We start from the raw sequence: 144,179 nt of genomic DNA, 5'->3' as shown, positions 1-144,179 counted from the left end.
GGTACACCATGCAGCTTCACCACATACTGAACATAAGCCTTGGCCAACTCAGCTTTACTCCAAGTATCCTTCATGGGGATAAAGTGAGCCGACTTGGTTAGCCTATCTACGATCACCCAAATCATATTGTTACCTCTCTGAGTTCGAGGCAACCCCACAATGAAATCCATAGAAATGCTCTCCCACTTCCACTCCAGCACATCTAATGGTTGAACCTTCCCTTGCGGTCTCTTATGTTCCCCCTTCACTCTCTGGCACGTCAAGCATCGAGCTACGAACTCAGCAACTTCCCTCTTCATATTCGGCCACCAAAAAGTCTTCTTGAGATCCTTGTACAACTTATCTCCCCCAGGATGAACCGAGTATGGTGTAGCATGTGCCTCAGTAAGAATCATCCTCTTCAGCTCCTCATTATCCGGAACACACCACCGTCCTCCAAACCTCAGACTACCATCAGCATGGATAAAAAACTTGGAGTCAACCCCAGCTTCTGCCTGTTCTACTGTGCTGCACCACTTCCGAATTCTAGCATCGGCTTCCTGTAACTCTCTGATCTCCTCATACAACTCCGGCTCAACGGTCAAGTCCCCAAGAGTCTCTCCTCTCCGGATCATGTGGATTCCCATCTCCCGCAGCTCATTATGCAACCTCACCCTAGATCTGGCACTGCTCAAAGCATGGATGGATTTCCTGCTCAACGCATCAGCTACGACATTCGCTTTTCCCTCATGATAAAGTATCTCCATGTCATAGTCGCCAATCAATTCGATCCATCTCCTCTGTCTCATGTTCAACTCCTTTTGTGTGTAGATGTATTTTAAGCTCTTGTGATCGGAAAACACTTTGAAGGTAGCTCCATAAAGATAATGTCGCCATAATTTGAGCGCAAACACCACTGCCCCCAACTCTAGATCATGAGTAGGGTAGTTCTCCTCATAGGTCTTCAGTTGTCGAGAAGCATAAGCGATTACCTTCCCGTTTCGCATCAATACGCACCCTGGACCCTTCTTGGAAGCATCAGTATACACCTCGAAATTATCATTCCCATCTGGTAGAGCAAGGATAGGAGCTGTAGTGAGTCGTTCTTTGAGGGTTAGAAACGCCTCCTCACAACTCTCATCCCAAACAAACCTGTTCTCCTTCCGCATCAATGACGTCAATGGCTTTGCGATCTTTGAGAAGTCCTTGACAAATCTTCGATAATAACCTGCTAGCCCCAAGAAGCTTCGGATCTCACTCACGTTCTTAGGACTCTGCCATCTTGTCACTGCCTCAATTTTACTAGGATCAACCGACACCCCTTCCTTGGAAATCACATGTCCCAGAAAAGCAACTTTCTTCAACCATAACTCGCACTTGCTCAGCTTGGCATATAACTGGTTCTCCTTCAAGGTTTTCAAGACTAACCTCAAATGTTCCTCATGTTCCTCCTCATTCTTGGAGTATACCAGGATATCATCGATGAACACAACCACGAACTTGTCCAGGTAAGGACTGAACACTCGATTCATCAAGTCCATGAACACTGCTGGCGCATTAGTCAACCCGAATGGCATGACCACGAACTCATAGTGCCCATATCTTGTTCTGAAAGCGGTCTTAGGTATATCCTTGTTCTTAATTCTCAACTGGTGATAACCCGACCTCAGATCGATCTTAGAGAAAACTCCGGCTCCACTCAATTGATCGAACAAATCATCGATCCTTGGCAAAGGATAACGGTTCTTGATGGTCACATTGTTCAACTCACGGTAATCCACGCAAAGTCTCAAGCTTCCATCTTTCTTCTTGACAAACAACACCGGTGCTCCCCAAGGTGAAACACTAGGCCGTATGTAACCTTTCTCTGCTAGCTCATCCAACTGCTTCTTCAATTCCTCCATCTCCTTCGGCCCCATACGGTAAGGTGGTTTAAAAATCGGCCCTGTTCCCGGCTTCAGATCAATGGAAAAGTCCACTTTTCTTTTCGGTGGTAACCCTGGAATGTCCTCCGGAAATACTCTCTCGAACTCCCTCACCACTGGAATCTCAGACACCTTAGGGGTCTCCGACTCACTATCCCACATCAGGCACAAGATTAACTGATCCCCTTTCCTCAGACTCGACTTTAGGGTGTTAACAGATATGAATTTGACTCTTGGCTTGACCACATACCCCTTATAAGACACCCTAGTTCCCTTAGGTCCCCTCAAAGAGATTTTCTTCTGATAGCAGTCGATAAAAGCCTTGTATTTCCCTAACCAGTCCATCCCCAGAATCACCTCAAAACCCCCCAAGGGAAACTCTATAAGGTCGCAGTGAAACACAACCTCTCCGATCTGGATTGGTACCCCAGTGTAGACCCTATAACAAGACACCGACTCCCCCGAAGGTACCACTACCGAATCAAAAATCCTATCATATGACTTAAGGTTTAAGACTCTGGCATGTTCCGCAGATATAAAAGAATGTGTAGCTCCGGAATCAAATAACACAAAGGTGGGTTTAGAGTTAACAGGAAATGTACCAGTCACCACATGAGCGTCATTCTTAGCTGCCTCCTTGCCCATGGCAAAGAGCTTGCCACTGGACTTAGCCCCACTCTGACTTGAAGAAGCTGCTCCCGATTGTTTGTTCCCCTCATTTGCGATCTTCAAAGTTGGTACTCCCACTCTGCTGACTCTGCTGGTTACGGTTCTGGTAGTTGTTGTAGCTTCCCTGGTAACTGTTACTAGCTCTAGACCTTGCACCTCCCACATAGCCAGACATAGGTGTGTGATAACTGCTATACCCAGACCCCGTTGAACGAGAGCCACCGAACCCGACATAGGTGCCCCTGTATCCACAGATCGATTCGCCCCGGATGATCGGCATTCAAACCTCTTGTGTCTGTCTTTCCAAAGCCAAAACAAGTAAGCCCCGCAGAACTACCTCCCCGCCGGTGCCCCCGGTCGCCGCCTCCACTCGAGCTCTCATACCCCCGGGGCACCGTTAGTGGAGTACCCACCATATATGCCCGAACTCGCTTCTTTGCCCCAGTAGATATCGCTTGTGGTCTCCAGTTTCCTTTTCTCACCTTGCCTTTCTTATCGCCTTGATCTGTTCGAGAGCCTCTCGGCAGCACCAACCCTCAAGTAAATGTCCTGAACTGTAGTGGGTGGAGCTGCTGTGAGCCTCTTCTTGATGTCCATAGTGAGCCCCCGCTCAAACCTCATAGCCAGCATAGCTTCATTCTGCCCAAAGTCATCAATGTATGAGGATAACTGTCGAAATTTCCGATGATAAGCCTCCACTGTCATATCTTCTGTCATCTTGAAAGTGTCAAACTCCTCCCGTAGTTTGGCTTTTTTTGAACTCGGGCATGAACTCATTCTTGAGAAACTCTTGGAATTCCAACCAAGACACATGTCCCGTCTCAAGATCCCTAGCAACCTGTCGAATCTCCACCTTATTCCTGGTCCACGATCCACCGGGTGTGGCCCTCGGATAGTGGGCGGCTTGATCCACCGTAGCTCTTAGGACATCCTATCGGCTCAAACAGATTGGTGAATTCTCTACACCATTCTCCCAAAGAATTGAGGTTCCCCTTCTCCAAAGTGAATATTGTGGGATTATGCCTTGCCACAATGGTGCTCATCTTTCCCGGATCCATTCGTTTGGCTTTTAGGGCCTCATTCTCTCTGAGCCTATTCAACTCGCTTGGGTGTCATTAGCAGCGGTATCCCTTCTCGGAGGCATGTCTATAAGAATTAGGAGAGTTAGAGATGTTCCCTGCAACACTAGAATTACATCAGCTACACTAGTCAATTCTAATCATCTCCTACCCTACATATCTAGCTAACATGGTTCAGGGGTCACATAACCGCATATCACTAGACATAACATCCATCTTAAAATCTTAAGCATCATATATATAAATATCTTACTTCATTATCATGCCAATTCTTACCTCCGAATCACATATAAACACATGGGTACTTATACTAACAACATATCACCTTGCTTGATTTATCACATCGTGAAATAGTTTTCATGTTCAATATCATACAACTTTCCTACTCTACCCTTTTTCTCTCATATGATCGCAAGGTACCCGGGTCAAACTGAGAGGGCCAATGGTTCGGTGTGAGGGGGCCCATAACTCATCCCTTACCTTTAGTGTGCTCCTAACAGTTCTATCCCGGGGTTCATTTTATTTGACTCTTCCTAAATTCATTAGATTCATTGGTTTAGGCCTGAGGATCGTTGGCTCTGATACCACTTTGTAACACCCCCATTTATTTAAGGGCCTGAACTAGGACTCCTCAGATAAATGATGGTGTTACCATCTCGGAAACCCGAGGCAGTAGTTAACAAAGGAAAGAAACACAGTACTTTATTATAATGTTTATAGTGAGGTTACAATCGAAATTAAAACAAAGTCTCCAAATACGACCAAAAGATAAGTCTGATAAAACTACTAAAAAGACTAAGGTGGGCTAGGCACTAAGTCGGTCATCCAAGCTCTCTTCCCGGCCAGCTCCATCGGTCTCTCGAATACTGTCAATCTGCTCCCCAATAATTGGATCATCACAGGCGTACACGAATACACGGGGTCAGCCACGAAGCTGAGTAGGTAATACAATAACAGTAACATAAAACACATGCTCCTCCATCACCACCACCGCCATCACAACTCATAACCCGGACAACCCAGCCATACCGATCCCCGGTAGACTATAAATATCGACCGTAGCCGATCGCGCTCCTTGTACTGAGGACACCAGGGCAAGTCCGCAGAACCCGCCCGGGCCTTATCACAACGTCATCATCACCACCTCCACCAACTCCAATGTAATAATATAATAAAACAGTTCAACAAAGAAGATTTAACGGAATTAAATCGACAATCATATTATAACATGTAAATCACCGATTTAGTCAATCCAATCACATAGTACTATATCAAGTCCAGTGTATTCCCCTACCTCAAATAGCGGTGATAAGCTAACTGCAGATCAGAAGTACTCCACCCGAAACTCGCCACCTAAACATATATATAACATAATTAACTCACTTAACTATTCCCGTTCCCGTAAACAAGAGTTACTATAAGTAGAAACTTTCCCAATTTAGAAGTTACTAAAAAAAAAATATAAGTTACCCAAAATAGAAAGTTTCCTAAAATGGGAAGTTCCCAAAATAGCAATTACCATAAATAGCAAGTTACTAAAAATAGTAACCTTCCCGAACTAAAGTCCCGACTCAAAAACTTAAATATATTATTCCGTCACCGCTACTTAATATCGACTTAACAACGTAAATAATGTAAATAATGGGATTAATAGAAATGTATATATATATTTTGCGACTTACTAAAAATAGAAATCGTAACACGAACTACCCAAAAACACCAACTCACCCGCACACACACACCCCCTTTCAACCCGTCACACTCTCACCCACAACCACCAGTCCTCACCGTCGACCACCAGGCCTGACACCCAGCCGCCACAAAACGCCACAAACAGCCCCCCTTTTTGACTCGCCTGCCACCACGACACAACCCCTCCTGCTTACCAACCACCACCCTTGACACCACCGTCGCAAGGTGACCCTGACACACGTGGCACCACCGATTCGACCTCCCCCGAGTCCACGGTGGTGCCACCCCTTTACCCTATGTCTGAAATGCAACCAAAAACACCCAACCAACCCCGACACCTAAACACCACCACTGCAACCACCACCAGCGACGACCACCACTCTACCCACCACCACCCGACTCGACTCAACACCAACAACACATCCCACACCCCCACTGTAACACCCCCATACTCCGAGCGCCTTACCAGGACCACTCAGGTATGAAGACATCACCATCTCGGTCGCCCGAGGTATGATAATCAAATAGACAAAACGGAAACAACATTTATTATAATAGTTTAATGAATGAATACAATCCTTGAAACCAAACTGAAAGTAACATACATCATTCCAAACTAACTGTTCTCAACTGAAATAGAAATAAATACTAAACTACAAATGGAAGACTCTATCGTCATGTCGTGGCCATCCCACTATCCCCGTATCATCTCTATACTGCTCAATATCGCTCACCATCCCCGAATGGATCACCGCAGGTTTTACAAAACAACACCGGGGTCGGTACTAATCACACAATCAATATAGATAATGATAATAAGGCAAAACAGACGGTGAACTGTCACACACACACACAACACCACCAACTCCCATCATCTCAATCTCGACCGTCCACTTTGGACCAGCCTACGCCGATGGGGGACCGCAGCCGTTCCCACCTAAGCCCCGCTCATCGTACGAGCGATAACCCTGTCCATTAATGTGCACATCCCCTTTCGTGGCGGGTTCCACGAAGGGCGAAACTAGGGCGTGAGATCACTCCCGCAAGTGACCCCACTCAGCCGAGAACGCATCTCGAGAGCCATAGAAACCAATCACAATCACAATCACAATCACAATCACAATCACAATCATCTTATTAAACAACTAACTACAGCACATCACCAATATCCCATTATGGGACTAATACTGAGTAGGAAATCCTACCTGGAAAGCACAACACGCAGACGGTATCTACAGCTGTATCAAAACGGCTCCTCTACGAATTCTCCTCCTATCATACAACACATAGATGCTACCATTCAAATACTACTCATAAAAACCCCCAATTCCTAAATTAGGGTTTCACCAATCTTAACAAAACATTATATAAATTATATTAAAAGCTTACCCTCGACGCAAGGAATCCAACGACACGAACTACGATACGAACTGACCGTCTGAACTCCGGGAATTGTCAAGAACGCGATTAGGAAGAAGACTAGTTGCTTTCTCTCTTAAACAGGTTTTAGGTTTTGTAAAAAGTGATTTAGAACAATGCCGAATATGTTTATATACCTTAATCGCGTAATTAACAAAACCCGAGAAAAACTCCCCGTAAAACCGGACACTCGATCGAGTACCCAAGGTACTCGATCGAGTACGCCCCCTACTCGATCGAGTGCCCCAGCTACTCGATCGAGTGCCCAACAGGTCAGAAACTATTTATCTTCGCAACTTGCCCTTACTCGACAGAGTAAGGGCTACTCGATAGAGTACCCCCAAGACATATAAATACGGAGTATTACAGTCTTCCCTCCTTAAAAAGAACTTCGTCCCCGAAGTTCAACCCATACATAAAAACAAACATGCTAACTCGATCAAGACACAACAACGTAACTAAGAACTCGAAACAAAACTCCAACCCAAACATGAACTCGTAACACCAACTCCACTAACTATTCCTACCTCCACAACATCTAAGAACTCGAAACAAAACTCCAACCCAAACATGAACTCGTAACACCAACTCCACTAACTATTCCTACCTCCACAACATGGCTCACGATATCGTATCAACTCCACATATATATATCTCTCACGACACCAACTCCATACATAACCAACTACCATCCTCTAACGCTGCTAGCTCCATAATATCATCCACTATCAAATCCAAAATCAAGACACTCATAGACATCAAACGGGATGTTACATTCTACCACCCTAAAAAGGAACTTCGTCCTCGAAGTTTACTCACACTCATAATCTCATCATCCAACTGTCAACACTATCGAAGTATTCTCGCATTCCTAACATCAAACTACTAGAAGCACGTCCGTGACCTTTTAACACTATCAACCACAACATATACAAATCCATATCTTATGCTACACCAACACTCTACTTCCAAATATACTACCATATGCCCACCCATCAAAATCTCTTTTATCACATCCTACTCCTCTTAAGATAAATGTTACGTCCTCGTAACTCACTAATACTAAATCCTAGATACATCTCATTACCCTCTTTACCACCACATGTGCAAGATAACCGTTTGTAAACCAAACACTCACCATTCTTATATTCAAGGCTCCCATACATAAACATTTCTCATTCCTCAACTCATTCGGCATAGCACCTAACCTATACCATAAACTCATAGCAAAATCACCATACTAACTTTCCATTATTTCTGCAAAACAACATACCTCTCTATGTAAGACACTTATCTCCCAGAAGCATAACTCACGATCCACACTCGTTACGTACACGCACACTAGATCCTCAAGTTCTTTTCTTAATTACCGCAAAACTCATGCAAAACTTAACATGACACTAATCCCCAACACCCTACACTCACTGTCCCAAAATCTGATTATGAACCACCTGCAGCGTCCAAATCAATACAACACATGTTCCACCAATCACTTACCATGACTATGTCCAAAGCCTCATCTTAAAACAAGATCAAAAATCATCAGAACAACTTCCGACAATCGTGTCCCATCACCGAATGTCACTATACCATGACAACAACGAAAACATAGACAACTCTCTTTCATATCATACTCTACCCTCATACCAAAACTTAATCGCTAAGAAACATCAATAAACAAAACAATCGTCTATATCGTATAAAATGAAACTCACAGGAAGCAACATCAAACAAAATAACAATCTATATATGGCTGATATGTACTTTTGAAAACTCGTATCATAATCATCCCGCCTACTCCACCACAACCGGTGACGTCATCGCGACACCGCCACCAACAAACCACACCACGGTGCGAAGATACCCGCATCACAATACTAAATACCGTGCCCGGATCACCACCGGAGGCACCACAACCACATCGATAGACATCACAGCTACATACAATTCCCACAAACACTGACTCAAAATAACTTCTCAGACAAGAAAAACTTATTCAAATCCACTTTACTAAATCACATCGCAACATATTATATGAATTAAACAGATGACCTCATGAATATAATCCCCTCACCATATTACAGATTAACATGTATCATGAATACATACAAGCATAACCAGTCACGCCAGATCACTCAAATTATTACCTTTTTGAATACCATTCAATTAGATTAGCGTACCCAACATGCATTACAGAACATTCAAATATGACTTTGTAATAATCACACTATACCACTTCCTGTGAGGTCAAAACCTCACACAAACATTTATACACATCCTAGACCCGTAATCACATCCAACAGGTCAGTCATGATCACGTAAGTTACCCCTCGATAAAGGTTACCTGTCGCCCGAGTTTAACTCATATGCCCCTCATAACATATTCCCCATTCGCACAACCATCACTTCTCGCCAAGTATAACCATACTATTACTATTCAACTATTAGCATCCGCCTCATCTAACCACATCTTATACCCTCTTACAATCATACACAACAATCAGGTCCCTACCAAATCAACCTTTTTTAGAATTGCTACCTTTCTAATATACCATCACTCTTAACCACTAGTGACAACACCACAAACGATAACACTACCACTGTCCGAACATCAAACCTCTTACACTTATCTCTAAACATCACGATTTCTTTCCTATCTTTGGTTGACATCCCAAATAACAAACATCGAATCCATCAACAAAATTACCTCAATATTCTTCCCAATACTATCCTTAATTGTATCATCATCTAACTCTCCGCCAAAAATCTCGTATCGTGCAAATATTCTACCAACTTCTTACTTTCCTTAATTCCTCGAAACTCATTACTAATCATGTTGTCCCAAAACTCCTCTATAACCATTAACTAACATCCTCGTGACGCTATCACACATTTCAATGATTCCTTACCTTTATATCACATGACTCCGGTGAATATTTTCCTCAGCTTACTTTTATCCTTCTTTTCTCTTTACACTCAATAATACCAATTAATAGTTCAACTCCTTATTCCTTCTAGCTAACTCTTTAGAAATCCGATTCGTTCTCACTTTGCTCCAAAACTCACATCTAATTATTTCATATCGATATCATCTCACTCTTTCTTACCACAAATATTCTCTTATTATGTCATCAATCACCCTTGCCACTAATCCATCCATAAAATCAACGTTCTTGTTCAACAATTGCATCTCCTTCTTACATCTCTAGAAATCAAAATTCCTTTCATACCGCTAATTGCCCAAGGAAAACCCACAATAGTTTCATCTCTTAAAAAGCCAAATCTCCACCCCGCGACATGTCTCCACAAAGTTCACTATATACCACTCTTCTCAACCCCTTTAAAACGAACTTTCATTATGTATATTCTTAACCCACACGGCTCTTAACTACCTCCCTCCATAATTCTTTACACATCTCAGGTTGTCACTATCCATATCCTTACTCTCAATCCTTTCATTCTCACGTTCCTTAGACTCACATCATCCTTTGCCCACATTCACTTACTTTTACGTTACTCAACATACAAACATATCACTCATCTCATCTCACAAAACATGCTCTATGTCTCTATACACCATACCAATCTTCCTTTTCTTTTTCCACTATCTATCACAACACATATAACTCATGTCCTCCCACCGAACTCATACTCACCACAGGTGCCACTCACTACACCACAAGATTGGGCAACTTACGCGTCAAGACCAATATACATGTAAAACAATGCATAAAAGATCAAAATAATAACTTTGAATTAAACATAATATGCAACGAATTCAAAAGATAAGCATATGACCCAAAACAGGGGTCACTAGATCGAGTATAGGCCACTCGATCGAGTAAAGGGACTTACTCGATCGAGTAGGTCAAGATCGGAAGCACGTAAAACAAACCACCAGGGCTACTCGATCGAGTGGCGAGGTACTCGATCGAGTGCCCCTTACTCGATCGAGTACCAAGGATACTCGATCGAGTACCCTAATTCTCAACACTGTCCAGTTTTCGTAAAACAGTCATAACTCACTCATTACTTGGTCAATTTGGGCGTGTGACCTATCGTTAGAATCGTAAAAGGACAAGCTATCATCTCCAATTGGAATCACATCAAAATCATTTATGCATCTCAAGTTATAACAGTTTAAAGACAACCTCTTTGTAAACGAAAAACACAACTATTGATTTTTACTTCCCAAACGACTTAAACAACAACCAAGCAAACAAAACCAGTCCAAAACTCATAAAACCAGTATTCGTAATCATACGTTACTATTTTCAAAAATCAAGCAACAACATTCATCATGCACATAGGTTATTTAACTTGTCAATCACGATTTACCCACATAAACATGCTCCACCCATGAATTTCATATTCTTATGCAATTACTTACTTAATCTCTTCCAACTAATTCATCAATTACTGACTACACACTTCTTACAACATATACCCATGAACAATCGTGGACAAGTACATAAACTTATCATACAACTCTATGCAGACAAAATATACGTATACAACACAACATTTCTATTCGCATGTTATTATTACGTCACATTATGAATCATCCATCATGTTTCTCATTCCAACCACAGTTCTATATATCTCATCAACAAGTTTCCTCATATCACCATTTTCTTTCACATGCTCAACTTTCTACTTCAACATCCAACAATTAACACATTCCATCACATTCATAAACCAGTTAACCAAACACACATACGACTCGACAAACACTTTCCCATGTGACCGGTTCAAAGTTGTAGGGCGACCCCTTGCGGCTTTAGGACGTCTCCCAAGCCTTTGCACTAGCTCCTACAACTTTTACCCCGGGTTCATTTTAATTGACTCCCTATGTTCATTAAGTTCATTGGTTACAGGTTTCAGGATCGTCGCTCCGATACCATTTGTAACACCCCCATACTCCGAGTGCCTTACCGGGACCACTCAGGTATGAAGACATCACCATCTCTACGCCCGAGGTATGATAATCAAATAGACAAAACGGAAACAACATTTATTATAATAGTTTAATGAATGAATACAATCCTTGAAACCAAACTGAAAGTAACATACATCATTCCAAACTAACTGTTCTCAACTGAAATAGAAATAAATACTAAACTACAGCGGAAGACTCTATCGTCATGTCGTGGCCATCCCAGCTATCCCCGTATCATCTCTATACCTGCTCAATATCTGCTCACCATCCCCGAATGGATCACCGCAGGTTTTACAAAACAACACCGGGGTCAGTACTAATCACACAATCAATATAGATAACAGTAATAAGGCAAACAGACAAATTGAACTGAATCACACACACACACAACACCACCAACTCCCATCATCTCAATACCGACGTCCACTTTGGACCAGCCCGCAGTGGGGGACCGCAGCCGTTCCACCTAAGCCCCGCTCATCGTACGAGCGATAACCCTGTCCATTAATGTGCACATCCCCTTTCGTGGCGGGTTCCACGAAGGGCGAAACTAGGGCGTGAGATCACTCCCGCAAGTGACCCCACTCAGCCGAGAACGCATCTCGAGAGCCATAGAAACCAATCACAATCACAATCACAATCACAATCACAATAACAATCACAATCATCTTATTAAACAACTAACTACAAGACATCACCAATATCCCATTATGGGACTAATCGAGTAGGAAATCCTACCGGAAAGCACAACACGCAGACGGTATCTACAATTTGTATCAAAACGGCTCCTCTACGAATTCTCCTCCTATCATACAACACATAGATGCTACCATTCAAATACTACTCATAAAAACCCCCAATTCCTAAATTAGGGTTTCACCAATCTTAACAAAACATTATATAAATTATATTAAAAGCTTACCCTCGACGCAAGGAATCCAACGACACGAACTACGATACGAACCGGCCGTCAAATCGAACTCGGGGAATTGTCAAGAACGCGATTAGGAAGAAGACTAGTTGCTTTCTCTCTTAAACGGGTTTTAGGTTTTGTAAAAAGTGATTTAGAACAATGCCGAATATGTTTATATACCTTAATCGCGTAATTAACAAAACCCGAGAAAACTCCCCGTAAAACCGGACACTCGATCGAGTACCCAAGGTACTCGATCGAGTACCCTCTTACTCGATCGAGTGCCCCTGACTACTCGATCGAGTGCCCAACAGGTCAGAAACTATTTATCTTCGCAACTTGCCCTTACTCGACAGAGTAAGGGCTACTCGATAGAGTACCCCCAAGACATATAAATACGGAGTATTACACCCACGACTGCTACAACAGTCCCTAAAAGACGCACAACTCAAATCAAAACAGCGTGACAGAAATGAAAACAGGGAACCTTACCTGTGACGGCCGTCAACCTGTGCTTTTCCGGCCAATACAACCACCCTCGACCACTAGCAACGGCTTCCCTAGACTCACGGCAGACCCTACTCCCTCCACACTCACCGGCGTGCGCTCGTTGGCTGTATAGAAGGTTTGAGACGTGAAAGAAAAGGGGTTGATGTTGGTGATTGTGAAAATGACGGTAGGGAGGGGGAATAGGGTTTTAAAGTTGCATTAGGGTTTGATTTAGGGTTTTGGTGAGGTAAGATGGTAAATGGGTAAGTGGGTAAATGGGCTAAGACACCTTGACCCAAAAATGCCACTCAACTATAAACCCGACTCATCTTACGATATGAATTAAACAATTACTTTTACGCTTTTACCATTACCTTTACGCTACCATTAAATAATAAAAACTCGCTCAATCGATAATAAAATACGGGGTATTACATACAGCCTTATCATACTAAAGTTATAGTCGTATCGGAGTACAATTACACTCATCAGACTAAAGTTACACTCTTGAAGGACAAAAGTTACACTTGAAATGACTAAAGTTACAATAGAAAAGTATATTAATTGAAATTTTTACATCAAACTACCATACGACTAAAGTTACGACTTCAACGACTAAAATTACACTTGAAAGGGGTAAAGTTATACTCGTAAAAGTATATAAATTCAAATTTATACATAAAAACCACCATATGACTAAATTCACATTTTTTACGGCTAAAGTTACACCTCCAATGACTAAAATTACACTCATAAAAGTATATAAACTCAAAGTTTTACATATAAACCACCATATTACTAAAGTTATAACTCCGACGACTAAAATTACACCCCCAACGACTAAAGTTACATTCGTAAGACACTAAAGTTACATAGATTTTTGTTAAAATTACATAAATTTTAATTTATAAATTCAAATTTTTATATAAAAGTTGGCCTTAAAAGGTAAGATACACTTATAAATCATTAAATGGCTAAAGTTACACTAATAAATCAGTAAAGTTACACTCAAAAATGATTGGCTAAGAATAGGACTTAGGGACTCAACCAAAATGGTGGACTTACCTGAACCTATATATATATATATATATATATATATATATATATATATATATATATATATATATATATATATATATATATATATATATATATAAATTGAATCATGTGAGGCACCCTTCTTAGGGTGAGCAGCTGTACCCATTCTAAACCGTCAGATTAAAAAATACAGATTTATCAAATGATGACACGTGTCCTTATACAAAACCTCATCTAACACGCATTTCTCCTTTCAATTTCACTCATTCACTTCGACTCATAATCACTCGCACTCCCTTCACTTTCTCTATCTTCATCTCTGGTTCTTCAGCTCCTCGTCATTCATTCGTATTTCGATAGCCATTTTATCACTCAGATTTTGATCGCCATCATCAACCTAATTTCTTTTCAGATCTAGATAATTTCAATCACCTTATTTCATTTGTATTCATCCCGATTTTATTCTGCATCCATCAAACTAATTTTCGATCAGCACATTTAATTTTGTTAAATTCTCTATCTCCTAGTTTAATTACCAATTTTCGCTCTTGTTTATGCAGGTTTTGATCGATTTCTCCACTTCTTCGTATGTTCCTTTCCCTTTCTTTACTAGATTTCGATTTTTGTTGCTTAATCTGTTAAATTAGTTTTGGTCAGAAACTTGTTTAATTACTTTAATTACTAAGTTTCGCTCATGTTTTACTATTTTTCTTCACTCGATTTTCATCGATTTCTATGCGTTCCTATGCTCGATTATGCTCGCAGTTGAAGTTTCATTATGCTCGCAGTTATGATCGATTCATGTAACCCAGGTTTGTGACGAAACACTTATTACGAAATGTTGATCATAATACCTAGATTTGTGAGCATAAGCCTCTTTGTCTGACTTCTGTTGTTGTTGTTTCATAGTTTATTTTAGTAGTTTCGTCTCTATTTTGTGAGTTTTTCGATGCTTGCGTAGGAATTTTGTGATTACCTTGTGGTTCTTTGGATTCGTATTTCATTTTCGGAGGTTTGAGGAAATTAGTTTGTGTTCAACCAATATGTTGTCTTCTAGGTTAATCTACTTGATTTGTTCGTCACTTTAGAGGTTACTTCAATTATTGTAGCTTTTTTTATGATGGTTATTACATTATTATGTTCTTTTTCAAGGTTTTCCTTGATGTTTTGCTCTTTTGTGTTCTTCATTCTTTGTTGTAAATATGTACTCAATTGTGAACATTAAGTTAATTTCAATTTACTAAACTGAATCCATTACCTTGACTGCAACTAAAGTGTGTTTTACATAGGAATTAGAATATTAATTAAGAGTTTGACGAAGCATGTTGTATATAAAGAATTTGACAAGAAAATAAAGCGGGAATATCTATGTTGATGTCACAACTGCCATATATCTGGAGGTGTAGATTATATGTTAAGGCTTTTAGGATACACATGCCCCTCGTTTTGATCCCATTCGCTCCGGAAAAGGGTTCACCTTCCCGTTTTATGAACATGTTTCACAATATTACCTTTTAATTTCACAATATAAGCTCTAGAATTCACAAAACAAGATCTACGATTCATATAATAAGAAATATATCAAAATAGGTGATTTCAACCATGTGGTGACCAAGTTACATAATATTAGCTTCTAGTTTCACAATATAAGCTTTAGGATTCACAAAATAAGAACGAGAGCATAATAGGTGATTTCAACCATGTATGGCCGACTGTCACAATATTACCTTCTAGTTTCACAATATAAGCTCTAGGAGTCACAAAACAGGGTCTAGGAATCACATAATAAGAAAGAGAGCAAAATTGGTGATTTCAACCATGTATGATGACCAAGTTTCACAATATTACCTTCTAGTTTCACAATATAAGCGCTATGATTCACAAAACAAGGTTTATGAGTCACATAATAAGCAAGAGAGCAACCCAGTTATTTAGGGTCAGTACGTGAAGTGCGATTACATTTCATTTGATGTTAGTCATATCCAAAAAGTCAGATCCCTCTTCTGCTATTTATTTTGTTATTTATTTGTTTGTGGTTTACTTAGACTTGTTAGTGTGTCTATTGTCGATTGGTTGTCTCGTCCATTTACTATCTCAGGTTTTTATCCCTATGTTTAAAGATAAGCATTAGTGGGCTTGTATCTGCGATATAAAACAAAATAAAAATTTCATCCTCGACTCATGCAGGATTTACGTGTGGATTCTGACAACAATGTAGCCGCAGAGATTGTATGATTTTTTGTAAGAAATATTGTAGAGTATTTGTCTTTAGTGTTTTAAAAGTATAACGCAAAATATATTTTAATCTTTTATTAATGAACTTACCCCAAAATTAAATATTTTGAGGTAAGTTCATTAATATACAAAAATAAAGCCCTATAATCCACAACATTAGGTTGTGTATACTTCATTAATATACAGCACTCTTTTGCAGAACTTGTCGGAACATCAAAAGATGATAATGTTGGAACTTCTTAAATGGGAGAAAAATACTATAAATGTACAATTCCTTGTCCTGAAAACGATGTGAAGTCCATTTGTTCATAACTTGGGTGCATATTTCGTAAATAAGCCTATTGTTACTTGTTTTTGGTTGTATATGTGTCTCATTAGTAAGAACATTTTCCATGTTGGTGGGATGATGTGAAGTCTTTGATATGAATCTTTGAGTTAGTTTTGTGAACCCTTTGAGTTAGTTTTGTGAACCTTGGATCTGATTAAGTGAACTTTAGACCTCATTTTGTGAAACCTGGATTTCATTTTGTGAAAGCTAGATCTTATTTTGTAAAACCTAGACATGATTATGTGAGGTGAAACTTGATTTTGTGAAACCAGAACCTGATTATGTGAACTCTAGACCTAATTTTGTGATACTAGATTTTGTGAACCTTGGAGTTGATTTTGTGAAACTTGGACCTAATTTTGTGAAGGTAGGACTTAAATTTGTTAGTTTCATAGTAATAAATAATTGTATAGGTCAATGTGTCATGTTTCACATGTACATAAAGTTACTATATCATCTATTAGCTCAAAAGGTAGAGTATTGTGTTATTGCGCAAGGTGTGGGTTCGAGACCCACATAGATGAACAAATATAAATATACTATTATTATATAATTTACCGTTGCCAATGTATGTCCAAAGTCACCTATTCAAGTCTTAGATTCACAAAATAAGGTCCAAGATTCACAACAAAATAAGATCCAAGCTTAGATGAATCAAGCAGCCTCGCAACCAGTGTGCTTTATTGTCCCAATTGCTGTAATTCAATGCATAATTCTTCGAGCAAGACGACTCATTTTTTAAAAATAAAATAAAATTTAAAATGTAATTTTACCTCAATAGTGGATGATAAGATATGAAGGTGAGTTAAACATGCATGCTGATTTGGAGATTTTTAATGAAATTGACAAAGAAAATGTCATATCACCTTGAATTATTTTTGATCGATCACGACCTAATAAAATCAGAAAGCGTGATATCTGGAGGTCAAGATAGGTTTGATCTCAATTTGATATCAAGTCTGTGGATGTAGATTATTGTAACCTTCCCCTTTTTAGAGATGAGTTAGGGGTACTAGCTTACCAAGAATTGTCATTGAAGTCAAGCCGATGATCATTTCTTGCACATTTGTAGATATACTATGGATTATGTTTTCGTTTGCTTTAATAAACATTATCATGTTGGAGGATTGTTTGAAGAACTCATGTCAACCTAGGAAACCCTCAGATCCATGGTCATGTCAACCCTTTCTTGTCCTAAATTTAGGATACCTATCTAACTCGTTTGATCTCATTCACCCTCGGAAAGGGTTCACCCTCCTCTTTTTAGGGTTGTCTTTTGAGCCTCGTCTCGGTCAAATAAGGGATAGGGTTTAGGGTTGGATTAGCAGCTTCGTGGTAGTGGGCCGCCTAATACAACCTTAAACTCTTTCTCGTCCTAAATTTAGGATACCCGTCCCCCTCGAAAAGGTAATTCCAACTATTTATGATGAAGTTTCACAATATTACCTTCTAGTTTCACAATTTAAGCTCTAGAGTTCACAAAACAAGGTCTATGGTTCACACGATAAAAAAGAGAGCAAAATAGGTGATTTTAACCATTTATGACCAAATTTCAAAACTTTACCTTCTAGTTTCACAATATATGCTCTATGATTCACAAAATAAAAAAAATAAAAATAAATAAATAAAGCAAAATAAGGGAACCAAAATAAATCAAACATAGAAAAAAAATAAACGTAGTTAAAACTTGTGTTTCTTCCATCGTCATCATCCTCACATGTACATCAACATCTATTCTCTACTTCTTCCTCTTCTTCTGATGATGTATTTCCCTGTGAAGATAAAAGCTTCACAAAATCACGTCTCATATTCACTAATCATGTCACGGGTTAACAACAACTCAAACATAAAACACATACGTCAAACTTTTAACAGAGGGAGTGTTTTTTTTTAATAGAAAAAGGTAGCGAATTTTTAGTAATTCTCAGATGCGGATACAAAATCCAAGGATAAAAAATCAGCGACCTCTTCGGGTCCGCTATCCACCCAAATGCACGTAGAATAATCTATTGGTAGAGGATGAGCTAATTTATGAGCCACCCAATGTCCCTCCCTTCTAATGAAATTAAATTTTTTTACAACAATACTCTTAGCAATTTCACCAATTTATCTTCCTATTAATCCAAAGTAATTAGCTAGGTAGACTTTTTTGTTCATCATATTAGCAAGTTGCAAACAATCAGTTTCCACAGCTAGATTTTGCATCCCTTGTTGAACAGCCATCCGTAGCCCAAATTCCATGGATTTAGCTTCAATAATTTCAGGTGCCCACTGTTCTCGAATCTGCTTACAGCCTGCTCTTGTCACTTCTCCATCCGCTCCATGAATTAAAAACCCAAACGCACTACCACTAGTGCCCTACGAAGCCGCGTCAGTATGAATCTTCCAAGAACCCATATCAAGGGGATGCCATTTTGCACCTCGATTCACATACATGACAGGCCCCTTGTCGTTGGCTTCTTGGTAAACTTGGTAGTAGCTTAAGCATCGGTTCACAACTGTCTCCGGAGATCTCACCTTAGCTCCATGGGTTACATCATTCCTGTCATTCCATATCGCTCATGCCACCATAATGTTTTGTTTCCTTACATCCAAAATCTGTACCCTGCAAAACACGCAAAAACCAGTCTCCGATGCTCATAACAATGTGCCATTTTCATCCGGGTCGATCCCAAAGCACTCCCACATTCTTATATCTCCTGGACAAAACAATAAGGCATGGCAACTTGTTTCAATAATTAACCCCGAACATCGTTGGTAGCTTAGGTCCACCACATTTATACGTGCATTTATATTACCTCCACAAGAAATAACATCTTTGACTGCCCTCCACAAGAATACCCCAAGTTTTGGATAAATTTTATGTTTCCAAAGTTGAGTCCAGTAGCCCCCTGTTGAGATTGAGGATGCTTGTACCATGTCTGCCATTCTATTTCTCACAAAATAATGATATGTAGACTTAACAGCGAATAACCCTTTCTTATCGTAATGCCACACTAGTTCGTCCTCTTGATTGTTACTGCACAATAGGATTTGTAGCACGGCATTAGCTTTAAACTCCAAAAGATGAGCTTAAACCCGAGCCTCATCCCAGCCATTCTAGTTTCACAAATAACCTTTCAACAGTTTCACAAAACAGGTCCTAAGTTTCACAAAAGCATGACTAATTTTCACAAAATCAGGCCCTAGATTTCCAACTAAACAAATATATATGCATCATATGATTAACTTTTCACTGTGACGAAGCGACTGTTGAAAGGTTCACAAAATCGGGTCTAAGTTTCACAAAATCGAGTCTTAGATTCACATTTCACAACTAAACAGACATATATGCATCATATAATTAACATTTCATCGTGAAGGAGCACCTATTTTTAAGGTTCACAAAACCAGGTCTAGATTTCACAAAATCAGGTCTAAGTTTCACAAAATCATGTCCCGAATTCACATTTAACAACTAAACAAACATATACACATCATACGTTGTAATACTCACAAAATCGTTTAGTACCTCTTTCCGCTAGTAACATCCTAACAAAATCAAATCCTAAGTTTCAATCAACCAACTCCTTCATTCACAAATTAGGTAACCTATTCAAAAAATTGAGTCAAATCATAAACTAAACCTCGCAAAAAATTGAAATACAAAATCGAGCCATATAATCCACAAAATCAAGCAGAGATTTTCATAAATTAAAACTGAAATAGAAAATAAAAATTTACATGAGATTATATAACAATTACACAAAAAATGAAATACCTATTTCAATAGCACTATTATCATCAAGCATTGTGAAATCTACAATCTCTATAGCAATTAGAGCTGCAAAATCATCAAAAACAATGTAATACGGAGTAGAAAAGCGCTAGGTTAAAGAAATCGCTCAATTTCGATACAAATCGAGCCTCATACTAAGGAAATCGCTCAATTTTAATCAAATTCGAACTTTATATCTAGGAAATCGCTCAATTTTGATCAAAATCGAGCCTTATAACAACATAATTATATGAATGAATATTTTCAATTTTGATCAAAATTATGAAATTACCTCAAAATTATTCGAAATCTTCTTCTGAAATTGCTTAAATCACGTTGTTTTGATAAAATCTACGAACAATTTTCCAAGAAATCGTTGTAATTGATGATGCTGATTCGATTTTGGAAAACGAGAATCGTTGTGCTGCCACTTGATTGAAAAATTCTTTCATGTCTTTGGCTCTTGCTTCAAATGGTAAATTTGCTACAAATAGTTTGTATACAACAAGCAGTCTTGATTTCACAAGGGTGTGAGTTTTCTTCTTCTTTGGCTTAGCATATGAAATCTTTAGAGTTCAACCTTCATATTCCTGAGAAAAAAAATCGGTACTTTCATAAAATAATCGTGGTAAACCATGAAGAACAGAATGTGGAAAAGAATCCAATTGTCCTAGACTAAACCGTTCAATATTCAGCCAATCCATCTCATACAACATAATACAAGAAGAGAGTTTATTGATGCTCTCATTGATTAAAGTTTCATCTGCAATATGAAGAAACTCAAGACCTACCAAAAGTTACATCCCTTGAAAGCCGTCAATCTCCAAATGGTTGAGGCCTAATAGATGGTTTTATACCTTAATATGCAGAATACTCTTTTACTAGTCCCATATCTTTCAGACCATAATATCATATACATCAAAGATCTTAACTTTATATTCTAATCCTAAAAAAGCATAGCAATTTCGGCAGTAGTATCATAGTCTAAAGGCACTGCATATTTCATCGGATTGCTTTTCAACCCAATACTAACTTTGCACCAAAAATATTTAACTCTAGCTATTCTTACTCTAAACTCACGTGCGACATGAACAACTAATTTGAACAACTGAAGCTATCATACTTTTATTAAAATAAAGCATCTTAAAGCCATAAAGTCCACTGGATATTCTTCAACTAGAGTCATTCAATATAATGTCACAATGCTACTACTTGATAACCAATACATGAACAAGTAACAATCCAGTAAAGTTTCGAATTTGGAACACCCAAAAGCAACAATTGAAAAACAATAGAGCAACAACACTTACGAAACCTTCGAGCTTTGCAAAAGCTCCAGCAGCCTCCTCAGTTGTACTCATCTCCACAAAGGCCAGCCCATGTTCCTTGTCTTATTATGCATCGACAACTACCATCCAAAACCTACAACAAACTCACCGTGTTAAAGACAAAATGACAAACAACTTACCATTTAAAAAATCCACTATAAATGTATGTATGTAACCCATTTCAGAGAGAAATCGAATAGACAAAAATTTATTGACTACGTCCTCAAATACTGAATGGATAATATCAATCATTGTACATTGCCTGCCAATCGTATCAGATAGAAAATATCTTTTGGTCATACCACCTTTTTCCCCTAATGAACTTCATTCAAGTAGAAGGACATCAATTCAAGATCAATAGAAAGTGTCAACTCTACTCAAGAATCATCTAATTAAAATCTTCACTAATACCAGATCTGCCTCGTTTATATTGTTCCATTTTGATAAAAGTGGTAAAAATAGCGAGAAATACTTGCAACTTGAATCGAACAACAACTGAAATCAATGGAAACGAACGAAAGAAGTACAAAACAGAAATATAACCCTAATCAACTAATTTGAATCATAATAATCATTAAAACGGATGAATAAGAAAAAAATTGGGGGAATTACCTAAATTGTTATCTGCTCGACATCAGAAAAATCGATGATGAAATCAGCGAGAACGAAGAAGGAAGCAAAATTAAAGTCGGATTTATGAAGTATTTTGGTCGAAATCACAGCAACGACACTCGAAATCAATGAGAATGAAGAAGGAAGCTTGAACAGAAGTTATCGCAAAAGAGAGGATGTGATGATGGAGGAGAGAGAAAGTCGAACGAAAAGAAGAAAAAGCAAAAGGCGTGATAATAATGATAGGAAAATGGAGGGTGAGACGGGTTGGCCTATTCTGAAAATATGTTTAATCCCAGCAAAATATATTTAATCTCAGCCTTTAAAGAGGTTCTCATAGTTCTCATTATCTTGATGATTCTCATAGGATCCCGAATATACATATATATATATATATATATATATATATATATATAATATAGGAGTTCTAATGAGTCCACCTCTTCCATTGAGTCCCTAAGTCCCTCTAAGAGCCATTGGATGGACTCAATGGATAGTTGAGATGGATGGAGAGGAAAATGATTAAGAACTATTAACAAGAAAAGAAAAAAAATGTGGATGGTTGGATTGAAATGGATGGTTCAGATTGAAAATAACAAAAAAAATTATCACTAATCAATTTTCTATACACTAATTAAATTTTCTTTCTCTCTCTAGCCCATAATTAATCAGTTTTGAGTTTCAGATTTTATGAGTGTAAATGTAATGTTGTATGAGTTTTATGAGTGTAACTTTGATTTTTTTTCTGCGACGGAAAATTTGTTTTTTTTGGTGACTGATTTTATTGCGGTTTTGTATGCAAAAAATTGAATTTATACAATTTCAACATTTTACGAATGTAAATGTAATATTTTAAGAGTGTAATTTTGATTTTTTTTTTGTGATGGAAATTTTGAATTTATATAATTTTAACATTTTACGAGTATAACTTTGATGTTTTACGAGTGTAAATGTAATATTTTATGAGTGTAATTTTGATTTTTTTATGACGGAAATTTTGAATTTATATAATTTTAACATTTTACAAGTGCAACTTTGATTTTTTACGAGTGTAAATGTAATATTTTAAGACTGTAATTTTGACTTTTTTTTTATGACGGAAAATTTGAATTTATATAATTTTAACATTTTACGAGTGTAACTTTGATGTTTTACGAGTGTAAATGTAGTATTTTAAGTGTAAATTTGAAGGTCTACGAGTGTAAATGTAGTATTTTAAGTGTAAATTTAAAGGTTTAAGAGTGTAAATTTGAAGGTTTACGAGTGTAAATTTAATGTTTTCCAAGTGTAACTTTGGTACTTTAAGTGTAACTTTGGTCTTTTACGAGTGTAACTTTGCTCCTTTATAAGTGCAACTGTATTCCGACCACCGACAAACATCACCACCATCCTCCACCACCAACTCATCCTCATAAAAAAGGTAGACCTTTAAAAAAAACCTGAAAAAAAAACCAAAAAAACTAGATCTGAAACTAAAAAAATTGAATACAAGTGTAACTCTTAGGAAATACGAGTGTAACTCTAATGAAATACGAGTGTAAATCTTTAATATATATATATATATATATATATATATATATATATATATATATATATATATATATATATATATATATATATATATATATATATATATATATATATATATATATATATATATATATATATATACGAATTTAAACAAGTCGAGATTAAAAAAATAGAAAACAAAAAGAGATTTGAAAAAAATATAAAATTAGTGTAACTTTAAGGTAATACGAGTGTAAATGTGAGGAAATACAAGTGTAAATTTAAAGATATACGAGTGTGAATGTGAGGAAATACAAGTGTAAATTTAAAGAAATATAAGTGTAAATCTGAAAAATATATATAGAATACGAGTGTAAATCTGAAAAAAAAATATATATTAGATCTAAGAATAAAAATCATGACAATATAATTATTTTTCAAAAATCTATTATATATTTATTAGATCTAAGAGTAAAATATGGTAATTGTCTTTAAAAAAAACATAATCCACTCATTTGTTTTATAAAAAAAGTCACCTTCCCTTCCTTTGTTTTAAAAATAATCTCAGATTTGATATTTGACTAAACAACCACTAAAATTGGATCTGAAAACGGATCTAAAAATGAACAAATCTGAGAAAATAAATGACTAAACAACCACCAAAATATGAGAAAATAAATGACTAAACAACCACATTATTAAGAACAAAATCTAAAAAAAAAAAAAAAAAAAAAACCAAAAAAAAAAAAAAAAAAAAAAAATCAGAGAATAAAGAGGTGAAAACAACGACGAAGGAGCTGTTGTGACAGATCTTCAAAAAAAACAAAAAACAAACCAAAATCATAGAAGGAAGAAGAAAGGAGAAAAAAGAGGCGAGTGTGGGACGGTGTAATACTCCGTATTTTGATAATAATTTATGAAAGTAATTTATGTAATTTAATAATTGATTAAATGAAATTTCTAATAATAAATACAAGTAAGATGTTAATTAAATAATAAATTAAGTATACAAGTCGGGAATTGGGTTTAGCTAATATTTAGCATTGAGCCGTGTGCCATTGTTAGTTAGGCCGAATTTATGGTTCATCTAGTATGGGTGTGATCAGGATTTGTATCGGGAAATTAATAATAATATAATATGGAAATAATAATATATAAAGGTAATAATAATTATATTAATAATAATAATAAAGTTATGGCAATAATGAATTAGTAAATATTGTATGAGGAAATGCTAGTTATGATAAGATTAATAATATACGATAGTAATAATAATAATAATAATAATAATAATAATAATATAATGGCAATTATAATAATGTTAATTCCTATACTAATTAGAATAAGGTAAATTATAATAGTTTCCTAATTGACCTCACTTTCTCTCTAATTATACACTATAAATACCATGTTAAATCTGATAAATAAATCACAAAATTAAGAGGAGGAGCTTTAGGAGACGGAAGAAGTGGGAATTAACAAAAACCAATTAATCGACTCGAGGTAATTACTCATCTTAAATCAATTTTATACTTAATTGAGCAAGCATCTTTAAGACAACCGTGTGACCTCTATAGACCACCATAGGACTCGAGATTTGGACCTAGAGCAACCTTAGACTGCCGAGATTCTGACCTGACCTTATTTGACCGTCGTTGACCTTGCTAGGGTTGTTTTTGGGGTGGCTAAAAGTGGCTGGTCAGGGGGTTACGGGTTTGGGTCGTGGGTGGTTGTAGGGGGGGTAATTAAACCCTTATTCGGCCGAGTCTTGACCTGGGCATGGTAGGGTTGTGATGGGGGAAGGTAGTCGACCATATTGGTGGTGTTGGCGTGGCGGCAGGTGGCGGCTGGTGTTGGTGGTGGCAGTAAACAAGGGAAAACCGGGAGTGGTGTCGTGGGTGTGTTTGGACGGTTAGTGTGGATGCGTTTCTGACCAATAGTGAGGTTAGATGGTACCTTTGGAACCGCCTTGGACCAAAGGTGGCTGTGGTAGTAGCCGTTGGGTATAAGAGTGGCTGTAGTGGTCGTGGTGGTAGGTTTTATACACGGTGGTGGGTGGTGGTTGGTTGTTAATGGCGAGTGGAGAGGTGAGTTAGGGCGTACGTTTCTGGGCTGTCGGGGGTTGTTTGATGGGTGGTTAGGGGATGGTTGGATGGGTTGTGGTGTAGGGAGGAAGTAGGTAGGTTGGGTGGTGGTCGTGGTGGCCTGTGGTGTCGGTTTGGAGGGTGTTTATGGGGGGTGTGTACACGGTTGAAAAACAGTGTAGATGGGGTTTTGTGTGTTTTTGTGGCGGGTTTAAGTGATTAGTTCGGGTGAGTCGAGTTTGTAATTGAATCGGGTTTTAGTTATCGTAAATCTTTAATAATAATAGTAATAAATAATTAATTTGAACAAAGATAATTTATAAATAATAATGAGAAGTAATAATTAGTACTTGATGGAAGAATTATAATATTTTGATTAGGTGACGGTTGTGAAGAATTATAATCAGATCGGATTGCTTTATTTATTAGATTGTTTGAGCTGCATAATTGGAATTCGCTTGCCAGGTAGGGATAAATCCTACTCAACTTTTACTCGATAATATTTGGTTTATTGGATGGCTTATATTAAAATGAATTGGTTATATGAGAATTGTGTTTGTTGATATCATTGAAATTGTTGGAAGGGAGAATTATATTGCATATGTTGGTTATACAGTGGTGGAGTATTGTTGTGGTATTAACAGATTTATTCTGGCAGACATTACTTAATAATGTGGAGTGGTTGAACAGATTTATTCTGGCAGACGATATTTATCGTGTTTACTCGAGGCAGGCCCCAGATTGGTCTGCAGGCCATCTGGTGGATATTACTCAACTATATGTTGAGGCAGACATTACCTTTTGGTAATGTAGTGTGTGTTTACTCAGCTTCGGGTTAAGGCCGCCCGACTAGGGATTGGCGGGATGATTAGTGTAACGAGTAGAACTTGGCTTACGTGTACTAAGTAAAAGGGAGGAGCACGTTGTTAGGGGGTTGTGCAATGTAAAATAGGAATTGAATTGTTATCGTATGTTTTTGTTGTTAGCATTTATTCATACTCAACCTCGCGGTTGACTGTGTATTCGTGAACACCTGCGGTGAACCGTTTTATGGGGAGCAGATTTGACAGGTACTAAAGATTAGCTGACTTGGGAGCATTGGGATGAGAGCTTGACTAGGACCATAGTTGAAGTCTAGATCGCATAGAATAATTATATCACTTCATTTATTTCCGCTGCGAGTTGTATTGTATTTTATACTAAGTTTTAGTTGGTTAAGTTATAATAAACATGTAATCATTAAGTTTCAATTTAAAGTACTTTGGTGAGTTGGACTTTGTTATTCACTACCTCGGGAAACCGAGATGGTAACAGTTCTATTTATTTGGGAATGTCTAGCTAAAGGCTCCTGAATAAATGGGGGTGTTACAAAGTGGTATCAGAGCAAAACGATCCTCAGGCCTAATCAATGAATAATAATGACTTAGGATGTGTCTAAATAAAATGAACCTTGGGTAGAAACTGTTAGGAGCCCCTTTTAGTGCGGTTAAGAAGCTAGCCTTAATTCGTACCATGGTCCTTCCAGTTTTGAACCGGGAACCTTGAGAGAATACTTGAGAGTGTGGGGTAACTTAAAATAAATATAGTATATTTCTCATAGGAATTTTGTTTGTCTTGGTTGCATATTGTTGTCATTGATGATTGCGGTTACGAGGGCGTAACCTTGTTTTACGGAGGAGGGATGTGACATGATTTCTTTTAAGCATTGTTATAAGCATATTGATATGAGGAATTATATGGGAATGTATGTGGAAGGAGTGAATATGATTAAGCATGTGAAATATTAATTGTTGTGTGGAATTGTGAAGAATGCGATTTTGGTTGATTTCACAAGATTTTTACTCTTGATTATTTTGGCTGCCATTTACTGTCTGTTTAAAATTATTATACGAGATTTTTATGTGTGATACCCTTGTGAGTTAGCTTTCATATGCCACTGGTCTTATGTTCAAATAATATATGGTTTAGGAGAAAAAAATATTTTAGTGGATATTGGTCGAAATATTCCTGTACAGTGATATTTCAGCGCCATGTGTTTGTAAAATTTGTCATTTAAAAACTACTTAATGATTTGTTATAATTCTAACTCGACTGTTTAATAGACTCTTGTATGTTTCTAAGTTGATAAGCCACGTTGTAAGGAAATATTTTGACAATTTATGGTGATTTTTACAAATTGACCTAAGTTTCTGACAAGTTGCTGTAAAATTTTTGTTTCGACCAAGTAGATTGTAAAATGCATTATAAATTGATCCTATGAGTTTTTGATTTGATTCTTTCTCTCATGAATTCTTAACTCTCTTTATTTTCTAAAACGTATAAGTTCTCAAGAAGTAATTATGTTATTATTTATTAATGATTTTTGGAAGTTGTACTATGTTTTGTTATTCTTGAAAATTGAAGTTTTACGCCAAAGTTTCTAAAAGTTATTTTCTCATCTATTGATAATTTAATGTTGTAAATTATGTGAAGTAGGATGACATGTCTAATTATATGCGAAATGTGTTTTCCTAAGCCTATATATATATTCACATTAAATGCATCCATGTCCAAGTTAGATATCATTTTGAAGAAAAGATTAAACTAAACAATTATGCGTATTTGGTTATAGATTATTATTTAGTCTGACAATGTATTCGTCGATAGCTAAAGTACTAAGTTGAAGATTAAATAAAGATTAGTTCGAATATCTTATGTGGTGTGGTTTTGCTATTTGAAAGTAAATCAAGGATTTTGTTATTCATTTAACCATTAATTGGTGTTGTGTTAGAAATAATAGTTGTCTTGGGTTACAATGTGTGTTTTAATATTTTGTGACGTTACAACAATGAATTGTTTGTTCCTATTGTTTGATATTCTGAACTTCGAGGACGAAGTTTATTTTTAGGGGTAAGGAATGTAATACTACGAATGTCTGAGTTATTGTTGTGATACTTTGTGATAAGATAATTGATCATTGTGTTGGATGGTGCTTAGTTATGAGGATGTTATAAGTGATGTGTTAGTACTTGTGGGCGAACTTCGGGACGAAGTTCATTTTAAGGAGGGAAGACTGTAATACTCCGTATTTTGATAATAATTTATGAAAGTAATTTATGTAATTTAATAATTGATTAAATGACATTTCTAATAATAAATACAAGTAAGACGTTAATTAAATAATAAATTAAGTATACAAGTCGGGAATTGGGTTTAGCTAATATTTAGCATTGGGTCGTGTGCCATTGTTAGTTGGGCCAAATTTATGGTTCATCTAGTATGGGTGTGATCGGGATTTGTATCGGGAAATTAATAATAATATAATATGGAAATAATAATATATCAAGGTAATAATTATTATATTATTATTAATAATAATAAAGTTATGGCAATAATGAATTAGTAAATATTGTATGAGGAAATGCTAGTTATGGTAAGATTAATAATATATGATAGTAATAATAATAATAATAATAATATAATGGCAATTATAATAATGGTAATTCCTATACTAATTAGAATAAGGTAAATTATAATAGTTTCCTAATTGACCTCGCTTTCTCTCTAATTTTACACTATAAATACCATGTTAAATCTGAGAAATAAATCACAAAATTAAGTGGAGGAGCTTTAGGAGACGGAAGAAGAGGGAATTAACAAAAACCAATTAATCGACTCGAGATAATTACTCATCTTAAATCGGTTTTATACTTAATTGAGCAAGCATCTTTAAGACAACCGTGTGACCTCTATAGACCACCATAGGACTCGAGATTTGGACCTAGAGCAACCTTAGAATGCCGAGATTCGGACCTGACCTTATTTGGCCGTCGTAGACCTTGCTAGGGTTGTTTTTGGGGTGGCTAAAGGTGGCTGGTCAGGGGGTTGCGGGTTTGGGTCGTGGGTGGTTGTAGCGGGGTAATTGAACCCTTATTTGGTCGAGTCTTGACCTGGGCATGGTAGGGTTGTGATGGGGAAAGGTAGTCGACCATATTGGTGGTGTTGGCGTGGCGGCTGGTGTTGGTGGTGGCGGTAAACAGGGGAAAACAGGGAGTGGTGCCGTGGGTGTGTTGGGACGGTTAGTGTGGATGCGTTTCTGACCAATAGTGAGGTTGGATGGTACCGTTGGAACCGCCTTGGCCCAAGGGTGGCTGTGGTGGTGGCCGTTGGGTGTAGGAGTGGCTGTAGTGATCGTGGTGGTAGGTTTTATACACGGTGGTGGGTGGTAGTTGGTTGTTAATGGCGAGTGGAGAGGGGAGTTAGGGCGTACATTTCTGGGCTGCCGGTGGTGGTTTGATGGGTGGTTAGGGGATGGTTAGATGGGCTGTGGTGTAGGGAGGAGGTAGGTAGGTTGGGTGGTGGTCGTGGTGGCTTGTGGTGTCGGTTTGGAGTGTGTTTATGGGGGTGTGTACACGGTTGAAAAACCGTGTAGATGGGGTTTTGTGTGTTTATTTTTGTGACGGGTTTAAGTGATTAGTTCGGGTGAGTTGGGTTTGTAATTGAATCAGGTTTTAGTTATCGTAAATCTTTAATAAAAATAGTAATAAATAATTAATTTGAATAAAGATAATTTATAAATAATAATGAGAAGTAATAATTAGTAGGGTGTTCATTCGAGGTTCGGTTCACCGAACCTCTAATTTAATTCGGTTCGCACACGATTTGGTTCGGCAAAAATCCGAACCTAAACCGCACCGTTAGAAACGGTTATAAACGGTCCGGTTAACCTCTTTAAACGGTTATTAGCGGTTCGGTTACCGGTTAACCGATAATCGTTCTATATTATTTTTTTTTTCAGTTTTTGTTAATTTTTTCTAATAGTTTAATTAAAATTTCATTATATATTATATCCAACAATAAAGTTAATAAGCTAAACTTTAGCATTAATTAATTTAAGAAATTTTAAATTTGGATACACTAAGAAAATTAAACGAAAGAACAGTTTTTTATATAATATTTAAATTTTTTGCTTACTTTTTTGTGAAATGGTTCGGTTCGCGGTTAACCGGTTATCTAAAATTGCAAACCTTAACCGAACCTTTTCCATAATAAAGTTAACGGTTCGGTTCAACGAACCGCTTTGTCGAAACGGTTCGGTTAATCGAACCTTAAAAATGGACGGTTTTTCGGCTTTGCGGTTCGGTTATTGCGGTTCGGTTTATTCTGAACACCTTTAATAATTAGTAATTGATGGAAGAATTATAATTTTTTGATTAGGTGACGATTGTGAAGAATTATAATCGGATCAAATTGATTTATTTATTGGATTGCTTGAGCTGCGTAATTGGAATTCGCTTGCCAGGTAGGGATAAATCCTACTCAACTCTTACTCGATAATATTTGGTTTATTGGATGGCTTATTTTAAAATGAATTGATCATATGAGAATTGTGTTGGTTGATATCATTGAAATTGTTGGAAGGGAGAATTATATTGTATATGTTGGTTATATTGTGGTGGAGTATTGTTGTGGTATTAACAAATTTATTCTGGCAGACATTACTTATAGTAATGTGGAGTGGTTGAACAGATTTATTATGGCAGACGATATTTATCGTGTTTACTCGAGGCAGGCCCTAGATTGGTCTGCAGGCCATCTGGTGGATATTACTCAACTATATGTTGAGGCAGACATTACCTTTTGGTAATGTAGTGTGTGTTTACTCACCTTCGGGTTGAGGCTGCCCGGATTGGCGGGATGATTAGTGTAACGAGTAGAACTTGGTTTAAGTGTGCTAAGTAAATGGGAGGAGCACGTTGTCAGGGGGTTGTGCAATGTAAAATGGAAATTGGATTGTTATCGTATGTTTTTTTTCTTAGCATTTATTCCTACTCAACCTCGCGGTTGACTGTGTGTTCGTGAACACCTGCGGTGAACCGTTTTATGGGGAGCAGATTTGACAGGTACTAAAGATTAGCTGACTTGGGAGCATTGGGATGAGAGCTTGACTTGGACCATAGTTAAAGTCTAAATCAAATAGAATAATCATATCACTTAATTTATTTCCGCTGCTAGTTGTATTGTATGTGATTTAGACCGAGACAGTTATACAGTACTTTGGTGAGTTGGACTTTGTTATTCACTACCTCGAAAAACCGAGATGGTAACAGTTCTATTTATTTGGGAATGTCTAGCTAAAGGCTCCTGAATAAATGGGGGGTGTTACAGACGGTGGCAGATCTGGACGGCGAAGGAGCTATGGTGGCTGTTGTTGGTTGTTGCGGTTGGAGAAGGTAGAGGTGGAGAGAGGCGAGGGTGAGGATGGTGCGTGGGGGTAGTGTTGTAGCTGAGGGTGGTGGCGGCGCAACGGCGAAGGGACGGTTTGGGTGTTGAGAAGGTGGTGTTTCTTGCGTGAGTTGGTGTTGTTATTGGTGTTGTTTTTTTGGCGGCGGTGGTGGTTGTTGTGGGTGACGGCTAGGTGATGAAGATGAATATGGTATTGGTCGGTGGTGGAAGGTGGGTGGGATGTTGAAGGTCGTGGTGGTGGTAATATGTTGTGGTGGTCGGTGGTGACGGTGTGGGATGAAGGTCGTGGTCGGTGGTGACGGTGTGGGATGTTGAAGGTCGTGTCAGTGAAGGTGGTTGTTGGTGATGGTGAGAGAGGGTGAGATTTTTTATTTTTTTGGGTTTTGAATTATTTGGGGTTTTAGAGAGATTGGAGTAATGATATTTGTGAGATGAGAGAGAAGTGGATGAGAAATGTAATACTACGGTTTTATGGGTCTTAGGGTACTCTATCGAGTGGGGCTTACTCTGTCGAGTAAATATGGTTTTACGCAAAATAGTAGTCTGTCTGATGGGTACTCGATCGAGTAATCCTGACATTCGATCGAGTAAGGGTCACTCGATCGAGTAAGTGACTTACTCGATCGAGTAAGTCGCTTAACGGGTGATTTGCGACGGGTTTGTTAATAATGCGGATTGATATATAATATTCCGTCACCTTTTTCCTTAAATACTTTTTATAACCTAAAATCACAAAAGAGAATATTCAAGTTACGTTGCTTCATCCTCATCGCATTATTAGTAAATCCCGGAGCTAGGAGTGTCGGTTTTCGTCGTTCTTTACATCTTTGCGATCCTTGTGTCGAGGGTAAGCTTTACATATAAATTTTATATCGTTTTGTTTAAGTTGGTTAAACCCTAATTGGGTAATTTGGGGGTTTTGGCGATTTATGTGATTGTATGCATGTATGTATGTATATGAGGAGCATTCGTTGAGGAGAGATTCTGAGTTAGCTGCTTGATCATCTTTTATCGATGTTTGCATTCCAGGTAGGGTTTCCCTACTCGGTATTAATTACATGGCATGGTTGATATTGATGTTGTTAGTATTGTTGTTGTTGAGTAATTGTCGTATTGGATTCTAATTTGGTGGTTGTTGGTAGAAGTATTGTGATTACTGTATAACTGTCTGTGATCTTCGGGGTGCGTCCCTGACTGAGTGGAGTCACTTGCGCGAGTGGCTTCACACCCTTGATTCGCCTTCTGTGGAACCCGCCACATAAGGGATGTGCACATTAATGAACATGGGTTTATCGCTCGATGGAGATGAGCGGAGCTTAGGTGGGAACGGCTGCGGTCCCCCACTGGCGGCGAGGAGTACCTGTTGCGATGGGTACTCGGCAGGGCTACACAGTTTAGTGTGTAGTCAGTTCGGTTCACAAAATCATGTCTAAGTTTCACAAAATCAAGTCATAGATCCACAACTAAACAAACAAATACACATCAAACATTATATTGTAATAATCACAAATCGTTCGGTGTCTACTTTCGCTAGTAATATTTCCCTTCAGTGTATTCCAACATTTGTTTGATAAGAAAAACACCCTAACAAAACAGTAGTAGCACAACACACTCATCGGCTAAAAAGAAGCCACATCAGAAAAGGCATTATCAGCATCATCAACAAAACTTCAGTGGAGCTCATCGCCAGTTTTCAAAACATATTGTGACTATTACATGTCGTCTTGAAGATTCAATTAACCAATTCCTACATTCAAAAAATTAGGTACCTTATTCACAAAATCGACTCAAATCATAAACTAAACCTTGCAAAACATTGAAATACAAAATCGAGCTATATATTCCACAAAATCAAGCACACATTTTCACAAATTAAAACTGAAAATGAAAACAATAATTTAAACATGAAATTATACAATAATTACACAAAAATCGAAATACCTGTTTCTATAGCAGTATTATCATCAAGTATTATGATATCTACAATCTCCGTAAAAATCAGAGCTGCAAAATCCTTAAAAACATTGTAGTAATTAGTTAGAAACAGTGAGGTTAAGGAAATCGCTCAAATTTGATCAAAATCGTGCCTTATATGATTAATTTATGAGTGAATTAACGAAATTATATGAATATGCTCAATTTTGATCACAATTATGAAATTACCTGAAAATTAATTGAAATTTTCTTCTGCAATTGCTAAACACAAGTTGTTGTGTGTTGTTTTGATGAATCTACGAACAACTTCAACGAAAATAGTTGCAATTGATTTATACTAGTTCGATTTTTTCAAAACGCGATATTTTTGTAAGTTTGCGTGATAATTTTCTGATTTATTTTTGTGAAAGTCGCGTAAATCACAAAGAAAGTATTGTGCTTTTTTGTGATTTATTTTAGAGAGAGAAAGAATTGGGCCAAATGAAATGATTGAGAATAACCCCAAACTTTCAGCCCATTGAACAAATGAAAATCAGTTCGTAAGATCAGCCTAATGTAAGAATTTGGTGAGGCCGCCCGCCTCGCCATAATTAACGACCTCACCGGATCCGACCTCTCTCTCTCTCTATCTCTCATCTGGTGAGTTTGCCACTTTTCGTGAGTTACTCTCGCATATATATACAATTGATCTAACAAAACTAATCCTCACAATCAGACGTCACAAAAACAAACAACTCCTTCTCTCTCTAAATTACCTACTTTCGTTTCTCTGTTTTCACATCAAACAAAAAATATGGAAAATCAATCAAAATCTTCATTCACAGTTTCAAGTATTTCAATTGAAACGAACATATTTTCTTTAATTAATAGTCAAATTTCGGAAAACCCTAACGCATCAAATCAGACGAAGGTATGAATATTATTTACGATTTCTTAGCTAATAATCGAATACTTCAGTGATTTTCTCGTAGCTATTGAAATTCAATACCAATTCTAGTCAGATTTATGTGATTTTCAAGAGAATGATGAATTATGATGATCGAATGATGAATTATGATGATCGAATGATGAATTATGATGATCGAATGATGAATTATGATGATCAATCTCTTTCTCATCAAAACGGCGATGAATTCAGGTGCAACTATGTGTAATTCATATGAATAATCTCGTTTTTCATTATGCTGATTACTTTAGTTATGTTATTCGTCATTAATTACAACAAATTATGATAAGATTTCATTATTTCTGGGTAATATGCAGGTGGAATGACGTTGAAAAGGGATAATTGATTCTCAATTGAATAGTTGACGTCGTGTAATATAATAACTGATGTTGTATGATAGAATAACTACGTTACTGTAATAAAATAACTTGTTTGCTGAGAATAAAGTTCTCTGATATGTATGGTTATTTTAATGTAGAAACTCAGTTATTGTAATGAATAAACTTAGTTATTTTATAGTTAACTCAGTTGTTTGCTGAGAAAAATGTTCTCTTGTATTTATAGTTATTCTAATATATAAACTCAGTTATTGTAATGAATAACTCATGCTATTGTATTGAGCTGAAACTCAAATATAGCCAGTTTTTTTATTTTTTGTTTATATATTTTCATCATATTTTTTGAAAAACTGACAATTTTCAATAGAATAATTGATTTTCTTCAATGAAATAATTGAGATTTAGTGAGGGTTAATTACAAAAAATTCTGATAAGATGTCATTATTTTTTCGTGACTTGCAGGTGGGATGACGTTGAAAAAGGATAATTGATGCTCAATGGAATAATTGACGTCGGGGTGTAATATAATAACTGATGTTATGTGATAGAATAACTACGTTAGTGTAATAAAATTAATTTTTGTACTTAGAATTATATTCTCTGTTATGTATAGTTATTTTAATGTAGAAGCTCAGTTATTGTATTAAAGAAACGTAGTTATTTTATAGTTAACCCAATTGTTTACTGAGAATAATATTCTCAGGTATTGATAGTTATTCTAATGTATAAACTCAGTTATTGTAATGAATAACTCATGTTATTGTATTGAGCTGGAACATAAATATAGCCAATTTTTTATCTTTTGTTTATATATTTCATATTGTTTAATTGAAAAACTGACTATTTTCAATAGAATAATTGATTTTTTTTCAATGAAATGATTGAGATTGGTCAATACAATAACTAAGTTAATATAACCCTTCCTGATTTGTTGAGCGTGCTTTAAAAGAAGAAGGCGAGGAAGATGAATAAGAAGTTGGATGATAAAAAGCGGAAGAAGATGAATTGCAATCTGAATTTGACATAAGCAAAACTTTTTACAACATAAAAATAGAGTAATTACATCAGCGTCGTATAATAATTTCTGTAAATTATTACAATAACCGTGACTGAACTTTACAATAACTGTGATTGAACTTTACAATAATCGGCCATGATTTAACTATTGTGTACTTTGTCTCATACTTCATCCCTGAAGTTAAACATTAACAAGAAGTTGTCTTGATGGTGTCTTTTCCCCATTCTTCCCAATGAGAACCATGTCTAGCTGATGAGGGTTGAACTAGCAAAAAGTGAAAGCTCGCTGAGAGAAATAAAAACAAAGAAGGGCGTGAGTTGAAAATTACTATGCAACTGAAATACAATAACGACCCATAAGTATTGAAATAACCATAAAAACACTCTAAAATAATTGGATCTTTTAGAGAAATAAAAGCATATTTTGTCAGAATGAAGTAACTAAGCAAAATGAAATACAATAATCCAACTAATGCATTGAAATAACTGAAACAACAAAATACAATAACTGGTTATTTCAGAGAAATAATAATGTATCAAAAAAACTCAACTACATCAAAACGCACCATTGTTAATATAAGATACTCTAAACAACCTCATTGTTCTGCCACCTATCTACATTCATAATAGTTTGATTGAACAACCAGAAACAACAACATCCAATTCAAAAATCAGGTGCAAAAACGCAAAATACAATTGCAAAACCCTAAAATTATTCGAAAACGAAAAACAATGTCATTTAACAACACAAATACAATAAATTGAACAACATAATGAAGATAACTGAATAAATTGAAGATTACACACATAAATTCAAAAAAAAGAACAAGAAGATGAAATGCGAAATTGAAAACATTCATTCGGAAAAAAATTGAGAAACTGTGAAGATAGAGAAGATGAAGGAGAAGAAAAATTGAACACATTCAACCGAAAAAAATCATTACAAAAAAGAAAAGAGTTACCTGCAAAATACAATAACTGAATTAGGATAATACAATAACTCGGTTAAAGTAATACAATAACTGTTATTTACAGATGAACACAATAAACAAGAAATAACTACAAAATACAATAACTGAGTTTGAATAATACAATAATTCGGTTAAAGCAATACAATAACTAGCACCAGCAAACAAAGTTCGTGGTGGTAACACATCTAAATCAAAAACCCTAAAATTATCAAATATACAAAATAACACAACTGAATAAAGAAAAAACTTATGAAACAGCTTACAAACAACATGAAAATGCACAAGATCGTTTAGAATTCTCGTATTAAACTCAAAACCCTATATATTATTGGGAAAATAATGAGAAAACAAGCAATTTAACAACAAAACATAAGTGCAGACGAACATACAACGAATCAACAAAAATGAAAAGGATATTAGATAAGAACGATAATGATAACGCACCAATCAGATCTAGAAAACAAAATTAGTACTTACATATTGTGAAATTGAAGAGAAATACTAAGATGAAGCGAAAGCGACAACGAATCTCCTTAATTGATGACAAATTTGAACGAGTATCATGAAGATTGAGGATGAAGATTGAGTTTGTAGCCTGCAATTTGAAGAAATTTGATGAAGATTGAATTTGACACAGTTGAACGATGTCGTCGTTCTTTTTTTTTTTTTGTTCTGGCTTTTTAGGGGGAAAAAGAGGAGAGATAGTGTGATTTTACTAATAATGAGGGATATGGAGAGAAAAGTGATTATTTATAACTCAAGCAAGATTTAATCTCAGCCATCCATCTTAGATTAGATTAATGGTTCAGATTAAGAGGGGTAACTCACCAAAAAAACCAAACTCATATGATCCTATTTATATATATATATATATATATATATATATATATATATATATATATATATAGGTAAGATCCGGTGAGTCCACCTAAATAATTGATTCCATGAGTCTTAACAACAACCCTCGATCTGAACAAATTGGAGGATTAAGATGATGACACGTAGGCAGCCAAAAAGTAACAAACAAAACTCAAAAACACAGACCTTCGTTCCCATTATTCCCCCTCTCTTTCTCTATCTAAAATACGAACTGAAAAATCGAAAAGTTTGAAAAAATCAATCTCACAAAATCTTACTAAAAATATGGTGTAAATCTTAATTTTTCTTCTCGATTTTAATTGTTTTTCAACTACATTCAATAATCTTAGTTGATTTCAATTCCCTTCAACATCGTTGAGGTAATTTTTTTCTTGTTAATTTATGCGATTTCAATTAACTTTTATGTAATATTAAATTGATTATGAATATTAATTTTGTTACAAATTATTGTATATATTGTGAATTAAAAGAATTTAGAACGATTAAATCAAAAAGAGAGAAGTAATTGACGAGTGATTTGTATTACATTCATGTTCTTGCTTTGAATTTCTAGATATCTTAGTTATACATGATTTGATACGTTTTTGGTGATTATTTCGACCTACTAAACTAATTAATTAATATCGTCGATTGTAGTTGTAGTTGTTTCTTAGATGATTTTTTTAGTTTGATGACGAAAATTAGGGTTTAATATTGTTTGTTTGTGAAAACTAAGGTTTGATATTATGAAATTGATTGTGTTTGACATTGCACTTGAGAAATTGATATAATGTTGGCTATGATATTGAAAATTCATAGGAATAAACAACATTTGAAAGTGTGATATAATATTTTAATGGTTGTGATATTGTTGTTTGTATAATGAGTTATTCGATCGGAAGATTAATGGTATGATATGAAGACTAATGGTACAATTTTGGCAGAATAAGTAGATTAAAACAAATAAAAGTGTGATATTCGTTTTTACTATGTTATTGATTTATAAAGTCACAAAATTGGAAGTGTGGTATGCCTTTTTAGAATGATATTTTGTTTGGTAAAGTTTTAAGGTCTTTGATAATTGTGGTTATCGATATTATGCAGGTCAAACAAAATAAAGTTTGAATGAGGAAGGTACAGACAATGAATTGCTCTTCACAAGATATGTAGATAACATGTGAAGAAGCTCAGAAATATAAAACCAACAACCTCATTGGATGAACCAAGTACTTGTGCACAAGCCGGTGGCAGTAACATTGGAAATGATTGTAATGCTGAGAAAGAGAGTGATAATATTGAAAAAACAACATAAAAAAACCAGGTCCTCTCTTGTCGCAAACACAACCTATTTTTAGAGATTCTGAATGTCGTACCTTATAGCGAAGTAGTGTGAGAGGGAGAAAGCAAAATAAGGGTTGTCGTCGCTTGATATATAGACTGACATGTTGAAAATTCAGTACAAAGGGTTGAACAAGAAATATGGTGGATGTACAGATAGAGATCTTCTGAGTGACGGTGATTTGAATGATGAAGACAAAGATGAGGGAGGTAAGAATGATGTGGACACTGGTTTGAATGAGGAAGATAAGGATAATGATGTTACTAACTTGAACATCAATGATGCAAACCAAGATGAGGAGGACAATGAGTCGAGAGTCATTTGAATGATGCATCAAAAATTGGTTTAGGAGTAATGAGTGCAGTTGAGGAGGAAGTACATTGATGTTAGACCGAGTGTTGTCTTTTGTCGTAGTCTGATACTCTTGGTTACAAAGTGTGATATTCTATCTTAATGAATGTGGTATTGTTTATCGAAATTACAAATAACCTATTTGGTTTTGAGGTTGTATTTGGCGAAGTCTGATATTCCTTTCAACTAATTGTGATATTCTTTTTCAGTGTTTGTGATATTGTTTCTCAATATCACTAAGTGGAGAGTAATCCAAAAGTAGTTGGCACAGTGATATATTTTTGTAAACAGTGTGATATTGTTGTTAATTACTTGTGTTATTGTTTCTCAGTATCACAAAATGGATAGGTATAAATAATATTTCAAAATTGATATTGTACCAAATGACTAATAAAATATGTAAGTCAAGAACTGTAATTAAAAGTGCATTATTTTTAGGGAAGAAAAAACAGAATTAGAAGTCTGGAATTCTTCAAGGCTGATATTTTTTTAACACAGAGTGTGATATTCTATGCTGATGGGGGTGATATTATTAATCAAGACTAGTAAAAGTTGAAATAAATAAACAATCTTCAGGATACGGTGTTGTTCTTGGTAAAGTGTGATATTCTTTTTAACATCGTGTGATATTTTTATACACTGATTGTGATATTGTTTCACAACATCACAAAAGAGAAGCATTTAAAGTACTTGTGAAACAGTGATATTGTTTTGTATAAGGTGTGATGTTGTTTCTAATAATGTGTCACATTGTTTCTGGCTAGGAAAAGTAAAATACACATAGCAAATTTGATGATATTGATAAGCAAAAATAATAATAAAAAAAAAATAATACAAAAAGGAGACAACTTAAGATAAAATCTAAGAAGTAGTTTTTCTTTATAAGAGAAATGACTAAAAAAAGACGATTTGCTAATTGATGATGTAGTGCTAACTCCTTTGAGCATGCACACGAATACTTAAGAACCCTCTGCAAGTGGCGAGATCTGCAAAAAAGAAAAACAAAGAAGAAAAAAGCATATGAGTAAGTCGTTTGTGATACTATTATGAAATAATTTGTGATACTATTAAGAATAGTATGTGATACTATTAAGAGTAACCTCTGATACTAATTTAATTCAATTAATTAAACCCAAAGTTAATAAAGAGCAATGGCCTGGTCAGCGCAACAAACTCATCATGCCAAGTTTTGCAACAAAAGGCAATATAATCAATTTGATTCAAAGCTCCAACAGTGAGGAGCTGAGATAAAAATTCAATAACATGTGATTCTCAGAATCTAGACATAATTTGACTAAAATTAGTCCTTGTACAACAGAACTCCGATGAGAAGAATACATTAACAAATGATTAAAAATAGAAAATATGTAAAAAATAACAATAACAAGATGATGAAAAAACGAAAATGCAGAAACTAGATGATTCAAAGACATAAATTCGAAACATATCATTAATCATAATAACAATAGAGATAATCGAATTAAAACGAAAAGAACAAAATACATTGATTACAAAATCAATCGAAATACATAAAGCGACGGTATTAAATTACATTAAATACTCAAATATAGAAAGCGAATTGATTAAAAAAAAACAGAAATTAACATAATATCATCAATCATAATTATAGAAGAACAAAGATTAAGGAAATCAATTGAAAATAATAAGGAAAATGATAATAACGAAGGAAATAAAAATTGTGATGAAAAACGATACCTGACATTCCAAATAATGAATAAGATGAACCAATCAAAGAGTGTAGATTGATGAAGAAGCAAGTAGTGGAAGAACGAAGAAGAACGCCGGAGATTACGGAGATCGCCATATAAAAAGAAAATTTGGGCCTGTAAAGTTAGAGAGAGAAACTGAATGAATTAGACTTAATTTTGGCTGTAAAATAAGACTTATATAGAAAAACGCAAAATTACAAAAATACCCTTACTATCAGCAGTGTAATCTCAGCCATTAGATCTCTTTAATCTAATGGTCCAGATTAGGACTCATAGACTCAAAAAGATGGGGTGGACCCATGTGATTATATATATATATATATATATATATATATATATATATATAGAGAGAGAGAGAGAGAGAGAGAGAAGAGATCAACTAAGTCCATGTATATGTATTGAGTCCATAAGTTCTATTAAGGGCCATTGGATGGTGAAAATGGATGGTCAAGATCAACCCAAAAAAAGTGTGTTTAATAGCTAATCTCACCATCTCTCTCCTCATTCACTAATCCACCCTAATTAATCACTAATTTACTATATATTTGTTTTCCACTCATCCATTTCTCTCTCATCTTACACATTTCACTTCTCTCTTCTCTAAAAAAAAATCCAAATAAATAAAAAACCCAAAAATCCAAATAAATAAAAAAACCAAAACACCCAAAAAAAAAATCAAAAACCCAAAAAATCAAAAATCCAAACAAATAAAAAACTTCTCTTCCTCTACACCACCACCCACCGCCACGACCCACCGTCTCACAACCACAGCCGCCGCATCGTTTTTTTTTTCTTTTTCTTTTTGGTGTTATTTTTTATGTTTTGAGTTGTTTTTTTCATTCGTTATTTTTGTTGTGTTTTTTTCATTCGTTATTTTTGTTGTCTTTTATTTTGTTTATTCTTGTCTTTTTATCTATTTTCTCAATTCTCGCTTTTTTTACATGGTTTTCTTAAGATTTTGGGTAAATAAATCTCATATTATAAGTTAATTTTAATCTTTTGAAAAAATAACTTTATTATCTCGTTTTGTGGTGGTAGTTTGGTGGACTAAAGTTATACAAAAAATGGACTAAAGTTATACAAATATGGACTAAAGTTATACAAAAATTGACTAAAGTTATACAAAAATGGACTAAAGTTATACAAAAAATGGACTAAAGTTATACATTTACTGAGTTAAGTTATACATTTACTGAGTAGAAGTTATACATTTACTGAGTATAGTTCTACTAAAGTTGTTGTTGTATTCGTGGAGTTGTTGCGGTGGTGGAGGGAGGAGGAAGGCGGGTGGTAGACAGGAGGGTTGTAACACCTCGGCCCAAACCGGGTAGGGAGTGGTTACTCATGATTGCTCACCAGGCTGTGTACATGGCCCACAGATCAACACGGGTCCTTTATAGAGCATTTTGTCCTCACTCATGCGCATCCCGGAAACCTTCCCAGGAGGTCACCCATCCTAAGACTACTACCAGTCAAGCACGCTTAACTTTGGAGTTCTTACGCATGGATGACCATAAAAGAAAGTGCACTTTGTTGATATGAGTAGTACTTCCAATCCCTTTAAGAACTAGTCATTTAAGCCTATCACTAGACCTCTTCAATTACCGTGAGGTGTTACAGTCACCCCCACTTGAAGAACGTAACGTCCTCGTTGCGCCTGGGAGCGTATAACCACTGCCTCCAGGAGCGTATAACAACTGCCTCCAATCATCACACGGTCGCAGGGTTACTCTGATACCACTTGTAACACCCCGGCCCAAACCGGGTCGGAAGTGGTTACTTATGATAGCTCACCAGGCTGTGTACATGGCCCACAGATCAACACGGGTCCTTTATAGAGCATTTTCTCCTCACTCATGCGCATCCCGGAAACCTTCCCAGGAGGTCACCCATCCTAGGACTACTCCCAATCAAGCACGCTTAACTTTGAAGTTCTTTCGCATGGATGACCATAAAAGAAAGTGCACTGTTGATATGAGTAGTACTTCCAATCCCTTTAAGCACTAGTCATTTAAGCCTATCACTGGATCTCTTTAATTACCGTGGGGTGTTACAAGGGTGGTCGTGGAGAGGAGGGTGACGAGGGGAAGGTGCAGGCGGGTTTCGCAGTTTGTGGTGGCAGGCGGGTTTGGTGGTGGCGAGGAGAAGGCCGGTTGTGGATGTAGGTGTTGGTGGGTCCAGTGGTGACGACGTGAAGGGTGGTTCGTGGCAAGTGATGGCGGTTGTGGGGTGGTTCGTGGTGGTGTAAGGGTGGTGGTGGAAGGTTGGTGTTGTCGATGAAGTTGTTGTGTTTGGTTTTTTTTGTTTTTTGTTTTTAGTTTATTTTGGTTTGGTTTTTTTTTAGAGAATGAGAGAGAATCGGATGAGAGAAGTGAGGGAGAATGAATAATGAGGAAGTGAGTAGGGAGATTAGAATGGGCAAGGAGTTATACAGGATTAGGAAGAGTTATGGAGGGAGATTAGGGAGGGAGATTTGTGACCCTTCAATTAGATGTAATCTCATCCCTCCATCCCTTCCATCCAAAGGCCCTTATAAGGACTTAGGGACTCATATGATATGAGGGACTCATGAGAACCTTTCTCTCTCTCTCTCTCTCTCTCTCTCTCTCTATATATATATATATATATATATATATATATATATATATATATATATATATATATATATATATATAGAGAGAGAGAGAGAGAGAGAGAGAAAGATAGAGAAAGAGAGAGAGAGAGAGAGAGAGAGAGAGAGAGAGAGAGAGAGAGAGAGAGGAGTTCTAATGAGTCCTCCTCTCAAATTGAGTCCATAAGTCCCTCTAAGGGCCTTTGGATGGACTCAATGAATGGTTGAGATGCATTTGATTAAGGGCTATTAAAAAAAAGGAAAAAAATGTGGATGGTTGGATTGAGATGGGTGGTTGAGATTGAAAATTACCAAAAAAAAATTACCACTAATCAAATTTCTATAAACTAATTAATTTTTCTTTCTCTCTCTAGCCCCTAATTAATCGATTTTGAGTTTGATTTGAAGTGTAAATGTAATGTTGTATGAGTTTTACAAGTGTAAATGTGATGTTTTACGAGTGTAAATGTAACATTTTAAGAGTGTAATTTGATTTTTTGTGACGAAAATTTTGAATTTATATAATTTTAACATTTTACAAGTGTAAATGTGATGTTTTACGAGTTTAAATGTAACATTTTAAGAGTGTAATTTGATTTTTTGTGACGGAAATTTTGAATTTATATAATTTTAACATTTTACAAGTGTAAATGTGATGTTTTACGAGTGTAAATGTAACATTTTAAGAGTGTAATTTGATTTTTTGTGACGGAAATTTTGAATTTTTATAATTTTAACATTTTACAAGTGTAAGTTTGATGTTTTACGAGTGTTAATGTAACATTTTAAGAGTGCAAATTTGATTTTTTGTGACGGAAATTTTGAATTTTTATAATTTTAACATTTTACAAGTGTAAATTTGATGTTTTACGAGTGTAAATGTAACATTTTAAGAGTGTACATTTGCTTTTTTGTGACGTAAATTTTGAATTTTTTTAATTTTAACATTTTACAAGTGTAAATTTGATGTTTTACGAGTGTAAATGTAAATTTTAAGAGTGTAAATTTGATTTTTTTTTTATTTTTTGTGACGGAAATTTTTAATTTATATAATTTTAACATTTTACGAGTGTAAATGTGATGTTTTCAGAGTGTAAATGTAGTATTTTAAGTGTAAATTTGAAAGTTTTAGAGTGTAAATTTGGTCCTTTGAGTGTGACTTTGGTCCATTATAAGTGTAACTTTGGTCCTTTACGAGTAAAACTTTAGTCCGATTACCAACAAACACCATCACCGTCGTCTTCCACCACCAACTCATATCCACAAAAATATATGAGTGCAAATCTATATAAATTTAACGAGTGTAAATGTACAAATATACGTGAGTAAATGTAAAAAAATATGAGTGTAAATGTAAAGAAATAGGAGTTTAATTGTAAAAAAATATGAGTGTAAATCTAAAAAATGCGTGTAAATGTAAAGAAATACGAGTGTAAATGTAAAGAAATATGAGTGTAAATGTGAAAAAAAACCAGTGTAAATGTGAGTGCAAATCTATATAATTTTAAGGAGTGTAAATGTACAGATATAGAAGTGTAAATGTAAGGAAATATGAGTATAAATGTAAAAAATATGAGTGTAAATGTAAAGAAATACGAGTGTAACTGTAAAAAGTGCAAGTGTAAATCTGAAAAATGCGTGTAAATGTAAAGAAATATGAGTGTAAATGTAAAGAAATATGAGTGTAAATGTAAAGAAATATAAGTGTAAATGTAAAGAAATATGAGTGTAAATGTAACAAAATACGATTGTAAATGTAAAAAAATATGAGTAAAATTAATATATTTATTAGATCTAAGAATAAAAATCATGTTCATACGATTTTTTTTTCAAAAATCTACTATATATTTATTAGATCTACGAATAAGATCAACAATTTATTACACTTCATAAGAGTGTAAATGTAAAGAAATGCGAGTATAAATGTGAGGAAATACAAGTGTAAATTTAAAGAAAAACGAGTGTAACTTTAATAAATAAATAGATCTGAAATCACCAGAGTGTAACTTTATAGATCTAAAAAACAAAAGCAAAAAAAGACGAGATACGCAAGTAAAAATTAACCACCCACAATAACAAATGAAAATAATAATAAAAAAAATTATGTAACAACAACATAAGACCAAGTAATTTTGGAACAAAAATATCTGAAATAGAAAAGATTAAAAAAAAACAAAAAGCAAAAACACGTATGTTCGAAATTCAGATGTTAGAAATATAAGACCAAACATCAAAAAGCAAAAACACACAGTATGTTCGAAATATAACCATACATCCACAACAAACACAAACTGAAAAGAAAGAAAAACAGTGTGGGGTGGTGCGTGGTCAGATCTGAAAACATAAAAGGAGGGAGGGTCGGGTTGTGGTCAGATCTGGCGGCAGTGGGTGGTGTTGATGGTGGAGGGTGGGTCGTGGTGAGGCGTGGGACTGGAGTGCGAGTTGTGTTGATGTGGTGCGGGTTGTGGTGTGGTGTGGGTTGCGTGAGAGAGGTCGGTGGTGGTGGGGGATGTGGTTGTGGTGTTGTTGGTGGTGCGTGAGGGTGGTGTTTTTTTGGTATTTTTTTGGTATTTTTGTGGTGTTGTGGTTGTCGTCGTGGATGTTGTTGGTGGTGCGTGAGGGTGGCGGTGGGAGAAAAGAAGGGAGGTGGTAGGGCTGATGGTGGAGATGGGGTCGTGGTGGTTATCGTGGGGAGTGGTGGTGGTTGTCGATGGTGGTGGCTGGAAGGAGATGTCGGTGGTGGTGAGTATGAGGAGGGAATTTTATTTTGGGGTTTTTTAAAATTTTTGGGAGTTTTTTTGGTTTTATTAATTTTTTGGTTTTTAGAGAGATGAAATGAATGGTAATTGTGTGGGAGGAGAGAGAAGTGAGTGAAAAAAGAAGGGCTATATAGTGAAATTATGGGGTTGATTAGTGAAGGTAGAGAGGGAAAATGATTAATTAACATCAATTCCCTTATTTTAGCCTTAATCCCCTACTTTTTCCCTTCAATCTCAACCCCTCATCTCATCTTTTCAATGGCCCTAAAGAGGACTTAGGGACTCAATGAAATTGGATGGACTCACTTGATCTCTTCTATATATATATATATATATATATATATATATATATATATATATATATATATATATATATATATATATATATATATATATATATATATATATATATATATATATATATATATATATATATATATACATATATATATATATATATATACATATATATATATATATATATATACATATATATATATATATATATATATAGAGAGAGAGAGAGAGGTAAGATCTAATGAATCCTCCTCTCAAATTGAGTCCATAAGTCCCTCTAAGGGCCATTGGATGGACTAAATGGAAGGTTGAGATGAATTTGATTAAAGGCCATTAAAAAGAAAAGGAAAAAAATGTGGATGGTTGGATTGAGATGGGTGGTTGAGATTGAAAATTACCAAAAAAAATTACCACTAATCAAATTTCTATACACTAATTAATTTTTCTTTCTCTCTCTAGCCCCTAATTAATCAGTTTTGAGTTTTAGATTTCAGAAGTGTAAATGTAATGTTGTATGAGTTTTACAAGTGTAAATGTGACGGAAATTTTGAATTTATATAATTTTAACATTTTAGAAGTGTAAATGTGAAGTTTTACGAGTGTAAATGTAACATTTTAAGAGTGTAAAATTTATTTTTTGTGACGGAGATTTTGAATTTATATAATTTTAACACTTTACAAGTGTAAATGTGAAGTTTTACGAGTGTAATGTAACATTTTTAGAGTGTAAATTTGATTTTTTTGTGACGGAAATTTTGAATTTATATAATTTTAACATTTTACAAGTGTAAATGTGAGGTTTTACGAGTGTAAATGTAACATTTTAAGAGTGTAAATTTGATTTTTTGTGACGGAAATTTTGAATTTACATAATTTTAACGTTTTACAAATGTAAATGTGATATTTTACGAGTGTAAATGTAACATTTTAAGAGTGTAAATTTGTTTTTTTGTGACGGAAATTTTGAATTTATATAATTTTAACATTTTACAAGTGTAAATGTGATGTTTTACGAGTGTAAATGTAACATTTTAAGAGTGTAAATTTGTTTTTTTGTGACGGAAATTTTGAATTTATTTAATTTTAACATTTTACAAGTGTAAATGTGATGTTTTACGACTGTAAATGTAACATTTTAAGAGTGTAAATTTGATTTTTTGTGACGGAAATTTTGAATTTATATAAGTTTAACATTTTACAAGTGTAAATGTGAGGTTTTACGAGTGTAAATATAACATTTTAAGAGTGTAAATTTGATTTTTTAGTCAATTTGAAGGTTTTAGAGTGTAAATTTTGTCCTTTGAGTGTGAATTTGGCCCTTTATAAGTGTAACTTTGTCCTTTACGAGTAAAACTTTAGTCCGACTACCAAAAAATGCCACCATCAACTTTGTCCTTTACGAGTAAAACTTTAGTCCGACTACCAAAAAACGCCACCATCATCGTCCTTCCCCACCAACTCATATCCACAAAAAATATGAGCGCAAATTTATATAATTTTAACGAGTGTAAATGTAAAGAAATACGAGTGTAAATGTTAAGAAATACGACTGTAAATGTTAAGAAATATGAGTGTAAATTTAAAGAAATACGAGTGTAAATGTGAGGAGATACAAGTGTAAATTTAAGAGAAATACGAGTGTAAATGTGAGGAGATACAAGTGTAAATTTAAATAATAACGAGTGTAAATGTGAGGAAATACAAGTGTAAATGTAAAAATTATAATGTTAAGAAATATGAGTGTAAATTTAAAGAAATACGAGTGTAAATGTGAGGAGATAAAAGTGTAAATTTAAGAGAAATACGAGTGTAAATGTGAGGAGATACAAGTGTAAATTTAAATAATAACGAGTGTAAATGTGAGGAAATACAAGTGTAAATGTAAAAATTATGAGTGTAAATGTAAAGAAATACGAGTGTAATTGTAAAGACATATGAGTGTAAATGTAAAGAAATATGAGTGTAAATGTAAAAAAAATATGAGTATAATAAATATATTTATTAGATCTAGAATAAAAATCATGATAAAACAACATCAACAACACTAAATCTAATAAAGAGAGATTGAAAAAAAAACATAAATATAACATTAAATCTAATAATAAAAACAATAATAAAAACAACGACATAAATGACAACAAACAACGACACACACAACATAAAAAAAAAGGACGACACACACAAAAACACAAACTTTATTGTTGAAAAAAAAAAAAAAAAAAAAAAAAAAACAAAACAACAAACACAACATAAAGAGGACGACACCCAAAAACACAAACTCAAGGAAAACACAACAGAAAACACAGATCTGAAAAAAAAGAAAAGGAGGGAGGCGACACGACGGCGGCGTGACGGCAGCGTGAAGATGGCGTGATGGTGCGTGGTTAGAACAATAACAAACACAAACAACGACAACAATGAGCAGATCTGGGGTTGTTGTTGTCGTGGGTGTCGGGTTGCGGAACTGGTTGGAGTTGTGGTTGGAGGGAGGAGTCGGGTGGGTGGTGTTGGTGGGTGGTGAGTGGTGTGTTGGTATTTTATGGTGGTGTTGTTGTCGTGGATGTTGTTGGTGGTGAGTGAAGGTGGCGGTGGCAGAAAGGGAGGGAGGGAGGTGGTTGGGGGTTTCGGCCATGGTGGTGTCGGGTGGTGGCGGATCTGGGTGTGTGAGGGAGAGTGAGGAACAGAGGAGGTGGTGTCGGTGTGGTGCGTGAGGGTGGTGGTTGAAGGAGGCGGTGGTGGTGGTGTGTTCGAAAAAGACGGGGGAAGGTGGTGGTTGTTGTGGTGCGTGAGGCAGATCTGGCGTTTTTGGTCGGGTCGTGTGTGGTTGTCGCGGGGAGTGGTGGTGACGGGTGTGTGGGTGGATGGTGGTGTGTGAGTGGCCGGCAGGAGAGGTGGGTTATGGTGGTGGTGGCGGGTGTGTGAGTGGTGGGTGGTGTGTCGTGGTGGTGGCGGGTGATGACTGATGAGGGGGAAATTATTTTTTTTTGAATTTTTTTGAATTATTTGGTTTTTGATTTTTGTTGGATTTTTGAGAGGATTGGAATTTTTTTGATTTTTAGAGAGATGAGAGGAATGATAATTGTGTGAGATGAGAGAGAAGTGAGTGGAAAATAAATGTTATATAGTAAAATTAGTGGTTGATTAGTGGAGGTAGTGAGGGAAAGTGATTAATTAGCTTCAATCCCCTCCATTTAGCATTAATCCCTCCCTTTTCCCCTTCAATCTCAACCCTTCATCCCATCTTTTTAATGGCTCCAAATAGGACTTAGGGACTCAATGCTTCTTAGTGGACTCACTTGATCCTTACTCTATATATATATATATATATATATAGAGGCGGGATCCGGTGAAGACGGCTAAATATTTGAGGATTGAGGATTGTAATACAATATCACGAAAAAAATAAGACTTGTCCAAAAAAAAAATTTTTTTTCATAAAGTTTTTTTTTTTTTTTTTTTTTTTTTTTTTTTTTTTTGCGCAGCTATTTTTTTCGTGTGATATTGTTTCGAACAACCTGTGATATTGTATTGAATATCACGAAAAAAATCAGACTTGTCCAAAAAAAAAAATTTTTATAAAAAAAAAAAAATTTTTTTTTTTTTTTTGCGCAAATGACTATTTTTTCGTGTGATATTGTTTGAACAACTTTGTGATATTGTATTGACTATCACGAAAAAAGCAGACTTGTCCAAAAAAAAAAAAATTTCATAAATTTTTTTTTTTTTTTGCGCAACTATTTTTTTCGTGTAATATTGTTTGAACAACTTTGTGATATTGTATTGAACAACTTTGTGATATTGTAACGAAATCCTCAATCCTCAAAAAGATAGTGTATCCTCACATGATCCCATTCATATATATATATATATATATATATATATATATATATATATATATATATATATATATATATATATATATATATATATATATATATATATATATATATATATATATATATAGGAGTTCTAATGAGTCCTCCTTCCCAATTGAGTCCATAAATCCTTCTAAGGGCCATTGGATGGACTCATTGGATGGTTGAGATAAATTTGATTAAGGGTTATTAAAAAGAAAAGGTAAAAAATGTGGATGGTTGGATTGAGATGGGTGGTTGAGATTGAAAATTATCAAAAAAAATTACCACTAATCAAATTTCTTTACACTAATTAATTTTTCTTTCTCTCTCTAGCCCCTAATTAATCAGTTTTGAGTTTCAGATTTCAGAAGTGTAAATGTAATGTTGTATGAGTTTTACAAGTGTAAATGTGATGTTTTACGAGTGTAAATGTAACATTCTAAGAGTGTAAATTTGATTTTTTGTGACGGAAATTTTGAATTTTATAATTTTGACATTTTACAAGTGTAAATGTGATGTTTTAGGAGTGTAAATGTAACCTTTTTAGTGTGTAAATTTGATTGTTTGTGACGGAAATTTTGAATTTATATAATTTTAACATTTTACAAGTGTAAATGTGATGTTTTACGAGTGTAAATGTAACCTTTTTAGAGTGTAAATTTGATTGTTTGTGACGGAAATTTTGAATTTATATAATTTTAACATTTTACAAGTGTAAATGTGATGTTTTACGAGTGTAAATGTAACATTTTAAGAGTGTAAATTTGATTTTTTGTGATGAAAATTTTGAATTTATATGATTTTAACATTTTACAAGTGTAAATGTGATGTTTTACGAGTGTAACTGTAACATTTTAAGAGTGTAAATTTGATTTTTTGTGACGGAAATTTTGAATTTATATAATTTTAACATTTTGCAAGTGTAAATGTGATGTTTTACGAGTGTAAATGTAACATTTTTAGAGTGTAAATTTGATTTTTTTGTGATGGAAATTTTGAATTTAGATAATCTTAATATGTTACCGAGTGTAAATGTGAAGTTTTACGAGTGTAATTTTTAAGTGTAAATTTGAAGGTCTACGAGTGTAAATTTGAAGGTTTAAGAGTGTAACTTTCGTCTTTTGAGTTTAACTTTGGTCCTTTACAAATGTAACTTTGATCCTTTATGAGTAAAACTTTAGTCCGGCTACCAACAAACACCACCACCGTCGTCCTCCACCACCAACTTTAGTCCACAAAAGATGAGTGCAAATTTATATAATTTTAACAAGTGTAAATGTAAGATTGTAAATGTGAGGAAATACAAGTGTAAATTTAAAGAAATATGAGTGTAAATGTGAGGAAATAGAAGTGTAACTTTAAAGAAATATGAGTGTAAATGTGAGGAAATACAAGTAGAAATTTAAAGAAATATGAGTGTAAATGTGAGGAAATACAAGTGTAAATTTAAATAATTACGAGTGTAAATGTGAGAAAATAAACTGTAAATTTACAGAAATATTAGTGTAAATGTGAGGAAATAGAAGTGTAAATTTAAAGAAACATGGGTGTAAATGTGAGAAAATACAAGTATAAATAAAAACTACTAATAACTACTAGATCTAATAAAAACCCAAAAAAGAGAGTGAAAAAAAAAACCCAAAAAAAAACATCATCAACAACACAGGTAAGAACTACTAGATCTAATAAAAAGAGAGTGGAAAAAAATATCTTATATAGCACTAAATAATAATAATAATAATAATAATAATAATAATAATAATAATAATAATAATAATAATAATATAATAATAATAATAATAACCGTGGAAATAGAACTGTGGAAATAAGTGTAAATGTAATGAAATACGAGTGTAAACGTTAAGAAATAAGAGTGTAAATTTAAAGATTTACGAGTGTAAACGTTAAGAAATTTAAATTTAAAGATTAAAACAAAATATGAGTGTAACTTTTAAAAACAAGTGTAAATTTCAAGTAATACGAGTGTAACTTTCAAATAATACGAGTGTAAATGTAAAATAACTCATAAAAAAACCAGATCTATACAATAACACAATAAAAGAAAAAAACACCAAAAATATAATGCTAAATCTGAAAAAAAAAGAAAAAAAAAAGAACACCTATCGACAAAATCGACACAACACACAAACAAAAACAAACCAACCGCAAACTCGTATTAAATAAGAACAAAAAAAATTGAAACACAAACACAGTCGACACAACACACAAACAAAACACAAAAGCCCGACGTGGGTCAGAGGAGTGAGATGCGGCGGCAAGGACAGTGAAGCCGGCGGCAAGGAGAAAGAGGCGGAAGAGGAGAGACGTGGGTCGGGTTGTTGTTGCAGATCTGAAAAAGGAGGAAGAAGGAAGGTGACGGAAAAAGGAGGAAGAAGGAAGGTGGTGGTGCGTGGTTGCGGCGGAGAATGGTGGTTGTGTAGGGGTGGTTGTTGCGGCGGAGAATAGTGGTTGTGTAGGGGTGGTTGTGGTATTAGGCTGTGGTGCGTAGTGGTGGTGTGTTGGAAGGTGTCGGGTGTGGGAGGTTGTCGTTGTGGTGGCAGGTTGTGAAAGGTGGCGTGTTTTCAGATCTAAAGAAAAAAAAAATTATAAAGGGTTGTTGTGGGAGGTGGCGAGGATGTCGATGTTGGTGGTGGGAGGTAGCGAGGGTGGAAGTGGCGGCTGATGATGGCGTGTGTGGTGGTGTGAAGGTGTGCGTGGTGGTGGCGGATGTGTGTTGTGAGACATGAAGGAGGGAGTCGGTGGAGAGGAGGTTGTCAGGGTGGTGGGCTACGGTGTGCCGGTTGAGGTAGGGTTTCGTCGTGGTGGTGCATGGTGGTGGGCGTAAGGTGATTGGGTTTTGAATTTTTTGTGTGAGATTTTTTATTTTTTTGGGTTTTGAATTATTTGGGTTTTTGGAGAGATGAGAGGAAGGATATTTGTGAGATGAGAGAGAAGTGGATGTGAAAATAATTGATATATAGTGAATTAATTTTTAATTAGGTGGACTAGTGAGGTAGAGAGAGAGTGTGTCTTACATTAGCATTAATCCCATCTTTTTGCACTAATCCCTTCCTTTTTTCCCTTCAATCTCAGCCCATCATCTCATCTTTTCAATGGCCCTAAAGAGGTCTTATGGACTTAATGAATTTTGGTGGACTCACTTGATCCTTCTTCTATACATACATATATATATATATATATATATATATATATATATATATATATATTTATATATATATATAACACCACAATAACACAAGAATTCGTACCAAAAAACAATAACACAAGAATAACATTAAAATATTACAATAACACCGAAATAACACCAGAGTAACAACACAATAACAACAGAATAACACCTGAGTAACACGTGGTAAAAAAAAGTAACATAATGAGAAAATTAGAAAACCGTGAGAACATAAGAGCAACACTGGAATAACAAGTGGTACCACAAAAAAAGTATAAGAGTAACACTGGAATAACAGGTGTGACAAAAAAGGAAAAAAAAGACAAAAACGATGAATAACACTGGAATAACAGTTGCTAACACAAAAAATAAAATAAATTTAAAGATAATATATATATATATATATATATATATATATATATATATATATATATATATATATATATATAGGGGTGGGGTCAGGTACGAACTAAAGTTCAGTACGAACTTACGAAGTAACTTAAATTGGTCAAACTAAGTAAATAAACAAAGTCAAACTTATACCTCCACACATACTGACTTATTATACCCATTACTTTCAATCACCCATCTCACTCTTAATCCTACTCACCACACAGCATACTTCCGTTGGCGACCACCGAAGCTCCGGCTAGACGTCGTCACCGCCATGACCTTATCAAGAGCGACGGCGCAGATCTGGTTGAACACCATTTGAACTCTTTTTATCCCATCGCCGTCCCGGAGCAGTAACTGCGAATAATGGGTACACTTCTCTCTCTCTCTCTCTCTCTCTCTCTCTCTCTCTCTCTCTCTCTCTCTCTCTCTCTCTCTCTCTTCTTACTGTGAACCCCCGCAATAACGCGAAAAAATATAACTTATAAATTCAAGCGGAAATTAGGAAATTTTTGAAACTTTTAAAGTTTAAAGTGCGGGTTCATTAAAACCTAAAACATAAATAAAGTATGCGGAAATAAAGTTAAGTTTATACAAACGTGATAGTCAAAGATGAGGGAAAATATATCCCTCGAATGACAAAAAGATAAAAGGTGAATCTAAGCAATCCTACTAAACCGACTACTAGTCCAAGGTGCTCGCTAGCTCACACATGTCTTCACCCCATAGTTGCACCAACTAATACCTGTCATTCGTGTAAACATGAACGCCACATTCAGTGAGGAGTAACTCAAGGCTCTCCCAGCCACAAATTGTCAAAATGACCATAACAAAGAACTCAATTAGATAAATCATGTAAGATACTTACAAAAGATATGAACATCAAGTTTATATTTAAACATGACAATTAAATGAGATTGAACAAGATAGATCAATATTAACATAATAAAGACTCAACTATTCACGTAAGACAATTAAATTGTATGAAAGACAAGAATACAGTCATTTTGACAAAAGCACACATTTTAGGAAAATATAACATAGATATGAGGTTAGAATCTGAATCATGTGAAGTAGATAAATAAGGGATCAATCGATACAAATCACAAGAATGGAAACCATAGCCATTACTTAGAAAACCTCTTAACAAACATTGCACGCGACGTGGCTACTAATGTCACATTCATACTTATGGCTTGCATCTCACCATAATAATGGATGGGAACATCAATCCCGACGATCATATCGCAACTAGGAGGCTTGCATCTCACTTCTAGTATCCGATAGGACCAAGACTCTTACATCCAAACAATTGACAATATCTATAACTAAGCAAGACCTTTACTAGCTACTCATTAAATATAATTCACATGCTAGGACGACAATGATAAAACTCACTTGCCAGGATAACACCAGTGACCAAAACCGTACTTGTCAGAGCATCACAAGTAGCCAAAACCGTACTTGCCAGAACAACACAAGTGACCAAAACCGTACTTGCCAGAACAGCACAAGTGACCAAAATCGTACTTGCCAGAACAGCACAAGTAATCAAAGCTACACTTGCCAGAACAACACAAGTGACCAAAACCGCAATTGCCAGAACAGCACAAGTGAACAAAATCGTACTTGCCAGAATAGCACAAGTGACAAAAACCGCACTTGCCAGAACAACACAAGTGACCAAAACCACACTTGCCAGAACAGGCACAAGTAGGGCGTAAATGTAAATCAAGCATATATGATAGTATTATGACATTTCTACAAGAATACGATTCAACCAAATAAATACACAAAATGACATGAATCAACTTGGAATGATTAAAATAGGAGAAATGAGCAACTAATGAACCAAGTAAATTATTCCATGCCAATTTATACTCATAAGCGTGAATTAGCAACTTATTTCTTAAATACTTGTCACTTGAATAAACATGCAAATAAATGGAAATGAACCATTTATAGTAAGCAAAACAAGAATTTAATTCTAAAAGACTCAAATGTAAGATAAACCATTTATTACTTATAAAGTATAAATAATTAAATTGGACTGATTTTAAGATGAAAACATGGCATTCCACATAGAAATGAGATAATTAATGAATGAAGTACACACTTATAAAACATGTGAGGAATATATAATAATGGATGATATTCAACGAATTACGTTTTATAACGCACGAGACATGATTTAAATAAATCAAACACGAATATAAACCGACTCAACAAGGCACGCAACGCGAGGCTAGGCCACGACTCAACCATGGCCATACCTCTACACGTGACTAGGGCCACAACCGCCACGCCCTAGCCACTGCCTAGGCCAGGCAGGCCATGGCAAGGCCACTGCCCAGGCTACAAGGCCACTGGCAGCCACTGCCCAGGCTGCTGCTAGCCGCTGCTCAGGCTCCTATCAAGCCGTTGCCTATGCCAGCCATGCCATACCCAAGCATTGCCTATTCGTGCTTAATGGAAAACCAAAGATGGTTTTACCAATTACAACAACCATTTACTCAATTCCACATGAGACGGAAAATTCATAACTTACAAATTTCCAACAAACCATACACGACCTCAAACCCGTGACTAGGCAGGCCACGGCAGGCCATCAGACTCGCCAAAAAAAAAAACCATGAGCAGCCCTGACACAACTACCACTCGACTGCCCACAACCACCCTTCACACCACTTCATAACCCGACTCAAAATCAGTCCAAAACAAAACCATAAGACGCATAAAACAGTCCAAAGATGAGCCATCCTAAGACAACATTTAAGACAAGATTAAGATGGAAATTCTCATGTATAAAGCACGCTAAAAAACAGTCACGAAGACCACATAAACCGAGACTTTCATCTTTCATCTACAAGACTAGATTATACCTATATTGCACGATAAATCATCACTAAAATAGGAGGACCTACTATAAGAAGCTTGCGCCTATACAGAGGCAACTCATAAATTACCTTAAACAAAAGTAATTTGCTTTCCAGCCATGGAAATATGATACTCGAGGCGTGCATGCTTCATATTATTAGTACGAAATGCAGAAAGGTTACACCCACCTCAACATCAACCAATCTTGAGAATCTATTTGCACCAAATTAGTTATTATTTCAGACGACTTAAACAGTTACTCCAATCATAGTATCGTTTTTTTTAACTGCTTGAGCAGCTTAATCACTCTTTCAAATATACTTTTTTTATAGCACAACCTATGTCTTCTTTTTATACACCGGAGTAATAGAAACATAACTAAGGGCGCATAAAAACAGCCTAATTGAAACATTATTTTGAGACGGAAATTATCATACAAATGAGAAAAGCATAAAGAATCAAACTTTATCAAACAAGAGCATATAAATCGACATATAAGACGGAATTTCGACATTTTGTCGAGTAACCTATCAGCGTTACCTTAGCTTCTCTTTCGAGGAAGACGTCTAAAAATACGAGCCTCCCCACGGTCTTCAAGGTCTTCGACTAAAAGGAGGAAAAACGAGTTGGTTAAGGTCAAAACCGAGTTGTCTTTTAAGACGACTTTTTTGAAAACTCAATCAAAAGTGAAGCTTTCTTACCTAGAAAGGTAAGGGGGGAAGTAAGGAGGAGAATGGAGCAAGATGATACGTGCATTTTATATAGTCTTTTTAGCCTAATTTATGCGCGTATCTTTATGCTTTTATCGTGGTTTTATGCTACAAAATGCCCCGAATATCCTACTTTGGTGTATTTTGTCTTAAATGCAGGAATGGACCATAAAGTAGTGAAATCAAGCCATTTTCCGTCCGTTTAGCATGCATTTGGAGGAAGAGTAGATTTGGAGCGGGAATTATAGCTGTCTTGGGATGCGTGAAGTTGTTTCGGGAGCTAAAAGGACAAGTCAAGGTCAAACTAACGTGAATTCTAAGCTGCTGAAGTCAAGATCCACTCGATCGAATGCTTTCCTAGTCGATCGAGTGGTTTTAGGTCTAATAATTAGTCGCTCGAGCAGTTTTTCTGGTCGATCGACCAGTCCCTTATGTGTGTTCAGTCGATCGAGTAACTAATCTGGTCGATCGACTGGTTTTTGGCTCGGTTTACTCGATCGAGTGGTTTTATTCCACTCGATCGAGTGGATTTTGCTACGGGCTGGGCTTTTTGCTTTATTTCCGTTAATTAGATTAAGCTAATCCTATTTTCTTATAAATAGGAAGGTTAGGACGTCATTTAAACTCTCTCTCATTCTCTTCTCTTCTCCCCCTTACTCGGTTCTTCGTTCGATACAATTGTTACTTTTGTTCTTCATTTAGGATCTTTTAATCTAGTAATTCTATCTTCCTTCTTTCTTTTTAATTTAATGTTTATTGTTTTTATTTCTTTTATTCTTGTTTTCCTTATTTCCATGTCTAGCTAATTCTCCTTAGTATGTTAGGATTAGGGAAGCCATGGTAGCAACATGTTATAATTGACTTGAATAGATTAGCCTTGCGATAAGAATTGTATTAGGCAATTTAACTGTTATCAGGTCGAATGAATGCATGCAGGAGACCAATAAATTTAGTTAACCCCGACCTGGATCGAAAGATTGAAAGGGAAGGCTTGCTTAATTACAATAGGGTATCGTAGTGAGGGTGAAAGCTAAGCTATTACGCTCTAGGGCGGTTTAAGGACCGAAAGGTGACGACCATAGCTCTTCTTATCAATAGTCTAATCGCCTCAGTATACCGATAGTTTAGCTGCCACGGTGGACCGACTCCTAGCATATTCCCTTCTCTTTTTGTTAATTTCTTGCGTTTATTCTTCTCTTACCTTTTCATTAGTTTAGTTCAACAATCAACCCCCATTTATGTGACACCCTGACAGACCGAATTAAACAGATAGATAGCAACTTAGCCTCCCTGTGGAGATCGACCCTACTTACCGCTGACTTCTGTTAGTAGTAACTTAGGTTTATTTTTGGTAAGAAACGACAGTATCAAATTTTGGCGCCGTTGCCGGGGAGGCGACGCTTTTTATCTGTTTTATTTTGTTTGTCTTTCCGCCTCAAGGGAAGACTGAGTACCTTGAGGCCGTTCTTATCTTTTTCTTTAGTGCTGTTTTGATAGGCCTATAGGTTTATTAGGCAGGCTACTGAGGGAGATTATCGAAGGGAAGGCTTGAGTACCTTCGATCCCTCTTACCAAGATGACATTTGTCTCCCGACTAATTGCTCAGTTTGAAGCCCAAGCTGAAAAACCTACTAGTTGGGAAAGGAAGAAATCTTGGGGATGTGGTACTGCTGAGCGCAATGCAGCTGTAGTTGTGCCGCCACATCCACCCTATCAATGGCCACCGCAACAAGATCCTCCCGATATACGAGAAGAAGAATTTGCGGAGCTGAAATCCTTGATGGAGACACTTGCATTCCAAGCGCAAGAATATGTCTCGCGAGTTGATGACCTCGAGTCTGTAGTTGCTCAGTTAGCAGCTGAGATAGAGATAGAAGAGATCGCGGAGCTGACATATTTAGTGGGGACGTTTGTATCCCAAGTGCAAGAGAGTGATAGATATATGGACGCTCGAATCCTTGAGCTGGAGTCATGCATCGCTCAGCTAACAGCTGAGATGAAAGAAGAAGAGGTATACCTTGCTGAGAGCGGTTTCTCCCCTGAGGAAACCGCGTTGCCCAATGCTGAGGACAACTTTTATGACTCCGACGACGAGTTTCTATCACATTTCACCGCCCCACACGAAGATTTCAGCCCTATGCAAGAAGAATCACTCGATCGAGTAACTAAAAGTAGTCGATCGAGTGAATTTCCAGAAGAAAGTCCTCGATCGAGCAAAATCTCTACTCGATCGAGTGAAATGCAGGAGGATAGTTCTCGATCGAGTGATTTTGTTGCTCGATCGAGTGAAATGCGGGAGGGAAGTAGTCGATCGAGTAAAAATTCTACTCGATCGACTGATGTGGCCAGCGAGAGCAATGATATGATAGTTGGGTTCGTTTTAGGCGACGATTTTGACGATGATGACGGTTACGGTGAGCTACCCTTATTCGAAGCCGAGTCGGATACACTTGAAGCTGAGATTTATGGGCTGAATTCCACTGAGGGCGACGAAGGGACAGCTGAGTCGATATTTGCTCCTAGCACGGATGAGGTATTACATTCTTTTGTCAATGATTCCATTGAGAGCAACTTACCTGAGGTAATTAGCGATAATTTTATTATTGTTATTCAAAGTACACTACCTCGTTTGATTCATGCTAATTCTTTTAATGCCATATCCCCTCCCATGTGGACGTATAATTTAACTGCCTTTCACCGTACTTATCATGTCAAAATTGCTAATCTGAAACGATACCCTACTCTATTGACAATTGCTCCCGCGCTCCTATATTTTGTGGATAAATTTAGGAGCTGTCATTGGAAATTTGTTAGACTTAAATGTTTATACAATTTTATTTCCTATCTCTTTGTTCCACTATGGTGCTCATTATGCTTTTGTGTAGCACATGCGCAGATGTATGATTTGATGCTGCGCGCTTTGAGCTGTTTTGATTGTGACTAATTAGAGGGGCTCGAAGAAAAAGAAGGTCGAGCTGGGACCTGACTGAAGCTAGCGCTACCCGGGAGGCAACCCGGAGATTTTATTTTGTTTTTATTTCATTCCAGTTGTAATAAATGGTTTTCTATACCATAAACTATCTCAGTATGCTTGTCTTGTTAGTTTGCGGGCTGCTTTATTTGCGTTTTGCAAGAAATACATTGAGAATCACTCGATCGAATAGTTTTTCTACTCGATCGAGCACTTTAGCTGAGAGATCCTCTCGATCGAGTGAAATTTTTACTCGATCGACCACCTGCAGATATGAAACTACTCGATCGACTGCTTTTCTGCTCGATCGAGCAGTTTTGAATGCCCATTTCACTCGATCGACTGATTTTCTTCGGATATCGAGTGTATTTGACTTGTATCAGCTTCCTGAGACGGTTTTCCGGGCCTTAGCAACCTCCCATGTTCATGGTCGGTTTGGGGAGGTCCCTTTATTCGCGCTATCTTGTGAGTTTTCCGCATTTATTCTCTTTCTCTTTCAGTTTGCATTTCCTTTCCATGTTTTGGTACAATGGGGGCATTGTACGGTTTGGTTTGGGGAGGTTATGCATCCATATCTGTGTCTGCATATTGCTTTTATTGCATTTCTGTTATCACATTTAATTTATGTATGCATGGTTGTTTATTTTCATAAAAATTTAAAATCCCATAAAAATTAGAAAAAAATTCAAATATTCAAAAATCACGTTTATTTTTGCAAATAGGTTGAGTCGGAACGGTAGATTTCAGTGATGAAACTGCACTGCAACTGTCTTTTTGCTTAAGCCTTGCATTAAACTGTTATCTTATTAGTTTTGTCTTATTGCATATCTACGAGTTAATGTTTAATTTAGCTGAACATATAAACTTGACCTGAAATTTTGGCAACCTACTTATAATTTCTAAGGAATTAGAGCCTTATAAACTGGTGTCATTTATGACCAGTTTCATGTAGGATTGTGAGTAGTATACCCCTTGCATAACATGTTCATCAATTTGCACGTATATGAAATTCAATTGCTTTTTGCCGTCATACATTCGGGTTAGTGGTTGGTGTCACATGCAGGGAGGTGCTTACAATTTCCCTTTCTTTCATTTTTACCCATAAACTCCACATTAGCCAAATTTGCCAGTTGACCTTTTAGCAACATTCTAAATTTAGCCTGCCTTGTCAAGCTAGTTTAGTGTATGCTTTGCGGTATATATTTCATTGTATCAAATTTTGGCTTGTATCTGTTGACTTGGAGTTGGTAATTTATGAAGAAAAGGAGGATGATGAAAAAGGACGTGAAAAAGAAGAAAAAAAAAGGAAAAGAAAAAAAAAGAAAGAAAAAAATTTCGAAAAAAAAGAAGAAGAAACCGAAAAAATAAAGAAAGAAAAGAAAATAGAAAGAAAAAAAAAGAAAAAGTTTGTATTGTTGACGGTTTCTGCTCCTATGCTTTATTTACATTTATTGAGGAGTATTTTCAGTTCGGTTTGGTGAGTTTTATGCCAAATGAAGGGCATGTGTTTAATTCATAATTGAGTTGGAAATGGATATGTTGTCATATGGTTCTGTTTAGGTACTAGCTTGATCACCTATACCTCCACATTCCCATAACATGTTTTGCCTTTTCTTACCCATTGCCTCACTTTACCATATTTTTGTAAGCCCTCGGCGGTGATAGGACCTTGTTTGGTTGGAATGTGTGTACGGTAGTTAGAATTGTCTATCATATTAGTTGTATGCATGTTTATGTGGGTCGTAGTCTAGGTGAGCGACTATTTTTCTTTCTCTCTTACATATATATGCTTACCCTTTGCTTCATGAGAGAAGAGTGACCCGTGAGAGTCCATTGTTAAAGGTCTTGCAAGGTCGACGGTTCAGCTTTATTATAAACATCTTATAACTCGTTTCCATTTGATTGTCCTGCTATAAGTGTTTAGTTTGCTTGCATTAAATTGGCTTAAGTGGGCATTTGTAGCTAGCTCTGAGTTATCTTTTTCCGTTCCATTAGTTGCATTTTAGTTTACTCGAGGACGAGTAAAGGTTTGGTTTGGGGAGATTTGATACGTGCATTTTATATAGTCTTTTTAGCCTAATTTATGCGCGTATCTTTATGCTTTTATCGTGGTTTTATGCTACGAAATGCCCCGAATATGCTACTTTGGTGTATTTTGTCTTAAATGCAGGAATGGACCATAAAGTAGTGAAATCAAGCCATTTGCCGTCCCTTTAGCATTCATTTGGAGGAAGAGTAGATTTGGAGCGGGAATTATAGCTGTCTTGGGATGCGTGAAGTTGTTTCGGGAGCTAAAAGGACAAGTCAAGGTCAAACTAACGTGAATTCTAAGTCATTGAAGTCAAGATCCACTCGATCGAATGCTTTCCTAGTCGATCGAGTGGTTTTAGGTCTAATAATTAGTCGCCGGCAGTTTTTTCGTCGACCGATCCCTTATGTGTGTTCAATCGATCGAGTAACTAATCTGGTCGATCGACTGGTTTTTGGTTCGGTTTACTCGATTGAGTGGTTTTATTCCACTCGATCGAGTGGATTTTGCTACTGGCTGGGCTTTTGCTTTATTTCCGTTAATTAGGTTTAGCTAATCCTATTTTCTTATAAATAGGAAGGTTAGGACGTCATTTAAACTCTCTCTCATTCTCTTCTCTTCTCCCCTTACTCGATTCTTGTTCGATACACTGTTACTTTTGTTCTTCATTTAGGATCTTTTAATCTAGTAATTCTTTCTTCCCTTCTCTCTTTTTAATTTAATGTTTATTGTTTTTATTTCTTTTATTCTTGTTTTCCTTATTTCCATGTCTAGCTAATTCTCCTTAGTATGTTAGGATTAGGGAAGCCATGGTAGCAACATGTTATAATTGACTTGAATAGATTAGCCTTGCGATAAGAATTGTATTAGGCAATTTAATCATTATCGTGTCGAATGAATGCATGCGGGAGACCAATAAATTTAGTTAACCCCGACCTGGATCGAAAGATTGGAAGGGAAGGCTTGCTTAATTACAATAGGGTATCGTAGTGAGGGTGAAAGCTAAGCTATTACGCTCTAGGGCGGTTTAAGGACCGAAAGGTGACGACCATAGCTCTTCTTATCAATAGTCTAATCGCCTCAGTATACCGATAGTTTAGCTGCCACGGTGGACCGACTCCTAGCATATTCCCTTCTCTTTTTGTTAATTTCTTGCGTTTATTCTTCTCTTACCTTTTCATTAGTTTAGTTCAACAATCAACCCCCATTTATGTGACACCCTGACAGACCGAATTAAACAGATGGATAGCAACTTAGCCTCCCTGTGGAGATCGACCCTACTTACCGCTGACTTCTGTTAGTAGTAACTTAGGTTTATTTTTGGTACGAAACGACAGTATCACAAGAATTAAGGAAAAAGGTTGAGAAACGAAGTCGGGATCTACGGTTCAATGTCGACGGAAATGGAGCTTCAAGGTTCTGTTTATTTTTTTATTGTTTGCAGGCTTTCTGAACAAGAAACAAAGAAGAAGTAAGGCGAGTAAGAGGGTGGGGACACGAGGGAGTATATATATGTTTAATAATAATAATAATAATAATAATAATATATAATAATATATGAATGTAGAGTGTGGGGTGGTTAGGTGGTATGTGTTGTCGATATTTGGTTGGTCGGAGTTTAGATAAGATTCCCAAGTGAAATGCGACGGTCTACGCTAGTTGGTAACATAAGACGGAAATATTATTATTATTATTACCTATTATTAATATTCGACTATATACATATACTTTTATATAAACCAGTTTTAAAAATGTAATCTTTATGAAAATTATGTTAAACATGAAATTAATTAAATTAAATAATTTAAAATATAAATTAAAGTAGTCGAACGGTTAAATAAATTATAATAGTCAAAATGAGAAATTCGCGGGTGTTACAATCACCACATCTTTTAAAAAGTTTCGTCCTCTAAACTTGAAAGTAGAAACGAAAAGTTGTATAAAAATAAAACCGGACTTTTGAAATTGATAACCAAAACATTAAAAGGTTACTTATGGGAAGAATTAAAATTCTTTCAAAGGTTTCAAGTAAAATTTTCCAACAGTACCAGATTCTCGTCAAAGGAACGGAAGTGTTCTCGTTGCGCATTCAAGAACATCACATTCCAAATCAAAGACAAGGTCAAATATCGAATCATTTGCAGAAATTCAAAGTCAAAATATTTCCAAAAACATTTACGAAGAGTTTTCAAAAGTATAAGTCTCCTTCATGGAACAAAATTGCTCTTATCGTGCACACAAGAGCGCTAACTTTCCAAGTTAAAGACAAATTTAAAACAAAATCATTTACCGATAAGCGTGGGGCAAGTTATTAGACGCCTTTAATAACGAGCTTTAACATCACATCGACGTTAAAACCAATTGAAAATGATAATCCAGTCAAATTTTCTTTTGCAAAAGTCAAAATAAAAAATAAAAAATAAAAGTTTCATTTTTAAACTCTAAAAGGAGTCTAAGTTCTTGAAAATGTAACATCAAACTTTGACAAATAAATCGTAAATAGATCAAATTTAGTTAGAAATTGAGCAAAATTAAAAACCAACTCGGGTATAGCAAACAAAATCATGATAAAGAAGTCTATACTCAAAGAACAAAAAGGGAATTAAATCAAATTTTCATTTTCCAAATCTTTAAAATGGGTGAAATTTTGTAAAAGTAACATAAATTTTTGACAACGACCCAAAAATGGTAGTTTGAATTGTTTAGAAGTACGAAAAGAAAAGTAACTTAGATATCATAAATACAAAGTATGCTAAGAGGATCCAAATTAAACAAACAAAAGAGCTATGATGAACTTCATAGGGGTAAGAATTGAAGTCAAATCAACAAGGATGTCCAAGACAGAGTTTTATAGGTTACCAGCATCAAATTTAAAGGAGGAGCATGACGAAGTAAGGAAGAGAGGAATGAATGGTAACACTTATGGTCAAAGAAAAAGGGAGATTGGCCAACAAGGAAACGCCAGATACTCAAATCTCAAATAACAACATCATCCTAAGCGGTTCCGAAAACTTCCTGACAACAAAACTAATAATCGCATCACTCCCAAGGATTTCCTCAAAACACTTACGTTACTTCATCCTAAGCTATTCCATGAAACAAGGTACTTTACTATAAGTGTGATTCAACAATTCCCAATCATTAAACATCCACAACGACTTCCCCAAAACAAGATCAAAACTACTAACAAAGTTATACTCATTCCCAACAAACATCAAAAGGCAACACCAATCTATGTATGGCTATCAACATCCTAAAGGTATCTCTTTCCAAACTCAAGTCATAAACCTTACTCCATGTTTACTCCTTAGGTAACAATGCTCAACCTACTAAGCTTTCAATTCCCAAGCATAAATAACAAAGCCAAGTTCTATAACTTTAGTAACATAGGCAACTCACTCTTAACACACAAAATCCACCAATCAATTATACTCACTTTATCAAGGAACTAGGTATAAGAATCACCAAGTATGTCTCACCACACTACCTAAGCCTTTCTAACATCACAACCTCTCAAAACCAGGGTTATGGTTCAACCACAAACAAACTCCACAAAGCCAAAATTTTCAACCAAGGTTAACATTCCACAAAAGAAAGGGAACTATCTACAAGGCGTTAAGGGAGGATAAGCAAGGAACAAAGGACAAGTTGGGAGAGTACAAGAGTACCTTCCAAGGAAAAAGAAAAGAAAAGAGAGTTTGGAAGAAGAAGTGAGCATTAAGAAGTAAAGAATAAGGCAAGGTACACAAGAACGAGGAATATCTTCGAGGAAGTAGAAGCATACTTCAAAGGTTGAACAAATTTTCAATTCACGGCAATAGGCACCAAGTATTGATCCCCACCTAGGTAAGCTCACGGTCATTGATCCAAGGGCACAACAATCATTAATTGACAATCAACAAACATGTTAAAACCTAACAAAGAGCAAACACACTACAGACTACCACCTTAGGCCGTTAAGTCTACCCATCACTCATTCCTTTTTCAAGGACAAGTTCAAATTTAAATTTGGGGTATACGTGTGTGCGTCGGGAGCAACATAGGCTCCTCCGCAATAACGCGGAAAAATATAACTTATAAATTCAAGCGGAAATTAGGAAATTTTTGAAACTTTTAAAATTTAAAGCGCGGGTTCATTAAAACCTAAAACATAAATAAAGTATGCGGAAATAAAGTTAAGTTTATACAAACGTGATAGTCAAAGGTGAGGGAAAATATATCCCTCGAATGATAAAAAGATAAAAGGTGAATCTAAGCAATCCTACTAAATTGACTACTAGTCCAAGGTGCTCGCTAGCTCACACATGTCTTCACCCCATAGATGCACCAAATAATACCTGTCATTCATGTAAACATGAATGCCACAGTCAGCGGGGAGTAACTCAAGGTTCTCCCAGCCACAAATTGTCAAAATGAACATAACAAAGAACTCAATTAGATAAATCATGTAAGATACTTACAAAAGATATGAACATCAAGTTTATATTTAAACATGGCAATTAAATGAGATTGAACAAGATAGATCAATATTACCATAATAAAGACTTAACTATTCACGTAAGATAATTAAGTAGTATGAAAGACAAGAATACAATCATTTAGACAAAAGCACACATTTCAGGGAAATATAACATAGATATGAGGTTAGAATCTAAATTATGTGAAGTAGATAAATAAATGATCAATCGATACAAATCACAAGAATGGAAACCATAGCCATTACTTAGAAAACCTCTTAACAAACATTGCACGGGACGTGGCTACTAATGTCACATTCATACTTATGGCTTGCATCTCACCATAAGAACGGATGGGAACATCAATCCAGACGATCATATCGCAACTAGGAGGCTTGCATATCACCTCTAGTATCCGATAGAACCAAGACTCTTACATCCAAACAATTGAGAATATCTATAACTAAGCAAGACCTTTACTACTCATTAAATATAATTCCCCTGGTAGGACGAAAATGATAAAACTCACTTGCCAGGTCAGCACAAGTGATCAAAACCGTACTTGCCAGAACAACACAAGTAGCAAAAACCGTACATGCCTGAACAACACAAGTAGCCAAAACCACACTTGCCAGAACGACACAAGTGACCAAAATCATACTTGCCAGAACAGCACAAGTGACCAAAATCATACTTGCCGGAATAGCACAAGTAATCAAAACTACACTTGCGAGAACAGCACAAGTGACCAAAACCGCACTTGCCAGAACATCACAAGTGATCAAAATCGTACTTGCCAGAACAGCACAAGTAACCAAAACCGCACTTGTCAGAACATCACAAGTGAGCAAACCCGCACTTGCCAGAACAACACAAGTGACCAAAACCACACTTGCCAGAACAACACAAGTAGGGCGTAAATGTAAATCAAGCATATTTGATAGTATTATGGCATTTCTACAATAATACGACTCAACCAAATAAATACACAAAATGACATGAATCAACTTGGAATGAGAAAAATAGGAGAAATGAGCAATTAATGAACCAAGTAAATTATTCCATGCCAATTTATACTCATAAGCGTGAATTAGCAACTTATTTCTTAAATACTTGTCACTTGAATAAACATGCAAATAAACGGAAATGAACCATTTATAATAAGAAAAACAAGAATTTAATTCTAAAAGACTCAAATGTAAGATAAACCATTTATTACTTATAAAGTACAAGTAATTAAAATGGACTCATTTTAAGATGAAAACATGGCATTCCACATAGAAATTAGATAATTAATGAATGAAGTTCACACTTATAAAACATATGAGGAATATATAATAATGGACGATATTCAACGAATTACGTTTTATAACGCACGAGACGGGATTTAAATAAATCAAACACGAATATAAACCGACTCAACAAGGCATGCAATGCGAGGCTAGGCCACGGCTCAACCATGGCCATACCTCTACACGTGACTAAGGCCACAACCGCCCAGCCCTAGCCACTGCCTAGGCCAGGCAGGCCATGGCGAGGCCACTACCCAGGCTACAAGGCCACTGGCCGCCACTGCCCAGGCTACTGCCAGCCGCTGCTCAGGCTCCTGTCCAGCCGTTGCCTTGGCCAGCCGTGCCACTCCTCAGGCCGTAGCCAAGAATTGCCTAGTTGTGCTTAATTGAAAACCAAAGATGGGTTTACCAATTACAACAACCATTTACCCAATTGCACATGAGACGGAAAATTCATAACTTACAAATTTCCAACAAACCATACACAGCCTCAAACCCGTGACTAGCTAGGCCACTGCCAGGCCACGGCAGGCCATCAGACTCACCCAAAAAAAAACCATGACCAGCCCCGAGACAACTACCACTCGACTGCCCACAACCACCCTTCACACCACTTCATAACCCGACTCAAAATCAGTCCAAAAACAGAACCATAAGACGCATAAAACAGTCCAAATATGAGCCATACTAAGACAACATTTGAGACAAGATTATGTCGGAAATTCTCATGTATAAAGCACGCTCAAAAACAGTCCCGAAGTCCATATAAACCGAGACTTTCATCTTTCATCTACAAGACTGGATTATACCTATATTGACATGATAAATCATCACTAAAACAGGAGGACCTACTATAAGAAGCAAGCGCCTATACAAAGGCAACTCATAAATAACCTTAAACAAAAGTAATTTGCTTTCTAGCCATGGAAATATGATACTCGAGGCGTGCATGCTTTATATTATTAATACGAAATGCAGAAAGGTGACACCCACCTCAAAATCAACCAATCTTAAGAATCTATTTGCACCGAATTAGTTATTATTTCAGTCGACTTAAATAGTTACTCCAATCATAGTATCGTTTTTTTTTGTTTTTTTTAACTGCTTGAGCAGCTTAATCACTCTTTCAAATATACTTTCTTTATAGCACAACCTATGTCTTCTTTTTATACACCGGAGTAATAGAAACATAACTAAGGGCGCATAAAAACAGCCTATTCAAACATTATTTTGAGACGGAAATTATCATACAAATGAGAAAATCATAAAGAATCAAACTTTATCAAACAAGAGCATATAATCGACATATAAGACGGAATTTCGACACTTTGTCGAGTAACCTATCACCGTTACCTTAACTTCTCAAGTTTTCGAGGAAGACGTCTAAAAATACGAGCCTCCCCACGGTCTTCAAGGTCTTCGACTAAAAGGAGGAAAAACGAGTTGGTTAAGGTTAAAAACGAGTTGTCTTTTAAGACGACTTTTTCGAAAACTCAATTAAAAGTGAAGCTTTCTTACCTAGAAAGGTGAGGGGGGAAGTAAGGAGGAGAATGGAGCAAGAATTAAGGAAAAAGGTTGAGAAACGAAGTCGGGATCTACGGTTCAATGTCGACGGAAATGGAGCTTCAAGGTTCTATTTATTTTTTTGTTGTTTGCAGGCTTTATGAACAAGAAAGGAAGAAGAAGTAAGGGGAGTAAGAGGGTGGCGACATGAGGGAGTATATATATGTTTAATAATAATAATAATAATAATAATAATAATAATAATATATAATAATATATGAATGACAACAAAATTAACCTCAACCTCAACCGTAATAAAAAAAAAAGGATGAGAGAGAAATTTAGAGAGATAAAATTCTCTAAATTTCTCTGAATTTTAGGTCACTGATTCCTCGCAATGGCGAAGAAGATTACTAATTCTCATCCTTCTACTGCTAATTCAACAAAAAATACCAATAAAAATAATAGTTCATCAAGTAGTAACAACAATATTAGTACTAATAAATCTATTAATCGTACTCCTATTCCTTCTAGTAACAATAAAAATTCTACTACGAATACAACAAATAATCAACAGGTTCTGATTGAAGAAGAAATTGATGCTGCTAAACAACAAGTGGATAATTTGGTGCAGGAGGTTGGTGAATCTGTGTTGGTGGAAGGCTTAGTTCTGTCTGATAATCCGAATGATTGGCAAGAGGTGTCATCTAAACGGAAGGGGGATCCGTCTTCTGGTACTAGGTTGGCTCCAATTGCAGAAGAAGTGCCTGATAATGATGAATGCTCTTCTCCTCGACTTAAGCTTACGGTTGAAGATGTTAAGGAGGAGATCGAGTATTGGAAGTTAGCAATCTATGGTTATGTAATGGGGGCTAATCTGCCTCGGGATGTCATTGATGGTTTTCTGCGGCGTATCTGGGCTGCTTATGAGATTTCGCAGATCTCCTTCCTGCCGAATGGTTTATTTGTGGTAAGGTTTGCTAAAATTGAGCATCATAAGTTGGTACTTGCTAATGGTATGTTTACCTTTGATGGGAAACCTATTATGTTGAAGCCTTGGGATCCTTCTGTCAGGATTTCCAAAATTTCTGTTAAGAAGGTTCCTATCTGGGTCAAGTTAGTAGGTTTGGATCTTAAGTTTTGGGGTGCTAAATGTTTGGAAAAACTGGCTGGATTAGTGGGACGTTTTATTAGAATTGATGATTCTACCCTTGAGAAATCTCTCCTAGGCTTTGCTCGTATTATGGTTGAGGTGGAGATTGACCAGCAGTTTGTAACCCAGATTGTGTTTGAGGATGAGTTAGGGTTAGAAGTAAAAGTGGTTGTGGAATATGACTGGCTTCCAATTACTTGCCAGAAATGTAAGGGAATTGGTGCTCCACCAGTTAGGCAGGTCAGGAGACCTAAGGCTGTAGGGGCTAGCACTGCTGATCCTGTGGAGTTTCCTCCCTTGGCTAGGACTTCTTTACCTACTCCAGCTGCTAATAGTAATGGGAATGCTGCTGTAATTGTTGCTACTCCTACAGTTACTCCTGCACCTAGTCATGGACCAGTATATACTCCTGCTAGAGTGATTACCAAGATGACCAGGCATGAGACTAGAGTGGTGGATGGTAGGCAAGGGGCATTTAATGTTAATTTCAATGCAGAAATGGCAGTGGTGTCTGATGCCACTGAATTGGTGATAAAGGTGGGGGGGGGGGGGGGGGAGGGGGAGGGAGTGCCTCTCCCAATGATTAAACTAGGTGTATGGAATGTTAGGGGCCTGAACAATGTTAATAAACAGAAACATCTTAAGTGGTTTTTACATCAAAATGATGTGGAACTGTTTGGTATCCTTGAGACTAGGGTAAAACCTAGTTCTCTAAATCTTGTAGCTAGTAATGTTTGTTATGGGTGGAATTTTGTTACTAATATTAGTCAGCATCCAGGAGGAAGGATTTGGATTCTTTGGAAAGGTAATAGTGTGGATGTTGAAGTTCTAGAAATGTCAGAGCAATATATACATACTAAAATTAGGCTGGTTCAGACTGGGAATGTCTTTCTAGCTACTTTCATTTATGCATTTAATAAGATTGAGCATAGGGTGCCTTTATGGAATGCTTTAGATAGGCTTAGTGGTAATGGACCTTGGATTATTCTGGGGGACTTTAATAATGTCTTATATGCCAATGAAAGATTGGGTAAAGCTGTTAGGGATGAGGAAATGCTTCCATTCCAGTCAACTGTGGCTAGGTGTGATCTACATGATATGAAAACTACTGGTGCATTTTTTACTTGGAACAATAAACAACCTAGTGAGACTAGAATTTTTAGAAGGATTGATAGGATAATGGTTAATAGTGATTGGTTGGCTTTTTGGTCTGACTGGTTGGCACATTATCAGCCCGAGGGTACTTTTGATCACTGTCCTTGTATTGTATCCTGTGGAGAGAGTTGTAAAAGGAGGAAGAGTTCTTTTAAGTTTTTTAACATGTGGGCCAGGGTTGAGGAGTTTGGAGAGCTGGTCAAGGAACATTGGCAGATGCAAATTATTAGGACTCCTATGTATATTATGGCTAGGAAATTGAAGCTACTCAAGCCCTGTCTGAGGAGCCTAAATAGGGGCCTCTTTTCTGATATTGAACGTAATGCTGATGTGGCTTTCAACCTGTTGATTGACTGCCAATTGCAATTGCAGAATGATCCTACAAATGTTACTCTGATGGATAAGGAAATACAACTCAGGGAGTCTTATCAACTGATGGAGGAGTCTATGACTGATTTTCTCAAACAGAAAGCTAAGTGTGCCTGGGCTAGAGAGGGGGATACTAATTCTTCTATGTTCCACCAAGCTATACAACAGAGACAGATGCATAATAAAGTTCTTCAGATTGAGAGTATGAGTGGGGTTGAATGTAGAGATCCTGAGGATATTCTGAAAGCTTTCCTTGATTACTATGAGACACTTCTTGGGTCTAGTGCTCCCACTTCGGGTTTTTATAAAAATATAGTCACTCAAAGAGTTACTCTGGATGAGAGTGATTGGATTGGATTATGCAGTATTCCTACTGAGGAGGAAATTAGGAAGGTGGTGTTCTCTATACCCAATGATAAGAGCCCTGGCCCTGATGGGTATACTAGCTGTTTCTATAAGGCCAGCTGGGGTATAATTCATGGGGATGTATGTGCAGCCATTAAAGACTTTTTCATTCATGGCAAGTTGTTAAAGCAAATTAATAGCACTAATATTGTGCTTATTCCTAAGATGGATAATCCAAAAACTGTGAAAGATTTTTGACCTATAACATGCTGTAATACTATTTTCAAAGTGATCTCCAAGCTGCTATGTAATAGGCTCAGTGAATGTCTCCCTAAATTAATCAATTCTGCACAGTATGCTTTCATTAAGGGAAGAAGTATCCTGGGAAATATACTGATAAGTCAGGATTTGTTGAGGTTGTATGAGAGGAAAAGTGCCTCCCCAAGGTGTTTAATGAAGGTGGATCTTAGGAAAGCCTATGACACTATTGAGTGGGATTTTGTTGCTAATATGTTAGATGCACTTCATTTTCCTCCTCATTTTATCAAACTTATTCTGCAATGTGTAAGTACTACTTCATATACTATTGGGTTGAATGGCCAGACCTATGGATTCTTTCATGGCAACGAGGTTTAAGACAGGGGGATCCCAGTTCTCCCCTGATTTTTACTTTGTGTATGGAGTACTTAAGTAGCCTATTGGTACGGGGGAGTGGGCTGCCTGGTTTTAAGTTCCATCCATTATGCAGGAGTTTGAGAATGACTCATCTCATGTTTACAGACGATTTACTTTTGTTCTGTAAGGGTGAGGTGAAGTCTATTTGCATTATTATGGAATTGTTTAAAAGATTCTCCACAGCTACTGGTTTGTGTATCAACAATGATAAGTCTGATTTTTATTGCAATGGTATGCAGCCTGCTATGGTTTCTCAGGTACTTAAAGGGACTGGATTTAAGAAGGGAAGATTGCCCTTCAAATACTTGGGTATGAACATATCTCATAAGAGGCTGACCAAGAATGACTGTAATATTTTGGTGGATAGGATGATTCAGAGAATTAGAGGATGGAATAGTAGGAAAATTTCTTACACTGGCCGTCTCACATTGGTTAAATCAGTCCTGTCCACTATTCATAATTATTGGTCCCAGATCTTTGTGTTGCATATTGGAGTGATGGATAGGCTCCAAGCTCTTTGTAGGAATTTTTTGTGGGAAGGAAGTGATAAGTACTCTAAGGCCCCATTGGTTAACTGGAATGTGTTATGTAAATCTAAGGAGCATGGAGGGCTTGGCTTGATTGATAGCAAACAGTGGAACCTTGCGGCCATTGGCAAACTTGTATGGTGGTTGGCAACTAAACAGGATCATTTGTGGATTAGGTGGGTGGATAATGTTTACTTAAAGGGTAAGGATTGGATGATTTATGAACCCTCTCCTTCTAGCTCTTGGGCTTGGAGGAAAATTTGTGATGTGAAGAACATTTATAAACCAGGCTATGTGCAAGGAAAATGGTGTGGTGATGACTGTTACACAATTGCTAAAGGGTATGATTGGTTGAGGCAGGAACAGTTGATGAAGGTTCAATGGTATTCTGTGGTATGGAACAGATATAATGTTCCCAAATGGAGTTTTACTATGTGGCTTCAGCAGCAGCAGAGACTCCTAACACTTGACAGATTAGCTAAGATGGGTATGGTGGTGCCTACTGACTGCTTTCTTTGTGGGACTGCACCTGAATCTCATTCTCACTTGTTTTTCGAATGTGTCTATACTCTAAAATGTCACCAGTTGATTCTTTGAGTGGCTACAGATACCTAAACGTGATATTGCTAACTGTGTTAAAATTGCAATGAAGCATGGACAGTCTATGTTGATCAGGCAGATTACTTTGGCGGTTGTAGTGGGGACTATCTACTGGATTTGGATGGCGAGAAATACCTGCAGGATTGATGGGTATGTGCTACACCCTGTGCATCTGATCCAGAAGGTTAAAGAGAACTGCAGGAGAAGACTGAAAGGGATTTTTCAAGGGGCTATGAAATTGTCTGATAGTTTATGGTGTCATGAGAAAGGTTTAGCGTAAGCTTTGTTCTTACTGAAAATGTATACAGTAGTACACAAAAGTAGTGATCACACATATAGGACGTTGATGTAAATGGTTGTCCGTTTGGACGTTGAGCTATAATATATACTAATATTCCACCAAAAAAAAAAAAAATAATATATGAATGTAGAGTGTGGGGTGGTTAGGTGGTATGTGTTGTCGATATTCGGTTGGTCGGAGTTTAGATAAGATTCCCAAATGAAATGCGACGGTCTACGCTAGTCGTTAACATAAGACGAAAATATTATTATTATTTTTACTATTATTAATATTCGACTATATACATATACTTTTATATAAACCAGTTTATAAAAATGTAATCTTTATGAAAATTATGTTAAACACGAAATTAATTAAATTATATAATTTAAAATATAAATTAAAGTAATCGAACGGTGAAATAAATTATAATAGTGGAAATGAGAAATTCGCGGGTGATACAATTACCATCATCATTACATTTTAACATTACATTTTAAGATGGCGATTGAATCGATTAATTTTAATTTGAAATTAAAATTGTAATAATCAGATGTGATGAGGTTCATTTTTAGGGTTCGTGGTTGGGAATATCCTCAATTACCTTCCATTGTGAGGGTTACTCGTCCTACTTGACTCGATAGGGCCTGTCGTCTTGGTTAGAAGGCTAAACAGGTCTCATATGTTTCATTCAATTTTTGTTGTAAATTGTTTTTAGGCTTCGTTGTGGTGCAGCAAATGAATCTAGAAAGTGCTCCATGAACAATGTTGGTTCGTTGTTGGTCAGAAACTAAGAATGGAAAGATGTTTTCCACTTGCCCAGTTCTATGATGCTTTCTTACATATAATATATTAGAGTTTAAATCAATAAGTTTGATCTCAATGGTCAATCTTTAGTTTTAAAACATTTTTGAAAGTTTTTGTAACATAAAAGTTCTCCCTGCTCTTCAGGTCTAAGAACTATCTGGCTGTAAGTGTTCTGAAGGTTTCCGTGGAGATGGCCACAGCTGTGAAGGTCATCCATTTCTATCCTGCTTTTTTTTTTTAGCTACTGATGTTTATCAGTGACTTGTAATGTGGTAATGTGTCATTCGAGGCATGTACAGGTTGCATCAGTTTATTTTCAAGTTATTTCAGGTACACATTGAGAAGAATGTATGTCACTCTCACGCAAATTATTTGTAGCGACTTTCTGGTGATCAATAATAATGTCGCTACAATGTTACTACGGATGTTATACTCGAGCGTATTTTGGGTTATGTTGGTTAATATCTATTTTTTTTACAACTATTAGGCTAATGTTCAAAGGTTTTCTCAAGGCCTCCCTAAAGGATGTGCAAATACCTCCTAGAGAACTTTAGTCTCGTCTGTCACCAATTATTCGTTATTCTTTAATTCTTTGTAGTACTCCGTACTTCCGTAGTATATAGTTGTAATATCTCGAATTTTAATACAATGACCCTAACCGTCTTGTAACGATAAACATATTGTGATACTGAAACTCAACGTAAATGAAGAGATTCAAAGCTTACGTAAATGAAGAGATTCAAAGCTTAAGTCATAATTTGTTTTTGTTCTTGCAATATCCACTTATCCAATAACTCTAGCAACAATATCTTAATCCATATTTTACTCGAGCTCAACTAACACTAATCATCTTACAGAACCATAAATGTCGCTAAACATGAATGTTTTAATTGCCAATGAGTTAGTCTTGTATTAAGAAATTTTAAACTAATATAGTTATAAATAGATCCAAACGCAATCCTATATTAAGGGTAAAAGTGATTACTTTAAGTTTCCATTTTAAAGTTGTTTACACTTTATAACTATCTCACATAAGCATTTGTGATTCCACAATATGATTAAAAATTCAATCTAATTCTATCATAAAATCATTAAACTTAGTAAAAATTTCACGTGAAATACAAACTTTCCTACTACCATTCATATCTTAAAAATCTCATTTCAAAAGTCTTGACTTTTTAAGGAAAAAAGAACACTATAAAAGAGTGTATCTGGCAAGCTAAAGGTATGTATCTAGTAACTTAAAAGAGTGTATCTAGTAAGGTAAAGGTATGTATCTAGTATTTTGCAGGAGTGTATGTAGATAGCAAAAGGTATGTATCTAGCACTTTTAAGGAGTGTATCTAGCTAGCTAGAGGAAAAAAGAATACTATGAAAGAGTGTATCTAGCAAGCTAAAGGTATGTATCTAGTAACTTAAAAGAGTGTATTTAGTGAGGTAAAGGTATGTATCTAGTAGTTTACAGGAGTGTATGTAGATAGCAAAAGGTATGTATCTAGCAGCTTAAAGGAGTGTATCTAGCTAGCTAGATGTATGTATTTTACAACTTAAATGAACTTAAATGAGTGTATCTAGCTAGCTAGAGGTATCTATCTAGCAACTTAAACGAGCATATATATATAGCTAGCTAAATGTATTTATCTAGCAACTTAAAAGACTGTATTTAGCAAACTAAAAGTTTCTATCTAGCTACTTAATGAGATCAAACGAGAGGGACATGTATCCTAAATTTAAGATGGGAAAGGGTTTAGGGTTAGATTAGCCTATTTAAAAATTATAAATATATTGGATGCAGTTGTTTGAAATACTCCTCAAAAAATAATAAAACATAATAACATAAATCGGAGGGAGTATTAAACAAAACTTGCTCAAAGAAACAAATTCAACGATGCTTTAAATCCTTGATGAATAGGAAAAGAGTGTCGTCTTTAAAGCCCGATATTATATAATAAAATAGTACTCGTATAACATAAACCATGGTCTACCAAGATAAAGAAAGAATGAAAGTTAGATATTCAAATTCTCATATTCGCCATTCGGGTGTTCACGTAACATGAGCATTAAGTGAAATAAGACTTGGACATATACCTAACTATATTTACAAACACAGAAGTTGAGCTTAAACATTTTAACAATTGATTAGAAACTAAATTTGACGAAAGTCCGATGACCTAAAATGCAAAGTAATACCAAGTAAATAGTTACTAAATGTCCGATTATCCACGTCTCGATCGATCGTCCTACCCACCGAAGAAAAGGCGATTTCTTTGAATCAGAAGTATGCTAATGGATTCATCTCCATTGGGTCACTACAATGTACATACATAGATCCATTCCTATTGAATGTGAACTGTAAGCTTCACATAGGTGGCCGCTAATAGCCGAATTGGCCATAATAACGTACACGAATGTATGTTTAGAAATAGATAGAAGGACTCCGAGCATTAAATCGGAGGATGCAAGGTGCGTAAAAACCTAAAAGACAAAGATGATTCTTGTACATGGCAATGTAATAATCATATTTTTGATTAGGCAGGGAGTAAATTATTCTCCATCTACTGTTAAACGACTTACACGAGAGATTTATGCAACTGATGATGAAAATAAATTATGGCTGACCACGAATCTGACTAACTTACGGTACGAACCGTGCCAGATACACATTATAGTGAAGTCAGATACACAAGTTAGTACATCCAAATACACATGTCAATTTATGTATCCATAACAGTATACTCGTGTACCTCAGGATACTATTGTGTGTATCAACAAACCACCACCCACTAATAGCACACCACCAAAATCCGCAACCCACGCCGGAGACATTGCCGACAACTCTATACGGTGCCGATGATAATAGAGAATATCACAAAAGCACCACATGAAACACCACCACTCCGTCACTATTACCACTCCCAACCTGAATTCATCATCTCCATCCATCCGTAGGACCTTCGCCGACCTGAATTTAACATTTCCCCGTCGACGATGGAACACCGACAACAACCACATCTATACCACTATAAAACACCATTAAACCACCATTAAACGACCATCTTGCGCCTTTCTTCTATCCACGAAACCCCACTCCTCGCTCCATCCACCAACAATACCCCACCGTTCGACCTCACATCCACGACATCATTTTCAACCGCACCTTACGCAGAAGCTTCCATTAATCTCAATTTTCTTTTCAATTTTTTGATTAGATTAATAGATTTATTAATATAGGAGTAGCAATGTAGAATATAAAAAAAATCATTGAAAAGACAACGAGATATGTGCTGACGGCGATGACGTGTTGGATCTCCAACGACTTTGCGGTGGTGGAGGGTAAAGGATTTACAAGCGGGAAAAAAAGGGGAGAGAAAGAGTAAACTATGAATTACGGCGAAACACCGGTAGGAGAGCCAGACATCTGACGGGTGCAAGGTCGATTCCAGTCCAAGTCGGAGCTCCGGTGCCGGCGAAGTTGGTTGGGTGTGACACTTGGGAGTAGCGTTGGGTTATGAATGATGGTGGGTGTATTCTGTTGGGACTTGGGTTTATTTTCATTTTTGACCGTAGATTTACTTCTTTTTTAAATCTAGTGGTCCTTACTTAGTTCGCACAGTTCGCGGGGGATCATATATATATATATATATATATATATATATATATATATATATATATATATATATATATATAGATTTAGGATCCGGTGAGAACGACTACTCGGTGCAAACGGTGAGAACAAACCTCAGCCCTTAGATTACCTAAATCAACGACCCATATTAGTGATATTACCCATCCTCTATCTCACAATAACCCCCACAAATTCAATTCCTAATCGTACAGTGTGATACAAGTCCACAATCCTAACATGTCAGGCAACCATTGTTGGAGGTCCAACATCACCTCGTCGGCGCCGGCGTAGTCAACTCCGCCAACGCAACTCGCCGGCCGGAGCAGTCAACCCCGTCGACAGTTATCAGGTACAACTTATTAGAGAACAAGCCGACAATTGATTCTCCATTCACAAAAGTATAGCCGACGATTTCATTAATACCCTCGCCGGTGGCAACTCCGACGGGCCACCGCTTATACCTGATCATCCATCACCCCGATTCCCTACGAGTCTCCAACGTCACCAACTCCGACAAAATCCACCGGCACCAACTCCTTTGTCGGACATCGATTAACATTTGACAAACTCATAGGTGACTCTCGCACACCATCACCGGTGGTAACTCAGGCACACCGACACCGTCTCTACCCGAACTCTTCCCCTTCGTTGGTTATCACATCTATTTCAATGTATCTACCCAAATATTTGATGTATCTAACAATTATACACAAAATTAGTTAGTAAGTACATTAAAAATGGTTTCAGATGCATCAATTTAGAAACCATATACACAACTTGCGTTTTGCTAAAACTTTTGTATTGAATTATAAAGAAAACTAAGACTCCCACTTTTCCTTACTTTTGTTGCTATTTTCTAATTTCCGGCGAGGAATGCGGGCTGATGCAAGCGACTTCAGGTGAGAGAAGTTAGAAGAATAAGTGTGCGACGATGGTGGTCGGCTCCTCGCCGGAGTTGTGAAGGTGATTGTGTGGTCATGGGTGAGTGGTAAGTGGTAAATAGGAATGACGGGTTTTTAAAATGAATGACCCTCAACATTTTGTGCGTGGGTTATACTTATTATAATGTTGTTATTAATTAATTATACACCAACTCCGGCAGCCTCTACCGTTCACTTTTCCCATCACCCTCAATCCATAATCACCCCGTCATCTTCCCACATCGTCGCTCATCAGATGCTGTCGCCGCTTACGATGATCAACAGCAACGTCGTCGAAGCACCATAACATCATCGGTAACTCAACTCCGGTGACCAACCCTTAACAATGCCGATCATGCAAGATTGCTTAATTAATCTCCAATTCGTATTAATGGTTTGTGCTACTGCTAAATTTGTGATTTTATCTCACCTCAACTACCGTTGTCGAGCCTCACCGGCGTGATGCTTCAAACGGTGACGGATCTTATTAACCTACACTAATATATTTATGTATCTATACTAATATTTGGTGTATCTAAACATTACTTTAATGTATCTTATCAGAGATACACAAAATTGTTTATCAGGTACATCAAAATTGCTCCGAGATACATCAATATATAAACCACATACACTAATTTCGTATAACTTCAGCAAGATGTTACGTTGATGAATTTGATAATGGTGAGTGACGGAGAAAGCGAGAGGCCGGCGATGTTGCCGCTTTCGTTTGGTATGATAATACAGATCTTCGGATTGAACATGTCGTCGTTTACTTTTCGACAAGTTGATCAGCGGGAGGATGGTGAAGATATCGTGGTCGAGGAGGTGGAACTCGAAGTCGGAGGAAGGAGAATCGGAATCTGGGGTTTGAGAATCATATTTTTTGGGGGGTTCGTGGTGCTCAATGGGATCACGGAGTTGCGCCAACATTGGGGAAGTTCGCCGGCGTTGTGATAGAAGGTGACGACAAGTAATGAGTGATGATGGGGAAGATATAACACCTATTTGTTGGTCACGACACCGTCGAGGTGAGTCGAACCTCCGGTGGTAGATCGTGATGGTAATAATGTGTGGCTGATCTTAATGATTAACAATGGTGAAAGGAACGAAGCTAGCAATTGAATTAAAATTGTTTTAATTAAAAGTTGGTTTTGGAGTTGCAGTTAGACAAAGAAAACAGGGAGCAATGACTAATGGGTTTATTTGATAATTTTATACTACGTATCATCCGTTCGTTTTATTCCCATCCAATGGTGGAGGGTTGTTCTCACCGTTCTCACCGAGTGCTCGTTCTCACCGGATCCCACCTCTATATATATATATATATATATATATATATATAGGATCACATGAGTCCATCCTATATTTTTGAGTCCCATGAGTCCATTTATGTATCACACGCTCTACACAAAAATATCACGATTTTTTCTAAATAAAAAAATAAATTATTCATCAGTTTTTTTTTTAAAGGCTAAGCTGTGATATTGTTTAGTTTAGCCTGTGATATTGTATTTGAGTCTGTGAGTCCTGTAAAAGAGTATCACAAGTTATACAAAACAATATCACCCCTTACAATAAACAATACCACTGGTTGCACCTAAACAATATCACGGGTTATACTATACAATATCACACACTGAACCTAATTTCGCCTTTCACTCCGCCTTTCACCATCTTCATTGTCAGTCACCGATTATACTATACAATAATACAATATCCCTCATCATGACTATTCTTCAATTATTACCAAACTCAATCAACCTACACACACCAACAACTCTGTATCAGATAAGCTTCCTCATACCAAGTTAAGCATAAGACGACATTGATAAACCAAAATTCAAAGAAGCAGAGAAATTATCTCGGACACATGGATAGAGACCTCAACATTTTGTATTCCCATCCAGCAACAAACTTAAAAGAGCAGTTTTATTTGACCCAAACGATCATCATTCTATGGCACATGCATTCTAAAACCCAGCAAATCGATAATAAACCTATTGAATGAAGAAAGATTATCATGCAAGGCCCACTGGCGCAGTACTATTAGCAATCAATGTCACCATAACATATACGAAGTACTCGTATTTCTTTGGTGGAATCAACACAAGCAGTACTATTTAAAATTACATATAAAAACATAATGAAGCACTAGGTGACCAGAAATAATTATACACTACTCCCTCGATCCCAAAAAATATTGATCACTTTCATTTAAGGTTCACATTGATGAAGAATAAATGGAATTTCTTGGTAATTAAAATCCCAATCTACAACTGTAGTAGATATGTACACCTCAATCACAACTCCAGCGAGGCTGCAACAAGTCTCCGTCGAGTCAACGACAAGTCTCCGGCGATGACGGCCTGCTGATGTGGTATGTGGGGTATGGTTATATGGGATTTGCGTGAGGTAAAGGAATCTTAAGGTGGGCGGTTGACTTGTGAGATCAACTTTTGATCTAACGGTTTCTATATTAGTGTAAGTTCGTGATATTCTTTTGTATAGTGTGTGATACATAAGTGGACTCATGGGACTCAAAAATATAGGTGGACTCACCGGATCTTGTCTCTCTCTCTCTCTCTCTCACTCTCTCTCTCTCTCTCTCTCTCTCTCTCTATATATATATATATATATATATATATATATATATATATATATATATATATATATATATAATTCGAAAACTAAGGGATTTCAATCAATAAAATAAATCTATAAAAAGTAATTATACTATATATAGTTTTAATCAATAGCGTTGTGTGATAGAGCTGACCAAGGGACTTCAATGTAAATATTAATGCGGCAGTAGTGAAAATAACAATAATTACGGCGAGAGTAGTGAAAGTAACAATAGTGAAAGTAACAGTAGCAATAACAAATGTAATAAAAGTAACAATACTAACAACAAAGAAAGTATATATGAGTAATTAGTTAACCAATCGATTTAAGTAAAAAAATATTAATAGCGTGAGTAGTGAACTTGTTTCATAATTTATTTCATCGTAATTTTAAGATATGTTATAGAAAAATATATTAATGATAAATTTATGAGGTATGCAACTCTAAAGTAGTTTTATTTAATTGAAAATAATTTTTAATGTTAAATAAAGGTAGCGCGGGCGGAGCCGGGCGCCAATAGCTGTATATCATATTTGGGAAATGGGGCGGTAAATTAAGCATGTGGGTTTGACGGTCAAGGTGTTGGGTAAGTACTAAATAGTAGGATAGCATAGGGTATGTACGTAGGGCTGAGCAAAACGGGTATCCGATCCAGATTTCAAAACCGGATCAGATATCCTATTATAAAATTATGAATTTTGGGGATTCAGACCCGGTCTGAATAATTCAGATATTCATAAATTTGGAATCCGATAATCTGGATATCCAGATTTCGGAGACCATATTTGATCCAGTTTTATAATGCTTAATAGAGTCCGCCTTAAGTTAGTTTTGTCTGTCTTGAAAAGTTAATTCAGTCCATTCCGGCCATAACTTACAAGTCTTAAAACCGCAAAGTTTACATGATAGCACTAATTTACAATGACTGAAAGTTAGATTTAAAAAAAAATGCATCATATTATTAAGCAAATGAAATCATCTCGACTGAAAATCAATTAATTTTTTTGAGGAAAGTAATTATAAAATGGACTGACATCAAATAAAGATTATAAAATAAGAGAAAGAAACTACCTCATGGACTGATAATAATGATGACTGATGAACTGGAGAATGGCGAGATGAGAATGAAAAAGACGATAGAGATTAATAGATTAGAGAGGCGAGATAAGAATTAGGGTTTAGGTTTGTTAGTTTGTGTAATTGTGTTTACTGACTTGCATAATGTGTGTCGTGGTTTGTTTTTAAGTTTTCCCTCTTATTTTAAATTTTTTAAAATTCGGATTGGATTCGGATATCCGGATTTCAAAATTTCTTAATCCACATCCGATCTAGTTTAATCGGAAAAAAACCGGATCGGATATCCAATTTAAATGGTATCCACATATTCAGATATTTTAGTTCAGATTTTGAATCGAATTCGGATAAAAAATTCGTATCGGATTTTTTTCTCTGCCCTAGTATTTAGTAGCCTAGTATGGTACAAACTATACAATATTGTATGAAAAATGAGATGTCACCGGGTGGTACTCAAATTGAGCGTCGGTATTATGGTAAATTACCTCGCTATTTTCATTTGCCTCCGCTAAAATTTTGAATTTCAAACTTCTTAGGAGAGCGTCTGAATACTTGGATTTCATTTTAAATGATCAATGTCAAATTTAAAAAGTGAAATCATGAATACCAAATTCAGATTCTTTGTTTGGGAAACAAAGAATTTGAAATTTAGAATTTGAAATCCAATTTCTATGTTTGGCAATACAAGGAATTTGAGAATCCAAGTTTGATCCAAACTCAATTTTCAAGTATTCACCTCACATTCCAAGGTCTTAGACCCTGTTCTTTCTGGTTTATTTTCAGCCTACTTCAATTCGATTCGATTCGGCTCGATTCGAGTTGATTCGATTGATTCGATTCGATTGATTGACTCCATTCAGTTTAGTTTAGTTCGATTCACTCCATTCGATTCGATTCGGCTCCATTGATTGATTGATTCAGTCCATTAAGTTCAGCTCATTTCAGCCTTACTCATCTTAAATTTAATAGTTATTATTAATTTTGTTATCAATAATACTATTTTTTTAATATTATTCTTTATTATTATTATTATTATTATATTTAATAATAGTGTTAATAATAATGTTATTAATAATTTATTTATTATTATTATTATGAATATTATTATTAAAATGAATAATATTGTTTTTGTTGTTGTTGTTAAAATGAATAATAATGTTAATAATAATATTATTTATTATTATTGTTGTTATTATTATTATTAGTAGTAGTATTGTTGTTGTTGTTGTTATAATTATTGGTATTATTATTATTAAAATTAATAACATTTATTATTAATATTATTGATGGGGCACGCCCAACCGACTTGACCCAGTAGCCAATACGGAGTCATTCAAGTCAACACGCTTGCCAACATGGTTACGGATTCGCTTGATACTCTACGAATCACGAATTGTTAAAAGCGAATTCTATCAACTGATTACTGAAAATACATATAACACATTTTCTATAAGCGAATCGCGAATCGATAAGGCGTATTCATAGCGAATATGGTAACTATGCTTGCCAGCCATCATTTGAGGTACACATAGAAATCTATAAATACCTCATTATTCACCCATCAATGGTAAAATACTTCTCACCAACAACTTCCTCTCTCTAGAAGTAAGACTATTCGAGCTACTATGAGAGGGCACAGAAACCTTAGCTTCAAGCAAGGTCCCAACTATCTAACAGTACCGTAAGGCATCAGAGAAGGACCTATTGCGAACCCTCGGAGGCCCTATTTGTTACGCGTGAAAGATCCATCCGGAGAGAGCAAGCATAGGTTCGAGGTGCCATCGTCTGAGAGGAGCGCGTTGACCCGACCCGGATTCGAGCAACGCTTACTTGAGTGTTTTTATTCGAAACAATTATTTTTACTAATATCATTATTAATATTGACATTATTATTTATTATTGTTATTAGGAATATTATTAGTAAAAAATTACTATTTTTTCATTATTATAATTTATGATTATTCATATACTCCTCCCTCTATCCCGGTCAATTGTTGTCCTTTGGTTTTGGCATAAAGACCAAGGAAAGAGGAGTGGCCAATTATAAAATGACAAGCGGACCAAATTGAGTGTGAATGATCAAATTGTTCATCAAGTTCATTCTTAAAATAGAAAGGACAATAATTGAATGAGACACCCCAAAATAGAATAGGACAACAAATTACCGGGACAGAGGGAGTATAATATTATAATTTTTTTCTTAAAAATATTAATTTTAGTATAAATAGTATTATACTATGAATATTATTATTATTATTATTATTATTATTATAGTTGATAATAACAATAATATTAAATATTATTATTATTATTATTATTAATATGATTATTTGATTGATTCAACTTTCAATTGACTTTATTGATTCGATTGATTATTATTCTATTGATTGATTGATCCATTCGGCTCCATTGATTCAGATTCGATTCAGATTCAGCTCCATTCAGATTGAGTTCATTTGATTGACTTCATTCGATTGATTGATTGATTCGACTCTCAAAAAGTCGAAAAAGAACAGGGCCTTACACTAAAATTTTCCACACTTCAACATAAACAAAATAGTGCGAAAGTGGTAAATGACCCCCTTAAGTTTGCTTCAATGTGAGATTAACCCCCTCAACTTTGCTTTTGAGAAACACAACCCCCTTAACTTTGCTATAAAGTGAAATCGAATCCTTTATATTTTTCTGGTCAAAATCTCACCGGAGTGTTAATTTCTCAGCAATATCTCATATGTTGTACATACTACGTATAAATTACACCCTTTTTACTCTATACTTTATACAAACTAGTTGGTTCACCAAAGGTATTTATATCTCTGTAGTTTTATTTCTTGATCGTAAATCACAAAAGTCACTAAAAGAAACACACGCAAATTTTTTTAATCCCGGGACAGTCTGTAAATAAGGGGACAAAAGTTAAAAAGAAAAAAGATATTATTATTTTGCGAGTTGTTTGCCAAGAGGTTTATTCTCACCTGTTTAAACTTTATAGCAACAAAAGTAGTTTTAAATTAGTATTTATTAGGTAACACCATAAAGTATTCAAAATTGATAGAGTGTCAACTGTAATAGGAAAAATAATCAAACTGATGCAAAGCGAATACTTGTTCTAACATAATTGTGAGATTTTGAAGCGGATACTTGGTTGTTCAAACATTACTCTGGAGACCCAAAGTACAAATTTTTCGAGTATTTGGAGATTTGAGTGCCTTAATTTGAATCGATGAACGCTATACAAATAAGCATATACTGCTTTACATAGTAAACATTAACCAATGTATCAACCTCTACATAACAAAAGATGTAGGCATATTGCTCTCTCACGACTCTTCTAGTGTGATACCATCTTATCTTCTTGCTCAAGCTTGGCTAAAATCGCTTGTTGGACCCTTCAAGTTATTGTTTAGAGTCCTGAAGTAGAAGACATGTGACATATTGTAGAACAAGCCACCCGCGCCGCGCGCATCCGCGTGTTGGAAATTTAGGCGGCGACACTTCTCCTACGGAACCTTGGTAAAGCAAAGCACATCATGGGCTGTTACCGATTTGAAAGGCATTGAAACCGGTGAATGGTTTGAAAAAGGCTGCATTTGTGGAGTCGCCACCAATTTTTACGGAAAATTGGAACCGTTTGAATACTTCATGTCATGTCAAGACACGTGTGTGTGACATGAACACTAAGAAATTCGTTACCCTTAGCACTCTATGTCTAGAATGACTGGTCGGTGTTGATTCCCTCGTGGGGTTTAGTTTTTCAGTACTTGTCGTTAGGAGCACCTAGACCAAAACACAATTTATAATTTCACAAACAACTCTACACTTATTAAAGAGGCAAGTAAAGGTCGGATCCCAAGGGACGGGAATTGAGATGAGATTTCTATTGTAACTAGTGGTGTCTTAAGGGTGTCACAATTGGGGTTTGAAGTAGAAGATCACTAAACTAAATAGCAATGAAAGTAAACAAGCAAGATGAATTAAAAGGGATGTAAACAAATGATAAAAGGCACTAGGGTGTCATGGGGTCATAGGGAATTCATGGGAATTGATCATACAAACATATTCTCAAGTTATAAGCAAGCAATTATTGTTGTGATGGATCAAGTTGGTTTATATCTTACAATCCTAGGAAAGTTTGGGTCCCGGAGCCGAATCGATTAGATTATACAACACCTACAAGTCGACTTAATCTTCCCTACTCAACAATATGCAAGGTCTAATGAGACTCGAGTTGGTTTATGTCTTACAAGTCTCATTGAAAAGATAGGTGATGGGTAAAAAATGCAAGGATTCATAGGCTCACATTTCATCAAACATAACATGTGCATAAGTTGAGATCACGACAAGCAAGTAAATAAACTATGAAAGCATATTAATTTAAGCATGAATCATTCCCCATGTTGGTTTCCCCTAATTACCCATTAACCCTAGCTAAGGAAACTACTCACTCATTATCATGTTGAACATGCTAGCAAGGTTGTCAATCATACCAACAAAGTGAAACATGATGAATAAATGAAAGTGATTAACAATAATTAAAAAGGGATTAAGAGAATTATACCTACTAATGATTCCAATAACAAAGCAAAGAATAAAAGAAGTACTTGATGCTTGATTGAGAGGTTGTCAATCTCCCAATAATAACCCAAATAATCTTCAATTACTCAAAATAAAGGATGAACAAGAGAGAGATTAAGGAAATAAATCTTGTATTAAAACTTGATTAAATGTTGATTACAAGATTAAAGAGAGATTTGATTGATATTAACTACACTAAAGATTGCTAAGAAGAACATACTCTTCTAATTAGACTAATGGGGTATTTATAGTGGGGATTAGGTGCATGAATTAGGGTTAACTAAGGGCTTAAATGACGATTAAGTCCCTTGTTGAGGAATCGCCGGTCTCTTTAGGGAGACTCCGGTCTCTAGAAAAAGATGTGCATCCTTCCTTGAAGCTTGAAGAAGACGAAATGGGATTGTCTGAGAATCCGGGCGTCTTCACGGGACGGGCGGGTTTGGCAGCTTCTGGACGGGCGTCCAGAAGGGAAAGACGGGCGTCTAGCTGAGGAAGACGCACGGGTTGTGGGTGGTGGACGGGCGTCTTCAGGGGAAGACGAACGGATTGTTAGGCAGTTTCTTTCCTTCTTCTTTTCTTCCTTTTTCTTCATAAAATCCTTGAGGATTTCCTCGGGGATGCAAGGATCTTTTCTCATCATTGCCCATCTACTATAGTATGTACAAAGGCCTTCTAATCTTGTCTCTCCTTGATGCTTGGTCATTGAATTCAATCAGTTTAGCCTCATTTTGCCATGAAAATGCAAGGTTTGCACTCCTTTCCTACCAAGGACACAAAACCTCAAAGAATATGCAAAACAAAGAACTAAAGACAATAAATGACCCAAATATGCACTAAAAAGCATGGGAACAAGGCTAATTCGGGGACTAAATATGCTTTAATTATGGTCACATCAAATATCCCCAAACCGAACCTTTGCTCGTCCCGAGTAAAGAGGTGACAAAGACTAGGACCATTATTTAAACTAACCTAATAACATAGCCGATATGAGACAATTAGCGGGTCTCAATCTGCCCCTTCAACTCACAACAAGACAACCATGGGGTAGGATGCCTTCTTGCAAGGCAAGGTGGGTCTTGCCAAAATGGCGACACATCCAAACATTAAGCACACAAAATCAAGTAATGGATGCATCTACAAAAGAATAGCCACTTTCCTCATATAAGTGGCGGAAATTATCTACAAGGGAAGTAATTCAAGGGTACACATTCCTTCATAGATGCAATTTATTCAAACTACTAAGCCTAGAAGGATACCAATAAATCACCTCCAAGTTGTGTCAAGCTAGGGTACCTTTGTCCTCAATCGTTAAATTCTTTTGTCAAGAATAGACTCCCTATAGTGTTAGAAACACTGGAGGATCGCGGAATTCCCCCTCTTGCCTAGACAAGAAGAAGGGTCGTCCCCTCTCTACCATGCACAAAAATGGATACAGTGGATAAAGGGATCAATAGATATTTGAGTTTCACTTTGGGAGATTGCTTTTGTTGTTGTTTTTCCCCCCAATTTCTTGTGGCATATAACATTTGAGAACACTTTCTTGCCATTTCTTTTCGATTTTTGGCATTTCAACACTTGACAAATTTTCAACTTTTCTTTGCATTTCTTTTGAACATTTTCAAAGTCACCCCATATGTAGTGAGGGTGCCTTATATTTGAAGCTTTAGGAGTTCTATTTTTGCATCTCTTTTCATTTGATGCATTTTTTTGCAAACTTTCTTTCACTTTTCATTTCATTGAACTCAAATTGATTTCTTTTTGTGCCCATTCCCTTTGATGACAAAAATGTGGTAGAACATGGATGATGGATACATGGTTTCAAGGGTCACCTTGGAATAAACGGTAGCCAAGGAGTTATTACACCACAAGGTACTCTTGACTAGGCCTTAATCCTTGGGTCAAAGAATACTAGCATGACACATCCTAGGGTGTTTTACAGGTATTCTAACAAGCAAAGTCTTAAGAAGAAAAAGCATCTACTAGGGCCTTATATACACTTGTCAAGCTTCCCAAGTAGACGGTTTCGCAAAATTTTTCTAACATGCAAACTACATGCCATGATGCAACTAGCATATAAACATCCTAATGCAAATGATTCTACCAACTAATATGACATATAAACTAAATGCAAGTCCTAAGTTCACATTGTTATATTGCATCAATCAAAATAAAGCCACATAGTCATTAACATAAAGAAGAAAAAGGAGATTGGAAAGATCATACCATGCGGTCTTCAATGATCCTCATGTCTCGGATGTGGCGTAGTCAATCAATGTGAACAAGGATAAAACAAACACAATATATACAACAATATATATAAGACTACACTACAAAGGAAATGAACTTGTTTTTGGTTTTTCAATTTTTCAAATTTTTATGGTTTTTTCGAAATTTTTTGGTTTTTTTGGATTTTTGAATAAAAGTTAAGTTAGAATTCCCCATCCCCACACTAATATGGGCATTGTCCTCAATGGCCAAAATGATGGGAAATCATGCAAGCATGATGCATGAATTCTACACTAAATGCAAGCTATACTAATCTATACTACATGATGCATGTGTTTTTGTTTATGACGGAGAGCGTAATTTAGATTACCTCCCGTTGCGTATGCATGTACTTCCCCAAACCGAGATAGCCATTATTTCTAATGTCCTAAAGTTAGGGTACTTCATGCACACAAGATGCAATGCATGAAACTAAATTTGTCATTTTGGATTTTCAAAAGTGGGAACAATGAAATAAGAACACCTCAATGGGGCCAAGGTGTTAGTCCTCTATGTTGCTAGGACTCTCCAACCATGACAAAGTCAAAAAATGTACAAGTTAACAAAACATAAACTTCTTTCACGAAAATTGAAACTAAAGAGAGGAGATGATGAAATTTCACTTAAGCTTGAGATGGGTGCCTCACGCCCGCTCCATCTAGCTATGAAGAGATCCTCTAGAGATTGCCGTCATCTCCCTCTAGATCAGTATCCCATATTTCCTTAGATGCATCACTTGTATTTGGGTCCATGAACTCGTCCTCTTCACTTCCAAGCTCCACCGTGTCCCCTCCGCAAGAATTGTTGCTCCCTTCCTCTTGTCGCCCGTTTGCCCCTTCATTTGCCCTCTCCGAATTGGGGAAGAGTAAATCCATTTGTGCCCAAGAGGCAAATGCTCCCTCCTCACTAATCTTTTCCCTTTGAATCATATCGTAGTATTGAGGATAGAGTGCATAATAATTGTCCACGGTTGCTTCATATTGTCGGAAGTGCAAATCTTGTAGAATTCCCGTTACAAAGTCATCACGGGGAAGGATAAAGGCGTTGGGATGGTTGTACGGTTGATAAGGAAATGGGTAGGGAGGCACTTTGATTTTCTCATCTTGAGGTTGTTGCTCTTGTTGTTGTTGTTGGGGATTTGGAGGTGGTGGTGCTTGCATTGCTTGGGTTTGGGTTTGGAGGGATGAGGTAGGATGGGATCGGTGATAAAGGTCCTCTTCTTGGTGAGATTCTTGGTAGGCCGGTCATTGGTAGGTAGATTGGATCGCTTCCTTTCGTTATCCACTTGATCCTTTTATCAACCCCCTCAAGGGTTATCCAATGATGATGAATAAGAAGAAGGTCTTCATTTATTCTTGTATTTCCGGAAAGAGGAGCATACTCATTATTTTCATTGAATTTTGGATTGAAATGCTTTGCAATCTTCGTAATGAGCCCTCCATTAACAATGTGTCTAATCCCATCATCATCACCGTTCCTAAACTTTGCCCACTTTTCGAGTAGCATAAGAGGCGCATTGAAGCGGTACCCACCCCTTCCTTGGATATTGAGATAAGACTCCAAGAACACAAGGTCAAGTTCGTTCACTATTGCCGGATCTCGGCGAGCAAGTAGTGTGCCGGAAAGGAACCGGTAAGTAAGTCTTAAAATAGGATTTTGAATGTGGAAAGCTAGACACTCCTTGATGTACATGAAATCTCGGCCGGTCATAGCCCTCCATAGGGGTGCAACACTATATCTCTTTGGTTTTGATGTCCGGGTAGGCGAGACATCGAGACCAAGCACATTAGCAAATTCCACTAGAGTCATCATTCTTGAAACACTTTCCAACCTAAATTCTATGCATATTGTTCTATTGAAGGTTGTAATCTTCAAGAAGCTCAAAAATTCAAGCACAAGGGATCAGTAAGTTTGCTCATGCATGTGGAAAAGGGTAGAGAGACCAAACAACTCAAAAAGAGCTTCCATTTGGTGATAAATCCCAATTTTCCTCAAAGTATCATGACATAAAAACTTAGTAGGGAGAATGTTCTTACGAAGAAGCCGGTGGAAAACGAGTCTTTGCACATCATTGACGAATTCAACATTTGAGAAATCATCAAGTCTAGTAAGATCCACAATTTCTTCATGCTCCTTTCTTAATGTGTTGATATGGGAGGTAGAAAAGCTTCCTCTTAACCTTGGTCTTCTCCTATCCCTAAAGGAAGATCCCTTTGGTGGCATTATTTGATTATTGAGTTGGAATTTTTGATTTGTTAAAGTATAAAGATGCTCCTTGTGGATTGAATGTTGCCTTTGGAACCCTAGAAAATTGGGGCTTTTTAATTTTGTGGGGTAAAAGAGTGATTGGGATATGCTTTGGAGTCATAAGGAGGTGGGTTTTTATAATACAAGTGGAAGAAGGGGTGATGTGTCACAAATTGTGTGGTTGGGTGTAATAAAAATAGGAAAAATCGTGGTTGATTTACCGCAGGAAGACGAGCGGATTCGAGCATAAGACGCTCGGATTCCAGCGTTTCGGGGCGAGCGGTTTTGAGGGAAGACGCCCGGATTCTTCCACAGTTGATTCTCCAAAAATATGACGTCGCCAATATGGGCGTCTCGACCCCAAGACGCTCGGATTTTCTTAAAGGAGACGAGCGTCTTTTCCAAAAGACGGGCGGATTCTGAGAAAGGAACCTTTCTTGTTTTTCACAGGCAAAAAGACGGACGTCTTTCTGCCAAGACGGGCGGATTCCTCAGGATGAGCGTCTTCTCTACCAGGACGCTCGGATTCTTCGGCAGTCCCAAAATTCCAATTTCACAGCCTAAAAGGACGGAGGGATTCTGCTAAAGACGCCCGGATTCCCGCGGGACGGGCGTATTCCAAGGAAGACGCTCGGGTTCCTTACTTGCGGATTTTCCTTTGATTTCCTTCCTTTTCATAAATGCTTCCCCACACTTGAAGATTGGTTCCTTCCTTCATTCAAAATTCGTTAGTGACCCTCCCTCACTTACTCTTATGAAAAGAGTTTATGTTTATAATTAAAGGAATGCAATAAAATTATAAATACAAGTTAGAGGGTTAGTATATTTACAAGTGGTGGTTTAGGGAGGACTCCACCAAACTCTCCCTTTGATGGTTCTTTCAAGGATGAGAATGCCCGAGGTAGGTGACCTCGACCTCTCCAATAAACGCTCCCTCATAGTATGGCTTCAACCTTTGACCATTGACCTAGAACTTGCTTCCATCTTCCGCCTTGATTTCAAAATCCCCATATTTTCAAACTTTGGTTATCACATAGGGACCCATCCATCTACAGTTCAATTTTCCCGTAAAAGAGTCGGTACCGGGAATTGAATAGAAGGACTTTATCCCCTTTGTGCAAGGCTTTTTGTTTAATCCTCTTGTCATGGAGCAATTTTGTCCTTTCCTTGTAGATCTTGGCATTTTCATAGGATTGTAGTCGGAATTCCTCCAACTCTTGAATTTGAATCATCCTCTTTTGACCACTCAATTTGAGATCAAGGTTAAGTGCTCGGATTGCCCAAAAAGCTTTGTACTCCAATTTGATTGGCAAGTGGCATGCTTTTCCATAGACAAGCTTGTAAGGGGAGGCTCCTATGGGAGTCTTATAGGCCGTCCTATAAGCCCAAAGAGCTTCATCAAGCTTTGTGCTCCAATCTTTTCGGGTCTTGTTCACAACTTTCTCAAGGATTTGCTTGATCTCTCTATTCGAAACTTTAACTTGACCGCTTGTTTGAGGATGGTATTCCAATCCGGTTCTATGTTGAACACCATATTTGGTCAAAAGAGATGCGAGTTTCTTTTCATGAAAATGCGTTCCTCCATCACTTATGATTGCTCTAGGAACTCCAAATCTTGGGAAGATTATTTTCTTGAAGAGTTTGGTGACCGTTTTTGCATCATCATTTGGAGTGGCAATTGCCTCCACCCACTTTGAGACGTAGTCTACGGCCACAAGGATGTACTTATTCCCATTGGATGTCACAAACGGACCTTGGTAGTCGATCCCCCAAACATCGAAGATCTCCACCTCTATAATGCCCCTTTGTGGCATTTCGTTCCTCCAAGAAATATTCCCCGAAGCATCACAATGAATGATGAATTCCCTCGTGTCTTGAAACATTGTAGGCCAATAGAAGCCCGATTGAAGAATTTTTGCAATGGTCCTCCTTGCTCCATGGTGCCCACCGTAGGGTGATGAGTGACACCCTTCCAAGATTCCTTGGACTTCCCATTGTGGGATGCATCTCCGGTAGAGCCCATCACTAAACTCCTTGTAGAGGTTTGGGTCATCCCAAAAGTACCTCTTTACTTCGAATAGGAACCTCTTTCTTTGGTTGTGGTTTAAATTTGGAGGGAGTACTCTTCCAACAATATAGTTGGCATAATCGGCAAACCATGGGGTGATGTGCCTTTCAATTTGTGTTTGAATGGCCATCAAGATATCGTCAGGAAATGAGTCATTGATCGGTGTTTCTCCATGTTCATCATGAAACCGGATCCTTGACAAGTGATCCGCCACTACATTTTCGGGTCCTTTCTTGTCTCTTATTTCCAAGTCAAATTCTTGAAGAAGCAAAATCCATCTCAACAATCTTGGTTTTGCGTCCTTCTTTATCAAGAGATGTCGGAGAGCACGGTGATCCGAAAAGACAATCACCTTGGATCCAAGTAAGTAGGAACGGAATTTGTCTAAAGCATAGACAATGGCATGAAGCTCTTTCTCGGTGGTATCATAATTCACTTGGGAGGGATCAAGAGTCTTGCTTATATAATAGATGGCATGAAGATCTCTTCCTACCCGTTGGCGAAGAACCGCTCCAACGGCATAATTACTAGCATCACACATAATCTCGAATGGTAGTTCCCAATTTGGAGGTTGAATGATTAGTGCCGAGATTAGTGCTTCCTTGATTCTATTAAAGGCTTCAACACACTCATTAGTGAAATGGAATTGGGCATCTTTAAGTAAGAGTTGAGTGAGGGGTTCGCTATTTTTGAAAAATCTTTTATGAAACGGCGATAGAAACCCGCGTGACCGAGAAAACTTCTCACCCCTCTAACATTCACGGGAGGTGGGAGTTTCTCTATCACCTCAACTTTAGCTTTATCGACCTCGATGTCCTTTTCCAAAATTAAATGACCCAAAACAATTCCTTCATTGACCATAAAGTGACACTTTTGCCAATTTAAAACAAGACTAACATCTTCACATTTTTGCAATACAAGAGAAAGATTATGCAAACATGAGTCAAAGTCCTTTCCATAAACGCTAAAATCATCCATAAACACTTCCATTATGGTCTCTAGGTAGTCGGAGAAGACACTCATTATGCATCTTTGGAAAGTGGCGGGGGCGTTACATAAACCAAAAGGCATCCACCTATATGCAAAAGTACCATAAGGGCATGTGAAGGTGGTCTTATGTTGGTCATCTGGGTGTATAGGGAATTGAAAGAATCCCGAATACCCGTCAAGGTAACAAAAGAATTTGTTGGAGGCTAACCTCTCAAGCATTTGGTCAATGAATGGTAGGGGGAAATGATCCTTTCTTGTTGTGGAATTCAATTTTCGATAGTCAATACACATACGCCAACCGGTGATCTTCCTTGTGGGTATTAGCTCATTCTTTTCGTTTGTCACTACCGTGGTACCTCCTTTATTAGGTACCACTTGAACGGGGCTAACCCACAAAGAATCCGATATGGGATATATGATTCCCGCATCAAGTAATTTCATAACCTCTCCTTTAACAACTTCTTGCATGTGGGGGTTCAATCTTCTTTGAGGTTGAATGGTAGGTCTATAGTCCTCCTCTAGATGAATTCTATGCATGCAAAAGTTGGGACTTATCCCCTTAAGGTCATCTAGACTATAACCTATAGCCTTCTCATGTTGTTTCAACACATCAAGCAATTTTCCCAATTGGTTCTCACCAAGTCTATCATTAACAATCACGGGTTTGGTCTTTGATTCATCAAGGTAAGCATATTTCAAATTTGGGGGAAGGGGTTTTAGAGTAGGAATTTGTACCTCACTTTCCTCCTTCGGAGTTTCATTGAGAATTTGCTCCATCTCCATTAGACATTCCATTCTCATGATGGCATATTCAACTTGTTCTTCATTCTCATCAATCTCATCACCTTCGAATTCCATGACGAATTCCTCTTGCTCTTGAGCTTGTAAGATGTCTTCTAGGATGGATTTCTCATCTTCTATAGGTTGACATGCTTTCACAAGGATGTTATGCACTAATTCAGATTGTGCATGAGTAAGTTCTTTGTTAGCTAGAGCGGCCTCAAAAAGATCTACTTCCAATTCCCAATACATATTTTTAGCCTCACTTGCTTCCAAGGCTTCCAATGCTTGCATGGGATCTTTGAAGAAAGGTATACTTAAGTGGTCCTCTACAAAACAATCTATAAGGTCCATCTTGCAAAATATCAAACAACTTGAAAATAGTTAGAACGAACCTTGAGGAGTTTTACTTCCCCAAGGCAAAGAAAGACACAACTAATAACAATATAAGAAAATCTAAATCAAGTTAACACCGTCCCCGGCAACGACGCCATTTTTGGTCGGTGTTGATTCCCTCGTGGGGTTTAGTTTTTCAGTACTTGTCGTTAGGAGCACCTAGACCAAATCACAATTTATAACATCAAAAACAACTCTACAATTAGTAAAAAGGCAAGTAAAGGTCGGATCCCAAGGGACGGGAATTGAGATGAGATTTCTATTGTAACTAGTGGTGTCTTAAGGGTGTCACAATTGAGGTTTGAAGTAGAAGATCACTAAACTAAATAGCAATGAAAGTAAACAAGCAAGATGAATTAAAAGGGATGTAAACAAATGATAAAAGGCACTAGGGTGTCATGGGGTCATAGGGGATTCATGGGAACTGATCATACAAACATATTGTCAAGTTATAAGCAAGCAATTATTGTTGTGATGGATCGAGTTGGTTTATATCTTACAATCCTAGGAAAGTTTGTGTCCCGGAGCCGAATCGATTAGATTGTACAACACCTACAAGTCGACTTAATCTTCCCTACTCAACAATATGCACGGTCTAATGAGACTCGAGTTGGTTTATGTCTTACAAGTCTCATTGAAAAGATAGGTGATGGGTAAAAAATGCAAGGATTCATAGACTCACATTTCGTCAAACATAACATGTGCATAAGTTGAGATCACAACAAGCAAGCAAATAAACTATGAAAGCATATTAATTTAAGCATGAATCATTCCCCATGTAGGTTTCCCCTAATTACCCATTAACCCTAGCTAAGGAAACTACTCACTCATTATCATGTTGAACATGCTAGCAAGGTTGTCAATCATACCAACAAAGTGAAACATGATGAATAAATGAAAGTGATTAACAATAATTAAAAAGGGATTAAGAGAATTATACATACTAATGATTCCAATAACAAATCAAAGAATAAAAGAAGTACTTTATTCTTAATTGAGAGGTTGTCAATCTCCCAATAATAACCCAAATAATTTTCAATTACTCAAAATAAAGGATGAACAAGAGAGAGATTATAGAAATAAAACTTGTATTAAAACTTGATTAAATTTTGATTACAAGATTAAAGAGAGATTTGATTGATATTAACTACACTAAAGATTGCTAAGAAGAACATACTCTTCTAATTAGACTAATGGGGTATTTAAAGTGGGGATTAGGTGCATGAATTAGGGTTAGCTAAGGGCTTAAATGACGATTAAGTCCCTTGTTGAGGAATCGCCGGTCTCTTTAGGGAGACTCCGGTCTCTAGGGAGACTCCGGTCTCTAGAAAAATATGTGCATCCTTCCTTGAAGCTTGAAGAAGACGAAATGGGACTGTCTGAGAATCCGGGCGTCTTTAGCACGGGACGGGCGGATTTGGCAGCTTCTGGACGGGCGTCCAGAAGGGAAAGACGGGCATCTTTGGGTGGTTTTGCCCGGGCATCCAGCTGAGGAAGACGCACGGGTTGTGGGTGGTCGACGGGCGTCTTCAGGGGAAGACGCACGGATTGTTAGGCAGTTTCTTTCCTTCTTCTTTTCTTCCTTTTTCTTCATAAAATCCTTGAGGATTTCCTCAGGGATGCAAGGATCTTTTCTCATCATTGCCCATCTACTATAGTATGTACAAAGGCCTTCTAATCTTGTCTCTCCTTGATGCTTGGTCATTGAATTCAATCAATTTAGCCTCATTTTGCCATGAAAATGCAAGGTTTGCACTCCTTTTCTACCAAGGACACAAAACCTCAAAGAATATGCAAAACAAAGAACTAAAGACAATAAATGACCCAAATATGTACTAAAAAGCATGGGAATTGTGGACATGGCCCACCTACACGCCTAGCCAATATGTGGACGTGTAGTGGTCTTTTGAAAGCCACGCTCGGAGGCGTAAAAATGCCTTCGACCGGATCATTTTAGATCGGTCGGTTTCGTCTTGGTAAGGGTCTCGAAACGATTAGAGATGTTCGAAGTCGCCACCAAGCATTTGTGGGATGCTTGGAACCCGTTCGAATTCCACTTTATACCTCGGTCAAATCAAAGCAGAAAGCAGTGTTTGACATAGGTACTAAAGATAAGGAAATCGTCCCTCTTTAGCATCTTATCTCTAGAATGACTCTCGTACGCCCTGGATAAGGTCATCCACTATCCAAAGTTTTTGAGTAAGAGGTGAAGGTACGTATTGGGAAGCCCTTTAATCAGACGCCCAATCCCGCCCGCGTTTAGCGGCCTCTACTGATCGATCTTGGTTGGTTGAATGCAAAAGTTCATAAAACGGTTTAAATGCATGAATGCGCATCCAATAATTTAAACCTAACATGTGTGAGCTTTCTAAGTTGGTTGGTTTTATCCACGTATCAAGTATAAGATGTCGAGTTGGATTAATGATTGATTTGCATGCAAGATGGAAATTAAACATCAATTTACCCTATTAGGTTTAGGGTGCATAACATGATCCATTTGTCTTGGTAAGGCATTTTGCAAATATGGTTTTGAATAATCGAATAGTCATCTGATCCGTCCTATATCCGGGTTATCCGGAGTCGGGATCGTCCTAGACTAATGCTGGAAGGGAACAGGCCCTGTACCAGACGGCTATAAGAGGCGCGAGCCAGCCGGCGGTGTAGTGGTCGAAGTGGTAGGTCAAGTGGTTTAATGCACGATGACGGTACCAAACAATGTGTAAGGCTCGTGTTTACGATCGGTAGGTCGTAAACACGCGTCGGATTGTGACTTTAGAAGTCGACTCGAGAATTTTAAGGGAGAAAAGAGGGGGCGGACACTCGCGTAATTCTCTAATAAGTGGCATTTGAGGGGTATTTATAGGAGAATGAGTGGTTGTGTGAGTTTTGAGCGACGTGGCCACCTGGGTTGCTCAAAGAGGCGCAAGCCACGTCGCGGTACTTCGAGTTGTGTTGTCACTATCACAACAAACGCAATCATGATTTGTTCTATCTTAGGTTTTGTAGTCATATGTTTGGTACTTGACCAACATGAATCCGGGAAAACTTAGCATAGAAGGCTTTGAGATAATTTGTTTTTGTGGTTGACTCGGTTTGACTCGTTGTTGGAGTTGGGATTTGAATTTTTGAGTCGGTTTTTGGTCCGGTGTCGGTTTTGACTCTAGTTAGTGTCATTGCGACCCCGTCGTCGTGCATTAAACACTCCAGGTATTTTTGAAATGTTTTGAAATGTTATATTTTCGAAATCGTTTTAAGTTTTCCGACGTAAAGTTGTACACAAACTGCCGATCAAACGCTGCGATCCCAAAACATGTTGTAGTCCGATAATCATCGAGTGTTTGTTGGAGTCTCAGCAGATACTGGATATCTACAGAGCCCCCACTTTGACTGAGGCTTGGATAGGGCGAAAGTCAAAGTAGAGTCCCCAGGTCAATCGAAGATTACAACATGAAGACCCAAGCGACGTCGAGGCGGCTCGAAAGGATTCGGGCCAAGGACCTGCCGTCGGGAAAGGCGACGCCCAGGCGACTCGAGGGTATGAGTCAAGGACCTGTCGTCGGGAACATTTTAGAGTCTGTCGACTGTCCTTGCGGGTCGTTTAAAGTCCGTAAGACTACGTACGAAGCCTCGCCAGCTATAAGAAGGAGTCATACCTGAGGCATCCTCGGATATGTCCTTGCATGGTTACGGATAAATGCTCGTCAGCTGCGGTGCGTATGTGAGGAGGGCTCGCCAGCTGCGATGCGTTGCAAGGCTCGCCAGCCGCGACAAGGAAATGTACCCGAGGCATCTTCAGGATCAGTCCTTGAAAGGATGCGGACAAAGGCTCGCCAGCCGTGGTGCGTATGTAGGAAGGCTCGCCAGCCGAGACAAGGAAATGTACCCGAGCCATCTTCGGGATCTGTCCTTGAAAAGGGTGCGGACAAAGGAACGCCAGCCGTGGTGCGTATGTGAGGAGGGCTCGCCAGCCGCGATGCGTTGTAAGGCTCGCCAGCCGAGACAAGGAAATGTTCCCGAGGCATCTTCGGGATCTTTCCTTGAAAAGGGTGCGGACAAAGGCTCGCCAGCCGTGGTGCGTATGTGAGGAGGGCTCTCCAGCCTCGATGCGTTGTAAGGCTCGCCAGCCGAGACAAGGAAATGTACCCGAGGCATCTTCGGGATATGTCCTTGAAAAGGGTGCGGACAAAGGCTCGCCAGCCGTGGTGCGTATGTGAGGAGGGCTCGCCAGCAGCAATGCGTTGTAAGGCTCGCCAGCCGAGACAAGGAAATGTACCCGAGGCATATTCGGGATCTGTCCTTGAATATGGTGCGGACAAAGGCTCGCCAGCCGTGACACGGTGATAAGGAAATGTACCCGAGGCATCTTCGGGATGTATCCTTGAATGCTTGCGGACAAAGGCTCGCCAGCCAATGATACGGTCGGTTAATGGACCATGGGGGTAGCCGCGTCGAATGGGCTTGTTTTGAAAGTAGCGAACTCGTGATGCCGCTGGGGAAATAATGACCTTGGATTTTCACTATCACTGTTTTTGGAATGAGCGGGTTCCGCGAGGAAGCCCCCTGCTGGTATTTGAAGGAATAATGAATTTGGAATTTTCACCATTCGTCGGCTTGAATTCGCAGTGGTGGTTTTGATTGCCGTTTGTTTTAAATTTGAAGGAAAATAGCAAATTTGAGTTTGCTATAGCGTTTGAAGTGACGGTTTATGTGCCGCCGTTGACATTTGAAAGAAATAGTGAATTTGGAATCTTCACTATTGATTGAAGTGACGGTTTATGTGCCGCCGTTGACATTTGGAAGAAATAGTGAATTTGGAATCTTCACTATTGATTGAAGTGACGGTTTATGTGCCGCCGTTGACATTTGAAAGAAATAGTGAATTTGGAATCTTCACTATTGATTGAAGTGACGGTTTATGTGCCGCCGTTGACATTTGAAAGAAATAGTGAATTTGGAATCTTCACTATTGATTGAAGTGACGGTTTATGTGCCGCCGTTTTGCTTGAAGTTTTTGAAAATAGCGAATTTGAATTTTCACTGTTTGGTTTTGTTTGTTTTCGAGGAAATGACAATATTCAATATCGTCAACGAAAATTTTGGAATTTGTCATGGGAAATTGGGCCAAAGCCCAAATTTTGCTGAAAAAGAAAAGGGGAGGCCTGGTTTAGGCGCGAGCCATCTGGCGATAGAAGCCGGCTTCCCTATTTTCTGTTAAAAAGACGCGAGGTTGAGCTGCGGATGATCATTCATCTTCAACCTCAAAATCTCGCCAAAATCGCCATTAAAGGACCTTCTAGCTTGCTTTTGCTTGTGCCATTATCAACAAATGTCATCTCAAAGTAAGTATTTCCTCTTGAATGTTTTCAAATTTGTCGATTTTAGCTTGATTGAATTAGGGCGAAATTTTGCCCTAAAAAATCAAATTGGGCGTTTTTGATTGAGCCAATTTCGAGTGAAATTGATGTTTGCATTAGGTTAGAAACCTGTTTAGGAGTATAGGGGTGCTTTTAGTTTGCATTTTGGTCCCCTTTCCCGCTCCCTATGCTCGAAAAACATGAATGAGGCGAGAAACCGTCTCATTTCACAATGCCAAGTTTATTTTCTTGGGTAGTGGGTCCCACTAGGTTGCATTGTAGTTGGGAAAACCCGTGTTTGCTATTTAAGGACCTTCGTTGGGTGTTTATGGGCAAAATTGGATTTTTGCCTTTTGCGACGGTCTTACGTCTGACAAAATAAGCACCTGTTTGGGCTTGAATTGAGTCAGTTTGCCTTGAAATGGACCTTATTGGTATTTTAGGTCACTCTGAGGCGTGATAAAATCACGTTTGCCTTTTTGCGGTCGTCTTTGAATTTTTGACCGAATTGGGCTCAAATTAGCGTATGAATTGCCTTTTTGAACCGTAGAAAAATCCCCATTGTGTCGGGAATATAAAATCCCCATTGTGTCGGGAATGCATTTTGGGTTGTTGGCGGACCTTGTATGGGTCTTGAAATGCCGTTTTTGGGGTTTTGACTCGTCTTTTGCTTGAAAAGAGGGGCGATTCGATTTTGTGTTTTTTTTTCGTGAATGTTTTGGGGCGGGATTGCCCCTTGTTTTTTGTATTGCAGGCTGTGTTTTTGTTTTTGGGTTTATCCATTTCATGCCGTCGTAATGCCGAAATTTCGGCTGAAGTTTTTTGTTTGTTTTTTGATCGCAGGGTATCGTCTGGGACCGATGGGGTCCGTTGTTGAGTCTTTGGAGGAGGAAGTCGATCCCGGAGGGGATGTAGCGGCCGAGGAGGCTGCCGTATTCGAGGTGGTGGTGGAGGATGCTTCCGTAGAGGAGGATAGGCGGCTGATATGGCCGGTTTATCCTTTTCGTTGTGGCTCATAGACAGGGTGGCTGATGAGTGGGGTTCAGTACCGGAATGGTGCACCGCATCATGGTTCTGGGTCGCCCCATCGTCCAAAATCTGCCAGACACTATCTTCCTTTTTGTCGAGGAGCAGGAACGGGGTATTACCGTCATGGTAATCACCTCTGCTTCCGCTGTTGCTCCTTTGTTTCCTATGTTGCTCTCTTTTTTTTCCGTTTGAGAGGATAGAGAGTGCCTAGTTCGGTAGGTGGCAGATAGCCCCCAGTTCGTTGTCTTAGGCCAGTGTCTGTATGATAGACGTTTGTTTTAGGCCAGCGTCTGTATGATAAACGTTTGTTTTAGGCCAGTGTCTGTATGATAGATGTTTGTTTTAGGCCAGTTTCTGTATGATAGACGTTTGTTTATGTATTTTGCGTAAGGCGGTTTGTATATATGTGTTTTTGGATTGTGGTTTATTTTGTGATTTTCGGCTTTTTTGTGTTGTGTTTCGGAGGAGCGCCGTCATTTTGTCGATTCTCCTTTTGCTTTGCACCAGTTCCTGCATTGTTAGCTGTAGAAAACAGGCAATAGATAGCACATATGCAAAAACGTAAACACGTAGAAGCAATTGATTGAAAAAAAAAAAAAATTAACCAAGATGACTTGAAGTTAAAATTTGAAATTTTGAAATGATTTTTGAAAATTCAGTGACAAATCGTCACGTTCGGAATTCAAAAGGAATTGATTTGAAAATTTGAGCAATTAACTCGTGTCGTGAATTAAATTGCATCGAAATTTTGAAAATGACTCGAAAAATATAAAACTCAAACCGTCAGGTAAGAATTTTAGAAAAGGATTTTTTGCGAGTGTGTTTGATTTTTGATGTCAAGACTCGAATTTGTGAGTGCTTGAGTTTTTGAGGAAAATTGATGTCGTGTTATCAACTTTCGATTTTGATTTTTGAATTGCGAAAAATCGAAAAATTTTCGGAATTTCGACTGACATGGAAACGATCCACCGTGGATCGGGGCGACTAGCCCTTCCCCCCTTTAAAAAAGAAAGAAAAAAATTCGTATGTTTAAAGCCGCGTCATGGAAACCGTGTCGGGTTTCGTAAAACGCGAAAAACAAGGAAATGTGAGTGTGAAGAAACACAAAATTTCCCGGAATCATCCCGAAGAGGCGCGAGGTTCCTGGCGGGAGGTTTGAGGTGTCAAGAGAAAACACATGTTGAAAGAGACAAGTCAACAGCAGGAATCCTGGAGAAGCCTCGAAGAGGCGCGAGTGTCTTGGCGATGGAAGCCGGCTCTCCTCTTTTTCTGAAAAATGTGCTGATCATTTTGTAAAAATAGGGACGTTTGCGCTTCATTGTTTCATCATCCGAAACAGAAAAAACATCTCTACAAAACCTCTCCTTCTTCCACAAAAATATTTCATGGATGCTTTTGAGAATGCATTGCGACAATGGTGCCGGGATTTGTCGCCTCCCGAGAAGTATCAACTCGATAGCATGGCAGTTGGTCAATTGTTGGTTCTCCGTCAAGTCAAGGTGCAACCCTCGTTTCTTGAAGCATGTTCTCGGTTTTGGGATTCGAAACATCATGTTTTCGTTTTCCCGAAAGGTGAAATTTGCCCTCTTGCCGAAGAAGTGGGAGCCATTGGTGGGTGGCCGGGTTGTGCTCCGGTGCTTCCTGCGACTCGGTTGTGCTACAAGGAGAAATTCCGTTCCATGTTGGGCTTATCAACAAGCCAAGTCAACTTCCTTCTTGCTCCACATGGTGTGGATATGTTGGCTCTTATCAACATCTTTTCAAATCGATTAGATGCTAATGTCTCAGAGGTGGCTAGGATAAGGGCTCTTGCATTTTACCTTATCCATGTGTACCTCTTTGTTGATGTCTTGAAGAAGGAGAGGCCAAGATGTCATGGTAGCATGACCCTTATCCATGTGATTGAGCAAATGGAGCATGGTAGAGATCCATCATGGTTGGTGCTTGGAGAGATTATCCAAGCTTTGGACAAGGAAAGCTGTTGTGGAGAAGCTCCCTCTTTCGGATCGCCAAGGATCCTCCAAGTGTGGCTATTGGAGAGGCTAAGGTATGTAGAGCCTCCAGTTAATCCTTCTTCTTATTCCTTCCGTCATCTCACCATGAGGAAGAAGTTGTACCCGGATAGTTTTGCTTCCACCGAGGCCTATTGGGCAGCAAGATTGGCGGAGGAGGGCGGTCCTCATATCCGTTGGGTGGTGCCGTGGTGGCACTTGAGGTCCTTCATGGGGTTGCCCGCTTTGGGTGCTAGTCCTCGTTTTTTGATGGCGGTGGGTTTGAAGGTTGTTTCCTTCATTTATCCCGAAAGGCTCATGAGGCAAATGGGGCGTCAAAAAAAGGTGCCCGCTCAAGATACTCTTGTCCAAGAAAATGTGTTCCGGAACTCAGAGCTTATGGAGTTCTTTGAAAGGTGGTGGGCCACTCGGCCGCTTTGGGAGGTACCAAACCCCGCAGCCACGACATGGGTGACTCCCGCTTATGTCAAGTGGTCACGTGCTCCGTCCTTGGAAGAGAGATCCAAATTTCATAAGGACGAGGTTGTCGATTTTAAGTATCGAGAGGTTGGCAAGGCCAACCGTGCCTTCTTTGAGGAGTATGCCGATGGAGCTACCCCCGATGTGATGAGACCACCGAAGAGGAGGAGTTCCAGCCCCAAGAATATGGTGGGCCATGCATTGGCTCGTCTTGGGTCGAAAATGGGGTCTTGTGCTAGACCGGAGGCCGTCGCCGTCTTAGATCCGTTGAGGATCCGTTCCGGGGAGGAAATCCATGCTAGGCGGGCCAACAAGAAGAAAAAGGGGAAGATGTACCCCGAGAGAAAAGGCAAGGGTAGAATGGAAGAGTGAAGACCTCCATTACCCACTTTATTATTATGTTGTATTATTGTTGTGAGTTTTTATTATGTTGTACTAGCTAGTTATTGTATGTTTTATGCTAGTTTTACTATGTGAGGTGTGTTAGTTGACACCTTAGCTTCGACAAGTTGCAGACTCGTCGAGCTTTATTTGTTTTTGAAGTTGTAATCCCTCCCATTATTCATTAAATAAGAAGATTGCTCGTGTCGGAAAGGTGTGAACGCTTGTTTCTTCCATTCGTTTTGTGAAGGAAACTCGATTTGAATCGTCCTAAACAATTGCACTTGGGAAAGTGGTATTTTTTGGAAAGGGAGAAAGGCTCATTTTTGTATTTTGTGGGGAAAGGGAATTGTTTTCCCTTTCTCTTTTTTGATGGGATTTTTTTGTATGTGGGGATGGTTGTATCCTTCTTGTGTAAGAAATGACTGCCTACGTATCTACCTGAAGAGGTGAAATCAAACCATGATCGTATTTCGAAATGTTTTGTGAATTTGAATTGGATTTTGTGGTTGTATCCCTCAGGCATAAGAGGGACTGCCTACGTATTCACCTGATGAGGTGAAATCAAACCATGCTCGTAGTTCAGGGGGTTTGTTTTTGTAGTGCAAATGGACGCTGCCTTTGACGGATCAAAGGACATTCGAAACGGGCAAGGTGCCGCAGCTTAGACTCGATAAAACATGCAATTTCAAATCAGAACACATTGAAGAACTTGACTTGAAAAGGGTTGAGGTGGTTGCTAGTTGCAAAACTAGGCTAGGTTGTTCATTGCTAGGGCTCAAGGGTAGTATTTCTTGAGTTGGTCTAGGTTGGTCGGGTTTGTAAAGTCCTCCGCGTCTAGGTCACTCAGTCTCACTGCGCCCCCAGAAAGTATTTTCTTGACCAGGTATGGTCCGGCCCAGTTGGGTTTGAATTTTCCCCTCGGATCGACGGGTAATGGTGCTCGGACTGACTTGAGGACCAAGTCGCCTTCCCGGATGTTTCTGGGTTTGACCTTCTTGTTGAATGCCCGTTGTATACGTCGTTGGTATAGCTGGACGTTGTACAAGACGTTGAGTCGCCGTTCGTCTAGAAGAGTGAGTTGTTCGTACCTTCGACGGGTCCATTCCGCCTCAGGGACTTGACTCTCCAGTAGGATGCATAGAGATGGGACCTCTAACTCTACTGGTTGGACCGCCTCCATACCGTATGCTAGGTAGAAGGGTGTGGCGACTGTCGGTGTTCGAATGGAGGTTCGGTATCCCCAGAGTGCGAATGGGAGTTTGCTCGGCCAATCGCGGTAGTTGTCTTGCATTTTCTTGATAATGGTAACAAGAGTTTTGTTTGCTGCCTCCACCGCTCCGTTGGTTTGGGGACAGTAGGGGGATGATCGATGTCGTTTGATCATGTATTTGTCCAGCAAAGCTTAAGTTTTCGCCCGGAAGTGAGAGCCTTGATCGCTGATGATTTCATAGGGTACTCCATATCGGCAGATGATGTTGTTTTGAATGAACTTGGCCACTTGTTTGGCGGTCAAGACTGCATATGACTGCGCTTCCACTCATTTGGTGAAGTAGTCGATGGCGACGAGGACGAAACAATGCCCCTTGGTGCCTATCGGGTTGACTTTTCCGATGATGTCGATGCCCCAGGTTGAGAATGGCCAGGGTAATGTCATGGTGTATAAAAGGGATGGTGGTATGTGTTGTATGTTGGCGAAGATTTGGCAATTGTGGCAATGTTTGACGTAGTTACGGCAATTGGCTTCCATGGTTGTCCAGTAGTAACCTAGCCGCATGATTTTCCGTGTAAGCATCATTGCACTCATGTGAGGGCCACATTCTCCGTCGTGAACCTCTCCCATGACTTTCTTGGCTTTGTGATGGTCAATGCAAAGGAGGAGAATTCCTTGGGGTGTTCTTTTGTATAATTGATTTTGGTTTATCACGAATTGTGATGCAAGTAAACGGATGGCTCTTTGACCTCTTTGATCAGAGTTGGGAGGGAATTCGTTTTTGGTTTTGTAATTGAGGATGGCTTGGTACCAAGGTTCATCATGGCTTTCCTCGTCGTCGATAATGGCACAAATGTGAGCTGGCTCGCTCCGTATTTCGACACATAGGGGCATCGATGTCATGTCGTCGGGTATGTTGATTTAGCGCGGCAAGTTTTGCCAGGGCATCAAGCAAATTGATTTTCCTCTCGCGGCAAGTGGAAGTAGTCGATTTGGTCGAAGAACTCGGCCTCTTGATTGATCTTCGCTTGGTAGGGAGCTGTCTGTCGGATCGGATCGATTTTCCATGATCCGGATACCTGATTGATGATGAGCGAGGAATCGCCATGGACCCTCAGTCTCTTGATGCCAAGTGTGATGGCTGCTTGTAGGCCGATGAGACATGCTTCATATTCAGCGGCATTGTTGGTGACGGCGAAGTCCAGCTTGACCGAGATCGGAACATGTTCTCCCTTTGGTGATATTAGAAGGATTCCTACCCCGAAGCCTCTCAGATTAGATGGACCATCAAAGTATAGGTCCCATGCGTCGGAGTCGGCACAAAGGATGTCTTTGTTAGGAAGTGACCATGTGTCGGTCGTTGGATCCTCGTTGACGGGATTTTCTGCTAGGAAATCAGCGACTGCTCTTCCCTTGATAACCTTGAGGGGTACAAACTTGAGATCAAACTCAGACAACATGAGTGTCCATCTAGACAACCTTCCGTTTAGTACGGGTTTTTCGAAGATGTATTTAACCGGGTCCATCTTGGAGTAGATGTGGACCGAGTAGCTGAGCATGTAATGTCGCAGCTTCTTTGTTGACCATTTCTAGGGCAAGGCATGTCTTTTCCAGCTGGGTATACCTCGTCTCGTACTCAATAAACTTTTTGCTGATGTAGTAGATGGCTCGCTCCTCGTTGCCAACTGTGTTGGTAACAGTCACATATAGGGATAGAGGAATCCCTGGTTGAGGTGGCATGAGGACAGGATGTTTGGATAGGATTTCCTTTATCCTGTCGAAGGCTTTCTGACAGTCGTCGTCCCAATCGGTGTGATCGGAGGCGCGAAGCTTCTTGAATATCGGTTGACGGATCATAATGAGCTTGGCAATGAACCGGCTGATGTATTGAACCTGGCCGAGAAATCCCCGAATCTCCTTCTCGTTCCTAGGCCGAGGCATTTGTTGAAGGGCTTTGATTTTGGTTGGATCAATCTCAATGCCTCTCTTGCTGACGACATGTCCCAAGAGTTTTCCGGAGGTGACCCCGAATGCACACTTCTGAGGATTTAGTCTCATGTTATATTTCCGCAGACGAGCGAAGAATTTCCGGAGGGCAGTAATGTGGCCGTCCCGTTATTTTGATTTGACGATCATGTCATCGACATATACCTCTACCTCCTTGTGCATCATATCATGTAGGAGAGTGGTAGCTGTTCTTTGATAGGTCGCTCCCGCGTTGATGAGGCCGAAAGGCATGACCGTGTAGCAATATGTAACCCACTGTGTAGTGAACGCAGTTTTGTTCATGTCTTCCTCATCCATTTTAATCTGGTTGTACCCGGCATACCCGTCCATGAATGATAAGAGAGCATGCTCGACAGTGTTGTCCACCAGAATGTCAACATGTGGCAAAGGGAAGTCGTCTTTTGGACTCACCTTGTCCAGATCCCTAAAGTCGATGCAAACCCGAATTCTTCCGTCTTTCTTTGGTACCGGCACAATGTTGGCCAATCAATCCGAGTATTCGGACACTTTGATGAACCCAGCCTTGAACTGTTTGTCCACCTCTTCCTGGATTTTTAGGGCCCATTCAGGACGCATCCGGCGTAGCTTCTGCTTCACAGGTTTAGCTCCGGTTTTAATGGGTATCCGGTGCTCTGCAATTTCTTTGTCAATCCCAGGCATATCTCTGTAATACCAGGCGAACACGTCATTGTATTCGTGGAGGAGGTAAATGAACTGTTGTCTTTCCGAGGGGTCCAGGGTTGTCCCTATCCTAAGTTCTTGAAGTGTATTGTCGGTTCCTACGTTAATAGGTTCGGTTTCCTCAATGATGGGGGTTCTGGTTTCCCGCTTGTCAAGTTCTTTGGCTAAGTGAGGTGGGTAGTCACTCAAGTCAAATTCCTCATAGTCATTCAGAATCGCATTGCAGTTAAATTGAGACGAGTCATAAGCAAACTTAGCGTTCATTAAGTTGACACGAGCGAAAAGCTCGAAAAGGATAGACATCTCGTGGTCAGTCAGAGGGGACACAACAGAGGAAGTGGCCCCTGGAACAGGCTCCAGGTTGTCACCTTTCATTGGAGCGGGGGTGACCCTAGTAGACCCAGCCTTTGAATCAGCCACGACTTTGTGATAAAATAGTGGAAAGGGGACCTTGACTGGGATATCCGGAGTGTTAGGAGCTATGACAGACTCTGACTCTGACTCCGACTCAGACTCAGACTCTTCCTCACTTCCCTCCTTGAACATAGGGCCTTCTCCAGTTGTTATCTTAAGAATGCGGCCTTGGCGATCGGTCCACTTGATGGTTTTCCTCCAGCCCTGGGTGGCTTTCTCCGGGTCAGTATCGGAGATCAAGGCGGTTGGATCAAATTGGTTGTCTTTCAGGGCGATGTTGATGATGTCCTCATAGTCGAGGTGTTTGACGTTATCTTCCCCAAATAGGAGTGTGACAGCTTGTCCGTCAAGGCATGGTGACGATTTGGACTCAGTTGATGCAGCTTCGATGCTGTCGGGGATAAAGTAGCAGTCCTGGAAGACTTCCACTCCCGGGTATCTAGCCCTTGCCACAGAGTCATAGATCGGCTCCGGAAAGCCGTGGTAGAGTTCAGACTCTCCCTCGGGGACAAAGTATTCGTTGAGAGTCAGGTGGTATGGACGGAGAGTGACTCCGTACTTCTTGCGTTTTCAGATTAGGAGGTTCATCTCCTGGATGTCTTCATTGGTACGTTCGTATCCCAGCCCAAAGGGAATGTTGGGGACCTTAGCTTGTTTCAAGGGAGGCAATGGGTCCTTCAGTGGATTGAGCGGCAAACCCGGGAAATATCCTTGACGCATCATGATACGGTTGATCGTGAGGTCGGTGAACGGGTCACACTCAGAGGTTGCCAATTCATCAGTTATGGCGTTTACGGCTTGGAAACTCCACATTTCATTGTCGTCCTCCTCAATGGCTTGGGAGGCTACCCCTCTTCTCATAACTGCTTTGATTGGGGAAGCGGTGATCGTGATCGTTTTCCCGTTGAAGGGGACACTGATCTTTTGGTGGAGCGTTGATGTGACCGCTTTAACGGCGTGAATCCAGGGACGTCCCAGGAGCATATTGAAGGATGCGTCGATGTCGACCACTTGAAAAATGGTTTATCTTTCTAGTGGACCGGTTGCGACGGTCAAAGTGACTAGCCCAGCGACCTTGCGACGAGTGCCGTCGTAGGCGCGTACTCCTTGATTCGTTGGGATTAAATCAGATTCCTTGATACCCAGCCTGTGGGCAGTTTTTAGAAGAATGACATTCACGGCGGAACCGTCATCCACAAGGACCATTGGTATATTCTTTTGGAGGCATTGTACGGTGATGTACAGGGCCAGGTTATGATTGGCTCCGAACAGGGGAATATCCTCGTCGGAGAAGACGATCGGGTTGCTCAGATCAGGGGCGTCTCTCGTCATGTGTGCCACTATTTCTTCTGGGGAAGAGGTGGAGGGCACGGTTAACTTTCCCAAGGCCTGCAGCAAGGCCTGGCGATGCTCAAAAGACGTTGCGATCAGTTGCCAAATTGAGATTTCAGCTTTTGCTTTCTGGAGCTGTTTCAGGATTGAGTTCTCGGGAGCCTTTGGTTGAGTGTCCACCTCTGGGACGATTTGGTCATTCGTTGTTGGAACGATCGTTGAGTTGCTCGAACTCTGATAGGGACGTCCGGACCGGGTGAGATGTCCGATTTCCTTCGTCCGCTTTTCCTTCCCCGGGAGGATATAGACATCCTCAACATCATCCCGCCATATGTCATTAATTTCGTGGTGGTCTCGAGGATACCTTGGAGGGGTATTCCTCGGTGGGTAGTTCTTGTGGGGGACATTTTTGTGAGGGCGATTTTTATGGGGGTAGTTATTTTGAGGGTAGTTATTTTCGTGAGGTCTATGCCAGAATGGTCGCGGGAGCAATCCATCCTGGGGTGGGTAGTTTTGAATGTTTGGGGAACTCTCCCTCGGGCGTGGTGCCGGGGGGTTGAAGACGAGCCGATGGTAGGCGTCGTCGAGTCGGGTGATTCTCTCAGAAAGGCTGGCAATGGCCTCCTAAACTTGTTGAAACTAGTGAGCATGGTGGCAGCACTAAACACGAACACTCCGTCTGAAGGGTCCTTTTCCAGAACATTCACCTCGTCGTCAATCGGCAAGATGAGATGAGAGCAGTCTAGGGTCGGCTCATCGTCAGAGATGGCGTGAATTCCTAGAGGATTCGTCTTGTTGTTCGGCTTAGTTGGTGGGGGTATGGGCAAATCTCCTTTCTCAATCATGTCCTGAATGAGGTGCTTGAGTTTGAAGCAATTTTCGGTATCATGCCCTTTACCTCGATGATGCTGGCAGTAGGCATTGGGGTTCTAAAATCGGGACTTCTTGGCATCGGTCGGATCCGGGGTGGGTCCGATCGGTTGTAGCTTCCCATGGTCCATGAGCCTTTTTAGGGCACTTGCATAAGTCGACCCTATGTTGGTGAACACTCTCTGGGGGCGTTCAGTTTTCTTGGCAGATGGTTCGACGAGGTTGACCTCATCATACTTGTTTGTTTGACCGTAAGGGCGAGATCCGGTTGAGGTGGATCCTTGATAACCCCTGCCAGTGGTCTTTCCTAAGACACCCTTTCGGAGGTCGTCCTCAATACGCGTCCCCAAAATCTGCAGATTTTGAAAAGTTATGATATTTTGATACCTTAGCAGGTTGGCATAAACCGAGCGGAGGTTGTTGATAAATTTTTCCACCAGAGTTGATTCACTCGGCTTACTGACCAACTGAGTACTCACCCTCCTCCAACGGGTTAGGAACTCAGTGAATCCTTCCTTGTCGTTTTGGGTTAACACCTCGAGAGTACGGGTATTGGCCTGGATTTCGACGTTGTCGGAATACTGTTTGGCAAACTCAACTGCGATCTCATCCCAAGTAGTAAGGTTTTCGGGTCCAAGGAGTAGTACCATTGGCGAGGAATCGGCTCCAAAGAGGATGGGAAGATCCGGGTAAAGAGCTCTTGTTTGACCCCCTTAATGGCCATGTAGTCTTTGAAAGCACGGATGTGGTTGAGTGGGTCCTCCACTCCCATGAACTTAGGCACATCATCGGGGTGAAGTTGTCGTGCGGTCCCCAACAGTTCGAACCTTCGGTTGTTCTCAAGATTGATATTGTTACCCGGGCTAGGAGTCGTTCTTCCAAGAGTTTCACCTCTTCTCGGTTTCGTCGGAGGTGGGGTATTATGTTCCCCAATTTCCTTGTTCTCGAAGGCGTCGATACGGGTCTCGACGCGATCCAGGGTGACCTTAAGAGCGGTAAGCGGTGGCTAGCGATCGTTGTGACACCTCTCGTTGTTATCATTGTTGTTGTGGTTGACGGACGAAGTTGAAGACGGGCCATGGCTCGAGGCGAAAAACGGCTCACATTACAACTCAATCCGACACGGTTCCAAGACTGAACGCAGACAACACAGAGGACGAGACAAAGATCGACTCAATAAGACGGGGTGACCGTGTGTGGTCCCTCGGTGTTGACTCGATTTATGACGTGACGGTGTTCGACCGAACCTTTGACACGAGTCCAATCATGACGGCGCGACGCCATTGGACGGGTCTCGTGGTGAGACGACTCATAAGTAAAGACCCATAAGTACGTTTGCTTTGACTCGATAGACACGAGGCGGAATTGGAATGGTGGACTGAAGTTTTCGAAAATAGAAATTTCCAAAAAGATTCATTTGTCGCTTTAATGGGCGGTTTCCGAAGATAGAGATCTCCGCAAGTCGATCACTTGAAAAGGGTTTGTCTTAAGTTTATTTGCAAAAGACGGTTTGAGTTTGAGTAGGCTCGGAAGACAGTGCATTGTTTCCCAAGACGGTTTTGAAATTCAAAATTGTATGTTTTGAAAATCGGGTTTGAAATGTTTGAAGAGGTCTCGGGGACGGTGCATGGTCCTCGGGATCCCGAAAGTGTCTTGAGAAAAGGGTGTGTGCTTTTCTCGGGTTTTGAAAGAAAGCCATTGTCGGTGCGAAACGGGTTAAAATCCGTGTCTAGACGCGATGATTATAACGGCGTAGAATGGCGTGTTGAAATGGTTATACAAAACCAGGTTTGAAAATCGTTATTATGACGGCCTAGAAAGGCGTGTTGAAATGGTTATACAAAATCGGGTTTGAAAATCGTCATTACGACGGCCTAGAAAGGCGTGTTGAAATGGTTATACAAAACCGGGTTTGAAAATGTCATTACGACAGCCTAGAAAGGCGTGTTGAAATGGTTATACAAAACCGGGTTTGAAAATCGTCATTACAACGGCCTAAGAAGGCGTGTTGAAAGGGTTATACAAAACCGGGTTTGAAAATCGTCTATACGACAGCCTAGAAAGGCGTGTTGAAATGGTTATACAAAACCGGGTTTGAAAATCATCATTACGACGGCCTAGGAGGGCGTGTTGAAATGGTTATACAAAACCGGTTTTGAAAATCGTCATTACGACGGACTAGAAAGGCGTGCATCGGTCGGCGAAAGACCGAGTTTTGAAATGGCCATTATAAAGGCGCCAAAAAGGTGTTTTTGAAAGTTTTGAAAATGACACGGAAGGACTTATGACCAAATAGCACATAAGCACTCACGATTCATTATATTATGCATCATGTTGACACGGGTTTTGGCTTAGAAGGGTGGGTTACACACCAAGCAATCAAACCCCAATGTGCGAGAGGGATACCAATCCAAAAAAAATGTGTAAGGAGGGTGCCCTAGCCTCGTGCTCGAAAGTGATGAAAGCTCTTTGACGAAACGGAAATGTGTAACGTCAATGGTATGCTTGACTCAATCGGCATTCGAAATGCGGGGATGAGAAAACTCACGCCGACGGGACGAGCCAATTGGTCGAAAAGGGTTAGGTTGTGGGCCCGGACAAGGAACCCGACCGTGACCGTAATATCAATTAATGCATTCCAACCAAAACCTCGTTCGAGTCTCACCATCTAGGGATCACAAAGACATAAGTGTCCTAGTTTTCCCAGCCGGATTCGCCAATCTGTGGACATGGCCCACCTACACGCCTAGCCAATCGTGAACGTATAGCGGTCTTTTGAAAGCCACGCTCGGCGGCGTAAAAATGCCTTCGACCGGATCATTTTAGATCGGTCGGTTTAAATCTGTAAGGGTCTCGAAACGATTAGAGATGTTGAGTCGCCACCAAGCATTTGTGGGATGCCCGGAACCGTTCGAATTCCACTTTATACCTCGATCAAATCGAAGCACAAAGAAGCGTTTGACATAGGTACTAAAGATAAGGAAATCGTCCCTCTTTAGCATCCTATCTCTAGAATGACTCTCGTGCGCCCTGGATAAGGTCGTCCACTATCTAAAGTTTCTGAGTAAGAGGTGAAGGTACGTATTGGGAAGCCCTTTAATCGAACACCCAATCCCGCCGCGTTTAGCGGCCTCTTGATCGATCTTGGTTGGTTGAATGCAAAAGTTGATAAACGGTTTAAATGCATGAATGCGCATCCAATAATTTAAACCTAACATGTGAGAGCTTTCTAAGTTGGTTGGTTTTATCCACGTATCAAGTATAAGATGTCGAGGTTGATTAATGATTGATTTGCATGCAAGACGGAAATTAAACATCCATTTACCGTATTAGGTTTAGGGTGCATAACATGATCCATTTGTCTTGGCAAGGCATTTTGCAAATATGGTTTTGAATAATCGAATAGTCATCTAATCCATCCTATATCCGGGTTAACCGGAGTTGGGATCGTCCTAGACTAATCTTTGGAAGGAACAAGCCCTGTACGGATGGCTATAAGAGACGCGAGCCAGCCGACGGTGTAAGGGGCCTCCCTCTGGTTTTGAAAATGAGGAAGAAAAGGCCACGCTTGAGGCGCGGGTTAGCCAACGGTTGTATGCCGTGTTCGACTTTTAAGAAAACGTTATAAAACGTGTTAAAAATGGGTATTTGAACCCGGTTTGGTTTTGAAAGGGTCGTTTAGACCGCATTTGTCGATTTGAAGAACTAGACTCGAATAATCATCATTGTTTGATAATATTCGGTGTCGGGTTCGATTTGACAAACTTGACATGAATAGTTTTGAAAATGATTGTGGACTAGTTGTTTTAAGTCCATTTTGAATGTAATTAGTCGATACTCGTCATCGTACCCGGGTTAAAATCCGGCATGGTATGTAGAACCAAGGATGATTTGCTTGAAAATGTAAAGAAATGAAATAAAAGGCTTTAAAATACCTTTTAAATGTCATTAACCAAACATTATCACCGAAACACGGATTTCCCGTTGAAGGGGACCCTGATCTTTTGGTGGAGCGTTGATGTGACCGCTTTAACGGCGTGAATCCAGGGACGTCCCAGGAGCATATTGAAGGATGCGTCGATGTCGACCACTTGAAAAATGGTTTATCTTTCTAGTGGACCGGTTGCGACGGTCAAAGTGACTAGCCCAGCGACCTTGCGACGAGTGCCGTCGTAGGCGCGTACTCCTTGATTCGTTGGGATTAAATCAGATTCCTTGATACCCAAAACTTTGTGGGCGTTTTAAGAAGAATGACATTCACGGCGGAACCGTCATCCACAAGGACCATTGGTATATTCTTTTGGAGGCATTGTACGGTGATGTACGGGGCGAGTTATGATTGGCTCGAACGAGGGGAATATCCTCGTCGGAGAAGACGATCGGGTTGCTCGGATCGGGGCGTCTCTCGTCATGTGTGCCACTATTTCTTCCGGGGAAGAGGTGGAGGGCACGGTTAACTTTCCCAAGGCTCGCAGCAAGGCCGGCGATGCTCAAAAGACGTTGCGATCGGTTGCCAAATTGAGATTTCGGCTTTTGCTCGGACGGAGCATTTCGGGATTGAGTTCTCGGGAGCCTTTGGTTGAGTGTCCACCTCTGGGACGATTTGGTCATTCGTTGTTGGAACGATCGTTGAGTTGCTCGAACTCTGATAGGGACGTCCGGACCGGGTGAGATGTCCGATTTCCTTCGTCCGCTTTTCCTTCCCCGGGAGGATATAGACATCCTCAACATCATCCCGCCATATGTCATTAATTTCAGGGTCTCGAGGATACCTTGGAGGGGTATTCCTCGGTGGGTAGTTCTTGTGGGGGACATTTTTGTGAGGGCGATTTTTATGGGGGTAGTTATTTTGAGGGTAGTTATTTTCGTGAGGTCTATGCCAGAATGGTCGCGGGAGCAATCCATCCTGGGGTGGGTAGTTTTGAATGTTTGGGGAACTCTCCCTCGGGCGTGGTGCCGGGGGGTTGAAGACGAGCCGATGGTAGGCGTCGTCGAGTCGGGTGATTCTCTCAGAAAGGCTGGCAATGGCCTCCTAAACTTGTTGAAACTAGTGAGCATGGTGGCAGCACTAAACACGAACACTCCGTCTGAAGGGTCCTTTTCCAGAACATTCACCTCGTCGTCAATCGGCAAGATGAGATGAGAGCAGTCTAGGGTCGGCTCATCGTCAGAGATGGCGTGAATTCCTAGAGGATTCGTCTTGTTGTTCGGCTTAGTTGGTGGGGGTTTGGGCAAATCTCCTTTCTCAATCATGTCCTGAATGAGGTGCTTGAGTTTGAAGCAATTTTCGGTATCATGCCCTTTCCCTCGATGATGCTGGCAGTAGGCATTGGGGTTCTAAAATCGGGACTTCTTGGCATCGGTCGGATCCGGGGTGGGTCCGATCGGTTGTAGCTTCCCATGGTCCATGAGCCTTTTTAGGGCACTTGCATAAGTCGACCCTATGTTGGTGAACACTCTCTGGGGGCGTTCAGTTTTCTTGGCAGATGGTTCGACGAGGTTGACCTCATCATACTTGTTTGTTTGACCGTAAGGGCGAGATCCGGTTGAGGTGGATCCTTGATAACCTCTGCCAGTGGTCTTTCCTAAGACACCCTTTCGGAGGTCGTCCTCAATACGCGTCCCCAAAATCTGCAGATTTTGAAAAGTTATGATATTTTGATACCTTAGCAGGTTGGCATAAACCGAGCGGAGGTTGTTGATAAATTTTTCCACCAGAGTTGATTCACTCGGCTCACTGACCAACTGAGTACTCACCCTCCTCCAACGGGTTAGGAACTCAGTGAATCCTTCCTTGTCGTTTTGGGTTAACACCTCGAGAGTACGGGTATTGGCCTGGATTTCGACGTTGTCGGAATACTGTTTGGCAAACTCAACTGCGATCTCATCCCAAGTAGTAAGGTTTTTCGGGTCCAAGGAGTAGTACCATTGGCGAGGAATCGGCTCCAGAGAGGATGGGAAGATCCGGGTAAAGAGCTCGTGTTTGACCCCTTTAATGGCCATGTAGTCTTTGAAATCACGGATGTGGTTGAGTGGGTCCTCCACTCCCTTGAACTTAGGCACATCAGTCAGGGTGAAGTTGTCAGGTAACTGGTCCCCAACAGGTTCGAACCTTCGGTTGTTCTCAAGATTGATATTGTTACCCCGGGCTAGGAGCTGTTCTTCCAAGAGTTTCAGCCTCTTCTCAGTTTCTGTCAGAGGTGGGGTATTATGTTCCCCAATTTCCTTGTTCTCCAGGCGTCGATACGGGTCTCGACGCGATCCAGAGTGACCTTAAGAGCGGTAAGCGGGTGGCTAGGCGATCGGTTGTGACACCTCTGTTGTTATCATTGTTGTTGTGGTTTGATGACGAAGTTGAAGACGGGGCCATGGCTCGAGAGGCGAAAAACGGCTCACATTACAACTCAATCCGACACGGTTCCAAGACCGAACGCAGACAACACAGAGGACGAGACAAAGATCGACTCAACAAGACGGGGTGACCGTGTGGTCCCTCGGTGCTGACTCGATTTATGACGTGACGGTGTTCGACCGAACCTTTGACACGAGTCCAATCATGACGGCGCGACGCCATTGGACGGGTCTCGTGGTGAGACGACTCATAAGTAAAGACCCATAAGTACGTTTGCTTTGACTCGATAGACACGAGGCGGAATTGGAATGGTGGTGAAGTTTTCGAAAATAGAAATTTCCAAAAGATTCATTTGTCGCTTTAATGGGCGGCTTAGAAGATAGAGATCTCCGCAAGTCGATCACTTGAAAAGGGTTTGTCTTAAGTTTATTTGCAAAAGACGGTTTGAGTTTGAGTAGGCTCGGAAGACAGTGCATTGTTTCCCAAGACGGTTTTGAAATTCAAAATTGTATGTTTTGAAAATCGGGTTTGAAATGTTTGAAGAGGTCTCGGGGACGGTGCATGGTCCTCGGGATCCCGAAAGTGTCTTGAGAAAAGGGTGTGTGCTTTTCTCGGGTTTTGAAAGAAAGCCATTGTCGGTGCGAAACGGGTTAAAATCCGTGTCTAGACGCGATGATTATAACGGCGTAGAATGGCGTGTTGAAATGGTTATACAAAACCAGGTTTGAAAATCGTTATTATGACGGCCTAGAAAGGCGTGTTGAAATGGTTATACAAAATCGGGTTTGAAAATCGTCATTACGACGGCCTAGAAAGGCGTGTTGTAATGGTTATACAAAACCGGGTTTGAAAATGTCATTACGACAGCCTAGAAAGGCGTGTTGAAATGGTTATACAAAACCGGGTTTGAAAATCGTCATTACAACGGCCTAAGAAGGCGTGTTGAAAGGGTTATACAAAACCGGGTTTGAAAATCGTCTATACGACAGCCTAGAAAGGCGTGTTGAAATGGTTATACAAAACCGGGTTTGAAAATCATCATTACGACGGCCTAGGAGGGCGTGTTGAAATGGTTATACAAAACCGGTTTTGAAAATCGTCATTACGACGGACTAGAAAGGCGTGCATCGGTCGGCGAAAGACCGAGTTTTGAAATGGCCATTATAAAGGCGCCAAAAAGGTGTTTTTGAAAGTTTTGAAAATGACACGGAAGGACTTATGACCAAATAGCACATAAGCACTCACAGTTCATTATATTATGCATCATGTTGACACGGGTTTTGGCTTAGAAGGGTGGGTTACACACCAAGCAATCAAACCCCAATGTGCGAGAGGGATACCAATCCAAAAAAAATGTGTAAGGAGGGTGCCCTAGCCTCGTGCTCGAAAGTGATGAAAGCTCTTTGACGAAACAGAAATGTGTAACGTCAATGGTATGCTTTACTCAATCGGGATTCGAAATGCGGGGATGAGAAAACTCACGCCGACGGGACGAGCCAATTGGTCGAAAAGGGTTAGGTTGTGGGCCCGGACAAGGAACCCGACCGTGACCGTAATATCAATTAATGCATTCCAACCAAAACCTCGTTCGAGTCTCACCATCTAGGGATCACAAAGACATAAGTGTCCTAGTTTTCCCAGTGATTCGCCAATCTGTGGACATGGCCCACCTACACGCCTAGCCAATCTGTGAACGTATAGCGGTCTTTTGAAAGCCACGCTCGGCGGCGTAAAAATGCCTTCGACCGGATCATTTTAGATCGGTCGGTTTCGTCTCGGTAAGGGTCTCGAAACGATTAGAGATGTTCAGAGTCGCCACCAAGCATTTGTGGGATGCCTGGAACCCGTTCGAATTCCACTTTATACCTCGATCAAATCGAAGCACAAAGCAGCGTTTGACATAGGTACTAAAGATAAGGAAATCGTCCCTCTTTAGCATCCTATCTCTAGAATGACTCTCGTACGCCCTGGATAAGGTCGTCCACTATCTAAAGTTTCTGAGTAAGAGGTGAAGGTACGTATTGGGAAGCCCTTTAATCAGACACCCAATCCCGCCCGCGTTTAGCGGCCTCTACTGATCGATCTTGGTTGGTTGAATGCAAAAGTTGATAAAACGGTTTAAATGCATGAATGCGCATCCAATAATTTAAACCTAACATGTGAGAGCTTTCTAAGTTGGTTGGTTTTATCCACGTATCAAGTATAAGATGTCGAGGTTGATTAATGATTGATTTGCATGCAAGACGGAAATTAAACATCCATTTACCGTATTAGGTTTAGGGTGCATAACATGATCCATTTGTCTTGGCAAGGCATTTTGCAAATATGGTTTTGAATAATCGAATAGTCATCTAATCCATCCTATATCCGGGTTAACCAGAGTCGGGATCGTCCTAGACTAATGCTGGAAGGGAACAAGCCCTGTACCAGATGGCTATAAGAGACGCGAGCCAGCCGACGGTGTAAGGGGCCTCCCTCTGGTTTTGAAAATGAGGAAGAAAAGGCCTGCTTGAGGCGCGGGTTAGCCAACGGTTGTATGCCGTGTTCTGACTTTTAAGAAAACGTTATAAAACGTGTTAAAAATGGGTATTTGAACCCGGTTTGGTTTTGAAAGGGTCGTTTAGACCGCATTTGTCGATTTGAAGAACTAGACTCGAATAATCATCATTGTTTGATAATATTCGGTGTCGGGTTCGATTTGACAAACTTGACATGAATAGTTTTGAAAATGATTGTGGACTAGTTGTTTTAAGTCCATTTTGAATGTAATTAGTCGATACTCGTCATCGTACCCGGGTTAAAATCCGGCATGGTATGTAGAACCAAGGATGATTTGCTTGAAAATGTAAAGAAATGAAATAAAAGGCTTTAAAATACCTTTTAAATGTCATTAACCAAACATTATCACCGAAACACGGATTTCCCGTTGAAGGGGACCCTGATCTTTTGGTGGAGCGTTGATGTGACCGCTTTAACGGCGTGAATCCAGGGACGTCCCAGGAGCATATTGAAGGATGCGTCGATGTCGACCACTTGAAAAATGGTTTATCTTTCTAGTGGACCGGTTGCGACGGTCAAAGTGACTAGCCCAGCGACCTTGCGACGAGTGCCGTCGTAGGCGCGTACTCCTTGATTCGTTGGGATTAAATCAGATTCCTTGATACCCAGCCTGTGGGCAGTTTTAAGAAGAATGACATTCACGGCGGAACCGTCATCCACAAGGACCATTGGTATATTCTTTTGGAGGCATTGTACGGTGATGTACAGGGCCAGGTTATGATTGGCTCCGAACAGGGGAATATCCTCGTCGGAGAAGACGATCGGGTTGCTCAGATCAGGGGCGTCTCTCGTCATGTGTGCCACTATTTCTTCTGGGGAAGAGGTGGAGGGCACGGTTAACTTTCCCAAGGCCTGCAGCAAGGCCTGGCGATGCTCAAAAGACGTTGCGATCGCTTGCCAAATTGAGATTTCGACTTTTGCTTTCGGAGTCATTTCGGGATTGAGTTCTCGGGAGCCTTTGGTTGAGTGTCCACCTGTGGGACGATTTGGTCATTCGTTGTTGGAACGACCGCTGAGTTGCTCGGACTACGATAGGGACGTCCGGACCGGGTGAGATGTCCGATTTCCTTCGTCCGCTTTTCCTTCCCCGGGAGGATATAGACATCCTCAACATCATCCCGCCATATGTCATTAATTTCAGGGTCTCGAGGATACCTTGGAGGGGTATTCCTCGGTGGGTAGTTCTTGTGGGGGACATTTTTGTGAGGGCGATTTTTATGGGGGTAGTTATTTTGAGGGTAGTTATTTTCGTGAGGTCTATGCCAGAATGGTCGCGGGAGCAATCCATCCTGGGGTGGGTAGTTTTGAATGTTTGGGGAACTCTCCCTCGGGCGTGGTGCCGGGGGGTTGAAGACGAGCCGATGGTAGGCGTCGTCGAGTCGGGTGATTCTCTCAGAAAGGCTGGCAATGGCCTCCTAAACTTGTTGAAACTAGTGAGCATGGTGGCAAAGACTAAACACGAACACTCCGTCGAAGGGTCCTTTTCCGAACATTCACCTCGTCGTCAATCGGCAAGATGAGATGAGAGCAGTCTAGGGTCGGCTCATCGTCAGAGATGGCGTGAATTCCCAGAGGATTCGTCTTGTTGTTCGGCTTAGTTGGTGGGGGTTTGGGCAAATCTCCTTTCTCAATCATGTCCTGAATGAGGTGCTTGAGTTTGAAGCAATTTTCGGTATCATGCCCTTTCCCTCGATGATGCTGGCAGTAGGCATTGGGGTTCTAAAATCGGGACTTCTTGGCATCGGTCGGATCCGGGGTGGGTCCGATCGGTTGTAGCTTCCCATGGTCCATGAGCCTTTTTAGGGCACTTGCATAAGTCGACCCTATGTTGGTGAACACTCTGCGGGGCGTTCGGTTTTCTTGGCGAGATGGTTCGACGAGGTTGACCTCATCATACTTGTTTGTTTGACCGTAAGGGCGAGATCCGGTTGAGGTGGATCCTTGATAACCCCTGCCAGTGGTCTTTCCTAAGACACCCTTTCGGAGGTCGTCCTCAATACGCGTCCCCAAAATCTGCAGATTTTGAAAAGTTATGATATTTTGATACCTTAGCAGGTTGGCATAAACCGAGCGGAGGTTGTTGATAAATTTTTCCACCAGAGTTGATTCACTCGGCTTACTGACCAACTGAGTACTCACCCTCCTCCAACGGGTTAGGAACTCAGTGAATCCTTCCTTGTCGTTTTGGGTTAACACCTCGAGAGTACGGGTATTGGCCTGGATTTCGACGTTGTCGGAATACTGTTTGGCAAACTCAACTGCGATCTCATCCCAAGTAGTAAGGTTTTTCGGGTCCAAGGAGTAGTACCATTGGCGAGGAATCGGCTCCAGAGAGGATGGGAAGATCCGGGTAAAGAGCTCGTGTTTGACCCCTTTAATGGCCATGTAGTCTTTGAAATCACGGATGTGGTTGAGTGGGTCCTCCACTCCCTTGAACTTAGGCACATCAGTCAGGGTGAAGTTGTCAGGTAACTGGTCCCCAACAGGTTCGAACCTTCGGTTGTTCTCAAGATTGATATTGTTACCCCGGGCTAGGAGCTGTTCTTCCAAGAGTTTCAGCCTCTTCTCAGTTTCTGTCAGAGGTGGGGTATTATGTTCCCCAATTTCCTTGTTCTCCAGGGCGTCGATACGGATCTCGACGCGATCCAGGGTGACCTTAAGAGCGGTAAGCAGGCTGGCTAGCTGATCAGTTGTGACACCTCTGTTGTTATCATTGTTGTTGTGGTTGACAGACGAAGTTGAAGACGGGGCCATGGCTCAGAGGCAGAAAAACGGCTCACATTACAACTCAATCCGACACGGTTCCAAGACTGAACGCAGACAACACAGAGGACGAGACAAAGATCGACTCAATAAGACGGGGTGACCGTGTGTGGTCCCTCGGTGTTGACTCGATTTATGACGTGACGGTGTTCGACCGAACCTTTGACACGAGTCCAATCATGACGGCGCGACGCCATTGGACGGGTCTCGTGGTGAGACGACTCATAAGTAAAGACCCATAAGTACGTTTGCTTTGACTCGATAGACACGAGGCGGAATTGGAATGGTGGACTGAAGTTTTCGAAAATAGAAATTTCCAAAAAGATTCATTTGTCGCTTTAATGGGCGGCTTCCGAAGATAGAGATCTCCGCAAGTCGATCACTTGAAAAGGGTTTGTCTTAAGTTTATTTGCAAAAGACGGTTTGAGTTTGAGTAGGCTCGGAAGACAGTGCATTGTTTCCCAAGACGGTTTTGAAATTCAAAATTGTATGTTTTGAAAATCGGGTTTGAAATGTTTGAAGAGGTCTCGGGGACGGTGCATGGTCCTCGGGATCCCGAAAGTGTCTTGAGAAAAGGGTGTGTGCTTTTCTCGGGTTTTGAAAGAAAGCCATTGTCGGTGCGAAACGGGTTAAAATCCGTGTCTAGACGCGATGATTATAACGGCGTAGAATGGCGTGTTGAAATGGTTATACAAAACCAGGTTTGAAAATCGTTATTACGACGGCCTAGAAAGGCGTGTTGAAATGGTTATACAAAATCGGGTTTGAAAATCGTCATTACGACGGCCTAGAAAGGCGTGTTGAAATGGTTATACAAAACCGGGTTTGAAAATGTCATTACGACAGCCTAGAAAGGCGTGTTGAAATGGTTATACAAAACCGGGTTTGAAAATCGTCATTACAACGGCCTAAGAAGGCGTGTTGAAAGGGTTATACAAAACCGGGTTTGAAAATCGTCTATACGACAGCCTAGAAAGGCGTGTTGAAATGGTTATACAAAACCGGGTTTGAAAATCATCATTACGACGGCCTAGGAGGGCGTGTTGAAATGGTTATACAAAACCGGTTTTGAAAATCGTCATTACGACGGACTAGAAAGGCGTGCATCGGTCGGCGAAAGACCGAGTTTTGAAATGGCCATTATAAAGGCGCCAAAAAGGTGTTTTTGAAAGTTTTGAAAATGACACGGAAGGACTTATGACCAAATAGCACATAAGCACTCACAGTTCATTATATTATGCATCATGTTGACACGGGTTTTGGCTTAGAAGGGTGGGTTACACACCAAGCAATCAAACCCCAATGTGCGAGAGGGATACCAATCCAAAAAAAATGTGTAAGGAGGGTGCCCTAGCCTCGTGCTCGAAAGTGATGAAAGCTCTTTGACGAAACAGAAATGTGTAACGTCAATGGTATGCTTTACTCAATCGGGATTCGAAATGCGGGGATGAGAAAACTCACGCCGACGGGACGAGCCAATTGGTCGAAAAGGGTTAGGTTGTGGGCCCGGACAAGGAACCCGACCGTGACCGTAATATCAATTAATGCATTCCAACCAAAACCTCGTTCGAGTCTCACCATCTAGGGATCACAAAGACATAAGTGTCCTAGTTTTCCCCAGCGGATTCGCCAATCTGTGGACATGGCCCACCTACACGCCTAGCCAATCTGTGAACGTATAGCGGTCTTTTGAAAGCCACGCTCGGCGGCGTAAAAATGCCTTCGACCGGATCATTTTAGATCGGTCGGTTTCGTCTCGGTAAGGGTCTCGAAACGATTAGAGATGTTCAGAGTCGCCACCAAGCATTTGTGGGATGCCTGGAACCCGTTCGAATTCCACTTTATACCTCGATCAAATCGAAGCACAAAGCAGCGTTTGACATAGGTACTAAAGATAAGGAAATCGTCCCTCTTTAGCATCCTATCTCTAGAATGACTCTCGTACGCCCTGGATAAGGTCGTCCACTATCTAAAGTTTCTGAGTAAGAGGTGAAGGTACGTATTGGGAAGCCCTTTAATCAGACACCCAATCCCGCCCGCGTTTAGCGGCCTCTACTGATCGATCTTGGTTGGTTGAATGCAAAAGTTGATAAAACGGTTTAAATGCATGAATGCGCATCCAATAATTTAAACCTAACATGTGAGAGCTTTCTAAGTTGGTTGGTTTTATCCACGTATCAAGTATAAGATGTCGAGGTTGATTAATGATTGATTTGCATGCAAGACGGAAATTAAACATCCATTTACCGTATTAGGTTTAGGGTGCATAACATGATCCATTTGTCTTGGCAAGGCATTTTGCAAATATGGTTTTGAATAATCGAATAGTCATCTAATCCATCCTATATCCGGGTTAACCAGAGTCGGGATCGTCCTAGACTAATGCTGGAAGGGAACAAGCCCTGTACCAGATGGCTATAAGAGACGCGAGCCGCCCGACGGTGTAAGGGGCCTCCTCTGGTTTTGAAAATGAGGAAGAAAAGGCCTGCTTGAGGCGCGGGTTAGCCAACGGTTGTATGCCGTGTTCTGACTTTTAAGAAAACGTTATAAAACGTGTTAAAAATGGGTATTTGAACCCGGTTTGGTTTTGAAAGGGTCGTTTAGACCGCATTTGTCGATTTGAAGAACTAGACTCGAATAATCATCATTGTTTGATAATATTCGGTGTCGGGTTCGATTTGACAAACTTGACATGAATAGTTTTGAAAATGATTGTGGACTAGTTGTTTTAAGTCCATTTTGAATGTAATTAGTCGATACTCGTCATCGTACCCGGGTTAAAATCCGGCATGGTATGTAGAACCAAGGATGATTTGCTTGAAAATGTAAAGAAATGAAATAAAAGGCTTTAAAATACCTTTTAAATGTCATTAACCAAACATTATCACCGAAACACGGATTTAACCGTCATGGTATGAAGAACCAAGGGTGAAAAATGCTTTATGGTTAAAACATGTGAAATGAAACTAAAAGGTTTCGAAAATACTTGAAATGGTAAAAACCGATTACAAATATGAAAAATGGGTTGAGGGAAATGACGAGAACAAACACGGTTGATCTCTGGTCTGAGCACCCCATTTAGGCGCGAGCCATTTGGCGACCTAAGGGGCTTCTGCCTCAGACCAAAAATCGGTTTTGGCTCGTTTATCCCATGTTTTGGTTCATGTTATGCATGTTTTAGCATGTTAAAGTCATGAAACAAATGAAAACATAATAAAAGAAGATTTTTACACCCTCATACTTACATGTTTGGTTATGGCGAGTGACCGACGTAAGTGTAACAACTTGTTTGATCGGAAAAAACTCGGTTTAAAACCGTTTTGGTATGTAAAGAGTGTTTTAAAAGTTTAGTGACGGTGTAGTGGTTGAAGTGGTAGGTCAAGTGGTTTAATGCAAGATGACGGTACCAAACAATGTGTAAGGCTCGTGTTTACGATCGGTAGGTTGTAAACACGCGTCGGATTGTGACTTTAGAAGTCGAGTCGAGAATTTTAAGGGAGAAAAGAGGGGGCAGACACTCGCGTAACTCTCAAATGGGTGGAATTTGAGGGGTATTTATAGGAGAATGAGTGGTTGTGTGAGTTTTGAGCGACGTGGCCACCTGGGCTGCTCAAAGATGCGCGAGCCACGTCGCGGCACTTCGAGTTGTGTTGTCACTATCACAACAAACGCAATCATGATTTGTTCTATCCTAGGTTTTGTAGTCACATGTTTGGTACTTGACCAACATGAATCCGGGAAAACTTAGCATAAAAGGCTTTGAGATATTTTATTTTTGTGGTTGACTCGGTTTGACTCGTTGTTGGAGTCGGGATTTGAATTTTTGAGTCGGTTTTTGGTCCGGTGTTAGTTTTGACTCTAGTTAGTGTCATTGCGACCCCGTCGTCGTGCATTAAACACTCCAGGTATTTTTGAAATGTTTTGAAATGTTTTATTTTCGAAATCGTTTTAAGTTTTCCGACGTAAAGTTGTACACAAACTGCCGATCAAACGCTGTGATCCCAAAACATGTTGTAATCCGATAATCATCGGGTGTTTGTTGGAGTCTCAGCAGATACTGGGTATCTACAGGAACACAGCTAATTTGGGGACTAAATATTCTCTAATTATGGTCACATCAATGACTCTCGCGATACCAATGAACACGGATGTCCACAGAGATCTTGAGTAAGGGGTGAGGGTAAGTATTAAGAAGCTCTTTAATCGAACACCTAATACCGCCCGCCTCGATAGCGGCCTCTACTAATGATCAGGGAAGTCATTTATACTCGATATGTTGTTGATTATATGCATGCAATGCAACTTCCATTAGATTAAACCTAGCATATGAACATAGACTAAGTCGGTATAACATACATTTTACAATTAGTGGTCGAAGTAAGAATTTATATTCATTTACATGTGAAGAATGCAAGCAAGTAAGTCATACAAGTGAAATAATAAACAATTACAATGAAACATTGAATTTATGTTATAAACATGCACAAAGGGATTTAGAAAGAAAAGAAAGGGATTAAATAAATTAAAAAGAAGGAATTAAAAAAGTTAGAAGAAATAGAAATATTGAAAAAGAATTGAGATTTGAGATTTGAAATATGTCGAAATATGGTGATAAGAAGGATAATAGTTGATTTAAGGGTAAATAATACATATTACGTCAAGGCGAGAAAGAGATTAGAGGCATAAACCAATCCAGAACAGACGCAGCATCTGCTGTGTCTGAAAAAGGCGCATCAGTCTATGCATCTATTCTTGAGCTGGGTTTTTGACTGTAAAAGTCAAACCCATTGGTTTGTTAATGTTCGTTGGTTAGTTTAGATGGATTACTGATATAGATGACTCAAAGTAAGTAATTTAGGCATGTTAAGATGTACTAAGAAACCAAATAATTCAGATTTACACAAATTAAAACAAATTATATAGTAGATTTCTACAAATTACGACCATTTACAAAAGTCAGGTTTACAAAACACGAAACTTGGACTATAAATCGAATAAAACTAGAGGTTAAAATCAAAGAATTAATCTGGAAAACAACACAAAATTATGTATAAAAGACTAACTCGAGCGAATTAATATGAAGAAATCGAACCTCTAAAATTCGGTTTAAATTAATGACGAATACCCGCAAATATTGATTATAGGGGATTTAAGTAGAAAAGGGTAATGAAAATAGGTTAGGAAACTGGAAAATCATAAAGCTTGAAGTAAATAAGAAAGGAAAATAAAGAAAAGAGGCAGGCAGAGCAAACAAGGGAACACGGGGTAGAAGAAGGAGAGCAACAACGGCTAAGCAGCCTCTGGAAGAGGCGCAACAGATGTTGCGACCTTTCCAGAAGGCACAACTTCTATTGCGTTCCTTCTCGACATTGTTTATCTCCTGTTTCGTCAAAAAGGTTTAAAAGATGATTTTTGAAGATGGTTTGAGCATATTTATAATATAAACTTAACTAATTTGTCGTTTAGTGGTTCTCGACTCGATTTAATGCAATAAAGGTGCCATTATAAAAAGGAATTTAGAAACTATTGATTAGATGATTAGATTAATTGAGGTGGAGTTAGTCAAATTGGTCGGTCATGCAACGAGGCTGGTACCCAAAAGGATTTGGGCTTACATGGTCGAGTGATCAAGCACGTATGCGTCAATAGCAATAGCACAGGACTTAGAATGCAAAGGTAGAAGAGAAGGGGCGGACACTAGCGTGAAGAATATGTGAGGCGGAGGCCTCTATTTATACTAATCACGAGGTATAAATTTAGGAAAGGATAATGAATCCGGAAATATTCTAGATTCTGACAAAAAACCAGCCCAGGAAGAGGTGCAGCAGATACTGCGACCTTTCCAAGAGGCGCATCACCTACTACGTTCTGTCCTGAGGCTTTTCCTCCACAGCAAGAAAGATTTTCGCTGTTTGAAATAGGAAATAGGGAAGATATGAACTTTCCTACTCCGCAAGGCAAGATATTTCAGGAATTAAAATACAAAAAATAATATTTAGAAAGAATTTCCGGAGTATTCCGACTTGGACCTAAGGCGGTTTTAGAAAATGGAGACGGTTTTTTACCCGGTTTTGAAATGTACTCTAACTAATGTAAAAAAGACCGTATCGGCATGCATATGACGACCAAGGGGTTGTCACGACTATTTGGGCTACCACTTGTGGACAAACTTACGAAATGTCATAAATCGCTCCGTATGTTAAACATGCGGCCTAATCATCACTGGCTGTTTTGGCGGGAGGTGCAGAAATAAGGTATCTACAGAGCTCACAATTTGACTAAGGCTTGGACAAGGCGAAAGTCAAAGTATAGCCCTCAGCTCAATCTAAGATTACAACCTAAAGACTATGGCGACGCGAGGCGGCTCAAGGGGTCTGAACCAAGAACCTGTCGCCGGGAACATTTTTGAGTCTGTCAACTTCCGGGGAGGGTCTTTTAAATACCACTAGACTACGTGAGGAAGCTAGCCAGCCAAAAGAAGAATCATACCTGAGACCTCTTTAAGGCGAACTAGAAAGTGGAGGATCGAGTGCCTCGAAATCCGTGGGGAAATGCAACAATAACAATAACATTGAGGGGGCTTGATAGGCAGCAGGATTCTCTGCTGAAAGAAGCAAAGACACGACTCTTCTGGGAACCGCCAGGGAAATAATAGGTTTGCGTGAGGATCCAAGCGAACTCTAGAGTAAACTTGGAAATAATCTGCTTGCGTTAGTCTCAAGCGAACTCTTACGGAAAACTTGAGGTTGAATATGCGTGCATGAGGATCGAGCAAATTCTGCAAAAGAAAGTTGGTTGTAGGCGACAACGAACTCTCGCCGGGGAACAATAAACTTTCAATAATCCGTTAGGGAGGAGAATAAACTTGACTGTCGTAGGGGAAACAAAATAACTTGATGGGAGAAGACTCCCGTAGAAATGTCCGGAGAAATATATCAAAATTTGGGAAGAAATATCCTAAACATAGCAAATATGAGGCCCGGCCCCGCGAATAACGAACTCGTAATGACCTTGTAATAATAGGAAAAGGCGAATAAAACAAGCGCTGCTGTGAACCATTCTGGAGAAGAGGCACAGTAGGCAAGAGCCTCAGGAAGGGTTGCAACATTTGATGCGTTTACTCTTGGGCTTGTCCGGGTCCAGTGAAATAGGAACTTCAGCGCGAGTTCCCTATTTTTCATTTAAACACATTTTTCGACTTCCAAGCACAAAAAACGCGAAAACCCTCATCAGTCTTCACCAAATCTGATCAAGACCCGCCATAAATCATGACTAATCCAGTTATGCATCTTGTTTTCGATTTTGTTTATGTTTGTAGCTTGGTTTAGGGGTAGAAAATGAGGGTTCAATGCCAAATTTAGTCGAAAATTTGGGGCATTTGTTCCAAATGAATTTGTGTTCTTAAATTGTCATTGGCAATGTATAATTTACCATGCTAGGAACACAACCATATGGCTATCTCAAACTTTCATCAACCTAGACAATTCTAGGCTAAAAATGAGACGGTTTCATGCTAAATGCCCCATAGGCTCGAAAATGACTCGAAACGAGTCGGAAATCAATGAAACTTGATGTTTTGGAACCCTTGGTATATGGGTAAACTTGCTATCATGCTGGAATTTCAGTTTGCAACTGTTTCACCGGGACACTTTTTGGCAGAGGACATGACAATACGATGAAATGTTATCGAAATATCAACTCATTGTCAATACTAGGCTTGACCATAGACACGTAAGAACATGACTTGAACATATAGGTTGACCTGTTAGGAAATAGGCTTGAAAATGGCTGGAAATTACTCGAGATAAAACCTGTTGACACCTCGTTTTGGACTGTTTTGCAGAGAATATGTCATCGACTTCTGGACGAGACAAATTTATGGAGGTAGACTTCGACCCTAGCGTGGCTCTTGTGCTACACCTGGGTATCTCGGAGGATAGAGTGGCGGGAGAAGAAGAGGAGGTGCCCAGGAGGGCAAACGTGAGGAGAGGGGGGCATCAGCTAGCCCGAGCTCTAGAGTGGGCCGAAAAATGGGATGACCATTATCTCATTTGCGCTGCATAGAGTCACTTGTCTTACCATACGACAAGGAGCATGGTAAAAAACTCGATTTACTTTGAACTTGAACTTGAAATTTCTCTCTCTTTTCTTCTTCACTTTACTTTGAAATGAAGTAAGCTGACGAAAGCCTAGAAATTTGCAGGAAGCCAACAACATGAGGTCTTTCTTTGAGTACAAGACCATGATGGAGGCCTTTGAGAAATTGTCGGAGGAGGAGAAGGCAATCGTTGACCGAGGTGCCTTCGGAGCCTTAGTGAGGAGTTGGCACGAGATCAAGAGGAAGAATATCCGGGCCAATATGTGCATGATACGTGCTTTCTTGGATCGCTTCTGGGATACGACCACAACTTTTCACATGCCGTTAGGTGTAATCGGGGTTACTTTGAAGGATTTTGGCATGATATCGAGCTTGCCTTATGGAGAGGAGCCGATGGTGTGGCCAGAGTTGGCTATGAGAGCAGATTCGACTGAGGCTAGAAGGTTGATAGTCTGGAAACTAGCTAAGGCCGCGACTAGGGTTCCTGGCTTAGTTTTGAGTTCTTACATCAAAGAGTACTTTGATGGTAAGACTCTTCCGAGGGTGCAGATAGATGCAAGGGGTAGAGAGGTACCTCCTCCTTCGTGTACGCCTAAGCAGGGAGCTTGACTTTGGCTCTAGTTGTTCTTATATTCGATCTACTTCAGCGACAAGGGGGAGAGGCTGTCGACGAAGCATATACCTTTTTGTGCTGACTTGGGTGTACTCGAGCATTTGGACTAGGTCACTCTTAGATTTGAAGTTCTCACACGGTAAAGGAGAGCCATGGTTCATCCCGAGCTGATCGAAAGAGGGACCTCACCTGCTACTGGTTGTCCAGGACTTAGCTTCGAGGTATGACTTGTCCTTTCTTACTTCATTTGCCTGATTTTAATCACAACTCGAAGTAGAACTTGAAATCTTGAAATGAAATTAGGTAGCTTGAAACTTGAAATGAGTGACTATGGCTCGCAACATTCTTTTCCTTATATGAATAAGGACTCGAAAATGAACCGTAGCAAAATGAAAGATCATATGAATATAAAAAATTCCACTCTTTACACAAATAAAGAAAATAATAAGAACGAAAGATCGTCTTAACAAATGAATGAATATTCATTTTAGCAAATAAATGATTACTTAACCGAATAACGAAAGTTCGTATAATAAGAACGAAAGATCGGCTTATATTTACTCTTACTTTGCCGGCTTCGCTCCTGCGAGAGAGGCAGACGTGGCCAGGGAATAACCCATGGTGAGAGACTGGATCGTTTATCGACAGAAGAGTCAACAGTCTTCTTACGACACCTGTAGGAGGAGTGTGAATGTTCTGAAGCTTGATAGCGTAAGTAGATCTCCTTTTATTTTCTTGTTTATTATATTATTAATTCGCTCTTGATTCCGACCCTGCCTTTCTGACTCTGCTTTAGTGGACACCGAGACCATGTGAGGCTTACATGGGAGCACAAGCCTTTGTAGCTGACATACTTAGGACTAGAAGCTCGAGTAGGCTCCCATGGGGCCTGTTTGGTACCTAGGTGAGCGCTTGACTCGCCAGTGGCTCCATGATACCTTCACTGTTCCTATCAATCCTCCACAAACGATGTTCAGGAAGCCTTCTAAGGCAAAGAGGGCGGCTGACTTGGCTGCGTCAAGTGGTGACACCCTATTGCTTCCGGACCAGGAGTACTCGGAGTTTGTGCATAGACGGCTAGCTTACTAGCCGATCATGGTAAGTATTCATTTTCTTTGCAACATTTATTCGCTCGTCTGTGACATAACAGAAGCTGATGACCATTTGAACTTGACAGGAGATCGACGTGGCGGGCGTCGAGCACCCAGCTTTTCCTGAGACGCTGGAGTACGTGGTTCTAGCTGGTACGATGGTGTCTATGGAGATCCCCCCTTTTCTTGATTCGGTGACAGAGGCTAGACTGGACGAGTGGCAGCATGTTGCGAGGAGGGTAAGCTCCCAGTTTAGACTTACTTCCCTTCCTTGTTTGCATGTATGAACATGATAAATCAAAACATATAACTTTCTTAAAATGCAGGTGGCGTCGTCGAGACACGTCAAGCTGAGGTGAATGGCTATCCGGCTGGAAGCGACAGCCATCAAGGCACTATGAGGTGGCTCTGGAGGACAGGTATGAACCTTTCCTTTCTCTTGATAGAAATTTACATTTTGTTGACGGCTGCATTACGCCGGCTTGTGTGTTTCTCTTCTCATTTATCTATTTTTCATGCAGTGTGAGCGTGAGATGGCGCAGTCACGGGAAGAGACGGCCCGTCTGGAGAGAGAGCTTGAGGTCAGAGATGATGATATCGCCATTCTTGAGGCGAGGGTTGTTGGCTTCCGAGAGCGTTTAGCTTTTGTGCGCGGTCGTCGCTAGACTTGACTTGTACATTCTGGCTACATTTTGACTTTTGGTTCTCGGGCTCGAGCCCGTGTCTTCATGTATGTATTTACATTTTGCTGTGTATATGAAAAGGTCTGCGCGCCTTTTGTTACTACTGGGTGTAGTTTGGTTTTGGTTCCTGCAGGTTAGCTTAAAAAAAACAGGTTTGGCATATCGACTATTTCAACCGTTATGCCGCCAAAATTCACTTAGAAAAACACAAGCAAAATCCAATAAATAGAAACAATTACAAGTAAAAACAATTAAGATGAATAAAAACTTGAAAATGAAAAGAAAATGGCCTACATAGTGAAAAATGAAAATTCGACCAGCAAAATGTAAAAAAGCAAAAAAAAGGTTCCCAAAAATGAGCAAAAAAAGGCCAAAGTGTGAGAAAATGACTTGAAATGCGAGAAAAGTGACTCGACGCATATCGGAAAATGAGTGAAAACAAAACTCAATGCACGACAGGCGACGGGAAGTGCTTCCCCCGAAAAAAGAATGAAAATAAAATGGGTAAGTGTGCTAGTTTTGACGAAAATGCGAAATGATTATTCCGTCTCAAAATGCGAATCCCGTCTCAAGACAGAAATCCGTAGATGAATAGGGTTGAAAATTGGTAAAGATACCCAAAATCTCAAAATATATTAATTGAATCCCTATATGAATAGGAAATAATAACTAAAACGGAATTAGGAAATGTCCTTCACGTGAAACTGCAGGAAATAGTCCCAAGAATGTAGCAGGAGCTACGATCCATCCAGAGGGCGCAACACTTGTTGCGTTATCTCTAGGGCTGTAGTCTTCCTGTACATAAATTAGGAAAGGCCGAGTACTATATATATGGACCTCGTATAAGCCATAATCTTCATAATTCTCTTCTATAATTCCGTAGTATCTCTCACATACATCAAATAAAGAAAAATATATCTCGAAAAAATATGAATGCTTTTTAATCCTGAGTCAAGGATTGGACGAACGAATGTACAAATGCGGAAAAACACGACATGACTGCTTTCAACATTAGATCTATCATTAGCCTTAAACAAGTAAAGTAATAAAACCCTCCTTAGATACTTGTCTTGAATATTGGAACCCTTCAGCTCAGTTCAAGAAGATGGAGTAGGCAAAAGAAGAATATTATCACCTCTGTGGTACTAGCTGGTTGGTACCTGATTTGGTGGCAGAGAAATGAGGCTCGTTTGTTTGGCCGTGTAGCTGCTCCAAAGGTAGTTGCTAGGCAAGCTATTGTTGCAGTAAAGAGACAGTTTCGTACTTTTCAATTTAAGTATGTCTCACCAAATGATAGAAACTTGTTAGATAGGGTGCATTTCATGTAATATGGGCACTTAATGTGGCATTTCTTTAAAAGTTGTACTTGTGTTGCTGATTTGATATTAATGAAAGCTTACATTTTAGCAAAATAAAAAAAAAGAATATTGGAACCCCACTTTTCATGTCTTTGCCTTCCCTGGAGACGAAATTTTTCCGTTCCATGAAGAAATATCAGTAATTGGTAGGTGGGATGTAGAAAACCTTCCAGTCTTGCCTCCCAGCTCCCAAGGATACAAAAATAAAATCAGGGACCTCATAGGATTGACCAAAGCTGAACTTGACCGCCTTACGACCCCCCAAAGGTTTAAGAATGTTCGACTTGGTAGACCGATTTATAATTAGGGAGGACCCCCCACTATATCATATGTTGTGAGCCGCAGGGTATTCGGGTTTTGTCTTCTACATTTCTATATCTTGAAAGGCCATGTTGACTCTGAGATGAGAGGGGGCCCTCATTTCCTTGGAATAATTGAACAAACGGAGCTGCGCAAGATCCCAGCTTTCTTGGTTTTAGGAGAAATTATCTTTGAATTGGACAATAGAAAGGCCCTGCGGTTCGCCTTTCTATTGTCCAATTCAAAGATAATTCTCCTAAAACCAAGAAAGCTGGGCTCTTGCACAGCTCCGTTTGTTCAATTATTGGACAAGAGTCGTTCATCCAAAGAAGAAGCCTAAGAGAGCCCCTTCCGCTGAGAATATGGTGGTGGATAGGAATGGTAAAGCTAGACCACGAGAAAGACCCTTGGTGATTAGGTCAGAGATAGCGCAGAAGCGCCTACCCCGAGGTCGAGACAACAAATATGATAAAAATGACAAAGGCAAAGGCAAAATGGAAGAATAGAAATAGCCTAAGTCTTTTATTAGTATTATTTATTTATTAATGTAGTAATAAAAGGCGGGATTTTTAGAATCCTAACTTAAAAGTTAGAATTTCAGCATTTATTTTGTAGTATTTGGCATACTACTATTTATTGAATAAACAGTTTTTTAAGTTAAGAAACTTTTAACCATCCCTTATTTATTCTTTCGAATTCTAAACACCAAAGCATTTATCCTTCTATTCGTACATGTAGAATTTTAAAATAATTTTCGGGTTCTGTCCTTGTAAAGGATTGCCTAAATATCCACCGTTAAGATGAAATCAAACCCATAACGTTGTTAGAAATAAAATTTTGCGAAGGAATAAATGTTTGAAGCAAGAGCTTAAGATGAACGTAGGGAATAAACATGGTGCTTTACTTACTCCTAAAATGCAATTAAGATATTTTGACGATATTGAGGATGATAGAAAATGCTAAAACGCAGGAGCGAGGCAACACAAAATTCGAGGTGGCCGAGAGGCCCTGTGGGACGTATCACAGGAGTGGCACATGGCTCACGCGTGGCATATATGACCTAGTCGAAGGGTAGTATTTCTTAAGTTGGTCTAGGCTAGTCGGGTTTGAAAACTCATTCCCATCTAAGTCTGTTATTCCAACCGCATCCCCTGACAAGATGGTCTTGGCTAAATAAAGTCCAGCCCAATTAGGCTTGAACTTTCCCCTTGGATCGACCGGTAAAAGGGCTCGAACTGATTTAAGGACTAGATCCCCCTCCTTGATATTTTGACCTTCTTATTGAAAGCTCTTCTAATCCGTGCTTGATATGTTTGAACATTATGCAAGGCACGTAGTCTTCGTTCATCCAAGAGGATGAGTTCTTCATATCTTTGCCAATTCCACTCAGTTTTGGAAATTTGACTTTTTAGTAGAATTCGTAGAGATGGGATCTCTAGCTCTACTAGTTGCACGACCTCCATACCGTATGTCAAATTGAAAGGAGTAGCCCAGTGGGTGTCCTGACTAAAGTGGTCTATCATTTTCGTTAGGGTCATGACGACATTTTTGTTCGCGGCTTCTACGGCTCCATTGGTTTGGGCTCGGTAAGGCGAGGAATGATGATGCTGAATCTTGTATTTAGCTAGCAATTGTTCAGTTTCAGCTTGGAAATGTTAAAATGAGTTTTGGCACGAAATTTTTATTACATTCATACCTACTGATCTTAAAATATTTGTGGTCAAATTTGGTGAGTATTGGAATTTATTTGCTGCATTTTTATCATATTTCGACTAAAAATCGAGTTAAAATGCCGTATTTTGGTTAAAAGTTAACTAAAAATAGTTGCATGTTAAATCAGGCCATGAAATTTTGATATAGTCCCACATGAATGTTTTACTTAGTGTATGTAAAATCTCAAAATTTATTTTGTTTTTTTTGCATGTTTATTGATTTTTATATTATAAAAATCAATAAAAGGGTGTTTATACTAGTTAATTATAAAAACGAAATTTTTGTGACATGAGAAATTTATGTACATTCACATACATGTTTTACTTACTGGAAGTGAACTTGAAAAATTATTTTGTTAATTTTGGATTTTTATTGGTTTTTATAAGATAAAAACCGATAAAAGTTGATTGTATTTTTTCCTCAAATTTTGATCGAAATTTTTTTGGGTGGTTTTTGGCCACTTTTTTGTTCTTGGAAATGTTCCAAAATATACAAAATTTTTATTTCAAATTTTTATAATGCTTATATTTAATTTGGATTTAATTCGTAAATGTTATGATAAAAGCGATAAATAGCACAAATAATCAAATCAAGCTAATTAATTTTATAAAAATTAGTGAGCACTAATTTTTGAGTTATAAATTATTTTAGATAATTATATTGAGCGTAAATATGATTTAAGTGTTGATTATTGATTTTTAATGGTTAAAAATCGACGAATTTTATAAAACCGAGCTAGATAAGCATGATTGTTTAGTGGAGTGATTTGACATGAATTTATATTGCATTTCAATTATTAGATAATTATTATTTTATAATGAGTGTGATTCATTTTTTTATTGAAAGTATCTTGTACCTAGTATGGCCTTGTTTACTTTTTACCCGTAATGAAAGGGAAAATCATGAAGGTCATAGTCCCCTAATTAGACTCCTCTAATTAGTTTACCAAATTACATTTTAATTTAGTCATAAATGGATCTACGTGACATGCATGCAAATAATAAGGCATATATATAAAAGAGGGTAGAAATCATATTTCCATACATTGCTTAAGGGTTCGAAAATGGGCACAATAAGGACTCCTTCTTGTTGTTCTTGAGGTTATTAATATAGGATGATTCTCCAATCAACAAGTATTCAAAATAGAATACCTCATATAGATTGCACCCAAGAACTCACCACCAACTAGTATGAGTAATATTAACTAGATATTACAAATACTAACCCTTGCAAAATACTACTAACAATTAGTGTGAATAATATTAGATATACTAATATATATCTAAGAGAGAAAGTAGAGAGATGTTCCTTTTAGGGTTATTGTTCTCTGGAGATTAACAATGGTTACCCATAAACAATTTTCTTCTAAAATTAACAGATCTTTACAAAAATCAAAATTAAAAAGTAAATCTAATTTCTTTAATAGTAAATCAAAAGAACAACACAAAATTATGACAGATTGTGCTCGAGATGAAGATGGTTTAGAACTAGCAGGAGAGAAGATCGACGGCGGAGTCTCAACTGCGGCGGGGCTTAAACCGTTTAACATGAATTCGGAATTGGAATCAATTGAGGAGGAACTAGATGATGAGGATGGTGAGTGGACTGAGGTGAGCAGTAAGAGCCACGCGAGTTCAACATCTGAGATCTCTGGTATGCTCCAACTTAATTCTGATGATGTTCAGTCTGAATTAGACTACTGGTCCAATGCGGTTATTTGCTATATTTTAGGGGCTAATCCTCCTAGGACTGTTGTAGATGGTTATGTGAAGAGAGTATGGGGTGTGGAAATGATAGATAAGATTGCGTTTAAACCTAATGGAGTATTTTTGGTGAGGTTTAAAACAGTGGAGCGAAAGAACCAGGTGTTGCAGGCGGGGCCTTTGTTTTTTGATAATAAGCCTGTTATTGTCAAAGAATGGACGCCATCTTCTCCACTGGTGAAAAAGGATGTTGACAGTATTCCCATATGGATACGATTGTATGGATTGAACCTCAAATTTTGGGGTCCTGCATTGCTTAAGATTGCTGGTCTAGTTGGGGAACCTGTCAGACTTGATATTGACACACAAGAGAAAACTTTCCTTGGCTTTGCTAGGGTGATGGTCAAGGTTAAAATTGGTCAACAATTGCCTGACTCTGTGAGGTTTGTGGATGAACTGGATATGCAGCAACACCAGATTATTCATTATGAGTGGAGACCAATTCGCTGTACTGAATGCAATGGTCTGGGGCATGAGACTAGTCAGTGTAGGTAGAAGGAAATTAGACAAGAGAAAATTAAAAAGAAACAGCAGCAGAAACAAGTTTGGAGACCTGTCCAGACTAAGCCAGCTGAGAAGCCTGTGCAACCTACTCCGGAATTTAATTTGAATCAGCAGGAATTTCCTATGCTTGCTCCAGGTGGGAGTAAAGGAGTCATTGTCACACCAGCTTGCACTCCTGCTAATGCTGGGATAGGGTTCCCTATGGTTACCCCCATGCTTGGTATGCCTAATAGGGGACCTACTTCAGCTATGAGGATTCTTACCAGATTGAACAAGCAGGATGGGAGTGGAGGACAGCCTGGGAGTCAACAATCTTTTTTTGGAGAATCTTAACACCACTGAGATTGGATGTAGTGGCAATGCTGGTGAGAAAGGGGAGGGTAGGCCAGTTATTGACCATGGTTAACATCGGTTTTTGGAATGTTCGTGGGTGTAACAGCCCAAATAAGCAGAGAGACATTAAGTGGTATCTGCAGAAGAATAATGTAGGATTAGTAGGATTAATGGAAACCAGGGTTAGAACTAATGCTATTAATAAGGTTCATAATGGTTTGGGTGATCAGTGGTCTTTGATCACTAATAATGCAGTTAGTGATAATGGTAGGATTTGGATTCTTTGGGATGATAATATTTTTGATGTGGAGGCTCTCAGTATAGAATCTCAGGTGATACACTGTAGGATAACCTATAGGCCAACTAATTGCTGGTGGTGGATGTCTTATGTGTATGGCTTTAATAGGCTTAGTGACAGGGATCCTCTATGGGTATCTTTAGAAGGTATGCATACTAACCTTCAAGGACCTTGGATGGTGTGTGGTGATTTCAACAATGTCCTGGGGTATGATGAAAGAATTGGTTCTGTGGTGACTGATAATGAAATTAAGGGGTTCAAGGAGTGTGTTGAAAGATGTGAAATTGCTGATATCCCTGCTCATGGTGCATTTTTTACATGGAGTAATAAGCAAGAGGGGGATGGGAGAAGGTTTAGCAGGATTGATAGAGTCCTGGTGAACATGGACTGGCTTATGAGGTTTCCTGACTGCATTACGACTTTTCAGCCTGAGGGATTGTTTGATCACAATCCCTGTGTCATTGAATTATGGAGGACTGATGAAGGTAGGAGGACTTGTTTTAAATATTTTAATATGTGGGGGAATGATGATAATTTTCTTAATATTGTTGAACAAGCCTGGCAGCATAACATCAAGGGGATTAAGATGTTTCAAATTGTTAGGAAGATGAAAATGTTGAAGGCTGATCTGAGACAGCTGAATCGTGAGGTGTTCTCTAATGTGGAGGATAATGCTAGAATTGCAAGAGGAAATTTGGAGCAGATTCAGCTGAAACTGCAAAAGGATTATGGTAATGAGACTCTGAGGGTGATGGAAACACAAGCTGCACTTTTGTATAAGGAGCTGGATAAAGCTAGGACTGAATTCCTAATTCAGAAATCTAAAGCAGCTTGGGTAGAGGATGGTGATGATAACACCCATTACTTTCATGGTGCTATCAAGAGTAGGAGAATGATGAATAAGGTGTTGGCCATAAAAGATGTTCATGGTATACTTCACACGGACAGGCTGGGTATAGAGGAGGCTTTTTTGGAGTATTACAAGGGTCTGCTGGGTACTAGTACACCAGTTACTAAAGTGCACTACTCTACTGTAAGGAGAGGAAAGGTATTGACTGATGCTCATAGGTTGGAGCTTCTGAAACCTGTTAGTGATGCAGAGATTAGAGATACTCTTTTTTCTATTCCTGCTGCTAAGTCTCCTGGACCGGATGGTTACACGAGTCAGTTTTTCAGAGATGCATATGGAGTTATTGGACCTGATATTTGTCAAGCTGTCAAAGAGGTGTTTGTGAATGGTAAATTGCTGAAGCAGGTGAATGCCACTATTTTAACCCTGATACCTAAGAAGACTAGGCCTGAAAGTGTGGTAGATTTTAGACCTATAGCGTGTTGTAATGTACTGTACAAGTGCATTACTAAGCTGGTTTGTGCTAGGGTTGCTGCTGTCCTACCAGATATCATTAGCCCTAATCAAAGTGCGTTTATTAAAGGAAGGGATATAGTTGACAACATCCTTATTTGCCAGGATTTGGTTAGGTTATACAATAGGAAAGCATGCTCTCCTAGAAGTATTATGAAGGTGGATTTAAGGAAGGCCTATGACTCAATTGAATGGCCATTTATAGAACACATGCTTAGGGCTTTGGGGTTCCCTGAGAAATTGATACAAATTATGATGGTGTGTATCTCTACTCCTACCTATACTTTGGCTATCAATGGAAGCTGTTTTGGTTACTTTGAAGGGCAAAGAGGGATAAGGCAGGGGGATCCTATGTCCCCTTTGATCTTTACAATCTGTATGGAATATTACTCTCGAATTTTGGATGTTGTGGTGCAAAGAAGAGAGTTCAGATACCATCCCATGTGTAGGATGCTCAAGCTGTGTCATTTGTGTTTTGCGGATGACTTGCTATTATTCTGCAGGGGGGATAT

At 38.8% G+C, this 144,179-nt stretch overlaps 1 protein-coding gene and 1 long non-coding RNA gene across 2 annotated transcripts; both read left to right on the top strand.

The window, feature by feature from the left end:
* The first annotated feature begins 38,512 nt into the window (after positions 1-38,512).
* Positions 38,513-40,140, top strand: LOC141630453 (uncharacterized). Its single transcript, XR_012537489.1, has 2 exons — positions 38,513-38,665; positions 39,390-40,140. It is a non-coding gene; the product is annotated as an uncharacterized LOC141630453 (long non-coding RNA).
* Positions 40,141-71,045: 30,905 nt separating this feature from the next.
* On the top strand, positions 71,046-134,257 carry LOC141628139 (uncharacterized). The gene is made up of 9 exons (XM_074441316.1): positions 71,046-73,913; positions 74,025-74,300; positions 74,585-75,433; positions 75,525-75,748; positions 76,471-76,530; positions 76,704-76,767; positions 76,859-76,889; positions 133,394-133,530; positions 133,754-134,257. The coding sequence occupies exons 1-9, from the start codon at positions 71,046-71,048 to the stop codon at positions 134,255-134,257; spliced, it is 5,013 nt and encodes a 1,670-aa protein (XP_074297417.1).
* The last annotated feature ends 9,922 nt before the right edge of the window (positions 134,258-144,179 follow it).

The sequence above is a fragment of the Silene latifolia genome, chromosome Y, assembly GCF_048544455.1.
Source record: "Silene latifolia isolate original U9 population chromosome Y, ASM4854445v1, whole genome shotgun sequence".
Lineage (NCBI taxonomy): Eukaryota > Viridiplantae > Streptophyta > Magnoliopsida > Caryophyllales > Caryophyllaceae > Silene > Silene latifolia.
Note: the sequence above shows the minus strand (reverse complement) of the source record. Positions and strands in the feature narration are given on the sequence as shown.

Coding starts and splice junctions, on each gene's coding strand:
- LOC141628139 (XM_074441316.1), top strand. CDS start 71,046: ATGGCGAAGAAGATTACTAATTCTCATCCTTCTACTGCTAATTCAACA. Junction 75,434..75,524: donor CTCACTTGTTTTTCGAATGT/GTCTATACTCTA, acceptor ATTGCAATGAAG/CATGGACAGTCTATGTTGAT. Junction 76,768..76,858: donor AGATGGCCACAGCTGTGAAG/GTCATCCATTTC, acceptor AGGCATGTACAG/GTTGCATCAGTTTATTTTCA.